The following is a 144,179-nucleotide window of genomic DNA, read 5'->3' on the forward strand; positions in this document are numbered from 1 at the left end:
ATTCAAGGGAGGCCTCAGTACACGAGATCAAGGAGCCAGTGTTAGGCTGAGCATCTGGCCTTAAATGTTACAGCCGGTCACCCCAAATGAAAGCATTATGGAATTGTGTCAGAACCAATTCAAAAACGTTACAGCAAAAGGATGAACTTGTAGTTAAGGCACAGGATTGGGAATCAGTAGACCTAGGTTCATTACCTAGCTCTGCCATGGAATTTCCTGCATGACTTTGGGCAAGTCACTTCATCTCTCTGGGCCTCTGTTTTTTAAACTTTTTTCCTACTTGAGAAGTTTGTCCAAACACACCCTTCTCCACAAAACGTTTGTTTCAACCAATCAGCAACTTTCAATGAAAAAACGTTGTCAAAAAATTCCCGCCCAGCTCTCTATTTGACAGACCTCTGAAATCCACACTTAAGCTACTGTTGTTCATGCAAACATATTCACGGCATTCAAATCTATTGAATGTTCTAAAATAAAGGCACAATGTTCTGAGAGAGGCAGACTGGTGTAGTGGGTAGGATACTGGATGGAGAGGCTGGAAACCTGGGCTTGCCATTGACCTGGTGTGTGACTTTTGCCAAGGCACCTTGCCTCTCTGCATCTCAGTTTTCCATCCTTTGTCTGTTTAGATTATAAAAGGAAAGACTCTCTCTTACTACGTGTTTATACAGGGCCTAGCACAACGGGGCCTGATCTGAGTTGCAACTTCTAGATGCTATGGTAATAGTAATTAAAACCCAAAACTTTCCAGTTACAAGCAGCAGCGTCTCCTCCCTACAGGAGGCAGAATATTTATTCAGTCCTCATCTTCTCCAAGCTGCCTATCGATCAGCTGTGTTTGTCCTAGGGTTTTCCGCGCCAAGTGCTTGAATTTTAACAGGAAGCAGCAGATGAGCATAGGGTGCCATCTCCATAGCTACCGATGAAGACTTGACAGCAAGAGGTGATGAAGAGGCTCTTACCCAGATGCAGCAGTCATTAGCATTCACCATAACGGCCTAGCTTGAAAGGACAGGCCTACAAAAGAAGCAAAAAGAGATAAATCTCTTGCCATGGAGAACCAAATCCTTCTGGGTGATATTGGATCAGATTTTTAATCTATTGATTAATAATTGTCTATACAGCACTTTTCAAAATTAAAAAGGAGAGCTAGGATTCTGCAGTCCACCTATGATCTATATATATAGGCTTCAGTGCCTGAGGCAATATGGTTTAGTACGTAGGGCACTGAATTGGAAATCAGGATGTCATATTTCTATTCCTGACTCTATTTGCTGTGTGACTTTGGGCAAGTCACGTTTTCTCTCTGCCTCTGTTTTCCCCTCCCTTTGTCTTCTCTACTTAGATTGTAAGGAAGAAATGCCGTGATTTCGGAAAAAAACAAAAAACTTCTCACTGAAACTGAATGAAAATCAAAATTTCCTGAAATCAAAATTCCAAAATGTTTAGGGTTGATGGGAACATTTTATTGATAGAAATCAAAACATTACTTACCAATTTTGACCTTTTAACAACATTTACAGAGTTTTAATCTGCAGAACAATGAGTTCCATGTAGACAAGTCATTTGCAAATGAAAAAGCAAAAGATTCCGTTCTGAAAAAATGTCAACGTTCAGCCCAAGCTGGCCCAGATGGTGGTGGAGAATATGGGTGCCACTTTCACTTGGGCTGGAAACCCTACAACTTTGCAACAAGGATGCAGGCTAAACCACCCAAGTGCCTTCCCACAAATCCCTCCATGTGTCCAGAAGAGTAGACAAGTTCGCTCATAATTCACTGGGAAAGAATCATATAGTGGCTCAGCTCACTGCAGTACAAAGAACCATGGGATATGCCCCCAAAGTCATAGCAACACACATGAGGAAGCATAGCACCAGTTAGGACACAATAACTCAGGTAGGGCTTTGCGGTGTGGCTACTCACACCCAGCCCGTGCCCACGCACTGACAACCTCTGGACCTCCTTGCCAGAGGGTGTTGTGAAGGCCAATACTATAACGGGGTTCAAAAGGGAGCTTCATAGATTCATGGAAGATAGGTCCATCAATGGCTATTAGTCAGGATGGGAGGAATGGTGTCCCTAGCCTCTGTTTGCCAGAAGCTGGGATTGGGTGACAGGGCATGGATCACTTGATGATAACCTGTCTGTTCATTCCCTTTGGGGCACCTGCCATTGGCCACTGTCAGAGGACAGGATACTGAGCTTGATGGACCTTTGGTCTGACCCAGTATGGCCGTTCTTATGCTACCCTGGCTGCTCAGACCCAGTGCCGATCACTCAAGTTAACTCTGCTGTGTAGACATACTTTCACTGCCCTATCTACCCTCTCTAGAGGCTATTATATTTTTTTAATATAAACCCCCCAGTTCAGGGGGTTCATGATTTTAAACCTTGTGGTCCTTGCCCTTTTCTCCTTTTCAATAATATTTATAGCAGTGCAAGCTATGAAAATGATATGGGGCAATCAACTCTCATGCTTCCAGGTCCATGCTGGTCTCCTGGAAGGGTCAGGAACATACTTCTCAACCTGCCAAAGCCCAAATGTATGGACAGTCCCCAAATGAGGAATGGTCCCTCCCAAAAATTATTCACAAATGAAATGTTTTGAGATTTCTTCCTGCCATGTAAATGACTCAGCCTGTTTTATTTGTAAATGCCTAAGGTACCTAATAATCAACAATAGAAGTGAAGGGACACCAACGGGCAGAGTCTCAAAAGAGACAGCACATTAGGTGTTGACCTGTTTGGAACAGCTGGATGTAACGTCACTGAATCCCATTCCTCACTAAGGATCCATCTATGTAGCACCAGGGAGGTGTGATTCCCAGTGCATGTTAACCTACATGCACTAGCTTGAGCAAAGTACCGTCCAACCCGACCCCTTGAGTACATACTCGAGCAGCTAGCCCAAGCCATTCTCTGTGCTGCTGCAGTCACACTGCTATTTTAAGGCACTAGGTCATGCAAAGCTAGCACCAGTATGTCTACCCGCGCTGGGAACTGCACCTTCCAGCTGCTGTGTAGACATATTCTGAGTCATATTTGCTCAGTAATGGTCAGGAAGGAATGCTACGGGATTTAGAGGGTGCAAATCACCCCCCGTGGAGAGAGCCAGCAAAAAGCCTTTTGCACTACTTAGATTTCTCTTCCTGTCTACAAGCTTCTGTACAGACATGCAAAGCTAGAGATAGGATGGGGAAAAGAAAGCAACCCAGCCCTTTGAGTAATTTATGAGGCATGTTTATAGCTGTGTTATTTATTTATAGAGATCCAAGGGGAATTCATATTGTTCTTTAGCACCTGCCATTATATGGCATGTTAGTAGTGCCTGCCAAAAATAAAAATAAAAATACAGCATCTTTGATTAGTGCTTTCGAAAGCTAAGAGTGTCAGCAAGTCCTCCAAAAGTCTATCCCTACTCTCCGACAATAATTTATGTCTTAAAGGCACATGGCCCTGATTAAAAGCTCTCATCACTGTAAATCTAATAGTGCCTCTAGGAAGAAAGAGGCAATTTTTCCCCCCTTTCCAAATAGCTTGTGCTTTTCTGGCATTCAGTTCTGCACCCACAACAATAAGGAATCAGTGAAGATTATTGCAGTGCCTTGGATGGAGTGGGGGTGCTTGGTCTGGCTTTGCAGCAAGATGGAGAGTTTCCTTTCAGGCCTGTGTGTTCAATTTTTATTTTACAAAATTAATTAATTCAGGTGCAGTCAAAATGGTCTACTGCAAACAAACACCATCCCTCTTAGCACACTGGAAGGATAAAGAAAGTCATGTGTATAAGCACAAGCTAAATACTATGCACTAACTCAGACCGTTCTGTGCTCATTGTAGCTATTTGGGGTAGTGTTGGTCTAGAACATCATAAGAACAGCCATACTGTTTGCAGTTGTTGAACCTGCTGGAGAATATTCAGTGGGTTCTACCGACTCAGTGAGGCAAGCGACTCATCTAGGATCTGTCTGCAGGATCAGGGCTGAAGGGAATGCTATGGGTGGATGATAGAGTGTCTATCCTACAGGAAGCCTGAACAAATCATAAAAAAGGGCTCATTAACCTTATAAGCAGCATCTGGAGGAGACCCCAGCCTGATATAGTCTCATGGCTGATAAAGCCCAGCTGTGGGAGGAGTGGGGCTAAATGTATAAAAAAAAGAGGGAAGTTGGTGAAGATAAGGCCGTAAGGAGAAGCTATCTAGTTGCTATCTAGAGAAGAGGAAGTTGGCCCTGGGAATTTGCTTTGTAATACAGACTCTGATAAGAAGCTAAAGGGGAAGAAGTAGCTTTGGGGAGTAGAGGATGCTCCAGAGGTGGGTTGGATGAGAGGTGGGGAAAACCCAGGGAAACAGCAGCAGAGTTTGAGGAGACTGTGGTTGCTGGGCATAGGGTCCCTGGGATAGAGCCTAGAGTAGTGAGCAAACCCAGATTCCTCTACTGGCCACTGGGAAAGTGGCACAGACTTGGAAGTAGATCAGAAGACAGCCTGAGACTGCAGATAGACCATTTGTCCAGTGGGAATTTCCTACCCTAGCAGAGGAGGACTATAGTGAGCTGGCCAGAGAACTAGTCATAAAGAGTGAGCACCTTGAATGAGAGAGACACTAGGGGGTGAGCAACTGGAGGAGGTGGCATCATACAGGAGGAGAGCTATTCCCCAGATGTAGCCCCAAGAAGGCACCTAACTGTGAGTGTACCCCCATCACAGGGAGAAATCAATGCTCGTGCTTCTAGGCTTGCACTTCTTGTCTGAAGGGGTTAGGAAGGGATGTTTTCACTATGTACAGCTTTGCATCATGTAGGTATCATGGAATGTTTTCTATTTTTCTCCCTGAACCTGCAGGTAATCTATGGGCTCACCTGGTTTTCAGCTATCCCCCTAGAAGACTTTCACAGGCAAAAAGCTTATGAGATACTGCTGGGGGGTATTTATTGTAATGTAATCCTTAAAAAGCAAAGCCATGCAACTGTTCAGGCCAATTGCTAGGCACCTCTATTGCTCAGTGTTGCCTGTTCTGCTGATTGTGTTTCAATTATAGTGATCACTTAGGAAAAAGCCAATTAGCGCTGTGTAGTCTGGTAAGGTTCTGCCTCATGACCAGACCCAGAAGTTAGTTCTTATGCAGACCCCAGGATGCATATGAGAGAGTCACACATAGGAAAGGCGTTCTATCCTTGTAATATCTACTAGCACAGTTAGTCAAATGACAAACCCTCCAACCCAGCAAAGTAGGAAGAGCTAATATAGAATGATCAAGAGGTCTGGCATCAGCCGTTCTATACTTGCACCATCCTTGGTTGAATGGCCCAAAGCATTAGACCTCACCCTCACCTTTATCACCACCATGGTTGTCATCCTGGTTTCTCCCAAGGCACACAGGCTAGGATGCAGCTTTTATAGTGTTGTGCTGACTCCCACTATGCTTAGTGCATATTCAGTAGGCGTTTCAGCCCTTTTTGCTTCTCTGTATTTCCTCACCCTACTAATGGCAGAGTGCTCTTTTCTCATAGGTTACTAGGCCTTTTCTCTCATGCTTATTAGCATATATGTTCATTGGTTACCATAGTATTCTTGTGGTTAAACATCTGCTGATGTTCCTAATTTAAAATAGCTAAAGCTGGTATAGACTGGTATCTTGTGGTTACCTGTAATCTGTTTAGCAACACTTGCTTATGACATCACTTTCTTGTGATCTAGAGTCGCTTATGGGTTAGTTACATCACATTTTTATGCCTTGGACTTAGTTTGGCTACGCCGTTGTCTTTAGAGGCTTGAGCCCTATAGGCTTTTGCCTTGCTGCCTTAGTCCATACCCATATCTTACCTACCTATAGGCTATTATCAGGCTTCTGCTTTGCTATGGCATCGAAAATAAAATGCAGCATTGGCCTTCATATAGCTGAGTCTATTCTGTATAGGTTCTTGTACTGCACTCCTCACCATCGCTGCTCTACGCTTGTTCGAGAAGGCCAGGAAAAGCCATGCACCTGGCACTTGAAGTGGGAGTTGGGGGAGGCTTGTGATGGTCCTTCATGAGAGTTAGAGCCACAGTCTGGGAACAGCCCCCAAGTGGATTCTGTGTACAGTGTAGTTGGGAGATCAAAGCTAGCTCAAGTAACTATCACAGTGAAACCATACCAGCAGCACACTGAGTGGTTGTGTAGTGCCAGGGATCCTGAGCAGGTAGGGATAGCTCAGTGGTTTGAGCATTGGCCTGCTAAACCCAGGGTTGTGAGTTCAATTCTTGAGGGGGCCATTTAGGAATCTAGGGCAAAAATCTGTCTGGGGATTGATCCTGCTTGAGCAGGGGGTTGGACTAGACGACTCCTGAGGTCCCTTCCAGTCCTGATATTCTACAATATGGTAGAAATAAGTGCCACTGGGCTAGAGGAGCAAAGCTGCCATCCCAGAGCTTTAGCTGATTTTTTTTTTTTTTTTTTTTTTTAAACTCTGGGCCCACGCTGCTGAATGCCTTGTTGCCAAACTCTTGTAAGAATAGGTGCTCCCACTACAGAAAAGTTCGCTGTGAATTAATAGGGATGAAATGGACAGGGTTCTCTAAGAATCACTCTGAACAATAGACTCTAATAGAACTATAGCCCTGCTGCAGAATTCTGTAAATCAGTTTGAGGTCAACTGTCTATTAAATTCAACAGGATTTTTCAATAAGAATCACATGATATTTCAGCTGCATTTAAACCAGAACCAAAAATAAGGATCTGATCCAGGAATAAAGTAGAGGCAGAGGGATTCAGTGCTGAAAAGCCCTCTCTTCAACCACCTGCTTTGGGAAGAGGTTCAGATGTCCATCTCTATGTGCATATATACATGCCAAATCCCACTTACTTGCTCTTGTAAGTCATTTCACTGAAGTCAGTGGGAGTATGGGGAGGAAGATTGGGAGGCATCCAGGTTAAACAATGTATTTATGGTGCCCTCTTGTGAGGAAACTTCATACTTCAGTCTTGCTTGGCAAAGGCAGGTTTTAAGGTACCATAAGTCCCTGCCCCAATGAGCTATTTGATTTTTTTGTAAAGTGCCTAGCAGAGTCCTGGCAATAGGCACTGCCACAATAAAAACAGTAATATAAAATATTAGCATGTAGTGTATTATGGGAGGGTCAGGTTGCCTAAGAACATACAGTAGAATCTAAGTATGGTCAAATAAAGCTTCTGTTTGTTTTTGCTGAAGATAGAACAAAAGTGGAATTTATGCCAATCTTCATAGCTGTACTTTGGGTGGCTTCATCTCCTGGCAGGAAGAAAAGCAATTGACATAGTCCCTTTGGAAAGCAGTACATACCCTTGTGACTTTGTGCAGTCTATATGGTTTTATAAAAACATAAGTGAATATAATGTAACTGGAATATGCTTCATGCAAAAGGTCTCTTGTAAGGGATCATTACAAAGCTTATAATCTACTGAGTGTGATCATCCTATTTGTATAAATGTACCACTCTTCTATCTAAAACGAGAAATATAAAATATAACTCTGAGGGCCTATTGTAACTATGCGAAGTGTGGGCCATTAATGGTCATTTGGAATCTTGAGGACTCCCATTAACCAGGACCACTGTCTGCAGATGGCTGTGTTTTACCTGAGTGTCTTCCTGTATATGTGTGTGCTGGCAAGTGGGTAATGAAGTCTTGCAGTGATATGTGATCATGTCACCTGAACTGGAATCCATCTTTAACCTGGTGCTTTTCCAGTGAGTGGGGGGTGGAAACCCAGAGGGACAAAGGATTCCCACCTTAAGCAAAAGCTATATAAAGGGGTGGAACAGAACAAAGGAGAGGGAGAGGAGCCATCATGAAGAATCCCCTAGCTACCACCTGAGCTGGAACAAGAGCTGTACTAGGGGAAAGAATTGTGCCCAGGCCTGGAAGGTGTCCAGTCTGAGGAAAAAACTTACTGAAGCATCTCTAAGGGTGAGATTATCTGTATTTAGTTTGATTAGACCTAGATATGCACATTTTATTTTTTTGCTTGATTACTTACTTTGTTCTGTTACTACTTGGAATCACTTAAATCCTACTTTCTGTATTCAATAAAATCACTTTTTACTTCTTAATTAACTCAGTATGTATTGATACCTGGGGTCGCAAACAACTGTGCATCTCTCTCTATCAGTGTTATAGAGGGCGAACAATTTGAATTTACTCTGTATAAGCTTTATGCAGGGTAAAACTGATTTATTTGTGTTAGACCCCAATGGGAGATGGGCATCTGAGTGCCCAAGACAAGCACGCTTCTGTGAGCTGTTTTCAGGTAAACCTGCAGCTGTGGGGCAAGTAATTCAGACCCTGGGTCTGTGTTGGAGCAGATGGGAGAGTCTGGCTCAGCAAGACAGGGTACTGGAGTCCTGAGCTGGCAGGGAAAACAGGAATAGACGTTAAGTCTTGGTACATTAGGTGGGAGCTCTCAAGGGGGTTTCTGTGATTCAACCCGTCACAGCCCTTATCTGGCAATGGTGTCTAACCATACAAATTCAATTTGATTGAATCTATCCTTGCACTTCTATCATTTGACATATTAACTGTGCTATGCAAACAAACAATTACATGTAAATTCCCATTGACTTCAGTGGCTGTCAAACTCAACATGATGCCCATCACAATGGTTTTGTTTAAACTGTACCTTAAACAATCTTCCCATCTTATAAGGATCAGGAAATGTGAGCAATTTAAAGTTCTCATTTAACATTTCAATGAATGTATATTGCAGTAGCAACCAAGGGCCTCAATCAGGATTAAGGTTCCTCTGCACAAATATGTATGAAATGTGCTACATAATCCAACAATGTACAAAAATAAACTCCTTTCTACGCACATACATGCACCACACCCTAATTACAGATTAATTACTGCAGGCCAATCAAGGTGTGACCCTGATCCATAGAAGTTCATGGCAAAATTCACAGTGAGTTCATTGATTCAGGATCAGACCTTACTAAAGGACTTGCTTAGCAGTGATTTGTTGAAGAGAATAGCAGCATTTTGAATTTTGGGATTCACTTGAACCAGATTCCCAGCAGGGCTGGTGTGAATGCATCTGGATCAAAACTAGAGTAAATATTCCCATGACCCTCTGGGCCTCAAAACCACTGAGAATCTCTCAGTCCTCATAGCAACACTGAAATCTGAGTACTGAGATCTGCCAGGCCTGCCAAGCGGCTGCTTCTGTCTGGGTGCAAGGAGAGACCACTGATAGCATCCAACACCTCCCTCTTTCCTCCTGGGCAGTGGAGACTAGGCAGAGAGAAATCCTTTCCTTTCTGAGCTTTGATTTTTAATCTACCCCACCCAATGATCCAGGAACTTGCTGGCAGCTCCCTTTGATATATCAGCTTAAGACATCGATCCCCTAGGACACTTGCTGTGTCCTTCCCACCAATCTCCTAATCTACCCAGGGCTGCCAAAAAGACCCTCATATATTAAACCAGTCTCTCATTACTCCAGGCTAGCATCACTATAATTCAAAGAAATGAACAGTATGGGGTTTGCAAGCAGGAGTTCCAACCTTCATCAAAGTGCATCATGTGATGAAGCTCATAAATATTCAATGCAATTTTGGTTGCAGATCTATTTCTGTCATCACACAGTGTGGCGTTCATCTCTCTCCACAGCAGGTACAGAGTGGAATAAACCCAGAATTCTCCTCTCCTAGCTCAGAAGTTGAACCTACTTGATTCAAACAATGCTAAACTTAACTCCAAATAAAATATCAGACTCCTTAATCCAGCCAAGAAAGGCATAACACAAACCAATGGCTAGACACTAAAGCCAGGCAAATTCAAATGAGAACTTAATTTTTAAGTGAAGGTGACTTCCTTTGGTTTCTTGTTCTAGTGGTTTGTGGTGGACTCTCAATGTCTCCAGATCAAGACTGTAGGAGTAGTTCAGTGGCTTCCAAACTTTTTCACCTACCGTATGTGACTAGGTTCACTTACCACTATGGTGCTGCCTATCTCGGGGATTAGTCTGCTAACCACTATGCCCTTCTGTTGGTGTCTCACCACCATCACTTCTGCTCTAGGGCCCACCTCACTCCCAGGACCAGCGTCCTTTTCATGACACAGCCCTCTGGCCATGTCACACTCTGTTCTCCCCCCTTCTGGGGGAACTCCAGTCCGCTGTCCAGCCACTTGGCTGTGGTGACTGCAGCCAATTGTCTGGCCACTTATTCAGTGGTGAGGTGGGGGGAGTGGGCAGGCACCCACCTGCTACTCCAGGTCCTGGTAGATGGCCACCATCTCCTGCATCCCCTCCAACTCCTTAGATTATTTCCCTGGGCCACTTCCCCATGGCTCCCAGAACCCTCTTTGCCCTTACCTATGGGCCTCAGCCTACGAATCCCTGTAGCCAACCAGGGGGCATCTTTAGCTCCTCCCCGGTTGCTGCTAGCAGCACTGCTCTGTCCAGGGTGCTAGTTCCCTTCTGCTTGGCCAGGAGCTTGATCTTCCCTCATTGAGTTTGTCAGCTACTGAACTTACTCTCCCCTGCAGCTCTTTTTATATGGGCCTACCCAGCCTGATTGGCTGCTCCTCGCAGCCCCTTTCCTATTGGCTGCTTTTTGCACAGCCCTAACAGGCCAATGCGGGGCAGATGCCCCATCACACCATCTTAAATAATTAAGGGAATGGATGAAACATCAAGCTCACATCCAACTGGTGGTACACTTACTACAGCTTGGAAGCGCTTATCTAGTTCAACCACAAGTTACGGAGCTCAATACAGGAATACATAGATGAACTTCTCTGGCCTGTGTTCTACTACAGGTCAAGTTAGATGATCTAATGGTCTTTTTTTGACTTAAAATGAATCTATATCAGCTTTAACTATTCATGGGCATCATCTTGATCTTCTAGATGAAATTGTGGCTCCTTGTGGTTACTGCAGATCTCACAGCACTTTTCAGTATTAGCCCAGGGTGGGAAGAGACACAGGACCGGGGTTCTAGAACATTTTTTTTTTTTTTTTTTTTTTTTTTTTTTTAGTGCGTGTGCTGAACCATTGAACCAAATTGTAAGCCCTGTATATAACGGAAACCACTTCAAGCCAGGGGGTGCAGTAGCACCCCTAGTTCCAGCACCTATGCACAGGACACTAGTTTAATGAAAGCTGGCTGAAAATGGTATGTATTTCTGGCTTTAAAAATAACACTTTAGCTTTCTCAAATTTTCAGAAAAAAATTGTTAAAGTAAAATTCTGAATTTTTCAAGGTTTGACTTTTCAGTTTTTGGCAAGGAAAACCTGAACCCCAAGTTGCTGTTTATTGTTTTAATATCCCCCTCCCTCCAGTTTTAGAGTCTTTTGTTGAAGAAAAATTAAACAATTTTGTTTCTAGGAAAAAAGGCCATTTATTGTCAAACGTTTAGAATGAAAAAATTCAACAGGCTCTAAACTTAACTTTGTCAAAGATTGTGAACCCAGCATTACTTCACCCTGTTTTAACTAAACTGAAGACAATGAGGCCGTCTTTTGGATTTTCACTCATGTTTTAGTACATATAACACTTAACTAAAACAATTGTGATACTACACAAGGTTTGTTCCTAGCTGTGTTTAACTGGCTGCTCCTAGGGTTAAACATGACCAAAATCAAACTCCTGTATCCTGCTCACACTAAAATTAAACCTAGTCTACATTAAGTTTTGCCAGAAGCAACAGAGGGTCCTGTGGCACCTTTAAGACTAACAGAAGTACTGGGAGCATAAGCTTTCGTGAGTAAGAACCTCACTTCTTCAGATGCAAGCTTCTTAAGTTTTGCCAGAACACTTATAGCAGCCCACTCTTCTAGCACAGATGCACTTATACTGGCAAGCATATCTTTGGCTGGTATATCTTATACCAGTTCCCTATGTGAAATAAGCCATCAGACTTTCACAGCATAGAAATGCTGCCAAAAAGAAAATTGCATCCCAAACAGACATTGTCATTCCAGCAAAAATCTCTAGTGTAGACCTGCCCTTACAGTCCTGCTTAACTCATGTTAAAGCATGACTCAGAAGTGAACATATCCTGATTTGCACTGGGAATGGTTTTTCATTTGTTTTAGGAATTATTCGCAAAATTCCTCTCTGGTCAGATGCATCATATTAAGAAAACCATGAAACATTCCAGAGAATTAAATAGCCTAGGAAAATGCGGTCTCTCCAGATCCATTTCACTTTTTTAGTCTAGGATTTCATCAGCCTCTCCATGATGTAAATGAAACCTTTGTAAACACACATCTCTTCTGTAACTAGTTTGATAGATAATGCTTATAGCACAGTCTTTATTTTATTATAGGAGCACGCTGTTGGGGCTTAAATTCTAATAAAACACAAGGATATTAATCTTTCAACGCTGATCTACAATGATAGAATACTGTGCATTTATTAATGTATTCATATGTAATCTATGTCACCGTAAGAAGCCATGTGCATGTTTCTGCATTTATTATGTACTAAATCAAAGGGATTCTAGTGTTACATATGCCCCACTAACCTAGGTAATTTCTATTTTACATGTCTTGCTGCCATCTACTGGTATTAGTTGTGCCTACAAAATTCCTGAGCTGAGGAATACATCAGAATAGAAATCAGCTTAAAATATTAAATTGGTGTAGCTACATTAAACAATAAAGTGAGAGCCTGGAAATTAAAGTTGGAAAAATCAGGAAATTCATAGTTAAGGGCCACTAACTAGCACCAGGCTGTTGTCATGGCACTAACAAGTAATCCTATGGTGTACGTACACATACCAATTGCAACGTTGGTGAGAGAGATCTGACTTGTAATGTTGCTCAGCTAGGCACTGATTCGGCAGAACGCCGAAAGTGCATTGCTGAAGTGTCATGAAAGTTGATAGAATTCAGGCATGTACTTAAATGCTCTGCTGAACCAGGGCCATAGTTCATTGAGGTACCTGGCTGGATTGGAAAAGCGAGGTTAGATAGAAAGAATGAATGTAAGTAATAAGTGTCAATCCTGCACTGTATGGGCAGGAGATGAGGCCAGAGCCCAGATCCTCAAAGGTATTTAGGTGCCTAACTAGAGGAGGATCTGGGCCCAGCTGTCTATTGCTGGGTGGGTGTCGGGGGGGAGGGGGAGGAGGTGTCGGTGAGCCATGAGTGACAAGAAGGCTGATATATCTGCATCTATTCTATTTACGGTATCTGAGGATTTACAGTCCCGTTAGAAATGTGAGTAGTCTGGCAGGACTGGTTAAGGAGCCTGTGGTGGGTGCTTTACCTGGGCATGATGGGTAAATGTCAGAGTAGGCTTCCCTCATCCATAGTAAATGACATTCACCAAACAAGCTCAGATTTCTCTTCCCTGGGAGGCAAGCCAAGCAACCAAAACAACGCTCAGCCTTCCCAGGCTGCAAACAAAGCTCTCAACAGCCTGCAACCTTGACCATCCAACCTTCCAAGTTATTGAGATTAGCATGGCTCTTGCCAGACGTATCTTTCCTCTTCCTTCTATAGGTTAGCAGTGCTGTAGCTGAAATGAGCCCCGTCTGGATGTGTTTTGGCCCTACATGTCTGACCCTGACCCAACCAATGGGAAATCTTCGGAGAACCAGATGGGTAATGTACACACATAGATAGTAAGCTATGGGCTAGAACAGGGGTGGGCAAACTTTTTGACTGGAGGGCTGCATCTGGGTATGGAAATTATATGGCGGACCATGAATGCTCACGGCTCCCGGCTAATGGGACCTGTGGGGGCAGTGCTTGGGGTGGGGCAGCATGCGGAGCCCTCCTTTTTCCCCCCCCCCAGCTGCCCCTACCGTAGGAGCTGGAGGGGGAACATGCTGCTGCTTCTAGGAGCCTCGTGGAGCCATGGCACATGTGGAGCAGGGCAAGCCCCGGACCCCGCTCTCCGCCGGAAGTTCAAGGGCCAGATTAAAATGTCTGACGGGCTGGATGCAGCCCCCAGGCCGTAATTTGTCCACCCCTGGGCTAGAACTTCAGCAGCTAGACATCACCGTGGCTCCATTGACTCCAGTAAAAGTATTATCGATTTATACACTCCGGAACTGACCCAATGGATCAGTCTAATCGATCCATTGGTTTCCTCTACTATACTCAAACATTTCCCTGCCTTAGATTCACAGACAGTTGACTTGATTCATTCACATGATCGGAGAGCTATAGCACACAGCAGTGCTTATAGCATCACTATTGTTCTAGTGGGTTTTTAAGCACTGTATTGATCTCTCCTGGACTTTCTCTTCTTTCAGAATTTTGAGCCCCTTTTTTGATCAAATAGTAACTTTCTCGAGCTAGCAATTGAATTTTTCAGTCAATGCTGGTGAGATGAACCAAAATAAAGGCTGGCAGTCATGTTGTTTCAGTACAAATGATCTAGCTCATGTTTTCATCAAATCAACTATCCCACATGACTACAGAGTTTCTTTAAATCAACACACTGAGACATTAAGTCTCTCACTGTTAAGCTAAACAGACGGAGAACTCAAAAAAAAAAAAAAAAAAAAAAGTCTATCAAAAAGAAGATTGAGCAGTGACTTGATTAGTGCACAAGTAACTTCACAGGGAGAAAATACCAGGTTAAAGAGAGCTCTTTAACCTAGCAGAGAAAGGCATAACAAGAACCAGTGGCTGGAAGTTGAAGCCAGACATTCATATTAGAAATAAGGCACAATATTTTTAAGTGAGGATGATTATTAATCTACAGGAAGTGGCAGATTCTTCTTCTTTCTGACGTCAAGCCCAGTCCAGATATCTCTAGAAGATGTGCTTTAGGCACCACAGGTGCTGGGGATGCTGCCGCACCCCTTGGCTTGAAGTGGTTTCCATCATATACAGGGTTAACAGTTAGGTTCAATGGCTCTCAGCTCCCCCACTATACAAATTGTTCCAGCATCCGTTAATCACACATGTCGTTGTGCTCAGTACAGGGGTAATGATGACATTTAATGGCCTGTATTATACAGATCAGGCTAGATCTAAATGGTCCCTTCTTCCCTTAAAGCTTCTATCCCTCAGCTATTAATAGAATTTATTGAGCATGTCAGATCTTAGTAAACTCTCTAAATCCTATCCCAGCCTACGCTGGGCTCATTGAAAATCCTGCGATGGATTTCCTGGGGCTAGCTTCTTCTGTGGTTTAGGAGACTGGACATGAGAATCCCAAAATGACCACTCATTAGGTGGAAGCCCCATCTGTGTTTTAACTAAATATTAATGCTAGGGGCTGGCTTCATATTTCAGCTCCATGTTAGGCTCAACTTTTGAAGTGTATCTACACTATCTAAACCCAGCTTTATATAAATCAATCCCAGAAAAAAATGGAAGGGTGTTTCGATAGGTTCTACTGTTTAGTCTAAGGAGGTAATGACCAAATTGCTGTGTTTTCGCTGAGACAGGAGAACGTAAGCAAAGTAGTCGAGGTGAAGGTCTTTGCTAGAGGGCTTTTCCTGCCCCCCTGCCTTTTTCAATTCCCAACAGAATATTGTCAAGCCTTGCTTTGCTTGTAGCTGTCCCTCTGTGCTTGAGAACCATGAGACTGAGACTCGTGGCAAGATTGGGGCGATGTCTGACCCTGCTGACAATCCGTGGAAGTTTTGCCATTGACAACAATGAGGACAGCATTTCATGCTTGTGCTCAATTCCTACACTACCACTGTATTATCCCGATGCAACAAAAATGATTAGGTGGCTGGAGCACATGACTTACAAGGAGAGGCTGAGGGAACTGGGATTGTTTAGTCTGCAAAAGAGAAGAATGAGAGGGGATTTGATAGCTGCTTTCAACTACCTGAAAGGGGGTTCCAAAGAGGATGGATCTAGCCTGTTCGCAGTGGTGCCAGATGACAGAACAAGAAGTAATGGTCTCAAGTTGCAGTGGAGGAGGTTTAGGTTGGGTATTAGGAAAAACTATTTCACTAGGAGGGTGGTGAAGCACTGGAATGGGTTACCTAGCGAGGTGGTGGAATCTCCTTCCTTAGACTTTTTTAAGGTCAGGCTTGACAAAGCCCTGGCTGGGATGATTTAGTTGGGAACTGGTCCTGCTTTGAGCAGGGGATGGGACTAGATGACCTCCTGAGATCCCTTCCAACCCTGATATTCTATGATTCTATATTACTGCTGTAATACAGGGTAGCTGCACTGTTAGGGATGCTACCTTTTAGCTGAGACATTAAACCAGGGTCCCTTCTTGCCCATGTGGAAGTTAGAGCCCATGACGTATTCTGAAAGAGATGGAGAGAACGTAGACAACCTAAAGATGAACAGACACATCATGCTTCCCAGAGCTGTGTGGAGAAAGGTAATTGTTTCATGGAGGATTTTGAAATGGGATTTCATTCCCATTTGGAACAAAAACTAGAAACTTTGAAAATTCTCTGCAAAAAGGAAAGCGCTGGGGGCTGTGACTCAGGGCATTCTGGCTGCCCTGGAGCTCCAAACCTTGGAAGCTTCCCAGGCTTATAGTTCCCCATCCACTGCCAGGGAGCTGGAAGCCTGAAATCCCAGGCTGCTGAGGAACTAGGCTGCTGAGCTGACACAGAACCAGAGAGATTTCACAACTTGCCTGGCATGCAAGGTTCCGTTGGAAACCTGCCTGAGTTCTACTGCAACTCTGAAATTGCAGCATCTCTGCAAAACAGTTCAACTTTGACAAATCAGCAAATTCCATTCAAAATGGCTCATCAGCATTTTCCTGACCAATTCTAACTCAGTTCTTTGTGTGGGTGCTTCTCTCTGTCCGTATCCCGCATACGGTCCAAGTGGGCGCACACTGGAGGCTTGAGAGCTGTGCCAACAGCTTTCATCTCTTTGGTTCCCTTTTGATTGCTTTAGATCATTGGTCACTGCCTAACTATGTAAACCGAGGGGGGTGTTTTCAAACTATAATGGGAATTCACACTTCTCTGCTGTGCTAGATGCTGTGTTCATCAGACACCTGGTATGAAAAGTCTCAAATATGGTGTGAATTTGCTTGTGAAAGAGGCTGGCTCAAGCACTGTGGAGACAAGGTCACTAGTTATACAGAGGCATTATAGTAGAACGGCGCAGGGAGCAGTGGTGCAAACTGTCCTTTACTCACATGCCTCTTAGGAGAGAGTGGTAGATTCAGTCTCCATGGACCACTCAATCCTTGGCTTCACTACTGAGATGACAGAAATGAGTGCCAGCAGGATAGGCTTGTTTTGGCAATTCTTGTTGGCTAGGACTCCATCCCTCAGGCTCCCTTCAGCTGTGATAAGCATGTCCTTAGGCATGTGTAGCATGGGGCAGAGCCTCAGCTGCTGTAAATCAGTCTTGATGTCAAATAGAGCTATGCCACTCTATACTAGCTGAGGGCCGCCCCTCCCCCCCAACCCCATGTACACTCTCTCAACACTGATCACCTCAAGACACAGATACACCTAGTGGAACCACAACATTTTGTCTTTATTAGGCGTTCCCATGGTAATATAACACAGTTTGTAAGGAATAAAACACAAGACTTTGGGGTGGGGTTTGCCGTTGAGACAATGGTCAAATATCAGTACTTTTGTCTACACACATGATCATCTTTAGCACTTACAGCGCCTCCTCTCATAGTTCACAATCACAAATCCAAGGGTTAAAATCCAGCTAGTATTAAATCCTACAGTGTTTGTTATTTTTAGAGCTTCAAGTCACTGCGGTTAATTGTCAGTCTCATTTTTTCTTTAAGCATTTACATATGACATTCATTAAACAGACAAAAAGCAAATGAGCTCCCACAGAAAAACATGCTTACATAGCCTGCAAAAATCTTTATATTTTTTTCTTTTGTAATGAATGAACAAAACTATCTGAAAAGTCAGTCTGTGAAGGAAAAAAAACAAGGAAGACTCAAGTGAATACTGAAGAGCTGCAAATGTTTCGTAGAATTGAAACGACTGTTTCTTTTTTCTCCCCAACTTGTTCCAATTTATTTCAAAGCACAGGTGGAAAAAATACCTGTAATATATATTAGGTTTTTCTGATTACTTTAACAAAGTGCAATCTCTTTTACAAAAAACAAAAGACCCAAAAGTTAAACCAAAATCAAACATGGCTGGACAACTAAACATACTGTTTTTTGTTTTTTTTTTAAGGCTGATATTTTTGAAGGAGACTGTAAGTTAGGTGTTGAGATCCAATGGGACTTAGGTACCTAAACTGCTTTAAGATCACTGGAAAATCCCAGCTTTGATACTTTACAAAAACGGATTTGGTTTTTAGTTTTTAAAAGCCTGCATATATCTATTTTCCTTAAGAACCTGTAAACACCATTTTAAAAGAGTTAAAACATGGAAAAATAAAGCGAATGCACATGCGAAAATACAAACCGAAGAAGCAGGTGACACCACTGAATACCAGGGGACAAAAAGACAAGGTAGGTGAAGTAATATCTTTTAATGGACCAAGATATTACTTCATCCACCTTGTCTCCCACATATCCTGGGACCACCCTGGCTCTACCAGAGCTGCAGGGGACAAAAAGGCAGTGAAGATAAATGTTGTGACAATGAGTGAAAGATTACCCTCTGTGCAAAGAACCAGCCCAAGGCCCCATGCTCTCAAAATACAGCTTGAGTAGGACTTAAATGATGCATGTGAACCAACTGCCATCTGGATCTGAAACCAGAATCATCCATGGCTTGAGCTAAAGGATCAGCACCCAATTCCTCAAAGGCATCTAACACTCACTGATTTCCATGGGAGTTAGGCACCTAAATACCTTTGAGGATCTGGGCCTTAGCTCACAGGCACTAAGCAATCTCTATATGGGATTTAGCTAGTATATAAGGAGAAAGAACTACCACTGACCCTAAGTTAGGGTGGGTTAAATATAGGCCTTCTCCTGGGTGTTTCCAGTAGGATGAAATTTGCCCTTGTGCAATGATCTATTGTATAACGATGTCCCAAATCACTGGCAAAATCCTCAGCTGGTGTAAATCAGCATAGCTACCACAAAGTTGCCATTTACACTAGCTGTAGCTCTGGCCCAATAATTGGAATTGCCATTGGTAAGCCCTTTCTTGTATGCTTTCACGAGGGGTCTTTACACGATACTAACAAAGTTTATTTCTATCTTAAATGACTGCTCTTGTGAGTTCTACTCTTTTTCTGATCATCAAAGGAGGGGTGGCTATTGAATTTAACATACTGCCAAATGAACCTAGTTTATTGACTAAAATCTCCGCTTATGGAGTTTCATCTCCCCAAATGAAAAGTCTGTTGAGGAAAGGTTTTCATGGGACTTTGTTCCAGATCCGCAGCTGGTGTCAATTAAGTGTGAACTTCAATGGTGCTAGGCTGATTGACACCTGATGAGGACCTGAGACATTTTGAGGGAGATCATGGCTTCACTTTGAGGCCTAGAAGTGTCCATGAACTAACACAAGTTTCAAGTGCTTGCTGAAATGATGCTATGAACTTCTACAACCAAAGGATTGTGGTGATGGTCAGAAGCTAGGACACGAATGACGCTAGGGAAGGGGAGGGAGAATGGGGGAGGGATGTCCACTCTGAGATGAGACTCTGCAAACACAATGGTACAAAACATTTTAAAAAGTACTTAATTTTTTAAATTTCCTCAAGGATCTAATTTGCAGAAAAATCCAGAAGGAAAAACACCACAAAACCTCAACCCAACTGGGTAAGATGCATCTTGTCAATTTCTAGCACAGGGTTCCTATTTGTAATAAGATACCCAGGGAGATCACAAAATGGTTGATGGGGAGAATGTTGATACAAGTTTAGACTTGTGTTCCTCTGCTCTCCATTTAGTTGTCCTGTTGCAGGTCAGGACCCTAAGGAATATCCAGTTTAAAAACGCCTTGAATTACTGCTGGGTTGGATGTCTCTAAAAGCAATTTTAAATTTTATTTTTTTTAAAAGGCAGCTCCCGGGAAATTCACTTTATCCTTCCTTTGTCAAAAGAGAGATGTTTAATGGGAACAGAGGCCACATCTCAAACACCCTCTTTAAACTGAATTTTTGCCTGTCCAGCATATCAAACCAGGTTTGTTTCTTTAAATGTGGTGGGATCGGGGGGAGGGGGAATTGAGTGGGATCAGTGACGATGAGGAGGATGGATTGGGGGGACTGAAAATGGCATCATAGCACACTGGTTGCCCGCAGTAACTGTCACAGGCTCTAAAAGAATCAAAAGGGTCTCCAGGTACCCTGCCCCCTCCCCTGGTCCGCTAGGCGGCCTCAGAGAGGTTAGTTCTTTAACCCAAGCTGGTGATGTTGGCACGTCCACCGGGCGGCGCCACTATGCGCTGAGTAGTGCGGCGGGGGATATTGTCGTCGATCTGTGCACCTGGAAGGAGAGGGAGAAGAGGCCATGTCAGTGCAGTGCTGGAGTTGAGTATCTTTCAACACAGTAACTCAGATCTGTGACATTGCCTGCTGTCTATGGGCTGCATTCAGCCCATGGGTCTAAAAGAATGCAGCTCCACTGGAATTGATAATGGCCTCTTAGGCCAGGTTGAATTAGGCCCTATGGCCCAGTTCCTCAAAGGCATTTAGGCACCTAATTCCCATGGAAATCAACTGATTTCCTGCCTTGGGGAATCACAAAACAGGCAGATGTACTGCAAGGTGGGGAATCATTATGCCCTGCTGAATTGCTCTAATCCAAACCCACATGGACCAGCACTGGAACTGGAAAGTGTAGCACATTCTCTAGTGGAGTGAGTCCTAGTTTTCTCTGCTGAGGCTGCCCTATTAATTAGGATGGTGGGTCCTTCGATGCGGATTAGATTGAGACCTCTAAGTAGGTTGATGGCCACCAGCTATCCATGCTAATGGCTTTGTGGGGGAGTGAGCAGAACTGCCAACCCTAGAAGAGAGGTTCTCTATCCCCGTGCCACAAGGAGGGAGCACTATCTGGCCCACAGTGAACAAGAGCTTTAACCTCCGCTCATTTGTTCTCGCTGCATCAAGTGCTCAATGGAAGGGCTCTAAATTGGCTGCTTGGGACATAAAGCGGGGGAGACTGCTTAGCAGGAAGTTACGGCTCGTGCCCGTAGAATGGGGCTGGACATAGGACTGACCCCTGGGTTGCAGAACAGCAGCACTAAAAACAGACAAGACTATGCTACTGTTTCAGTGGAAGCTCTGAGCAGCAGCAGCGGCCCTGGAGCTGCCTGCAGATTCAGGGAAGGGGCACTGCATTGGTTCATACTGTTATGATGGTTCTTTGTGATCACAAAGGGCTAGGTTAGACGGTGCAGAAGCAGAGGGCACTGAGAAAGCTTTCAAGTGGTAGGCTGGTGAGTGGAGAAATTTGTTAGTCTCCCCCCCAATGCTAACTTGGTTTAATTGCCGATTAGAAGAATCATCTTGGGAGGAAAATCCCTCTCCTGGCTTCCCCTGTTTTAGCTTCTGCTGAGGCATGCTGCTGGCTTACTAGCCCTTTATCAAATACTTGGGCCACCCACTCCTCCCAGCTAAGTTAACTTAGTGGAAGACCTTGTCATATTTGTTGTGGAAGGAGGAATCTCATTAAATCGTCATTCTGATCCTCAACCTATTGCTTCAGCACAAAATGAGACAGATGTGTAACACCTTCCTATGCTGAGAACCTCAAGCCACAAGTGAATTTCACTAGGACCATGTGAAAGTACTGAAATAATTTTTTAAATGCTTGCTTTCAAGTCCGCTAAAAGCACTACAAGTCTCTCTGAGACGCATATCTCTAAAGAAAATGAATGCATTCCTCAATTGCAGGTAGCCCAAATTGCTTTTGGTCAGGTGATTGCTTTGCTTCAGGGAGTAGAACCAAAGTAGTTGCACATTGTTCCACCAGCCAACATGAATTTCCTAGCTGTCTCATCAGAACTGCCCTCTGGTTTCCATAACCACAGCTCCAAGTTCAAACCCATCCTAGTCTCTCATCGAGTTGCTCCAGTGTCCACCCTACAATTCTGACCTTCCAGGTAGGTACTCTTATTTGACTCTCTCTGGACTAGTCACTGACCTGGACCAAAAAAAATTAGAACTTTATTTCCCCTCATTTTTGTCAACATTTTGGATTTTCATTGGAAAAAAAATATATTTTTGTTGACCAATCCAAAAAAGTTGAATAAGTTTTGGCTTTAATCAAAAATCTTCCATGCAGAAAAAGTGAACTTCCTGAGCAGCTCTCAATTTAGCAGTAAGGTAGCCTTACCCCCCTTCTCTGGATCTGTCTCCCAGACACTGAGTCACTGTCTCTTCATACTTCACCATTAAACCCTCTCTTCCCAATTCAGGACAGACAGTCTCTCTGCAGTATCCTGTGATGCTACACAAAACTGCCTATGCCCTACAGAACTGCCTCGCTCTGCACTATATGGGCCAGATCCCACATATCTGATGTACACCAGTATGGCTCCATAGAATCTGACCCTGAATGTCAATCGCAGGCTCTCTGTCTTTGGGCCACTCAATCCTGATCCATAAAGGAAGCTTGTGTGATTGTCTCCCATTCTGGCCAAGCTATTCATGGCTGAAAAACCTCAGCCATAGACAATGCAAGATAAAAAGTGAAATACACAAAGTGCCAGATCCATAACTGGCAAAACTCTACAATCGCGCTACTTAATTTGTATCTGGGGCCCTGCCCTTTGAAGTGGATGGAGATATCGATTCCTTTGCTTTGGCACGGAAATAAATCAGAATTCTAGGAGGGCTTCTATCCAGATTTTTTTCTTCTGCTGTGAAATGAATCTCATTGCTGTAAACCCTCCCAGTCCCTGCCTTCTCTTGTTATTGCAACCAAACCCACAGCCCCACAAGAAAACAACCAAGATTTCAACGTAATAATTTAGCCATACATAAGTATGTACCAGACAAGCTAAATCCAGACTGGTGCAGGTTCCTGACAGGTGGGGCCTGCTGTTTGGCTGGAGACGTCTTAGCCGAGGATGCTGGTGTGACAGTCTTCGGTGTCACTGATACTTCGCAGACGGGCCCATCGTACAGGCCCCGGGGGACGCCCCGCAGCTCGGCCAGCTGGAGGAAACACAAGCAATGAGCCTCCAAACAGCAAAGCTAAAGGCAGCGTTAGGAAGAGACCTGAACCGGGACCAGATGTCACCAAGTCAAAGATGTTTGATTCCAGGTTCAGTTTTTGCACTAGAATGTAAAAGCCACACCTCTGCATGGTGCTGATGCTGATTGAGAACTATGGCTGTTCAACTGCACAAGTGAAAGGGAGACCAGCCTTTGCCCCTGCGGCTGCAATAACTTCTTTTGCATTGAGTGTAATTTCACTAATTGAGAGAAGGTCAACCAGACCTGGAAGGGAAATCAATATTTCTGGTGACCAAGGTATCCCAAAATCATGGGCCTCCAGTAGTATAAATCCATTGGCTTCAAAGCACTGCAAATTATTTCCCATCAACATTTCAAAACACATTCACTCTATTCATAAGGAGTATCGCTTGCAATGAATACTTTAACGAAGTATAATCCCAAGCAAACAACTGATTCTATCCAGGAGAGGGCAGTGTTGCAGATACGTCAGTACAGCGTGTAATATTTCCCTTCTTAAAGATTTTGACAAAATTAACCTATACATACAATTACGCTACAGGTCCATTTTGAAACACTCTAGGGACCAGATCCTCAGCTGTTGTAAGTCTATATAGCTATGCTGATTTCAATATAGCTATGCTGACTTCTACTGGCTGAGGATCTCTCTAATTACTTGTGTTTTGGCTTTATACCTTTTTAAAACAAATGTTCAAATTTTAGCCTCAGACTAAGTTCAGTATTTTTCAAAAGTAGAAATGTTCTCACTGTATTTGTTTCAATTCATAATAGAATGTTGGGCTGGAAGGGACCTTGAGAGGTCATCATGTCCAGCCCCTTGCACTGAGGCAGGACCAAGTAAACCTAGACCATCCCTGACAGGTGTTTTGTCCAGCCTGTTCTTAAAAACCTCTAATGACAGGGATTCCACAGCCTCCTTTGTAAGCTTAACTATCGTTGAGAGAGATTTTCCTAATATCTAACCTAAATCTCCTTTACTGCAGATGAAGCCCACTACTACTTGTCCTATCTTCAGTGGACATGGAGAACAACTATTGACTGCCTTTTTATCGTTTTTGTTGCTCTCAAATTTGTCCATCTTTCCTAAAATGTAGCACCCAGAACTGGGCATGATACTCCAACTGAGCTCTCATTACTTCTGAGTAGAGTGGGACAATTACCAACTATGTCTTACATACAACACTTCTGTTAATACACCCCAAAATTTTAGCCTTCCCCCCCCCAAACCATCACATTGACTCATCCATTTCTCTTCAGCAGTACTACTGCCTAGCAGTTATTCTTCATTTTGTAGTTGTGTATTTGATTTTTCCTTCCTAAGTGTAAACTTACTAAATTAAAAACTTTCAAAACTTTTGAATTTAAACCAATAATGCTGCAAACCCAATCACAAGAAAATCAAACTATCTGCCTGAAACAAGTGTGATTTTCATTGTTTTAAAGATTGATTAAATGGAAAGGGAACAAAGTAAACAGCATAATTAGTTTTATTTTAAAAGTGTAAATTTATCTGGATGATCAACTTAAAACACTATCTTTTTCTTCCTATTGTGACAGGATGCAGAGTCATTTTGTTGACTCCCCCTGACCACCAGGCCTAATGGTTCTTACTATGGTTACTAATGGTTCAGAAGAAATGGGCTGTAGCCCACGAAAGCTTATGCTCAAATAAATTTGTTAGTCTCAAAGGTGCCACAAGTACTCCTGTTCTTTTTACTAGTTCTTATTACTCCTGTCCATCCCTGTAAGACAGAGGGAATTTAGGAGCAGAGACAAAGATTCTGCAGGGATAGCCTAGCTCAGGCTGAGGTTACTTAGGTTACATAGATACTTTAGAAAATAAAAGCCAACCCAGAGAAGAAAGTAAATGTGGACAATACCCACTGTTTTCTCTACGAAAGAAGTGGGGTGGGGATGTCACCTGTCCACCAGCCCCCTAACATAGACCCTTCAAGAGCTAACTAGCATTCATTGATATACTCACCCTGCTCCTTGCTTTGATGCGCTTGTAAACAAAGTCAGGGAATGGCTTCCTGGGGATGTATCGTCCAGAGCCCTCAGTTGCATGGAGGTTCCCATCCTCCAACACAATCTTTCCCTGGCTGATAACCACCAATGGAGACCCACGGCATTCCATGCCTTCAAAGATATTGTACTCCAGAGTCTAGGACAAAAAGAAGACATCAGCATCAAGTGTTCATCCCAATGCAAGAAGCCACATCTTAGGCTATCGTCTAGTAAGAATCCCCCCACCACTTTTTTTTTTTTTTTTTTTTTTTTTTTAAGTAACAACCCATGCTGATTCCCAAATTTTAGAGTTCAGGTGAGAGATAGGTGATAATGTCGATGCACTCACCCCATTATATGTGGTGACATAAAAGCAATAGTAATTAATGTTATGAAGCTAAATCCTAAGGTCTTAGTGCGAGTTTTGCCTGAGTAAAAACTGAATAGAGGCACAAATTGTCCTGATGAACAAATGCCAACAAGTTCAAACTTGGATGCAGTATAGTTTAACCTCTAGGCCCCTTGAGGATCCAAGCCTAAGTCCATGGCTGACAAAGGGATTTAAGAGCTTGATCCAAAGTCCTTGGAAATCATTCACTATTAGGCCTGATTTTCAGAGGTGCTGAGTACCAGCCCTTCCTACTGACTCCACATTGTGGAACAGAAGGATGGGCACATGGTTACAGCCCTTGACAGGGACTCTGAAGGACTGGGGTCCATTCTCCGCTCTGCCACAGACTCCTGTCACCTGGACAAGTCACTTCAATCCCTCTTTTTGCTTCCATTCCCCATCTGTAAAATAGGAATGGTAAGTAGTGTTGCTTGTAAAAATTCAATTTAAAAATGTTCTTGTTTTATTTTGACCCACTCTTAAGTTTTTTTTTTTTTTCTCCCCTCCCACCCTTTCGTTGTCATGTTGGTTTAGACTGTAAGCTCTTTGGGGCAGACACTTTCTCTTACTATGTGTTTTGAGCAGTGCCTAGCACAATGCAGCCCTGGTCTTATCTGGGTCCCTGAGGTACCACCCAGATATAGATTAAGTCCTACATTTTAAAATCTTCAGACACTTTTTTTTTTTAAACCAGATCCTGCCTGATTTAGCCCAGGATCGATGTTCCTACACTATCTATAGAAATTCCTGGTATCTTCCCAGGTTTTTTAAACTTAATTGGATATCATTAAATAGTATATAAGGCCCTGAGGGATTATCCTAATAAACAATATTTAGTAAATCAGTCCCTCTGAAATACTCCTCATATATCAAACCCAAACAAGCTTTTATTCTAAGTACATGTGAAAAAAAGACAGACTATGTGAGAGAAGCAAATAAGAGCCTGCTTTATGCTCAAAGTATTGTATGCATTATTATTAATCATATTTGTATTCTACTATTGCCAATCGGTCCTGTAACAGGGTATACCAAACCTCTGAGGCCCCCTGCTGCACCCCACCTCAAAAAAGGACAGTGGAGATGGTCCTCCAAGCTGCCTAGAGTGGCTGTGTCCCACACAGCCAATCAGGGCCTAGCAGCCTAGTATAAGAAGAGCTGCAGGGCCAGAGGGAGTTCAGTTCTTTACTGGAGCTGTAGGAGTGTGGATGGTGTGTTGCTGGCTGATAGAGCTACAGAACCCTGGACAGGGCAGCACTGCCAGAAGCTAGGGAGAGCAAGAAGAAGCCCAGAGCTGGTTGCTGGAACTCCATTAGGACAAGGCCCTGAAGTAAGGGTGAAAATGTGGCCCAGGGAATTAGAGAAGCTGTGAGACATAGTTAAAGGGACACAGCAAACAGCTGTGATCTACAGAGTCCCTGGGCTGGGACCTGGAGTAGTGAGTGGGCCTGGGTCGGTTAGCCACTGGGAGGAAGTGGCCTGGACACTGAGGCACCCCAAAGGGGAAATGGAATTGTAGTGGCCCAGCTGGAGAGCTGTAGCCAGGAAGCTCCAAGAGGGTGAAGACATTCCCTCCAGGGAGGGAGCCATGGGGCAGAGCAGGGACAATCAGTATGTGCAGGTGTGCGCACTTGGCTAAGGGGGCACTCAAGAGGGGAGTGCATCCCATTACTGGTCTCAACTGAGAGAAAAGCCCTACTGATTTAGCTGAAATGCATATCTTTGAAGCACATCTTCTGTATAAGGTGAACAGGCTGTGAGAATTTGCTCCCCAGAAGGAGGACATTGATGTTGCTCTTTCCTAGTGTACGGTTTTGTCTTAGACAATAAAATGGCTAAGTTCAGTTATTTGGTGTTTTGAACGCTTAAGAATGAACCATGTGCAGTCAAACAATTGGAAACACCTTTGAGTCACTAATACATAGAGTAGAAGCAAACATACACTGCTCAGTGATGGTTTAAAAAAAATCTAATCCTAATTAGATTAAAGCTAAATTGGGGTTTACAAAATGGTGTTTGTGTCAACATTTTGGTTGAGTCAGGGACTAGGCCAATCTTATTTTACTCTAATAGGATTGCACATTCTCAATTAATGGGATTTGAAATATTTGATCGGGGAGGAGACGACAAACAGGGCATTCCAGAAAAACCACTGGTATATGCTCCACTCCTTACCTGTACTGGCATGAAAGGCTCTACTAATATGTTATTTGGGAACAGGTATTCTTGTGATCATCGGAGGGGAGAGATAGCAACTTGCTCCAAGTCACTTTTGCAGAGTTAATGATGGAGTCTGCTCCTTAAGTGTGTTTGAGTGCAGTGCTACAATTAGAATGCAGGTTTAACCAAAAAGCAAATGAGATCCAGTCTGAAAAACGTTGTGATTGCCCAGAAGAGAGCTAGGATAAAAGCTCAGGACTTAGGTTAGTTCCAAGCACAACAGTTTCCCTCTCTAGCTTTAATGTTTCCTTGCCAGAGAGTGGCACAGCTGTGAAATCCTGGAAAATGCGTGTTGCTCTAACATTTAAAAACAACAGAACAAACTGGTGCCCCATAATCCCTAGCTCTGGTTCTGCAGCCGTAATAGCTTCTCTTGAGTTTCAAACCAGCTTTGGTTTTATCTTTTAATAAAATGTTGTTCCTTTAAAATAAAGGATGCTAATAATTCTGCACTTGTATCACTTTTGCCTCCATCGCCAAGTACATAAAAGGTGCTACGGATGCAAAATAACTAACAGATGCTACGTAGGGCAAGTCCCTGACCTGGAAAGCTTAATCTTATGTTAAGATGCAACTGGGAGGGGCAAGATAAACAGAAGAGCATTACAATCATGTATGATACACAGCAGTCACCGTTCACCAGGGTCTAAAGTTTATACAGCAAGTAGTACAATGGGAATGGGCTGGGGCTTCCAGTTGCTACTGTAACCCAAATAAGGGATGACAACCATCTAAAGAGTCTCCCTACAACCTCATCCTCTTTCCCCCACCCATCCATCTTTTTATAACCAAGTGTGGAAGCCTTTAAGGCAAGGGTCACCTCTTTACTTCATGTTTATACAGCACCTACCATGATGGGGGATTTGATCCTCCAACTGCAGCCTCTAAGTGGTATTGGAATATAGAAAATATTAATGCCTCCAGGGAGACTTTTGGGGCTATAAACATGCTATTTAGAAATGAATGTCTATTTTAGGTACTGCTTGTACCTATCTGGACAGTGACAGGATCTCTGTCTGGATGGGTAGATACCTGCATGAAAATTAGATATTTGTTGCCTACAAGTTAGTGGTTTGTGCTGTTTGTCTTCAGTTGAAGTCTCTCCTTTCTTGGGGTTTTAAAAGGTAGCTTTTGAGAGGTATTGGACTAGCAGCTTGAGACAATGCAGTCCGGATTATCAAAAGGGATGTAGGCACCTAACTCCCATGGATTTCAATGGGAGTTAGACACCTAATTACCTCTAAGGAGGTGGGCCTGAGGTCCTCCAGCTGCAGGGCTGATAGGACAGTCCCACAAACATGCTTTAAGCGGATATTGAGAGGCCATCTTTGGGAAGAGGGTCACTCACTGAATGCTTGACAGCCAACAAAGCCAGAAATTCACTAACGCACCCTAGTAAATAAGGTGCATTGGTCCTGTTGAAAAATCAAGGGGACTTGTGTTCCTAAATCAGTTGAGTTTTCTGAAACTCTCTCCAGTGTGGGCCTAATTCTCCTCTGCTCTATACTGGCTGTATACTACCCTAACTCTGATGGCGCTGGCTAATTGGATTGAGTTAATCCTGATTATACTGGTGTAAACACTAGTAAATCAGGTCCTGTGTGTTTTGTGATATGGACCCATGACTTTTGGGAACCCACCATACTGGTATCACATAGACAAAAAAAGCCATCAGATGGCAAGAATTTTCACATGCTACCAACCGAAGCAGGACTTGATCCAGCCCCTTATAACCATCTCTTGATCCACTCAGACCTTGTAAGCTTTGTTTTATATATTGGATCTTTCATCCACCATAATGAAGTTAATAGTCCACTTACCAAGTTAGATAGTGTTAAGGAACACAAAAGCCAGCCAAACTTATTTTTAAAAAGCCTTTGTTAATGGATCCAATCTGTGTAGGAAAATTTTGCTGCTTCAGCAGTGGAGTGAATAAAGCCATTCATGGGAAAAAGCACAAGGAGGTTTTTCCAAGGAAACATTCCCGAAGTTTTTAGCCAGCAGCTACACCAGTTGTAAACAGACCCACACAGTGGTTGTTCTCTCTCTCCTGCCCTACTGCAGGGTCAGGGGGAACTTCAGCGGGCCCTGCCTGCTGATAGTGGTCCGCACTGTCTCATTTCGAATATGAGACCTACTTAGTCAACTGCTGGAGCGCATGCTTAAGGATGCATAGGACTCTCGGCTGCTGTAAATTAATATAGTGTCAGTAGAGCTCTGCTGATTTATTCCAGCTGACAATCTGGCCCATAGACTTTCAGGCCAGAAGGAACTACTCTCATTCATCTAGTCTAACCATTTGAACCACACAAGCCACAGAAATCCTGCAGCCAGCAGAAAAGCTCCTGGTTAAACTAGGCTGCATTTTTAAACTGAGAGGAGTTCAGTCTGCAAAATCTGAAACTGTCATTCAAACTCTCCAAAGTTCAAGAGTCCGCTTGGATCCAGACGTCTGATTCTGCCCACTATAATGACTAGGGGTCATTGGCAAAACTTAAGTCTCAAAAATCAGCTCATAACTGTGCTCATCTTAGGTTTAAATTGAACACTTCCTCCCTCCCCACCCAAAAAAAAGACATTGCATCATTTATTAGCTGAAAAATGATCCCCAGAATGCAGATCGTCCTAAGTGTGAAAGCAGTGTTCCTAGTCCTATGTTCGTGGGCCAGTAAAAACTTATTTGCTCCTTCACACTCAGGGTGCTGCTGTGGCAGTGTGCACCGGGGGTGCGTGGTCTCAGTAGGACTCTACAGGAGAGTAAATTGTAACGTTGGATGTAAGTGTGAAGGATGGGGCTTTATGGCAGATTTTTCATCTTCCCCTGGAGTGCCAAGGAGGGATCATGCATCAGAATCAGGTGTGCATCAAACACACTCAATTACCTTTCATCAGAGGGAACTGTAAGGCACATTATGGAGAACGCCAGACTAGAATTCGCACTATGCATAGTTTTCAGAGTAGCAGCCGTGTTAGTCTGTATCCGCAAAAAGAACAGGAGTACTTGTGGCACCTTAGAGACTAAAATTTATTATATTTAATAAATTTGTTAGTCTCTAAGGTGCCACAAGTACTCCTGTTCTTTTCACTATGCGTAGTGCTCGGCTACAGAGGCCTGGACTACACTTAAAAAAAATTAGTTCAACCTGGCTACGTTGCCTAGGGAGATGAGAATTTTCACACCTGGAACACTGTAGTTAGGTCAACCTAACTCCTTGTGTAGATGCGACTACGTCAGTGGAAGAATTCTTCCATCGACCTAACCGTGGGAAGCCTCTGTACTACAGCAGGCCGGCTGTAGCTCGGTGCAGAAGGGAAGGTAGGCAGGGCTCAGCTGCAAAAGGTACTCACTATGTTATGAGTCTTGGCAGAGATTGTTTTGATACTGTCAGGATCCCAGATGACAAGGTCAGCGTCCGAGCCCACAGCGATGCGGCCCTTCCGTGGATACAGGTTGAAGATCTTAGCAGCATTGGTGCTGGTCACAGCTACGAACTGGTTCTCATCCATTTTACCAGTCACCTGGTGAAGGAGCAAAGAAATCGCTGAATTAGCAAAGCACAAACCTGTACTAACAGCAACTAGCTAATAGCACCTCCTGCTGAAAGGAGATTCCTCAGGGCCTTGTGCTAGACAGAGATTTGTTACCATTGGACGGAGGAGGTGGCTGGCTTTGTACAGACAACATTACTTATTAATTGTAACAACCAAGCTCTGTTACTATCTTTCCTTCAAAGATGTAAAAATGCCTCATTCTTATTAGCAGTAGATCTCAAAACACTTGAAGGAAAAAAAAAAAAAGGAAGTCACTGCTATTATCCCCATTTTACAGATGGGGAAACTAAGGCACGCAGAGGGCAAGTGGCCTGCCCAAGGTTACCCAATGAATCAGTTGCAGAGCACCTGTGTTTCCCCAAGTCTGAATCCAGTGCACTATTCACTAGGCCACACTGCATCCCTATAGCAGTGCAAATCTTAATCAAGCAGCACACAATATGCCTGTGGGATCAGTTTATTTGACAGTTTACAGATGAGGAATCGGAGGCAATACAGAGAGAATACAGGTGGAAAGAATTACATTTCCTCTATGAGGGCTGGAGAATTTTGAGCCAGATTTTAGTCTCTGATTCAGCCCCCTGAGAAGGGATACCTAGGACCCTACATTCAACTCCTGTGCAGCCCCGGTACAGTGGCATTGTTGGGGCAGGGCCAGAGGAGACATGCAAGGGACCAGAGGAAGAGTCACCAGCGTGCTCGACACTGGCACTTCTAGGCTACAAAGCAGCCTATAAGCAGCTATTAAGGGTGCTCAGAGCAAGAGCTGCTATAACTCACTCCACGCCCCAATAGCAGCCCAGAAGTGGGAAGGTGCAAAGATGGGCGATCCACCTCTAGACAGAGGCAGACAACGTTCACTAGATTCTGTTTTAAAAATCACTTTCACTTTTTTTTTGTTAGTGCCCTTTTTAGATGCTAAACAGGGCCATCAAAAAAAAAGGGGTGAGGGGTGGGAGGGGCCCAACAAAAAACATAACCCAACCATGTAACTGACCACCTCAACTAGAGAACGGATGGGAATCAGACCCCTGAGTGACATACCACAGCCTTATCCCAGATGATGGACATTCTTTCTTCAGTCCCATTGGTTCCTTCAGGGATCAAGGTAAAGTTGTCCTTTCCAACAGCTTTCTGGGCAGTGTTGAAGGTGCAGTGGGCACTGCCAGTTACCTGCAGATCTCCGCTGAAACCCAAACGGGGGGACAATTACTTTATCTTCACAGCAAATTAACAGCTCATGTCCTCAGAGAGCCCAGGACCTTCTGCATCACCGCACAGCACTCTCCCCCTTGAGCTAAAGCTGGAACTCTGTTAGCAGGCAGCACCTGGAAGTTATCTTTGGTGACCACCCACTAGCAGAGAATGCGTAATGTGCTTAGGCAGCATGTTCTATGAACACGCAGCCTCATCTACTCACCAAGCCAGCAGGGAGTTGAGAAAATCAGGAGTGGTTGGGTCAGGGCTCAGTGGTGGGGAGGTGACAAAGGCTGCAGCCTTGACCCAGTTCTTACTCCAGTAATGAGATCCATCGGTCCCCAGGCTTGCTGTGATGGGCTCACCATAGACCACGGTGCCTATGGGGCAGAAAGACACCAACAGGACATCTGTAAGCATCACAATGCCAACAGAGCAACATGCATCTCCAACCTCTCTGTGGGGGCCCTGCCATCCTTCTAATTAAGGGAGAACAGGGAGATAACTTGCTCCTAGGGACATTATGCCATAACTACAGCAGGATTTCTTCCTCTGACGCAGCTGATAGTGGCCCCTGACAGAGGCAGGATACTGGACTAGCATCGCAACTGTCCCATTCTATCCTGCTGTTAGAACCCAACCCAATCTATTTGTTACAACAAATCAGATGAGGCCAGGTGCTATAAATGCCCCAAAATTAAGGCTGGTGAAATCTGAACCAACACAAACTGTATGGTTTGGCCAAAAATTTTATCTGAAACAAAATTCTGCCTCTGTTACCCCACACTACCCCCACCCCTTGTTTGCAGTATCTCCAGTATCCTGGAGTGTATTCAAATGTTAACATTTCATTGGTATGGACAAATGGCCGCCCCCTGCTAGTGGAAAAAAACGGTGTAAAAAACGAGGTCAGTGCTGCGTATGAAATGAAGATTTGCTGACGAGACGAAAACCATGCAATTCCCATTTCCACGGCATCTCATGCTTGAGGGACCAGCTTAGATCAGCGTCATTAGACAAGATTGCCTGGTTAAGAGCTCCCTCAGAAGTACTCATGCTACCACTGCCTGCCATTATCTTACCTATGACCTAAGTTTTCACAAGCCACTGGTGATTTTGCGTGCCCAGCTTGAGAAACCTTAATAATGATACCACCACCTACCTCTTATATAGAGCTTTTCATCAGGAGCTCTCAAGGGTCAGTATCATTATCCATTTTACAGATGGGGAAACTGAGGCACAGAGCAGTGAAGTGACTTGCCCAAGGTCACCCAGCAGCCCAGTGACAGCAGAGATGGAAACAGAGCCCATGTCTCTTGAGTCTCAGTCCCCTGCTCTATCACTAGGCCTTAGGGTGACCAGACAGAAAGTGTGAAAAATCAGGGCAGGAGATAATAGGAGCCTATACAAGAGAAAGACCCCAAAATCAGGACTGTCCCTATAAAATTGGGACATCTGGTCACCTAGGCCTTATGGCCTCACAGAGGTCTGATTTTTAGAGTGTGGGTACTCAGCATTTTCTGAAACTCAGGGCCATTTATGGCAACTCGAGTCAGGCACCCAAAACCGCTAGTTACTTTTGAAAACATATGCCTTTCAGTATTTGTGAGTTAACAGTGAAGGTCTTGTTCTTGATCAGCATTTAGAGCAGCAAATGTTGCCAGTTTATTAGATGCCTCATAATGGGACCATAGAGATAAGAGCTGGGAGAAAAAACAGAGTGTCTGAAGGCCCCTTACAGGATAAATCAGAAGGGATCTGATAAAAAAAGTAGCAGAATGAAGATTTTGTTATATTTACAGTAACGCTGTCATAAACTGAGACTGGGGCCCATAGTGCTAGGTGCTGTACATACACACAGAGAATCTCTCTCCGGAAGAGCTTAGAGTCTAAATAGAAAGGACAAAGGATAGGAGAAAGTAAGTATTATCCTCATTTTACAGAGGGGGAACTGAGGCACAAAGAAGAAAGATGTTTTCCCCAATGTCTGTGGCACAGCAAGGAAATGCAACCAGACCTCTTGAGTCACAGTCCAGTGCTTTAACCACAAGCCCTCTTTAGAGAAGTATTTTTAACCACAGGCGGGAACAGCCCATGTTTCAGGGCATGATTTTTTATGGGTGGAATCCACTATCATTGTCTGCATACAGAGCACATACTGGAGGCTGCAACTTCAGAATCTCTGACAGCTGCTAGTGGCACTGAACTACTAACCAAATGAACCCCTCTGAGCTCTATCTAAATGCCCCCCTCACTGTGGCATCCAAGCACAGATCCTTATTGTGCTACTACTCACGTGCAAAGAAGGCATCTGGGGCTCTGTCGGTTTTCAGACACCAAAAATAGGCAAAAAGCGTGGCAAAGACCATCAAATCTGGCCACTTTCCTGTGACAGAATGCTGAAGGTGCATCCTAGAGAACAGGCCTTAAGTGTGGATCATAATGGCTTGGCCTCCTACTCTGTCACTGGGACTGTTTAAGAGACAGTTCTCCAGCAGAAGAGGAGCCTGCCAGGGAGTACTCGCAGCAAATAGGTTCAGGGGTCATGAAACCGGAACAAAGCAAAGGGCACGCTGGATATGAAAGGGAAGCCTGTTTATACCCAATACATTGGAGAAATTGTTCTCGCAAGCTATCTTTCATCTTGCAGGGCTGCCAAGGACAGTATCTGCAGGGAATATTCACCATGCAATTGCCACCATGTGCATCTGGCTTTACATAAAGTTCTTCCCCCCCCCCCATTAAGAAATCAATTACCTTTTGTTCATTCATCTGGACATTCTTCAGTGACTCACTCTCTAACCTCTCAGGGTTGTGGGTGCCAGCTGTGTGGCCCTCTCTCTGTTGTGTAACTCTGCTTTGCATGCCATGTTTTTAAGCTTGTGTAACTTGTACAAAAAGTCACCTACTAGGGGCAAATGCCATTTTGCCCTGGAATTGTACATAAGCTACCACCAAAGAGAGAGGATGGCCTAGTAGTCGGTGCTCTCTCCTACAAGATGAGACAGACCACTTCAATTCCCTGCACTACCACAAACTTTCTGTGTGACCTTGGCCAAGTCACTTAGCCTCTCTGTGGCTCAGTTCCCCATCTGTAAAATGGGGATAATAATTTTTCCCTACCTCCTAGGGGTACTATTAAAAGATTATGAAGCACTCTGAGATCTACTGAGAGATAACGAACAGGAGCAGCAACCAGGGGAGTTTTCTGAGGAGCGACGACGAGATCCTTGGTGTGAGTTTGAATGTTAGCTTATTTGTTGCGTGCTTGCTTGCCGTGTGCCTGCTTGACTGAAGATTGTAGTGTTGTCTGTTGGTGGGGCTGGGTGCTAGGCAAGACTCAGAGCTTCCTAACAAGACAATAGCCATCCATCCATTAATCTCTAATGCCTTTAGGATCCCTTGACAAGAGGCCACGGCTAACACAGGGAAAACAGGGGCTTAAAAAGCCAGCTCTTAAACAACCAGAGGAGCTAGTGAACAGATGAGTTTTATGGAGGAGTTTAAAGGAGTGGGAGACCCAGATACACCTAAAAAACACACTCTAAACTTAGGCCAATAAACAACATAACCCCAAAAAAATAAACAAAAAACCCTGCAAGAGTCAAAATAATGCAGGCAGAAGTCTAGCAGCAGAGTGGGGACTATCCGGTTTATTGCAATGAATGCAGCACATACGATTAGTTTCACACATACAGAATGGGAAGAGACTGTCTAGGAAGGAGTATGGCAGAAAGGGATCTAGGGGTTATAGTGGACCACAAGCTAAATATGAGTCAACAGTGTGATGCTGTTGCAAAAAAAGCAAACATGATTCTGGGATGTATTAACAGGTGTGTTGTGAACAAGACACGAGAAGTCATTCTTCCGCTCTACTCTGCTCTGGTTAGGCCTCAGCTGGAGTATTGTGTCCATTTCTGGGCACCGCGTTTTAAAAAAGATGTGGAGAAATTGGAAAGGGTCCAGAGAAGAGCAACAAGAACGATTAAAGGTCTTGAGAACATGACCTATGAAGGAAGGCTGAAAGAATTGGGTTTGTTTAGTTTGGAAAAGAGAAGACTGAGAGGGGACATGATAGCAGTTTTCAGGTATTTAAAAGCGTGTCATAAGGAGGAGGGAGAAAACTTGTTCACCTTAGCCTCTAAGGAAAGAACAAGAAGCAATGGGTTTAAACTGCAGCAAGGGAGGTCTAGGTTGGACATTAGGAAAAAGTTCCTAACTGTCAGGGTGGTTAAACACTGGAATAATTTGCCTAGGGAGGTTGTGGAATCTCTGGAGATATTTAAGAGTAGGTTAGATAAATGTCCATCAGGGATGGTCTAGACAGTATTTGGTCCTGCCATGCGGGCAGGGGACTGGACTCGATGACCTCTCGAGGTCCCTTCCAGTCCTAGAATCTATGAATCTATGATTACCTGCCTTGTGGACAGGTGGCATATGTCTGCATTCAGTGGCCCTCAAAGACCACGTACGGGCTCTTGAGAGTGGCTGAACTGGAGGAACTAATGGAGAGAGAGAAGTACATAGATGACATCTCCATGGACACATCAAAGAGGTTCCATCCCCAGTCTGACAGCCTCTGTGCTGTTGAGAAGGATGAAACTCTCGAAGGAGAACATAAAGATGGAGCAGAGGGAAATGATCCCATAGTTGGGACCCTCCTTCCAAATGATGTCATGGTATCGTCTCTCACTGAGGATACCCCTCCAGGGGAAGGGACCTCAGTTATTAGGAAGAGCAAGGTAATAGTAATGGGGGATTCGATTATTAGAAAGAAAGATAGTTGGATTTGTTACAACCGGGAGAAATGCAAGAACTGCCTGTCAGATGCAAAGGTTGTGGATCTCATGAAACATCTAGACAGACTTATGTGCAGTTCTGGGAAGGAGCACTGTAGCTACACAGAGACATGGGGAAAGATAGAGAGATCCTGGAGGCCAATTTAGGCTCCCAGATAAGAGATTAAAATCCAGGACCTCCACAGTAGCATTCTCTGAAATGTTTCCAGTTCCATATGCAGGGCCAGTTGGACAGGCAGAACTGCAGGGTATCAATGCGTGGATGAGATGATGGTGTTTGGAGGAGGGATTTAGGTTTATGAGGAACTGGGGAACCTTTTGTGAAAGGAGGAGCCTATACAGGAAGGATGGGCTCCAACTAAACCAAAATGGAACCAGATTGTTAGCATGTAAAATTAAAAAGGTCACAGAAGTTTTTAAACTAAGGGCTGGAGGAAAGTCGACAGGTACAGAGGAGCACACGGTTCGGACAGACATCACTTAGGCAAGGATTTATTAAAGGGGATGCTCTATATCCTAGTAAACAGGAGAGGATAGAAGCTGATAAAGTACAGGTAGGAACTGTGGAGAAACAGTCAAATGAAAGAGTCCTATTCAATATTGACAAATTTTAAGTGTTTGTATTCCAGTGCTTGAAGTCTAAATATTAAGATGGGTGAACTTGAGTGCCTGGTATTAAATGAGGATACTGATATAACAAGCATCACAGAAACTTGGTGGAATGATGATAATCAATAGGGCCCAGTAATAAACAGGGTAAAACATATACAGAAATGACAAAGTAGGTCGTGCTGGTGGGGGAGTGGCACTACATGTGAAAGAAAGCATAGAGTCAAATACAGTAAAAATCTTAAATGAATCAAACTGTATCACAGGATCTCCATGACTAGAAATTGCATGCTTGAATAAGCGACAAAGGGTCCTGTGGCACCTTATAGACTAACAGAAGTATTGGAGCATAAGCTTTTGTGGGTGAATACCCACTTCGTCAGAAGCATGTGGTGGAAATTTCCAGAGGGAGGTATAAATATGCAGGCAAGAATCAGTCTAGAGATAACGAGGTTAGTTCAATCAGAGAGGATGAGGCCCTCTTCTAGCAGTTGAGGTGTGAACACCAAGGGACGAGAAACGGCTTTTGTAGTTGGCTAGTTCTGTTAGTCTATAAGGTGCCACCGGACCCTTAGTCGCTTTTTACAGATCCAGACTAACATAGCTACCCCTCTGATGCTTGAATAATACTTGATTGGCACAGTATAGCAGTAGGAATATATTACTGAGCTCCTGACCAAGGATGGTGACAGTGACTATGAAATGCTCAAGGAGATTAGAGAGTCTACAGAAACAGAAAACCCAATATTAATGGGGAATTTCAACTCTGCCCAGATTGACTGGGTGCATTGCCAGAAGTTGCGACTGGATGACAGAGGGAGGAACACTTGATAAATTGCCGTTCTGGTCATTCGCTCTGAAGCATCCTGCACTGGCCACTGTCAGAAGACAGGATACTGGTCTAGATGGACCACTGTTCTGGACAGTATGGGAGACTAGTAACAGCCTCCAGCGCCTTTAATTTGTAGATTGTTGGTTCAATTCCAGGCCAGTTCCACAGCAACTGAAAGCCTGTTTAACAGCCTGAGTGCAATGAATAGGCAGTTTCTATAGTCTATCAATCAGATTTAAAAACAAGTCTTAATCAGTTAGGCTAACCCATCAGCTAGAAAAATGTCATTGCTATCACGTTAGGCACATATCGGGTGGTCCTCACCAGAGTGGATGCAGATGCTAGAAATGGTGCAGTTTGTCTCTGTCACATAATGTTTAAATGTTGTCAGGAATTCTATCTGAAAGAATTGTAAAAATCACAAAAAAGGACCATAACTCAAAGAAACAGTCTAATTTTGACCGAAATTGGTAGAAAGCTTCTAAATACAACTGATAATGCAAAATATTTGTCATTATTTGTAGAGTGGACGGATTTGAGAAAAAGTCCAAAGACTCCTGCACCAGCAACTGCTGTTAACATGGTGTACGCCACAATGAAATATTTTTAAGATACGTGTCACTCTCTGGGCCAAGACTGGATCTGTGACGCATATGATGAAGGAATCTACTGCAAAGCACAGTTGATTAAATGGAGGAATCACACTGAATTTGACAATGATCACCTTGAGATGGAAGGCATGCATCATGCAAAGAATTTCATAGGTCATACAGGCAGTGTGATGCAGGAAAGTGAGTTTCAAGACACCCATGTGGAAGTCAGCATCCATGATGCTTCAGTCATCAGCCATGCTTTAAGAGGAGAAGCATATACCCATGGTGTTAGAATCCACAAACTTATGAGTGAGGCAATGAGTTGCTTGAAATGGATGGAACTTAGTAATTCCATGAACAACGATGTTCTCCCAAAAAATGCAAAGACATGCATCTTAGAGAAAGCTTGAACATGAACTAAAGCATTTGAAGATGTGGAGAAGGCACGTATAGGAACCAGAGTGGAAGCACAGAATGATCTTTCAGACCTCATGAACCATCATTCCACCAACTCATGGACGCTTATGTTACCCAAGGGAAAAACTGTTTAGATATATTTCTGTTCTGGAAAAACTATATAGCAGATTTCTCCCTTTCACTGATAGATTTCATAGCAGCAAAAATAAAAAATAAGTCCATGGAGCTTGAGACATTTGCAGAGATGATTCCACTTAATATCCAGTGAGGTCATATGAACTGGGCTAGATGGGATTGTGTAAAATGTAGCAGAAGCCAGACTTCTGGCAGAGGAGATGTATCATGCCCTGGTTAATAGTCAAGAAGCAGTATACTGGACTGCCAGAGCTTTCAGAGGTGTATGGTATGATATGGCCATAAAGCAGTCTCTCAACAAGGACTGTGGAAAGCATCAGCATCTTTGCACAAAGGATAAGGCTCTGACCAGGGAATACCTGACTGCACATTTTAAGGCAGCTGTAACAACTATGGCCAAACAAATGGGTGGAATACAACCTTCAGCAACAGAGCTCCACAAAGAAGCTGCCCCAAAGTGCCTGGCTGCAAATGAAACTGTTGGCCAAGATATTATAAAAGCCGTGACTGAAAGAATGACAAATCCGTGTTGCACTGAACCTGGAAGAAGCCCAGACAATAGAAAGCCGCTTGTGAACATTGCAACATTTTCTGTGACCCACACCTGAAACTGCACGAAGTTTGTTGTGATAAGAGAGAATGGCACACAAGGAATGAAGCAGCTTGTAACCAATAGGCTGCAAAGGGGTGAAGCAGGCCTCTTTGATCCCATGAAAAGGCATCATCTCAAATCGTTTGGTAAACTCAACAAAAACAGATGAACACAAGAAGATGCAGACAGCACAATCAGTAACTATTGATAGTCAGCAAGCTGACAGGTATTGCCCAGTTCAGAGATGTTGATATCCAGGGTTTGATGAAGTATGTCCTGGCACCTGTCCCACTTTCCCTCTTCAACTTGGACGATCTCTAAGAAAGACCCAAAAGAGCAACACATTGTCTTGGCTGGAGAAAAATCTGTCAATGGTTGAGCTAGCCAACGTTAGCTATTATTGACCTCCTGATCCTTCTGCAGATGGTGTGCACTGATACTGCCAAGTGCAAAACTTTTGGCGAGCTGCTTGATCAGCTGCTAAACATTATCCCTAGACTAACATGTCAATTCACTGCTGCTGTTGGTGACAACTATGCAGATGAAAACTCAATCAAATCTGGTGAGCAAGCCTATGGGAGGAATGTCCAAATGCAAGAAGTTTGAAACCCCACTGTGTTAACACCATTACCAAAGCAACGCTTGAAGAGCTCATCATATTCAAAGAACAAATCTAACATTGCAAACTTCCTCCTCAGTGACTGGATCGTGAAGTGTGAACAGAGTTTGCTGCCTGATGCTGAACCATACCTTGCTGGTGGGTTTCACGACCTCTCACGAGCAGTGAAAGTAGTGCCAGGCCACCATTCTGCAATACCAGAACTTGAGGCAGATCACGAGGAAGCAGATTCCCGCATGGTTTTTGCACGTTGCTGATGCAAAGCAAACACTTGGAGTAAACAGGGTGCTAACGCAGAGCTTGGACTCGGAGGTTGCATCTACGTGCCCAAGACATTGCTCTGTTCTTGGGGTAGATGAATTCTATTTCAAAACTGAAGTTGGCCCAAAGAAGAGATTCGTTCCCATGCACAGTGTAGCTAGGGAATGGGGAACAGACGTGTGTCTTGTGTCACCATTCATGCTGTCAATGGATTTGACTGTACTTCAGCTTTCAGTGACATGGGAAAAAGAGATGGCTGAAGCTAGCAGCTGAGCCCCTGGAGAAGCGGGTGGCGAAGGAATTTAGAGCTCCTCTCTCCCCCCCCCCAACCCCAACCCCAACCCACCCTGAACAGCAGGAATGTGTGGGAAGGAACGCTCCAGAATTTTTTTTAATAATAATGGAGATATCCTATCTCCTAGAACTGGAAGGGACCTTGAAAGATTATGGAGTCCAGCCCCCTGCCTTCACTAGCAGGACCAACTACTGATTTTGCCCCAGATCCCTAAGTGGCCCCCTCAAGGATTGAACTCACAACCCTGGGTTTAGCAGGCCAATGCTCAAACCACTGAGCTATCCCTCCCCCCCCCTCACACCCCCATTTGGACATCCCAACCCTCAGTCTCGGGGCTCTGTGTCTATGGCAGGCATTGAGACTGCTTGTTCCCAGTCCTCCACTTGGTCTTGGGTGCGAGGCTGCGGCCTGCGCTGATGGGGTCTATTCTGCATCCCCCCACCCTGTGCTTGTGGCATTCCCCTTCTCAGCTCTCTTACTGTTAGTGATGTGTCTGTGGTATGAACCAAGCACATCCACCCTCAACAATCCCTCTCCTCTGGCCTCAGGGCTAATATGTTAGTGGCATGCCCATTCTCAGCTCCCTTTCGGCCACAGTGCTCTTTGCAACGTCTCTCCCACTGGATCTCCCGCTGCATTGCGGACTGTTACGCTCTCTCTGGCATTCCCCCACCACGACACCGGGGGTCATGGCCCACTCCACGAGGGCTCACGCCACCACGGCAGCTTTCCTTGCTGACATGCCAGATCATTGGGCAGGACATTGGCCGGGTGGCCACTTGGTCCTCTGTCCATACTTTTACAACCCATTGTGCCCTCGCCCCTGCGGCAGATGCGGCTGTTGGCTATGCCGTCCTTCAGACTGTGACTTCTGGAGAGCCCTCGTGCCCACCTCCACACTGTGTACTGCTCGTCACTCTCCCACGTCTGGAATCCACATAGGGACCAGCACTCAAAGAAGAGGAGAAGGTTACTTACTGTAACTGGAGGTTTCTTTGAGATGTGTGGTCCCTATCTGAATCCCAATCCTCCATCCCCTCTGTTCCGGGCTCTGCTCCTGCCTGGTAAGAGGGAACTGGAGTGGCATCGACCCTCATGTCCTCTTAAAGCCTCGGACACACCACGCGGTGGGCACATGACGTACGTGTGGGTCAACGAACACCACTATGAATAGTTGCGGCTCTGAGGCACGGCGAGAATGCTCAAATACATTTGTTAATCTCCAAGGTGCAACTCCTGTTCTTTTTGCGGATACTGACTAACACGGCTGCTACTCTGAAACCCCACATTTGGAATCCACATAGGGATCATCACTTGAAGAAGAACCTCAGACCATTACTTTGAATTCATGGCATGGACCGAGCTGACCTAACCAGAGAGTTAATGAAGAACCAACGAGCAGCTGAATCAAATAGTCCTTACTCAGTAGCACTAGCAAGGGCAGTAACTGAAGACCAACCCAACTGCAGCTTTTTCAAAAAGTCAACAGTAGTATCTTTTCTATATTGTGGTAAGAAGCTAGTATCTAGATAACACGCACTACGAGTTGTTTGCCAAGAAGAACAAAACAAGTGAGAAACCCTTCAGGCTGCACAATTATGTGCAAATCATCAGCTATACATATGGACTCGTGCAACAGTTCAGTATCTTCAAGTGTCCCCTGTCAAAACCAGATGGGTGACAGACAGCACGGGACATCTTGTTCCTCAAATCATGGTCCTCCACCTGCGCCAAAAGTCATCCTCGCCTTTGGGCAGCATTGCTGAGGAGATGGAAATGCCGCAGGGAAGATTTGATGTGATCCTATGCAGGCAACTGTGACAGTGATGAATATAGGAATACATCAGACACAGGTTGTGAGGGGCAATAGAAAGATTTCAACTATCAGAGTATTTTTTTTAAGTAAATTATAGCTCAAAGTGGTGTGGGATTAAACATTTAGTAACTCATAGTTAGTTATATGTAGGGATTACATCAGAGTACATTATTCACACATTATATTAATGCAAAACATTCTACAGATCTTCTGCTAAGAATCATTACTGTAATATAAATAGAACAGGAGTACTTGTGGCACCTTAGAGACTAACACATTTATTAGAGCATAAGCTTTCGTGGGCTACAGCCCATATACATCCGAAGAAGTGGGCTGTAGCCCACGAAAGCTTATGCTCTAATAAATTTGTTAGTCTCTAAGGTGCCACAAGTACTTCTGTTCTTTTTGTGGATACAGACTAACACGGCTGCTACTCTGAAACCTGTAATATAAATAGTTTACATTTATTGTCATTGTATTCAGTGATACTAAGAAGATAATTACAGTTATACCATGTGTGCATTAGACATAGTTTTGATGTTGTCTGCTCGGCCTGAGGCATGTTTTATAATTAGGAGGTAGGGGTCTTATTACCTGCATCATTTGATAAAAGCAGCAGACAGATATCAGTCAATTCTACAAATAATGACAAATATTTTGTGACAGAGAAAACCTGACCCACTTCCAGCACCTACATCCGCCCTGGTAATCACCACCAGATATGTACCGAACATGGTAGCAATGAAAATTTTCTACCTGATGGGTTACTCCTTAATGCCCAAAATGGGTCTGGGCTGGTAGACTGCTAGCCCACATCCCAAAAACTACCACCTCTATTGGCTGTCTTTACAATTCTGACCAAGGGTCGAGGGATGCTTTTTGTGGTTAGTGCACATGACTAGGACTCGAAAGAGCCAACTTTAGTTCCCGACTCTGCCACAACCTCCTTGGCCAAGTCTTCTAATCTCTCTATCATTCAGTTCCTGGCCTATAAAGTGGGAATAACACTTCCCTATCTCCCAGGGGCATTCAGAGGATAAATTCAGTCATTGGTTGAGTGCTCAGACATACAGTCTCATCACTGTGTGAATTTATTCTCTCATTTCTAGGTGATCTCTCTCGGTCCCAAATGAGGCCTGATGCTGCTTGTGCTGTCCCAGTTCTGTGGCTAAAAGAGAACCCCCTCAATCCTTCTGACCAGCTCTGAATTAATTTAACGGGAATTATGGGGTCTAAGCACTCCTGAATTCTCTCCCCCTGCATTGGAGTTTGCTGCAGTAGGAAAGAACGGTTACTTACCTTCTGTAACTGTTGTTCTTCGAGTGATTGTTCACGTCCATTACACATTAGGTGATTCCCAAGCTTACCACTGGAGGTGGGTAGGAGTCAAGGTACAACTGACTGTAGCACAGCCCGTCCGACCATCGCATCCTCTCTGGTCTGATGGTGGATCGCGTAGTGGGCTGTGAACGTATGTACGGACGACCAGGTGGCCGCTTTACAGATTTCCTGGATAGGGACCTGCGCCAAGAAGGCCGTCGAGATCGCTTGGGCCCTAGTCGAGTGGGCCCGGATCTCTGGGGCCGGAACATTGGCGAGCTCATAACATATGCGTATACAATGCACAATCCACGCCGATAAGCGCTGTGTCGAGATAGGCAGGCCTCTCATACGTTCCGCAACGGCAATAAACAGCTGAGGTGTTCTGCGGAACGACCTGGTCCGCTCCAGGTAAAACGCCAATGCCCTTCAAACATCGAGGGTATGTAGGCTGCGGTGATGAGGGTCCATATGGGGTTTAGGGAAGAACACCGGTAGACAAATGTCCTGTCCCATGTGAAACTGCGATACCACTTTCGGGAGGAATTTGGGGTGCGGCCTCAGTTGCACCTTATCCTTATGAAAAACTGTATAAGGGGTTCTGAAGTGAGGGCCCTCAATTCAGATACCCTCCTGGCCGATGTGATGGCCACGAGAAATGCCACCTTCCACGAGAGGTGCATGAGGGAGCAAGTGGCTAGGAGTTCAAATGGGGGCCCCATGAGCTTAGTTAGGACTAGGTTCAGACTCCACGCAGGGACCGGTGGGCGCGAGTAGGGAAACACCCTCTCCAGCCCCTTGAGGAATCGGGTTACTGTGGGGTTGGAGAACACTGACACTCCCAACTCTCCCGGATGGAATGCCGAAATGGCAGCTAAATGCACTTTAATCGAGGCGGGCACAAGCCCCTGATGCTTGAGGTGTAGTAAGTAGTCCAGGATCGACGGAACTGAGGCCTGTAGAGGCTGTATGTGCTGAGGCTCGCACCAGTGGGAGAACCTTTTCCATTTGGCCAGGTAGGTCGCTCTTGTGGAGGGCTTCCTACTACTAAGGAGAATTTGTTGAACCTGGTGAGAGCACCTGTGTTCCGCATCGTTCAGCCAGAGAGATACCACGCCGTGAGATGTAGCGATGACAGGTTCGGGTGGAGCAGGCGACCCCTATCTTGTGTGACTAGGTCGCGATGGAGGGGGAGGGTGATCGGGTCGGCTATGGACAATTCCAGCAGGGTCGTGAACCAATGCTGGCGTGGCCAGGCCAGGGCGATGAGTATAATTGTCGCCCTGTCCCTGCGGGTCTTGAGGAGGACCTTGTGGATGAGCGGGAATGGAGGGAAGGCATACCTCAGGCTCCCTTCCCACGGAATCGTGAAGCATCTGCCAATGATCCCGGGCTGAGGTTCTGAAACGAGCAAAACTGAGGGCATTGACTGTTGTCCTTGGTGGCGAAAAGATCCACCCAGGGAAAGCCCCACCTCCGGAAGATTGAATGCAGGACGTCCCGCCTCAACGCCCATTCGTGCATTTGGTAGGATCAGCTGAGGCGGTCCGCTAACCCGTTTTGGATCCCCGGGAGATACGTTGCAATAAGATGGATCGCATGGGCTATACAGAAGTCCCATAATTGGAGTGCCTCGCGACAGAGGGGAGAGGACCGGGACCCACCCTGCTTGTTTATATAGAACATAGCGGTAGTGTTGTCAGTCAGGACTGCCACGCTGTGACCTTCTATGGTGGCGTGGAAGGTCTGACAGGCGAGGCAAACCGCTCTCAGCTCCTTTAGATTGATGTGAAGCAACCTGTCTTCCCTGGACCACAAGCCTTGGGTCCGCAGTTCCCCCAGGTGTGCCCCCCAACCCAGGTCCGATGCATCCGTTACTAACGTCAGAGTGGGCTGTGGGGCAGCGAAGGGGATCCCTTCACAGACCTGCTGTTGATCGAGCCACCAGCGGAGCGAGCCCAACACCCGATCTGGGATCGTCACCACCAGATCCAAGGGGTCTCTGTTGGGGTGGTACGTTTGGGTAAACCACAACTGCAAGGGCCAGAGCCTTAGGCGGGCATGTCTGACTACATGCGTGCAGGCTGCCATGTGTCCCAGGAGCTGCATGCAACACCTTGCCGTTGTCGTGGGGAACTTCTGGACTGAGCTTACGGCCCTCTGAATTGTCAGGAACCGCGACTCTGGGAGGCTTGCCCGCGCGGTCACCGAGTCCAGGACTGCACCTATGAAGTCCAGTCTCTGTGTGGGAGCTAACGTGGACTTGGGTACGTTGACCAGGAGGCCGAGCCTGCCGAACATCTGTAGAGCCAGCATCACGTGAGAGCGGACCTCGGCCTCCGACCTGCCCGCAAGGAGCCAGTCGTCCAAGTACGGGAACACGCGCATCCTTCTTTTCCGAAGGAAGGCTGCTACCACGGACACGCATTTCGTGAATACTCGTGGTGCTGATGCCAGACCAAAAGGCAGGACTGTAAATTGGAAATGGCGCTGGTTGACGGTGAAGCGCAGGAACCGCCTGTGGGCCGGATTGATGGCGATGTGAAAATAGGCATCTTTCATATCGAGGGCAGCGTACCAATCCCCCGGATCCAGGGATGGGATAATAGTTCCAAGGGAGACCATACGGAAGCGCCTTCTGACCAGAAACTTGTTTAGGTCGCGCAGGTCCAAGATAGGACGGAGGCCCCCTTTTTGCCTTGGGAATCAGGAAGTACCTGGAGTAGAATTCTTTTCCCCTTAGGTCTGGTGGGACCTCTTCCACTGCTCCTACTGTGAGAAGGGTCTGTACCTCCTGCATGAGAAGTTGCTCGTGAGAGGGGTCCCTGAAGAGGGACGGGGAAGGGGGATGGCGGGGGGGGGGGGCGCGAGGAAAACTGGAGGGTATAGCCCGCCTTCACTGTGCGCAGGACCCAGCGGTCCGATGTTATGCGCGACCATGCCCGGTAGAAATGGGAAAGGCGGTCCTTGAAACTCAGAGGAGGATCCGATATGGGATGTGGTACGCTGTCCTCGAGCGTAACTTCAAAAGCCTGGTTTGTTCCCTGGCTGCGGCTTGCCCTGGCCATGACCTTGGCTCTGGTTAGGCGTATTGTTACGTCTCCGCCTGTTATCCCTGCCACGACGGCGGTACGGTTCGTGCCGAGGGTGAGGGTGGTACTGCCTCTGTGGTGGTTGAGGCTTAAAGGGCTTGCGCTGTGTCACCGGGGTATGCATTCCTAATGACTTTAGGGTTGCTCGCGAGTCCTTAAGGCTATGTAGCCTGGCGTCCGTTTGGTCGGAGAACAAGCCCGAACCTTCAAACGGGAGGTCCTGCAGGGTGGTCTGCACCTCTGGCGGAAGGCCTGAAGCTTGTAACCATGCCGAACGCCTCATCACTACCCCTGACGCGATTGTTCTAGCTGCTGCGTCGGCTAAATCGAGGGAGGCCTGCAATGAGGTCTTGGCCACCGCCATCCCCTCGTCCACCAGGGCCGTGAACTCAGGATGTGCGTCCTGAGGTAGGGAGTCTTTGAACTTGGAGACTGATGCCCAAGAATTAAAATTGTGCCTATTTAGAATAGTCTGCTGATTAGCGATCCTCAGCTGGAGGCCCCCAGACTAATAGACTTTCCTTCCGAATAAGTCCAATCGTTTTGCCTCCTTGCCCTTGGGCGCAGGGGCTTGCTGGCCATGACGCTCTCGCTCGTTGACCACCGAGACCACCAGCGAACAGGGAGACGGGTGTAAAAAGAGGAAGTCAAACCCTCTTGACGGGGCGAAGTATTTTCTCTCCACGCCTTTTGCAGTTGGTGCATTGGAGGCCGGCGTTTGCCACACCGTCTTATAGTTGGACTGGACTGTCCGTATAATCGGGAGAGCAACTCTGGAGGGCCCCTCCGGGCTCAGGATGTCGACCATGGGGTCCTCCTGTTCTACAGTCTCCTCCGCTTGCAAGCCCAGATGGAGGGCTACCCGGCGAAGCAGGTCTTGGTGTGCCCGATGATCAATCGTGGGAGGGCCGGACACTGTCGTGCCCGCTACTGCCTCGTCCGGCGAGGAGGAAGAGGTCGGGGCCTTTTGTCCATCCTCACCTTCCTGCAACCCTTCATCGCCTGGTTGTTCCTCTGGGGCCTGTCCCACGGTGTGGGACTGGGATGGTACCGTGCTCGGTGCCGAGTCCACTCCCTCCCGCTCCTGCGGTCTAGAGATCGTTGCCTCCTTGTGAGAGGGCGGGCGGTACCGCGGAGAGCGGGATCGGTACCCCGATGGCCCGGATCTCGAGGTCCTGGATGGGGGCCCTTGCTGGTGGTAGGCCCAGGGTGTCCAGAACGGCCATTGGCTTGGCTGGCCCCATTGGGGATGGCCAGAGGCTTCGTAGTCCCTACTAGCCTTGCCCTATGGGCATACCCGCCGTACCGGCCCGAGTCAGTCTCCGACACCACGGACGGTGATCTGGAAGGCCACGGCAGAGCCGTAGAACGGTGCTGGTCCGGGTATGGGGAGTAGCGCCTCCGCGACCAGGACCTGGAGCAGCGTCTCGCCGACCTGGATCGGTACCGGTGACCACGGGACCGGGAACGACTACGGGAGGTCAGTCTCGGGGAACGTACTGTCGACGCATCCCGGTGCCGACTCGAGTATGGCTGCTGAGTCGGTGCCGACCTCTTACTGAGGCCTGACTGCTGCGGCGCTTTCTGCGCGGAGGGCAACCGGGACCTGTGCCTTGAACGGTGCCGAGATGGCGACCGTGATGGGCGCACTATCGCCGGCTTGCCTCTGTGTGGCAGTCTCGGCGGAGCGTCCTCAGTTTGTGGAGGGCCCTCAACGGACAATGCAATGAGGTCCTTTGCTGCCTCAAATGTGTCCGGAGTGGAGGGCTGTTCCAAGAGCTCCTCCAGCCCTTCTTCCTCCCTCGACGCGCCTATCCCGGGGCTCGACGGGCCTTTTGGCGCCGGAGCCACTACCGGGGCCTGTGCCGGAGCCGTGCTGGCCTTGGGCGCACTCGAGGTCTTCGCCGGCGCTACCCTCTTATGCGGGGAGCGTCTTCGGGCCTTGGGTTGGCCCTTTGATTTTGTCAGCGAAGGCGACCGGTGCCGTACGTGCCCCCGTTGGGTCGGTGCCGTGGGCTTCAAGTGACCCGCCGGCGCCGGTTCCCGCACCGATGCCGGGGCGCTCCGCACTGAGGCAGACGGTGCCGCCGAAGTGGAGGGCTGTAACGCCGTCTCCATGAGCAGCTGCTTGAGGCGAAAGTCTCTTTCTTTCTTAGTTCTGGGCTTAAAGGCCTTGCAGATCTTGCAGCGCTCTTTCTGGTGAGCTTCCCCCAGGCAGCGGAGACACGAGTCATGGGGGTCGCTCAATGGCATAGGCTTGCGGCACGTGGCACAAGCCTTGAAGCCTTGGGCGTGCGGCATGCCCCGCCGCCCAGGGCCGGTGCCGGGGTTGACCAAGCAACCACGGCAGGAACTTTAAGTACCTAATGAGCTGTTAACTACTAAGCTCAACACTAACTACTAAATAACTGATAACTGTTGTAGATAATGACTATGCTAAGGGACACTCTCAGACGAGAGACAGAGTTGTTCCAACGCCGCCACAGACGGTAAGAAGGAACTGGAGGGGTCGGGTCGGCAGGGATATATATACCCTAGAGCGGGGCGCCGCTCTGGCGGGAAGGAGGGGGCCCTGCCAGCCCGACGGGAGCCGCTAAGGGAAAAAGTTTCCAACGTCCGTGCACGCGGCGCGCGTACACCTAATGTGTAATGGACGTGAACAATCACTCGAAGAAGAACTAATTCTTCCAGCACCTTGCCCCCACATGGAAACTGATGTCATTTGTGTATTCGTTTGGTTTTTATTTAGATTGCATCAAATTAAATCCAATCCTTGAGTGCAAAGGGGAAAAAAATCCTCCCACTTCAACGCCCACCCTGGATGATTTAAATGGAAATTAACAAGGCTTTAGTAACAAATAAAGGGATGAAACCGGAGATCTCTCCGCTGTTTAACTGTAATTCCACTGAGGGTGGAAAGCAGTGATGTCATTTGCTTGTCCTGCTTAAGCTAATACCCTTCTTAAGAGCAGCACCACTCACTTTTTCCTCCCCCATTTGTCCCAGAAGCAGAAGATATGAGCCAATGCCAGCGTTGAATTTGGACCAACGCAGCAATGTGGAGTATAGACATCAGGAAGGTGAGAATACTTCTCTCTGTTGTAGCTGCCCCTGGAATATTGTTTATTTCTGGGTGTAGAAGGGAGCCGTACAAAAGAAAGACGGGGGAGTTGGAAGGAGTGAGTTACAAGGAAAGAGCTTTGTGTAATATGACTAAATGATTAAAGGCAGGGCACCTAATAACTGTCTAATGGAGGAAATTACTGAGGGTAATGGGATAAATATTCAGAGAGAGAACATTTGGGCTGAAGATCAGGAAAAACTTCCAGACAGCCTATCAGGCGTCCCATGGGAAGTGATACAGAGCCAGTTGTTTGGGACATTTAAACCCCAACCTGGACAATACTAGAAAAATGTCCTTCAGCGAACAATCCCGGCTTGGCAGGGAGACAGGCTGGATGATCTCATAGGACTTTTCCATCTATGAATAACTTACCCTTTTTCCTGGCCTGAGCAATAACATCTGCGGCACTTTTGCTCATCACCTTGGTGATGTACAGAGGGCAGTTGGTCTGGTTGGCGATGGTTATTGCCCGGTTCACTGCTTCGGCCTCCACCTAAAAAATAAAGCCAGCTGTACGTAAGAACAAGCTCGGCTTAGCGTGGCCAGCTCTTCCGACTCACCCAGTTACAACTTTGTTTTCTTAAGAGCAGAGGGTGCGGGGAACTCAAAGGAGTGGGTTTGGTGGCTTTAAGCCATTTAGATTCCAGGTGCTGTCAGGACTGGATTGGATTGCCATAAACTGGGGCAGCCTCGAGAGCTGCTCCAATTTAGAGCCTCCAGGCACACAGGCTGCTCTGCAGCATCTAAAATCCCCATCGCTGGTCCAGTCCCGCTCCCAGCTTCTTCCTACCCTGCCCCCGGCACTGGGGGGTTTTCTCAGTTCCTCCCCAGGTTGGATCCAGGGTTTACAGCTTTCACAGTGCTCTGATCCCTTTACTTGATTTACAGAAGCTGGAACCGCAATGACAATTTCACCCACAGGATTTTTCTGTACAAGGACAGATCACATGCCGAATATTATCGTTATTGGTTCAGTGTGCTCAGCACTGCACCGAGATGGTCCCTGCCTTGAGCACTTTACGATCTAACATCACGTCCTTCTATCCTTCCTCTGGAAATACCTGAGGCGTTGGAGAAAAGCATGTTTCCCCATAAATGATCCACCAGTCATTAAGTGCTGTACATGGGAGAAAATTCCTTCCTGACCCTTGCAGGCAATACACCCTGACGCATGAGAATTGATTGCTCTTATTATGCATTACTACACATTTTAGTCAGTTTCTTTATTCAATCATAGGCATACCAGTGAAATTCACCCTTGTGCAGAGGGCCAACACAATGCCAATGCATCACTTAAGCCCTAAAATTTCATCCAATAGGAAAAAGGACACCCAACAAAATAAACAGCAACCCATCCCCTTAATGCCCACACCGGAGAAAGGGACTGGCCTTGAACACTGCAGGCTCTGGTAAGCTGGTGGGAGAAGTCAATTCTAGAGCTGACAGCCCTGCCACCAGATAGTTACATCTTGCAGGAATTAGGCCTGTTGGATGTTGAGCCCCTTCAATTCAATGGAAACTTCAGCTCCACTGCCCCTTTCAGGATCAGGCCCTTCACTAAAGCTCTGTTGTTATTGGGCTTGCAAGGGAGCAGCACATGGCCAAGGCACCATTAACTGCATTAAAGCAGCTGACCTCAAGTGAAAAGGTGGCTCTCTATGACTTGGGCTGATTCTCATTTTAGGCAGCAGCATCACATGCAATGTATCCTAATTACGCTGAAGGAAGAACGAGCGTCTGTGCATCTAATTCAAACTGCAGGAGGGAGATGTAACAAACAAGCCAAATAAGGGAACGGCCCCATCCATTACATCAGAGTCTGATTCCTGCTCAGGATGCACTTCGAAAGACTGAGCTAATCCTCCATGATGCTGGGCATCCTCTTTTCTGTTTGAAGTCAACGGGACTGGAGGGTGCTCAGCAGTTTGAGCCCAAGTGTCATGCAGTTTTCCTCCAATGCCACCATCTGTTATTGTTTTCCTTATGCAATCAGGAAAATATGTCAAGGAATACCAGGGTGGATGGGAAATTTGGATGCAGATGTTTGCGCACAGCATCCAGGAAACAGTCCCCATCCCCAGAGCCAACAATAGGGGAAAAAAGGAGAGGATTTGTGTTCCACTCCGCCGGGCATTGTTCCTCTCAACCCGCAACAGCATTTGAAACTGAAAGATTTATGGCTGGCACGAAAATGCCTTTGGATGCTGCTTGACTGAACAAAGTTGACGGGAAGTAAATAAAAAAGGGGGGAGCTGTGAAAATGATCTCACCCACTGGGCTTTCAGCAGCACCACATCTGGCACCCTTAGCAAAGCCCTGAGACTTTGGAGGAACAATCAGAATCTCCTTGTACAGAAAGGACGGCCCTCACAGAGCCAAGATTCCATGGTGCAATGTCCAGCCCAGAGGAGTACAATACAGTGGGAACAGAATTTAGGACCAAATCCTGTGTTGTTACTTACGCAACAATTTTCAAAAGGACCCTAAGGGATTTAGCTATCCACCTCCCACCGAATGTCAGTGTGACGTGGGCATCTAATCCCAGCGCAATCAATGGGAGAGGAAGGATGGTCCAATGATTAGGACACTAGCCTAAGTCCCAACTCCACCACAAACTTCCTGTCTGACCTTGGTCAAGTCACTTGGTCTCTCTCTATGCCTAAGTTTCCCATGTGTAAACAGGAGCCTTAGCACTTCCCTATCTCACAAGAATATAAATACCTCAGATAGATAGAACTTTGTCCCTGTGTACAAATTCCCACTGACTTCTAAAGAAGTTTTGCCCAAACAAGGACCAAGTAAACAATTAACAACAACTTGAAGGTTTGGAGCACAGAGAACTCAGCTAAAGTGAAAATCCAATGCAGAGTCAGATCCAGAAACCTTTATTCAGACAAAGCTCCTGAGTTAATGGGAATTTGCTGAGGTTTAAAATATGCAAGAAACCCAGGATTTGGCCTAAGTAAAATCAGAATAAGGGGTTCAAAATCAGGGCCAGAAGGAAAGATCTGAATAGTTTCACTTTGCAAGCTGCAGATAGCAATTCCAGTTATAGCTCAGCTTTTAATGAAAATGAGCATGTTCCAGGAGGGAAGAGGTTCCAGTATACAGAGGATTCCTTGGGGACTACCGTGACATTTTGAGGAAGCACAATCCAGTGGCTGAACCAGAGAGAGTCATGAGTCACGTAATCTGAGTCCTTCATCATCTACAGCCCCCGCTGTGTGACCTTGGGCAAGGATCTCAGGCCAATGAGTGTCCCCTAATCTGGGCCTCCCAGTTTGAGGCACCACAGGCCTGATTTTCAGAGTTGCTGAGCATCCACGACTCCCATTGACTTGAGAAGTCGTCATGGGCTTGCAGTGCTTCTGCTAACGAGGCCAGGGCATTTCAAGTTGGCTACCTAACGTTACGCTCCAAATTTCAAAAATGCTCACTTTCTGCTTCCCAGTTACCAAGGGTAAGTCTACACTACCCACCGGATAGGCGGGTAGTGATCGATCTATCGGGGATTGATTGATCGCATCTAGTGTAGACGCGATAAAATCAATCCTTGATCGCTCTGCCGTCGACTCCGGAACTCCACCGCGGCGAGAGGTGGAAGTGGAGTCGACGGGGGAGAGGCAGCGGTCGACTCGCTGCCGTCCTCACGGCCAGGTAAATCGACCTAAGATACGCTGACTTCGGCTACGCTATTCATGTAGCTGAAGTTGCGTATCTTAGGTCGACCCTCCTCCCCCCCAGTGTAGAATAGCCCAAGGCTGTAAGATGGGGCTAATGATACTTATAAGGGTCTTCAGCTTGAGGTCTCTGGACATCTGACACGACAGAAATATCTTTGTCATAAGCGCTACAGTAATTCAAATAAAATATAATGGTCATCATCATTATCTAGTATTTATTGCACGGACAGAACAAGCAAACACGAATTTCCAGCCACAATATCCTCTCTTCCCTTCCTCCCATCTGTCTGTGAAGCCAATATTTCCTAGGGCACATGATGTGAACCATATTCATGGCCACATTAATCGAGGCATGAGGCAGTATATGACATGACCCAGAATAGAGGGAATTAAGTGAAAATGTGTAACGTCCTCACCTCTTCAGGTCTACTCAGTACATGCCCTTCAGGGCCTGTGATTCCCAGGTCCAGGATCCTTTGCTGCTCCTAAGGCAGGAAAAAACAAGAAGATGGCTCAAAACAATGTCATTTCTAATTCCAGGAGCTGGAGAGATTTGGAAGAGATGTAAAACTGAGATCCCTGTCATCTGTGCTCTCTAGATATCCCACGGTACATTCACAAAGGCAGGAGTAGTAGAACCAGTGTTCAGACTAACTCCCAGTGTCTGGGTAATTACCAGAGCTCTGCAAACCCTGGCCATTTCATTCGCAGTGTTGTCATGCCAACCTTTCCTCTGATTTCACTTCACAGCCCTGCAAGTTGCAGATTTGAAAGAACAAAAGAAACTTCCCCCAAAACTATCAGTCTACGCACTGAAAACCTATGCAACTCCAAGTTGCGTGATCTAGGCATGACGTGTAAAATAAGTGTGACCTCAGCCTCAGGACCCAATTATTTATTTATTTATTATATTTCTATTGCAATAGTCCCTAGAGGCCAACCAAGTCCGGTTGTGCTAGGTGCTGTACAAAACATATAGTAAATGTTTCTTCACTTCCAGTCCTAAAGTGCTGTGTAATATTAATATACACAGTGGCCGCCTTCCATCCCAGAGATGGCTGTATTTCAGTGATGGGTGAAGAGATTTATGTATAGCTTGCAACTGTTATGGAATAAAACCCTCTATTTCTATATATCTATATAGATATATAGAGTGAGGGATAGCTCAGTGGTTTGAGCATTGGCCTGCTAAACCCAGGGTTGAGAGTTCAGTCCTTGAAGGTGCAAAATCAGTACTTGGTCCTGCTAGTGAAGGCAGGGGGCTGGACTCAATGACCTTTCAAGGTCCCTTCCAGTTCTAGGAGATAGGATATCTCCATTAAAAAAAATATACACACACACACACACACACACACACACACACACACACACATATATATATATATATATAAACCTGAGGCATTGTTGTTCTCTTACTGTGAGCTAGAGGGGCTGTAATCTTGAAGTACAGCTCTGCTTTCTATATGGAAATGTCTATGCTACTTGATACAGTGCCTTGACTTGTCTTAGTGATTTCCTGCTGAAGGTTTTAAGAGAGGGATTTGGCGTTTGAACACCTGACAGCATAATGCCGCTAAAATTCCACAGAGCAAACAGATAAGATACCTCAGCAATGATGTCACCGTTCTCAGCATGAACTTGAGCTATGGCACCTATATCACGGATTACGCTCAGGACCTCATATATCTAGGAGAAAGACAGGACACCATTTGATATATACCTTTTGGTCTTACAAATACTCCAGTAGCTTAAATGTCCTTTAGCTTAAACTGTTATGTAAAACCGAAACAAAAGGAAAGCGACCGAGACAGACAAGCTCTCTTTAGCTTGCCATAAAAGATAAGGCAGTAGACTGGGACTCAGAGTTGGTTCAGTTCCTGCCTCGGCCATTGATTTGCTGAGGAGCCCTGGGCAACTCACTTCACCTCTCTGTGCCTCAGTTTCCCCATCTGTAAAATGGGGATAACAATAACGGCCTCCTTTCTAAAGCACTTTGAGACTCACAGATGAGCAGCACGATATAAGAGGTAGTATTATTAATTATTATTATTATTATTATAATGGAGCATAAAACAGGAATTGGTAGGTTCTCCAGGGCATCATCAGTAGAAGTTCTAAGGGCCCAAATTTTCAAAAGTGGCATCTTTAGTGCCTCACGTCATGGGTGCCCAACTTGCAAAGCACTGGCCCTGATTCTCAAAGCTGATCAGCGCCCACAACTCCCACTGCATTGATGGGAGTTGCTGGAGCTCTGCCCCTCTGACAATGAGGTGCATTGCGGCTCACGCTGAGCATCCAAAGATGGGGCTCACAAAATCCGTGACCACTTTTGAAAATTTTGACCATGTTCTTAGATAAAAGAGACCAATTTTTCTGTCACCTCTTATTCAATTCAAAGCAAACTTCCGACACTGAGGAAAATCTCCATCACATCACATTTGGAAGTAAAACCTTCTGCAGTTTGTACATCCCAACAATGAAACATAGCCAATGACTGACGAGTGCAGATAGAATTGCCACAGGGAATTTTCTCTTAAGGTCCTGGTGATTCCAATAGTAAAACCAAGAAGTGCTTTCCCAGTTAAAATCAGGCACTAGGTCCCAGAATAGTGTGTGTAATGCATGCTAACCAGTGTGTCTCCCTCTAATGGCTAGACCACATAGAGAGGTTTATGAGTCTGGTCCTGCCTCCAAATTAAAGGGCCTGGGATAAAATCGTGGCCTCGCTGAAATCAATGCGCATTTTGCCATTGACTTCAATGGAGAGAGACTTTCAGCGCTGCTCTTTTACCTCCATCAGGAGAAGCTCTTGCTTTTAGATCCAGAGGCCTCCGGTTCAATCCCAGCTGACGGCACAACCTGAGTCATTGATACAGGCATAGAACATAGATTCATAGAGTTTAAGGCCAGAAAGGACTATTAGACCATCCAGTCTGACCTCCTGTGTAGCACAGACCATTAAATGTCATCCAGTTATTCCTCTATTGAGCCCAAAAACTTGTGTGTGGCTAAAGCATCACTTGTAAATGTAAAGCCCTCCTACCTGAGAATCTGTTAGCTGGAAGTGATCTTTGAAGGCCATGTAAACCAGGAAGGAATTCACACCTAGCAGAGACAAAACAAAGAAAAATGCCCAGGATGTACAAGTAATAGGCATAGATAACATCCACCTTGAAGTTACAAGTGAGCCAGCCACAAGTTACATAAACAAAGTGATCCATACAGAAGTTAAATTAATAGATGGGCTGTCTGGCCATAACAGCTCAAGAGCCTGATTCTCCTGCCACTCATGTTCCTCCTGATTTACTCCAACTTCAGTGAAGCTAATGGGAATACACAGGTGTGAGTGAGAAGAGACTCAAGTACAAGGTTCTTAGAGCTAAAACTGACTATACGGTTTGGAAACCACAGAATAAGACAGTCCTGGCCCTGTAAAATTCCACCTGTCTTGAGTAAGGAGGACTCTCCCCTTCCTGCCGGAGTGGACCAGATGCACCATTGAAACAAGGATAGACATTGACCGGCTTTAAGAAACTTTTAACCTCTTCCCATCAAAATGAACTGATTTTGCATCTGTTCAATGGAACGGTCTGCTACGGACGGCCAAATCCTTCTTGGCTCTGAGGGCCAGATCCTCGGCTGGAGTAAATCAAGGTATTGCCAATCAAATCAATGGAGCTATGCTAATTTACACCACCTGAGGATCTGACCTTTTGTGCCTCCTGGGAAGTGCGCAGCATCCTCAGCTCCCGTGAAAATGCAACATCAGGTTAAGGTGCACAGCCCCTGGCCGTACCAGCCCCTTAGACTGTGCGCTATGCATGACAATGGACCTACCCCCACTGGAGTCAATGTGAGTTTCTCACTGACTGCACTGGGAACAGAATCAATCCCACAGTTTAGAATGTACTGAAATACACCAGAGTATGACCGGACAACTGATGAGCCTGAAGATGCTCCTGGAAATAAGATGTGGATCTCTCTGGGCTCCCCCAGAGAGCAGAAATAATAAAGAAATAAATTCAATCTGCTGTGAAACAACACAATGCTTAATAAATCACAATTAAAGTCCACCATCTTCTTAGCCATGTGGCATTTAATAACTCCACTAGTAAGAATGATGGAACCCACCCTGTGGCAGAGAGGAGAGCTAAGCCTTTAAGGCTCCACTCAACACCAAAAAGGAATAAATCTTTTGGATTCAGCTTTGTGGGAGGCTGAGCAAAAAAATAAGCAGAATACCTGAAAAATGGGTACTGGCTGCCTGGTTTCCCAAGCCCTCCTGCTAGACGGCTGGGGAATTACTAACAGAGCATTTCTCCAATTCATGCAAATCGGCCTCCCCTCCCCTGCACACTATAGCACATGACATGATAAAAATTCTTAACCAGGACGTGTAGGAAAACCACCATTAGGATGTAAAAGTTTGTTGGTGGTGTTTTTTTTAAACCATAAACAGGATGGAAAATCCTTCCAGCCCAGGGATGAAAGGTCAAGGAAATCGGAGATAGGAAAGACCTATTCGATCATCTTATCCATCTCCCCTACCTTCGCTGGCCATTGAAGGATTGTTCTTCCTGAGCCAGATTCTTTTCTCGCTTATAGTAGTTTAACTCCAGGAGTTACTCCGGACTTGCACCATTGCAAGTGAAAGGAAAGTCAGGCCGCCTCTATCTCCCCTGGATGACTTACAGCTCTCTTGCTGACACTGGCCAACGGGGAGAGAGACATCCTACAAAAAAGTGTCGCTATCACTCCTTTACGGGGATGCCCATCTCCAGAGAAGGTCCAGATCCTCTGTTGCTGCAGCTCACCAAATCTCCATTGAAGACAATGCAGCTGTGCTAGTTTAGACCATCTGAGGATCTGGTATGCCTTGCTCTGAATGACATGGGCAGCGCTCCACGGCAGCCATGGGCAATACCACCCCAGCTGTCACATCTTACCCCCTACACACCGTCAGTGCAGTCTCCCTGCCCAAACGCCACTCCAGAGGGAAGGATTCAGAACAGCAACACTGGATTCCATTCCCACCCTATACACTAACCTTACTTCTCCAGCCCCCCTACAACACCGCCTCCTGATGTACCAAGCCCCAACAACAACAAAAACAGACCCCATTCTGAACTCTGATCTGGCCGTTAATTTGACCAAAACAAATAAAAAAAGAATACATTTGAATCAGTGAAAACATATCAATTTAAATGATCCCGAAACTTACCGTGGTCTTTCACCAGGGCTTCCATCTCCTCCTGAACCCCTTTATGCCACTCCGTGATATCCACATGCAGAGAGTAATCGCAGCAAGACTTGCTATCCGCCCATTCTCGCCACTGGTCAAATGCCGTGATCAAGCTGGTTCCTGGTTCCGGAACTACGTGATCAACTGGAAAAGACATAAAACATTTGCACCCGTGAACGTGTGTCCAAAGGCCTTTAGCAGCCATCCAAGACAGATAGCACTTTCCACTGACTCTCTGAAACAGGATGTTTTCCCCCCCTCTAAAGAAAAATTGGAGTTTGAAAAGATCTGTGTGTTTCCAAAAGCCCAGGGTTCGAGAACCCACTCTGCCATTTGATTGCAAGCAAAAACTAAAGGAGGAAATCATTCAGTTACTAGAGTGTTTCACTGCAAGTATATGTGAATGGAGCAGATGAAACTCCTAGTTCAAAGCCAGTGCAAATTCAAACCATTGCAGTTATATGTACAGTTACTCCCGTTTCCTATTAGGGTTACAAACAATGACAGACAATACCGCCCCGCCCCCATGAGCATCAGTGAGTAGCTTTCCAGTCAAACTGAGGGACATCTTTGTCTACTATGTGCCCTATGAGACGCTGGATAAGGTACCCCAAAAGGTTTGGGATGTATTTTTGTATTATTATAACACCTCAGAGGCTCCAGTTACAGACCAGGACCCCACTGTGTTCAGCACTGTACAAACACAGACAAAAAGGACTCTCCCTACCCTAAAGAGTTTCCAGTCTAAATACAAAGATGAGATATTAAAAGATCCACTTTCTGCACCTATTCTCTAATTTGCTGCTACCATAATCCCACAGTTAACACCAAAAGAGGGAGCAGCAAAGCTTCCAGCGAGCAGTTCAGCTCTTCTTTAAATCCACCAAAATAACTAAGGCTACAATTGTCTTTAAAACCTGCTGATAGACCCCCAATTTGCATACTGCAGTCAGTGCAGAGACCACAGCAATCTGTATATATTCACACATCCCTTCAATGAACTTCTTTTAAGGTGCCATTTGTAGATCCAGGGTGATAGCTACCCGTGTGCAGAGGGGCCCAGCCAAGATCTATGCACCACTTATGTCCACCTTCAGCCCAAGGTTCAAGTGGGGCTTAAGTGGTGCACAGTAGACATTGTAATTTTCTTGGCACAATGGTTAGCTTCACCTCAAATATGTATGCACAAGGGAGGCCTGAGTGTAATCTGAAAAGGAGCCCCTAGTCTACTGTATTGATTTTTTAGCACCAGCTGTATAACCTAGCTGTTAAAAACAACAGTCAATGCAAAAATTTCAGATTAAAGCCCTGTCTGAGCTGCCGATATTCTGATATTAGCCCACCAATAATGACTCCAACACAACCCCCCTACATCCCAGTTCATCATCTCCTCAACGCCCGAGGTGGGTTCTGCAGCATGGCCAGGGAAGTTGGCAAATCTGGGTTCCAGTGGATGAAGAAGGGGCGAGTTCTAAACACCTTCAAGGAGAAGGTGCTGCCAACCACCTCTTCTGAGAGTACTCCATTTCTAGGGCCTCCACTGATTGCAACTGGAGCAGCATCACGTGAAGGAGGGAAGCAGGTCTGGAGCCATTAGGAATTTGACAGATTAGAACTAACACCAATGTCGTAGGTACAGGCAGCATGGTCCAGTGAACTAGGAGATCTGCATTCTATTCCTGGCTCGGCCACCCGGCAAATCACTTCCCCTCCCTGTGCCTCAGTTTCTCTGTCTGTAAAATTGGGATAATGATATTACCCTCCTTTGTAAAGAGCTCGGAGATCAACAGGTGAAAAACCCTAAAACCCTGAAGCATGACGTTTAATATCCCCTCCAAAAATTGTTTAAAATGTAAGTACTAAGAGGAACTCTCTCTCGAGTCAGCAAGCCCTGAGGACCGTGCAGTCAGAGGGCTCCACATCCTGGAGAAAAAACACAAGCATGGAACAAGGCCACAAAACCAGAGTCTGAAAGACTGGGCAGCTGCTCAAGGGGGAAGAAAAAGACGTATAATCTCATGGCTTCAGAGGTCACAAATTGAACTTGTGTTGGGGCTAGGGAAAGGAGGAGAGCTTGGCTGATTGTACATTGGCCAACGGGGTGGGAGGGGAGGGGGCGGGAAATACATGAAACCTGCTTAGTTATCAGCAGAGAAACCAGAGCAGTTTATTTTTAACTATATTGTTAAATATCTGGGTTGCAATCAGCCCAGCATTTGGCTCTAAATCGTGACGGAACCGCTGAAATGAGAGACTGAGTCCTCAGGCCCTGTTAGCCTTTGCCGTATCACAAACCATCCCTTTGCTCTTACTCAGAGCCAAGCAAACCATCCAAAATTTACATGAGCAGCTTGGCAGAAACAGCGTCGCTTCCCTGAACGCCTCATTAGCCGCAGCCAGCCGTCTGAATAAGTAACAATGTCCCCAAACTGCCTGAGACGAGCGAGTGTTCCAGGAAGTAAAGGAGATTACGTAAAGCAACCGTCTTTGTTGCATGAATTAAAAGCTTTGGCCATCGCTTCCATTTTTGTGACGGTGGCTACGTGACTGTCAGCAATTAACGGTTACAATATTTGTGCCCTTCAGATGAAGTTGTGCCTGCAGCTAGATGTAGCAAGTCATTCTGCAAGGCGGGAGGGTGTGACGCAGAACGGTTTGCCTCCGCATCGCAAGTTCAACTCCAGCTTAGAACCGTAGCCACGACAACGTCAACGGCAGCCTTTTGTGAAATTAGTCGGTGGGTCTCAACCTGTCGTGAAAACCAGCTGCTTCCACTCTGAATAGCTTACGCCATATCTGAAAACCTCGTGAACATTTAAGAATGTAACCTCCAATGCCCTGGTGAGATTGCGTCCCCATATTGCACAGTGGGAAATGAGACACAAAGAAGTTAATTGACCCAGGTCACAGAGGAAGTCCGTGAAAGGGACAGAAATTGCACCATAATCTCCTGAGTCCCAGTCCAGTGCCCTTCCCACAAAACTGCCCTTCCTTGGGCCACTTATTTATGTGTCTGAATATGGATTTGGGCATTTTACTTTTAGGCACCCAAGTCTTAAAATGTTGGTCGGAGTCTTCCTGAACCTCAGTGTGCACAATAATAAAAAGGGCACAGTTACCACCTAACACGCCATGATGCTGAGAAGCTTAAATTGTTGAATGCTTGGATGAAAAGGGCTACAGAAGTGCAAATTAGAGCACAAAGGGATCATTAGGAAATCTTGCCTCCTGGCCTGAAAGGGTTAAACACCACACAGCTGTAAGATCCCGGCGCAAAGGATCGACTCTGGTGTCCCAATCAGAACTTTGTCGCTCTCTTATTTCATGTGCTGTCCAAGTATGAGTAATGGGGGAGGGAGATGGAGAATCTCCATCTGATCTCTGACAAAGTCAAAGAACAGCTGGTTATAATAAGGCTATAAAAATGGAGATGGTGGCACATCTGTGAGAGAAAGTCAGCACTAGGGATTAGGAACATCTAGCGTGGAAGCAGCGTTGCTGACGCATCTTGTACAGCTTCCTTTGATGGTTTAAGACCATGCAAACCAAATCTTGCTCCGTTTATGCACTCAGATCGAAAAGCTGCTGTCAGTTGATCATCATCATCGAGAGAATATAAACCCTTTTGCAAGAGTATCTCAGGCTTCTTTGCAAACCACATATTGCTAATTACCACAATGCCTAAGGACCAACTGAGAATGCAGTCCCTCTTCTCTAGGCCCTGCACAAACACAGAGTGGTAGATGGACTCGGCCCCAAAGAGCTTACAATCTAAACAGACAAGACAGACACAGGGTGGGGGGAAGAGGTATAACACAGAGTAAACAGTGTGATAGTAACATGGGTATGATAGCAGTCAGAGACTATGGTAATGGGTACATTATAAACACTGGATAGATTTAGATTAGACAGCAACGCCAGACAAGACATATTGCAACCAAGCACAGCGTTACAACTGGTCATTACGGCCAGGCATCAGCAACAAAAGGGCACAGATGAGACAGATCCGTTGGCTGTTTATTAGGATGGTGCCCTTTCCTCTATTTAAGGTCTCAATTAAAAACTATGCCCTCTGTCACAGTGGAGAATTGCTAGCACCGAACAGCAATTTACTGCAGGCTACCGCATGATGGTCTGATTGTTGTAGAGATGCAGCAGGAAATAAAAAGGCTCCAAACTCGGAGTGGAAAACAAATCTAGAACCCACTCTGAATGAATTTCCAGTAGGGGACGGGAGCGGAGACTCAAATCTACCCTTACAGTTTTGGTTCAAAATCAGACCTACCCATAGCCTACACACAGGTTTGTACTGATGTAACTATTTTGGTTAGCAGTGTGACTTTTCTATCAAAATACACCTCTACCTCAATATTACACTAACCGCGTTATATTGAACTTGCTTTGATCCACCGGAGTGTGCAGCCCCGCCCCCCCAGAGCATTGCTTTACCAAGTTATATCCGAATTCATGTTATATTGGGTCGTGTTATATCGAGGTAGCGGTGTAGTTGAAATCAATACAGCCATACTGGCCACACCGTTATACTGGTATAAAGGTGCCTTATATTGGCATCCCTGCAGGTATAACTATAATAGTACAAGGCAGCTTGAATGTGTCCACACTGGTGGGGAAGGAGAGAGACCCAGCATGTTTTGTGCTTTTGAGAAGATGTCCAATTGAAAACCAGACCAGTGAGGTCATGGCCCAGTCCCCCAGCCTCTAGGGGCTCCCTCAACTGTTCTTTAAAATGAAAATGTAAGAGCCAAAGCTCCAGCTGGTATCAATGAGCCTATGTCCATCTAAGTCTTTTAGATATCAGGGTCAGACACCAGAATCAAACAGGAAAGAACTAGGCACTGTCCCTGGTTTAGTGAGTTGCAATTGTCTCTTGCCAGATGACCCCTCACTCTCATTAGCACTAGTGGGAGTTGTGCACATGCATCCAAACAGGAAGATTTACTTCCAGGCCTCTCGCAGAACTTGCTAGCACGGAGGGAAACAAAAGGTTTTTCTTTAAGGTTGCCATACTTCACATATCTACAGAGAAGTTTATGAAAATCCATCTGCCTCTTCCTCCCTTTTTCCCACACTCCTAGCTTCCCGCATTGACCTTTGGGTATTATCTGCTAGCAAACCAGGATGCAAGGGCTCCTGACCCACTAGAACATGTAGAAAACCCAGTCTCGCAGATCACCCTGGAAGCTTCACATGTGAAATGCAGCGTCCCGTTCTGACCCTACTGAACAATTTGTCTCGTGGGAACCCCGCTGCTTGTACTGTTGTTAGTTTCTTTCCTTTGTTTTGGAAGCATGAGATGTTCAATTCCTAAAGCAGTGTGTGGCTTAGCTACTTCAGGATGGATTCAAAAGAAACTCTCTCAGCAGATGCTGTTATCACCCCCTTACTTTGCATTTGTTTATTGCTTTGATTTTCTCCCTTCCCTGACCCAGATGTTTTCATCCTGGTCTCCATTATTACTACACAAACAATGCCAAATTCTAATCTTTAAAGGGGAAGCTGTCGACTGTGTTTAAGCTCAAAGTTGAAAAAAGTGGCTGATGACACAGCCCTAAAGCACTAAAGTTGAAATTCTCCCCTGTGAAACACAAACTGCCTGCAAAACAGGACCTGAGTGATGCATAGACTTTGTGCTGGCTCTCTGAACCGGAGTCAATTTCATCCCTAATCCTGAAGGTTGAGATCCTCAAAGGTATTGACGGCGCTTAACTCCTACTGAAATCAATGGGAGTTGGGTGCCTCAAAAATTTCAGGATCTGGGATGAAGTTCCTACTTGTTTGTAAGTCAGGTCTTATTCAGGCCCATTTTCAGTGAGGTAAATGGAAACCCAAGGTAAGGACCTCAAAAAGTGGTCCACTATGAACAGAAATCATTACATGCATTTAAATTTTAACCTTCTCCAAAGCAGAATTGGGAACCCCAAATGCAATAGTGTTGGGTTACTGTGTGGGAAGCAAATGGTGAAACTGACCAAAATCAAAAATGAAACTGACCAGTCTCTTCTTACCATTGATGAAAAGAGCAACACCACCACAATTCTACGCTTAAGTGCTTAAATATATACATATGTGCCCGGATATCTGTTTAAAACTCCTAGGGCTGAATGCTCAAAAGAAGCTAGGAGGCTAAATAGAAGCTAGGAGCCTAACTCCTTTTGAGCATTCAACCCCTCAGGCTGATTTAGCACCCTAATTTAGGAGTCTGAGAAAATTGCTCCCTTGAGATGGAGAGAGTGACTTTTGTGAGGCACAGCTGGGGAAACTGCAGCAGAAAGGTGAAGAGTGAAGAGAGTCCATTGACTTCTAAGGGGCCAGGATTTCACCCAAAGTGTCTTGCCAAGGTCACAAAGAAGGAAATTTGCCCTAGTGCAGAGGGCTAGCACGGGCCTATGTGCACCACTTCAGACCTCAAAACAAGGCTTAAATAGGACTTAAGTGATGCGTCGGCCTTGTAACGACTCCATCCACAGGGGTGAAATTTCACCCACAATAAGTGGCAAATTTGGGACCAGAACACTGATCCCCAGACTCTAGGCTGGTGTATTACCAGCCATCAATTTGTCCTTTTTATCTACAGCATTGAGAATAAGCATCTAGTTAAAAAGATTGAATTGCTTAAAAAAAAAAAATGCTTTTCCTTCTCTTCTTATGGCAAAACGAAGACATCAAACAAAGCACCAGCTGCTGTAACCCAGTGTAGCTCTGCTGACGTCAAAGGGCAATGCTTTTTTACATCAGCTGAGGAGCTGGCTCAGAGATGATGGTGTTTTTGTTTATAGCATCAGAGAAGTAGCCATGTTAGTCTGTATCCACAAAAACAACGAGGAGTCCGGTGGCACCATAAAGACTAACAGATTTATATGGGCATAAGCTTTCGTGGGTAAAAAAACCACTTAGTCTTTACGGTGCCACCAGACTCCGCATTGTTTTTGTTTATAGCAAATCTTTGTATTTTCCCCCTATGATCTTGGGGTGTTCAAAAGCCTCTGAATCTGAAGCATATTTTTCCCCTGGGCAAACAAGCTAGAAACCCAATTCCCATGGAAAATCAATGGGATTTAGGCACCTAGCTGCTCTGAAAATCCCAACCATAACCCTTAAGACATTCTCTTTAATTGCCCAGGTCTTCTCGGTCATTCTATGCAGCTTACAAGGTGCATCTGTTCTTACTCCCAACACATTCTGACCGCCATCCCCTTCACCCGCGTATCCACTGTCGCCTTTCTGTCTCTGTCACGCTCCCTTCTCTCCCTCCTGGTACAAATTAATCAGCTCAAGATTAAAACCAGACAATAAGCCAAAGTGAGACAACAACACTAACCACTGTTAGCTTATCTGTGTGGCTTTAATGTGCCAGAGCTGGCATCTAGCCATGATGAAATGTTGCGCGTTCTCCAAGCACCAATGGTGGAACGCTGTGGGGGGAGAGATGACAGACATTAATGTATCTGACAGAGCAGAGCCATAACAGAGCTCTGTGTTACATAAAGTGGGAAAGCAGAAAATACGAGAAGCTGATCTGAAGGGACATTTCAAACACAACCATTTACAGTGGGGGGAAAAAAAGAAAACATAACCACGCATGAAAATCCAAGTAGGACAACTGAGTTATGATGGCAAACGTGCCCCTTTGTTAAATATTGCCATGTACTTAATAAGGCATCGATCAGTTAAAGTTCCTTTTAACAAAACTTGCAATTGACCAAGTTGCATTGTTTTCCCCCAGCCCTATCAAAATTTTCAAAGACAAAGTGATCAAAGGGTTAAATAACATGCTAAGATATTAAGGATACGTCAGTCTGTTTTTAAAGCATTCAGCTCATAATGCGTTATATTCTGGTTCCACGTCCTGGCTCTAACACAGAGTCCCTAGATCTTGGGCAAGTTATTTAGGGATAGATTTTCTCAAGTGCTCAGGCTCATAGATCTCTCATATAGGCACCAAAGTAAACGGCCTGATTTAAATCGTATGTGCCAGCCAACTCATAGAAATTCTGGTCTTTAGGAGACACTTCTGAAGATCCGAGCCCCATTGTCTGCTAGGTGTCCATCCATGGCTCTCAAAGTGATTAATGAATCATCCTGCACTGCACCCTGGCATTCTCTCCAGTTCACAGCTAGGCATGGGGGGGAGAAAGAGGCAGAAGTGATCACCAAGGCTTTGCCTATACTAGCACTTTTGTCGGCAAAACTTTTGTCAATTAGAGGTGTGAAAAAACACCCCTCTGCCCAACATAAGGTTCACCGACAAAAGCACTGCTGTGGAGAGTGCTCTGTTAGTGGGAGAGCATCTCCCACCAACATAGCTACTGCCGCTCGCTGGGGGTGGATTAATTATGATGGCAGGAGAGCTCTCTCCCACAGGCATAGAGTGGCTTCACGGGAGTCCTTCTAGTGGCACAGCTGTGCCGCTGTAAGGTCTGTAGTGTGGACATGACCTAGGGTAAAATTTTCAGGAGCACTAAGCAACCTAGAAGCCCAAACCCCCCTGACTTTCAATGGGACATGGGGCTCTTCTGAAAATATTACCCCAAATCTCAAGAGGAGACACCGAAAATTAGGTTTTAATTTTTAGAAGAGTTGAGAAAGCCCAACCCCCACTGCTTAAATCAACAGGATCTGCAGGTGCTCTGCAACCCTGGGGGGGAGGGGGGGGGAAATCAGGCCCTTAAGCATCTCAAGTTGGACACCTCCCTGCCCCCACTGAAAAGAAAATGGGAGGCATCCAAAATTAGCGGCCACTTCTGAAAACGGCCTTACACACTTTGCACCTTAGTTTCCCCAGCTGAAAAATGAGGCCAACAACGCTTCGCCCTCTCACAGGGCCTTTGGGAGGGTTAGTCAATATTTATAAAGTCCTTTGAAGAGGGAGGGGCAAATTCATTCCTAAAAACAGCCTGAATCTATTTGGACTGGAAAGTGCCAGCTAATGCAATCTTCTTTTGCACAGCAGTGGGAAGTGTTGGCTTTCTTTAAAAAAAAGAAGTTTTATTCAAGTAACTGGTGCACTCTGAATGGAAAGGCTAGTTCTGCACAAAGACATGGATGTTAATCTGATCACATCTCTGGCTGTGTTTTCAAGATGCCACAGGCATGACTGTACACCATTCCACCCTGTATGAAATGGAACAATTCATCTGTGCCATCACAGAAGGACTGCCAAGAATCATCCAGCCCTCTGACTACTACCCCATGCTGTTCTCCCATGTGGGCACTACATTAGTGATACTGTAGAGTATGACCCCAAGCAGATCAGAAGTGACTACAGGGCTCTGGGTGTGATGGTGAAGGAGCTGGAGGTGCATCTGGTGTTCTCATTGATCCTTCTGATCAAGGGTAAGGACCCAGGCAGAGACAGCCACATCCTGAAGGTGGATGCATGGCTGTGGTCACCAGGAGGGCCTCAACCACAGGATGCTATTCCAAGAAGAAGGATTGCTGAGCGGAGATGGGATCCACCTATCAAGGAAGGAGAAAGTATCTTTGGATAGAGACTGGCTAACCTAGTGAGGTGGGCTTTAAACTAGGTTCTACAGGGACAGGAGACAAAAGCCCACAGGTAAGTCCAAACCATGGAGACCTGTGAGAAGGGTCAGAATTGGTGGGGGAGAACATGGGCAATCGTAACAGGGACAAAGGAGAGACGAGAGGAAATACAGAGGGGAAAGCTAATGAACATCTTAGATGTTTGTATACTAATGCAAGAAGTGTGGGGAATAAAACAGGAAGAGCTAGAAATACTAGTGAATAATCCCACTTTTGACATAATTGGCATCACAGAGACTTGGGATAATTCACATGACTGGAATATTGGTGTAGAAAGGTACAGCTTGTTCAGGAAGGACTGACATGGAAAAAAGGGAAGAGTTGCTTTGTATATCAACGATGTATTCATCTGAGGCTGAGCTAGAGGTGGAAGGTAGACTTGTTAAAAGTCTCTGGGCAAAAGGTAAAAAACAAAGGTGATGTCATGGTAGAGGTCTAGTGTCGAGTCAGATTACCTAACCTGAAAGAATAGGTGGATGAAGCACAGGAGTTGGTGGTGATGGGGGACTTCAACTATCCAAATACCTATTAGGAAACCACACAACAGGGCATAGATTATCCAACACGTTCTTGGAATGTGCTGAAGACAACTTTTTATTGCAGAAGGTGAAGAAAAAGATTAGGGGAGAGGTTGTTCAGATTCTCACAGATACGGAGGAACTGGTTGAAAATTTGAAGGTGGAAGGCAGCGTGGGTGAAAGCGATCATGAAATGATGAATTCCTGATTCTAAGGAATGGTAGAAGGGAAAACGGTAGAATAAAGACAACGGATTTCAAGAAGACAGACTTCAGCACACTCAGGAGAATTGGTAGGTAAGGTCCCAGGGAAAGCAAGTCTAAAGGGAAAAAGAGTTTAGGAGAGATGGCAGTTTTTAAAAGAGACTTTAGTGAGGGCACAAGGGCAAACCATCCCAATGTATAGGAAAGGCAGTTTGGTAAGAGACCACCTAGCTTAACCTGGAGATCTTCAATGACCTGACACTCAAAAAAGAGGCATCCAAAAAGTGGAAACCAGGTCAAATTACAAAGGATGACTATTAAAAAAACCAAAACAACACAAGCATGTAGGGACAAAATTAGAAGGGCCAAGGCCCAAAATGAGATTAAACTAGCTATGGACATAAAGGGTAACAAGAAAACTTTTTACAAATACATTAGAAGCAAGAGGAAGACCAAGGACAGGGTAGGCCCGTTACTCAATGAGGAGGGAAAGACAATGACAAAAAAATGCAGCAATGGCCAAAGTGTTACATGCCTTTTTTGTTTTGGTTTTCACCAAAAAGGTTAGCAGTGATCAGAGGACTAAGTCTATGTCTACACTACCGCCTATGTCGGCAAGACACATATTGCTCAAGGATGTGAATATTCTACCCCCCTGAGAGACATACGTGACACCAGTGTAAGAGATAACGTGCACAGCGTTATGTTGGCGGGAGAGCATCTTCCACCACATGCGCTGTAAGAGTAGCCATACCCTAAGACAGTGAATACCAGTTTAGGTGGGGTAGGATGTGAGGCTAAAATAGAGAAATATCAAGCTATGAATTATGTAGACAAGTTACATGGCAGGCCCTGATGAAATACATCCTAGAACACTTAAGGAACAGGTTGCTATAAAAAGAAAGGTGGTAAATTGTTCTCCCTAGCCACTGAGGACAGGTTAAGAAGTAATGGGCTTACATTGCAGCAAGGGGGATTTTGGTCAGACATTAGGAAAAACTTCCTAACTATAAAGGTTGTTAAGCACATTATCAAGAGAGGTTGTGGAATCTCTGTCACTGGAGGTTTTTAAGAACAAGTTAGACAAACACTTGTCAGGGATGGTCTAGATAATACTTAGTCCTGCCTCAGTGCAGGGGACTGAACTAGATGCCTATCGAGGTCCCATCCAGGTCCCATCCCATAGCAGTCCTACATTGCTATGATTCTTCTACACAACAGCATGGATTCATATAATGGTGCTAGGCTATTTTCAGACACCACCTACATCCAATTCATAAACTTAGCTCCAGGGATTTGTCTCTCTAAGGCCTTGTCTACACTTACCAGGGATCGACACGCAGCGATCAATGCATCGGCGGTCGATTTAGTAGTTGACCGCAGATTGCTCTCCCGTCGACTCCTGTACTCCACCTGAACTAGAAGCGCAAGGGAAGTCGACGGGAGAGCGTTTCCAGTCGACATCGCATAGCGTGGACCCCGCGGTAAGTAGATCTAAATACATCGACTTCAGCTACGTTATTCACGTAGCTGAAGTTGCGTAACTTAGATCGATCTCCCCCCATAGTGTAGACAAGGCCTTTGGTACTTATGTGGCCACCTTTACCATAGTATCAGAGTACCTCACAATCTTTAATATATTTATCTTCACACCACCTCCGGGAGGCAGGTCAATGCTATTATCCCCATTGTACAGATTGGGAATTGAAGCACAGAGAGGCTAAGGGGCAGATTTTTAAAAAAATATTTAGTCATCTAACTCCCATAGTCATCTAAATAGCCTTAAAAATCTAGCCCTAAGTGACTTACCTAAGGTCCGTGGTGGAGCAGACGTATCTGGGTCTCCCATGTCCTATGCTAGCTCCCCTAACCACTGGGCTATCTTTCCTTTCAAGACCTACTCTTGGCTGATCACAGAAGCCACACTGCACAAGTGTAAACGATAACACAATGAGCAAAGCAGTGAGGAATCTAGGCCCCAGGGGGCGACACGTTTTAGGATCCAAGCTATGTTCGATGTCTGTAAAGCACTTTGAAGTTCCCAGAGGAAAAGTAGCATAACATCCAGAGTGTTTTTAATTGTGCTGCCATCAGTTAGCTCATGAGAAGCCCGATGGCCTCTCCAAGTCTTGGAGTGACAGATATTTGGCTTCTTTCAACCACAACCCTTTAATCAGCAGCACATTTTTTTGTGATGGGTGGGGAATAATGGTTTTATCGTTTCCTGCTATTGTGGCGCACGCGTTTTTATTTTTTAGCATCCTGCTTCGTTTTCCAGAGACCTTGCTTTGCCTAACCACCTTTTCCTGACATTTCTATTCATAGCGTTCAGTTCGAATTTCCACCCACAAGTGCTTTTCAACAGGACTAAGCATCTGTCTCATCTAGAACACATGTGAAATTTCCCCCAGTGTTGAGCTAATGAACAATACTGACAGAAGGGGGAGGAGGGACAGAAACTGCTCAATACTAAGATATAAAATCCAGTTAGGATCTTCAGTTAGGGACCACGTCAAAAGTTCTGCACATAATAAAAACACGACTCTGAGTTTCTAACTCCCATGATAAAGACCTTCCTCCTAACAAGCCAGATCAAAGCTCTAACTAATATGTGCATATTGCTTAAGAGGAGTTTATAATGTGCAAATCCTTAACAGGAATGAACTAAACTGTTACCAGGCATCCCGCCCCAAACCAGATTTTAAACAGTGGCTTGGTCATTATAACATCCACATTTAAGACTGAATAATGCTGCTTAATCTTCCCAGCAGCAGTTCCCGCTGCATCTGATGAAATTTGGTTATTTTACTGGGTTGTACATCTTGCTGCAAGCCACTTCATTGAAAAGCGTAATTAAAAGCTCTATTGCGCCTACAGGCACGATTCTCATGAAACAGAGCAGTGCAAGAGCAAGGTGCAACTCCCAAAAAGTTAACAGAATCACCCCAGCGTAAGTTAGAGCAAAACTGGGCCCCCACCACCCAGTTTCTAAAGCGACTGGTGGTTTAAGGGATCTCAAATTTTTGGATGCTCAGCTTGACTCACCTTACAGGAGCCAGATTTTTGGAAAGTGCTGGGCATCCACACCCCTTTAAGGTATCTGACATTGAGCACTCAAAACCATGAAGTCCCCAAAATAAGTAGTCCCTTTTGAAAACTTAAGCCAAGATCTTTTTTCATAACATGAAAATACTTTGCACTTTTAAGACCAAATTCTAACTCAAGATTCTTTCATGGGCACCGAGTACCTTTCACCCGGACACTTCAAACTTTGTACTAACACATCTTCACAGCACCTTTATGAGGTAAGCGAGTACCACTATCACCATTCCCCAGATCAAGAAATTGAGGCATGAATAGGTTCTTGGCCTTGTCCAAAAAAATCATACAAATTAGCACAACAGCCTGGAAAACCCTCATATTAGCCACTGGAACACGATTCCCTCACAGCACCATTTAGCTCCACAAATACTGTGAACAGGGAGAGATTCAGTGACGTTTGGCATGAAGAAGTGACAGAATAGAATTTAGCACAAAGTCTCCTCCCCGAAGGATGGACAACTCGGCACGGGGAGGTGTGCTAGGGATGAAGCAATAGGACGTCCTCCATATAAACCCACAAAACAACCACAGTGGCACAAACATGATGTTTGCTGCCATCACGTTGTACACTCTGTGGTATACCCCTTTCCCTCCTGCTATGTCTGCCATGTCTATTTAGACTGTAAGCTGTTTGGGGCAGAGACTGCTACTCTGTATTTGTGCAGTGCCTGGCACAATGGGGGCCCATTCTTAGTGAATTCTTAGGCATGACTGTAATAAGCATGATTAATAATACACTTCAGAGACTTATAGACCACAGGCCTGACCCTCAGCTGATATAAATCAGCTTAGTTCCAGTGACTTTAGTGGAACGACATCGATTTACACCAGCTAGAGATCTGGCCAGTATTTCTTACGATGCTTCCCAAAAGTTTTCAATGCTCTGTTACAGTTGCAGCCTAGAACGGAGATGGCTTTTTAAGTTTATCTAGATCTTATATATTTTACTCATTTACACTGCATTCCACAGTGGAGAAACAGACCCACACCAAACTGTCTCAACATACTGTATCTCAAACCGCTTCCCACTAATTGACATACCCCCACGGAGGTCCTGCCAAAGGTCTAACATAAAACAGGGATTTTTTTTTCTTGCACCTTTCTATTTCCAAATCCTTTTTTAAAAACATTAACTGCTTTATCCTAGAGTCTCATGAGAGTTTATTAAAAGCCCTACACACAGTGACATTCGCTGTGCTAACACAATTGTGATACAATTGTTTGTTTGTACGTCTCTGATAGCTAGTCCCAAGGAAAGAAAAATAAATGATGTCACTTTGTTTCGTGTCTGCCTAGAGCCAAAATTAGACTTTTTTTTTTAAATCAGACCAGATTCAGAAGAATAAAACGTGTCTGAAGGCTGAGAATGTACTATAATGTTCTGTTATCCCCTAGCCAACAACATAGAGGGCAGTGGATATTTCATTTGTCTTTTCAGTTGTCTGATTAGATCCAAAATACAAGAATAATAATGTAATGCCTTTTGGACCCAAATTGAAAGAGTAATAGGAGGCCATATGTCCAAACAATTAATTACCCTTTTCAGCTGTGGAAATTATTAAACGTTCAGATCACAGGCCAAATAAATCCCTGGTTTCTTTAGAGTAGGAATGTACAGTGCCTCCGAGTAGGTTTTATATCTCAGGGGGTGATCATGCTAAAAAGAGCAGGGGAGGCAAGTTCAGATGGGACCTGCAAGGACTTCAACTATTTCTTATTTTTAGGCATATTCCACAGTTGAAGCTCATGAAAAAGCACGTAACACTTCAAAGGATAATTCAATATATAAAATGGTCTGCAAACCTAGAGGGGACAAGTGGGAGAAAAAGCAAGAGATTTACTGTTTGTAACCTTGGATTTAAAGTCAAGGTAAAATACATTTAACAATATCCAGAGGGCAAAAGTTTGTTTAGAAAGAATCAGCTGGTATAAAAGTCAGTGTAGCTCCACTGAAGTCCACAGAGCTTTGCCAGCTTTTTCCCCAGCTGAGAATCTGACCCTAATTTTGCTTTCCATCAGTGCAGTTGTTCTGGATTTAAGGCAGTGTTACCAAAAACAATCTCTTTGGATTCTGATCTCTATGTCATTCTCTGGTGTTGCCTCCTGGAGCATTTGAGCCAAAGCAGGACAGACAAGCAAGACAAGATTTTTTACAACGAGAGTTTTAAATGGTTCTGACAAGGTTTTAGTTCTGCAGGAATAAGAAGATCAAAATTATTTCTAAAAAAACCCAAAGTCTCAGGGAGATCTGAGGCACATATGGCATCGCATTTTATTGGCAATGTAGGAGGTGCTACAAAGAGATTTTCTTATCGGAACATTCCTTTGTCTCTGTACAATCTCTACAGAAATCTTCCCTCACCGCACAAAGACCAGAAAATTCCTCTTTCTGTGATTGTGGTTAAGCGATATCACACTTTAAGAAGGGGGTCTGGAAATGTGTCAATATCAATCTCTGCTTCTGTTAACAGATTCAGGGCCCTGGTTCAGCTCTCAATTAAAACTAGACTTCAGTGCAGTTAACACCCCATTTACACCAGGGAAAGCCAGAAAATGGACCCAAATTTTCACATGTGCACGAACGTTGGAATTTTGGTAGGATTCCAGCTGTGGGTGCAATAAGTATACGCGGTATAAACAAAGCACAATGTTCAACCAGGGGGCCGTAGGACAATGTTGAACCCAACACTTTAGCATAGCAAATACCCATTTTCTGCACCAGTCAGCGTTTCCATCGCCTTCTGATTTATAAAGCCCTAAATGGCCTGGGAGCTGGTTGCTGAGGACATCCCCTCTCACTCCATGCAACACTGCCACCATAGTGATCTTTGGAGGCACTGTAATTGGGGGCGCCCTCAGTTTAAACAGAAAGGGATTGCTGGTAAGACACTTTCTGTGACATGCCGTTGACTTGGGAACTCACATCTCCCTTTTCTGAAATAGCCTGAATCTCTTGGCCTTTTGAGCACACTCGTGTGTTTTCTCAGACTCCTGGGGAATTTGAGGAGAGAAACTTCCATGATTTTTGGATGGGAAGAGGATTTGGTCCTGCAATTAATTTGATCTGATTGATTTAGGGATAGAGTTAAATATGGATGTGGCTCTTTTAATTGATGTACAAGCCCCTAGACCTGCTGGGTAAAGTGTAAGCTCTTTGAGGCAGGGAATATGCCTTCTTCACTCATCTTCTCCCACTTTACTTTTTGCTTGGGTATCTCAGACTATAAGGCGATGTCTCAGTTGCGGCTCAGTAGCCCTGACTGATTAATAGCAGTTCTGAGCACTCTACAAAAAGCTTTATTTTATGCAACTTTGATTCTGGATGAGTTGCACTAGTTCTGTGTAGCCTCCCCCAGCATCTCTTTAGTGTTGCAGACCTTCATGCTGATGCCCATCTACTACGATCCTGGACATCTCTCACACATCAAAGATGATCAGGCCGAGTCAGTACCTGGATGGAGCTACTGGATCCCCATTTCTGCAGAGAACGGTGCTAGCCAGTGTCATGTGGTTGATGGTACCAACTTTTTATATGTGGCATAAACCAGAGATTCCAAGTACGTTTAGGAACTAAGGATGCCATGAAACTTTTCACAGCAGTAGCAGGCATTAGTTCTGGATCCTGGCCAAATTCCAGGTTGGGTAAGTACAGATAGCCCCTCTAAAGTTTCCCCCCACCCTAAGCTGCACTGTTGTGATGTGGTGTACTGATAAAAACATTGCTGTGTTTCATGTTAATGCTGGATGAAGTGATCCTTTTGCATTCCAGAATGTGCAGAACCTAGGGCCCCATTTAGAGAAAAGATACTAGATAATGGGCTTAAATTCTCCTCACTTACACTGGTATAAATCATGAGTAATTTACCTGAAGTAAATGGAGCCATGGGGGGGGAGGGAAGGGGAGGAGAATCAGATCCTTTGTGCTACATACAGCTAAGGAATTAGGTTTTTAGAATAAAATTACATGACTTGATTCCTCACTGTGAAATGCTATTGAAACTCTCCCCACTTCCTTTACACAAAGTGGTGGTGTGTAACAACAGAGGATCAACCACAAGGAACTCTTGACTGACTTACCCTCACGTCGCCACTATAGCGTGCCAGAGAATTTCATTCATTTGTAAAAAAAATTGCGGTGTGCCCAGGATTCCAAATATATACACCGCACATACACGATTGTTTGCAGGAGCAAAGCCATCTGGCTAACGCTTGGACTATATGCCATTAGGAAATGGAACTTACCTAGGATGTTGTCACTTTTCAGTAGGCTTAGTATTCAGACAGAGGTTTGCCATTAGAATTCACATGTTAACCTCACATTTAAAAGGATCCTTAAGATTACTTAAAATCATCTTACAGAGCAGCTTTCAACTACAGGGACCCAGAAGCATTTTAAATCCCCGGGGTTTGAATCGCCTCCCACTTACACCAGCATTTACACCCAATTCTTGTTTCACTTTACCTCACCACTATGGCCCCAATTCTGCAGTGCAAGCTGCATGGACAGATGGGTGATCTGCATAGAGCACAATGCAGGATAGAGGCCTTCCACTGTAAGTTTTTAGTGGAAGGGATCTTATCTGATATATATGCGTACAGTGCCGAGCATACTGTGGCCTGATAAGTATTTCCGCCGTGCAAACAGTCAGACCCCACCCATGCAGCTTGCTGACTTCAATGTTTCCTTGTTCTTCCTCTTCTGTCTGTACCCAAGTGCTGTCTCTCTTCATTTGTACAGCACCTAGCAGAAGGTCCCAATCCATGACTCAGGTTCCTCGGTGCTACCACAATACAAACAACTGATGTATAGTAGCTGCGGATCTGGCCCAAAGTCGGCAGAATGGAAAAAGTACCCTGGAATAGTGCTGCTCTAGCTTTCTACCTATGCTCCATATTGTTCATAAGGAGAGGGCAGCAGCAAAAGTACTTGAGAGCAGCTCTCTTTGAATAACACAGCATGATCCACCCCCCTTCCCCCCACACACACACACACACCACGCAGTGAGAAAGCAGCTTTAGTGAACACTAGGGATTAAGTGCTATTGCATAAACACACAACATCGGTTACTTCTCTAGCGCAGTTGCCAAATCCCTCTTTTCGGATGCATGGAAAAATCTAGGTTAGCTATCCACTTGCATCTGCAGGGAGGCCGCTGCACTGTCAGTAATGTTGCCATTTCAATTGTTCCTAGCTAAAAGCAAAGGTCCAACTACAGCACACATGACACACATTTCGGTCATTCCTTCCTATTCTTCCCTAAACAATCAGACAGAGCCGCACCGAGTCCTGAACAGAACTGGGCCAGTCAGAAACTGAATCGAGGTCACATTCACCTGCTCTTTAAAATTTGGTTACAAACCTAAAATTGGCCAAAGGAGTCACAACACCTTCAGAAGATTGAGGGGGGGCCAAGATTCCAGGCTAACTGAAGGCAGTGGGAAGGAGGAGAGGAAATTCCGGGAAGGTAGCTGCTGATTTATAAGCAAATCACACTAAACTCGGTGGTTTCACAGGATTTTGATCCGAAACCAGACGCTGTGTTGTTTCCACAGGAGTTCAGCTGAGCATTCCAGAAAGGAAGGATGCTCCAATGGTTAGGGTGCTAATATAGGACTCAGGAAACCTGGGTTCAATTCCCTGCTCTGCTGCAGACTACCTTTGTAACAGAAGACAAGTTACTTAGCCTCTCTGGGCCTCAGCTTCTCATCTATCAAATGGGGGAAACTAGTACTGCCCTGCCTCACAGGACAGGTGAGGATAAATAGATTAAAGATTAAGAGAAGCTTAGATACTACATTAATGGGGGGCCAGATAAGTATCTACATAATTGTGGGGTTCAGCTCCAACCCAAAATTCAAGGCAAAACATGGCGTATAAAGCCAGGCAAAGTGAAAGCATAAGAAAACGTTGCACTAACCCCGAAAGGCACCTGTCGTCAAGTTCTATTTATCTAGAACTGCCTTCAATGCCAGTAACCACTAAGACAGACTCTCTGATCTCCTCCTCTCCCTAAGAGCAATGTTTGAAATGGACAGAGTCCTCGCATGGCAATATCTGACGTGCTGCCACCGTCCCTTTCATATGAGCAGCCTCCGAACTCCCCCTTGCAGTGGGCTGAAGGATGGAACCACAACAAAGACTGCACATGGCCCGATGCAAGAGAAATACACACAACGTATGTTGAGAAATAAACAGCTGTTCCCTTCTGTGCTAACTGGCAAAAGCCTCTAAGGGCTCGGTGGATTAGTACTTTCATTTCCAGCGGGGCCCCTCATGGAATCCCACCATTAGAATGATACATACAATTCCACAGGCTGGAAAGTAAGTAGCCTGAGAAATATTTGGATGCACAAACGGCCTCAGCAAGTGCTCTGCTGTCTTTGCACGAGTTGTGTTGCTTAAAAGCAGCCAGAGACTCCTAATAGACGTGGCAGGGTTTAAAAGCTTGAGACAAAGAGCTTACAATGGGGAGTGCCCAGGTCTGGATACAGACAGGCTTTGGTAGTGAAGAGCTGAAGGCTGCCATGATTGAAAGTAACACACACGTCAATGGAACCCAGAAGTTAAAAGTCACAGCAACAGGCAAGGTTGAGTGTGAATCCATGTGGAGCCCAAATGGAAAGAAAATGAAGTCACCCTGCTCCAGTCAATCTGGGATCTTCATTGTTCTACACTTCAAGGGACACTGTCCAGATAAGTCTCAAAATTTAGCTTCTGTACAGATTTTTTTTACCCTCAGAATAAATATTTTTAGGCAATTTATAGATGAAGATTTAAAAAAGTTTCCTTTCAGCACTGGAACCTCAAACACGACAACGCAGTGCCAGTGCACAGCTGCCAGAAAGTGAACTGACTGGAAAGTGCAGGCCAGTGTGTATTAGCTACTGGTTCCCCCTGGACACTCAGCCAGTTCCTCTCTGGTTTCTGAGCGTCTACCAGGCAGCAGCAATGCAGAGAAAACAAAGAATGTTGGTGAAACACTGCTATCCAGTGGACAGTGCACTGGACTGGGACTCAGGAGAGCCGGGTTCTATTCCCAGCTCTGCCCCTGACCAAATCACTTCATCTCACTCTGCCTGTTTCTCCACCCACCCTTTGTCTCTCTTACCTATTTAGATTGTTAGTTCTTCAGGGCAGGGAAGGACTCTTACCATGCGCATGCGCAACACCTAGCATGGTGGGGCCCAATCTTGGTCGGCCTCTCTAGACTCTATCATATTATTAACACCACCCTTGCATAGTCTAAGGTGTTGTTAGAAGCACAGGCCAAAAAAAAATATTATATATATATGGCTTATTAATACACTGCTTTGCATACTGTGGAATCATGCAAATTTGTGCAAAAACACTGCCGTCATTTAACAGGGAGCAGCATTTACTATATATTTGAACAGTGCCTAGCACAATGGGGACAACTTCTGTGTGCTACTGCAATAGCAGTAGTATTTAATATTAAATAAGGACAGTTGAGTGATCGCATTTTGCACCCTGGTGGAAGGAAGTACACGCAGTGCAAAGTAGGGAAGAACGACACCCATCACTTTTAACCTGACAGTGCTCCTCTGAAGCTCTGATGCCACTGTGCATCAGCTCTTGTAAAAGCAGATGCTTCTGCCCCCACTTCAAACTTTTCATCCTCATTGACCATTCTACCCCTGAAAGGAAATAGCTCAGAAGTGATTTAAGATAGTGCAATAGTCACAAAACGTGATCATTTTAATATCAAGATTAAACCGGAGAGCTGATCCTGCAACCCTCACACGTAACCTTCTTTTGAGCAGTCCTTCCCAACTTTGTTTGCTTAGCTGCTGGCTCTCCCTCTCCCTATTCCCCATTGCTTCTCAGATGTTCACCCTGTTAGGCTATTAGAGCCTGATTCTGAACTCATCTGGTGTAACTATATTCACAACAACTGAATTACTCCTGGTTGACACCAGTAAAAGCTAAGGGAGCATTCAGATTTAAAAATTACATAAGAACGGCCCTACTGGGTCAGACCAAAGGTCCATCAAGCCCAGTATCCTGTCTACCGACAGTGGCCAATGCCAGGTGCCCCAGAGGGAGTGGACCAACAGGCAATGATCAAGTGATCTCTCTCCTGCCATCCATCTCCACCCTCTGACAAACAGAGGCTAGGGACACCATTCCTTACCCATCCTGGCTAATAGCCATTTACGGACTTACCCTCCATGAATTTATCCAGTTCTCTTTTAAAAATTCCCTTGCCACTGGTTAGATATTTAGGGATTTTCAATAACAGCCTAAAGGATTTATTGCAATTCAATGGGAGTGGAGTACCTGACTCTTGAAAGTCACTTCTTCGAGGTACACCGGCCCTTTAATTGGAAAGCAGGCTACAAGCCATTTGAAGTGTCCATTCATTTTATAAACCTCCTAAAATACAAGAGCTCATATCCCTAGTGTATTTTCTCCATATTATTAGAATAACTGGTAGTCAAGTTCAAAAGGCAGCTGGCTTCCAAGTCGCCAAGCCAGAAAGAGCTATAATTCCTACTCACTGTAATTCTTCCCTGTGATTATAACAGTGGTTGACTGAGTCAATGCATGGAATGTCAGCAAATGATTTCACTCAAGGACAGCAAAGATACAGCAAGAAGTAGAGTCCTCTTAAAAAAAAAACGGCCTCAGCTGAAATATGTGCGGGGGCTGCACTGGATAGCTTCAGTTCTCGTCAGGATATGAAACAGGCCAGGTTTATCAGACAAGCAATAAATAGATGTAATTAATCAAAATACATCAGAAAAAAATAAGTGTGCCGATAAATAGGGTGAAATCGTACCCCTATTTGAAATCAATGTCAAATCCCTCATTGATTTCAATGGAGCCAGGATTTCACCAATAAAAATCAATAGGAGTTTGGCAAGGAATCCTTTGAGCCGATATAGAATCTTCTCAAGACAACCCTTGTTCTCAGTGAGTAGTGCCTTTTTCCATAAGTAATCCCATGACTGTTGTCGTAAGGTCCCACTCAATCTCCGAGGGTACAATCTGGCCCAAAGTACTTTGCAAACAATGGGCTGAATTCTGATTTTAGTACATTCAGAGTAACTTCAATCAAGTCAATGGAGTTACTTCCAGGTACCCACCCTTGGAGCTAAGATCAGAGCCTGACCTGTTAATTGCATGCGCTTCCATTTTACAGATGGATGAACCGAGGCCCACAGAATCCTCAGGTGGTATAATTTGTCACAGGGAAGTAATCAGGGCTATGACACGTTCCAGCAGCTGATGATCTGGCCCATACACAATAAGTGACTTGCCCAAGATCCACAATGAATCAGTAGCTGAAATGGGAATACAACCCTGGAGTCCTGACTCCTTCCTGTAAATACTAGACCAGTGGTTCACAACCAGGGGTCCGGGGCCCACTGGGGGGGCCGCAAGCAGGTTTCAGGGGGGCCACCAAGCAGGGCCAGCAGGGTAGGAAGTCAAACCCCCCATGCATAGGGCTGAAGCCAAAGCCTGAGCAATGTAGCTTCATGGGAACTCCTCTGGCAAGGGGTCCTGGGCAAATGCCCTGCTTGCTACCCCTAACGCTGGCCCTGGCTTTTATATGCAGAAAACCAGTTATTGTGGCACAGGTGGGCTGTGGAGTTTTTATAGGATGTTGTGGGGCAGGGGAGAGGTCTCAGAAAGAAATAAAAAGGCTGAGAACCCCTGTACTAGACTATCCTGGAACCATTCATCCAAACTCACGAACAGATTAAGAACATCTGAATGCTATTTGGTAGCATTTGAAAAGAACAGTAGTCCAAACCGTGACATGGGTAAACACACCCTATAATATATGTCTGATAGTCCAGTGTAGGAAACAAAGGCAATAACATATTCCACAAAACAACACGGGTGCAGCCAGAAAAAAAAAAGACTGTGTAGAGAGCATCTTTTCACGCCACCGACCTGCTCCAGGAGTGCGTGCAAATCATACCACATATGCTTTTCCATCTATTCACCCTGGAGAGTGAACACAGCTAAGGGAGAGCAAGCAGTATTCTATTCTGCCTTACAACACCAGCGGCGGACTCGTCGCGAATCTTTGCTGCTGAAGATGTCAGAGGCAAAAGGATCATAGCCGGACTGTCAGAGCCCACATGATATATCTGCAGGACCAAAAGCTAGAAAAAGACATCTTTGACTTTCACACTGAGCAAACTGGATCAGAGCTCGGGGAGAAGGAAGCATTATGGAACCCTACAGTGGTCTTTGTACAGTCTGCCTTCAGCACATGGTATGGTAGAAAGGAAAGGGCCAATTCAGAGATCATTGCTATTAACCATTCTTCTTCCTTTCTACTGACTTGTGGAGGAGCTGAGATGTAGAGAACTGGAGCCAGATCCCCAGCTGGTGTAAATCAATGGAGCTAAACCAATTTATTCCACTGGAGGATCTGGTCCTTAGTGCTGAGAAACTATAGTAAAGAGTGCATTTAGAAAGGAGAACAGAAATCTATGAGAAGACAGTACAACCTGGAAACAATGCATTACATTTTTGAATTTGTCTATGCTTCCCTTGTACATGCTTCATGTGAAAGCAAAAGGGACATCATCAAAATAAATTTGAGAGGAGAGGAAACTTCAGTTCAGTGAAACCAAACCAAACACACAGGGTGAAATCCTGGCCCGCTGACATCAAAAGGCAGAACTATCATTGACATCACTGGAGCCAGGATTTCATCCGCAGATTTTACAAAACGCAAAACCAGTAGAAATTTTTCCAAGCTTTTTTTTTGTTGTTGTTAGTTTTAATTCCACTGGAACATACACACACACACTCCTGCAGTGTTTGAAACAGATACACTTCAGCCTTGGAGCACCCTAAGTGCATGAGAACTTGAAAGTGAACTTGACATGTGAAACTGAGCAATCTGTTTTTTTCGGCCAAAGCTGTTGGATATGTATAAAAGGAAACAAACAGTGTAAGTGGCCAACAGTGAATTAGACTTCCGCAATTATTTCATTTTTAATCGTCTTGGATGTTGTCTATAGCATAAGTAAGGATATTTAGGTGATCTTTAATCTAGTTTGGGTCCCTTGAGGAAGGAATTTCCAAAGGAAGGAAAAGCAGTTAGACACCCAACTCACTGAAATTTAGCGGGTGGCTAATTTTCTTAGGTTTCTTAAAAAAATTCCCAGGCACAATGCTTAAAATAAACAGATAAAATTCTTGCATGGTATTTCAGACTGAAATGTGTTTGCAATATTATATATATCTGGTTTATTAAACACATTCCAATTTAAAAGGAAATCTTGAAACGAACAACGGCTCCCACCTGCTTTGGAAAAAAAATCAAAGGCCACCCACAGGGAAGATGTTCATGAGGGCAGCAATTCCATGCTTCCTTGTGGAGAAAACTTTATGCGAATGTATAATTTTGCAGAGACGAGAACAGCTGAAGCAAACCAGCATCTACAAAGCTTTGAAGTGTGGTAAGATTATTCATCCTTTTTTCCAGTGTTCAGCTCCAGTTGCTTAAGTCTGCCAATTAGAAATGTCTCCCTAGCCTTAAGCTGTATGAAAATATTAGTGCAGGGACAGGGACAGAAATGATGCAACATCAGCCATTCTTTCAAATGTGGCCATTGATTTTGGGTGCGCAACTCAAGACACTTTGGGAGGAAGGATGGCATAGTGGAAAGGACACTGGCTTGGGCTCAATACATAGCTCAGCTACAGACTTCCCAACCATGGGCATGTCACTTAATCTACACTGTGCATTAGCTTCCCACCTGTAAAATGGAGATAATACTTCCCTACCTCACAGGGTGTTATCAGCATAATATAATGAGCATATGAGCATCAGTGATTGTGAGGCACTCAGATATTACACTGATAAGGGCTATATAAATACGTGGCTGTAATATAATATGGGCTTATGTTTCAAAAATATCACTCCCCTTCACTTCTACACAACTGTAGGTTTGGGGCTTTTCTGAAATATCAGATCCTAGGTATCTCAAGTTGGGCCCACAAAATCAGTAGCCATTTTGGAGGGGGAAATATTTTTAAATAACTACGCAAGCTAGAAGTGCTATTTAACATTTGTGTTATTACATGAACAGTCCATTTAACAATCTAAATGCAAAATGTTATTTTTTACCTACCTTAGTTTAGCAAGAAAGAATGATATAAAACAAGCAATAATGTGGACAAGGTAAATCAAGTGCTCTCATAATACAAGTGAATTTAAAGTCAACAAATATGAATCTTAAAAGGAAACACCATTTCATACAATATATAACTACCCTGTGGAACTCATTGCCATACGATATTATTGAGGCCAACAGCTTAACAGGATTCAGAAAAGAATTAGGCATTTATATGTACGAAAACATCCACAGCTGCTTTAGATAGGATAAAAATGTATACAAGATATAAGCCTTTATACTTCACAGCTTAAGTCACCACACTTCGGTATAGGAAGAAGTTTTCCCATGGGCAAGTTATTGCAAAACTCCCAGTGACAGCATTTCTTGCACCTTCTTTGAAGCATCTGGTTCTGACTATGGTAAGAGACCAAATACTAGACATGATAAAGCAGGGGTCTCATCTGGTTTGGCAATTCCTGTGTTCTATGTATGGCATTTCCAAAATATTAGCTCCCTGGTATCTAAATTCTTTGGGGATCAGGAATTTGGTTTTTTGCTTGTCGTGTTTTTACCCCTGGTGCGTGCAACCATGCAAAATAAAAGCAACGTCAGGATTCTGTTCTCTGTCTCCTTGCCAGTCTGCAGGAAGGCAGTGCCATGAATCAGCGAGCACTATGGTCACCCCTACCCCACTGGTGACTTTATATTGGTTCTTTCTTGGCTGTTTTCCTTCAGCAGAAAGGAAAGTCACTCCTACTCAGACTCATAGACTCTAAGGTCAGAAGGGACCATGATGATCATCTAGTCTGACCTCCCGCATGATGCGGGCCACAAAAGCTGAGCCACCCACTCCTGGAATAATTCTCTCCCTTGACTCAGCTGTTGAAGTCCCCAGATCATGATTTAAAGACTTCAAATCGCTGAGAATCCTCCAGCAAGCGACCCCTGCCCCATGATGCGGAGGAAGGCGAAAAACCTCCAGGGCCTCTGCCAATCTACCCTGGAGGAAAATTCCTTCCCGACCCCAAATATGGCGATCAGCTGAACCCCTGAAAGCCCATGTTTTGCTTTGGTGCATGGGGAATAGACAGGACAATGAGGAAGATTTTCAAAGGCATAAATGGCAGCAAGGTGCCCAATTCTCATTTGTGCCTTTGAAAATCCCCCTTGATCCCTTGATATAAGTTGTTATAATATCTTATCATTACTGCCAGTAATCATCTTCACATCCTGGCTGCTCTGCCCAGGTCAGTCCCCTCAATCCCATCCTTTCAGTGCCCCCACAGCAACACAGCTTTGTAGAGCATCGCCCCATCCCAGCCCTCACTCTCCTGCTTTCCCTCTTGCGCCTCCCAAGATTCCCTCCTACTTTTCTCCCTTGGTCTCCATCTCCTACTCTTGTTTCTGTGTCTGCTTCCATGCCTTCCATTAAGCCTAAAATACCCTTCTCCTTTCCTCACACCAAATGACCCACCTCCATTCTGAATGTGCACTAAGTTAAACCCAGCCTGTACCATTCACTACTCATATTACAACATGTTCCTTACACGCTGAAATGGCAGGGAAGACTTGCTTCTGGAGACAGGGAAGTGTGATTGCAGCTTTTGCTCGGTGTAACTAACTAGTTGGTTAGGATCTAATGGAGCACCTATCCCTGGATCTATATTCAAGGAAAGGTGAACAACCACCCATCCCTCTTCAGTAGGGGGCATTCCTGGCCTAGAGATGGATCAGCAGGTAACCGCAATAGAGCCAGTCTCACATTTTATTAGAAGACCCATGAGAAGGATTTAGAAACAACTGGCATTCACCTACCCCAATCACTTACCCTCTGCCCATCCTCTCCACCAGAGAACCCCGGAGTCCTGCTTCCCAGAGACTGCAGCTAGCCACAGTGGAGTCAATGAGTGTGTTGTCTCAGTAACAATCAGGCATGTTTCTTTGATCTTTACAGCTATTTCTAGTATCAAAGTCAATTTAAAGCGTATTAAACAAAAGGAGAGAGGGGTCAGAAAAGGAGGCAATGAGGCAAACCACAGAGGCTGAAGATGGGACAGGCCTACCAGGTCACACCAAGTACACCCAGCCTTTCACACTGAACCACTCCCCGCCCCTTGAGCTGCATAACAGGAGAAGCCACCACAATGGATATGCATGTACAAGGGTATGTGAAAGAAAGAAGCTGAAAGATCAGGCTCATGTCTGAACCCCACTTTGTGCCAGACAAGTTTGAGGATCTATTTATATACAATTGCATATTTTGTCGAAGATGCTGGCTTCTTGCCCCATTCAAGGCTTGAATGGGGAAGGTTATGAATGAAGCCGTAGGCTGCATTTCTCCAAACTCATATTCCACAATGCTCTCATTGTCAAAGAGGAAAATTTGGGTGAAAAGCTTTGTCTGATGACAACAACATTACTTTGCCATGCTGACACGTTCCCTTCATTTTTCCTCCAAATGAGGACCATTACCTATACTATATATGTTACTATTGGGGTTAGTGCAGAGCTCTGGGAATCAGGACACCTGGGTTCTATTCTTAGCTCTGGCCCCAACTCACTGTATGACTTCAAAACAAGTCACTGGGGGGGAGGATGGGATTTTCACTGCACTAGGGCAGCCAACTCCCACTGAAAGTCAGCAGGAGATGGCACTAACTCCAATTCATGCCTTTGAAAATCTCCTCATCTTCTCTGTGTCAGTTTTTCCATCTGCAAAATGGATCTAATACCAAATAACTCTTAGCTACCCCCAAATGCACATTCTTTCTGGTACTTACTACAGTAATGGGGTCCATGTATCTGAGCACCTCAGAACCTTTAATATATTTACCCTCACACCACCTCTGTGAGATGGTGGAAAAGGCTATTATCCTTACTTTACAGATGGGGAACTGATCCACATAGAGACTAGGGCCAGATACTCAAAGGTATCAATGGAAGTTAGGAACCTAAATACCTTTAAGGGTCAGGGCCTAAAGTGGAGTGCCCAAAGTCATATAGAAGTCTGTAGCCTCCCAAGTCCTAGGCTAGTGCCCAATTATTATTCATCCCAATTAATCATCTGGGGAGAGGATTAATTAATAACATGAAAAATAGCAGGTTAAAAAAGTCACCCTTTAAAAGGCAAATTTCCTTACCTGTGTCTCCAAGAACTCGTCAGGTAAACAAAATCAAAGAGAGTTCTGTAAATGTAATGTTCTCCATGTAGCTCAGTTTGGGCAAGGAAAATAAGACTAATAATATTAGTACTTAGCCCTGATCCAGTGTGTTTCAACTCATGGATCTCAAAGCACTTTATGAAAGGGTGATATTTTCCCAACAGGAGAAATGGAGGCACAGAGGGGTGAAGTGGCTGGCCAATGTTAGGGGAAGAGCTAGGAACAGAACCCAAAGCCTCATGATTCCCAGGCCAATGCTATACCCACTGGGACCACCACTGCCTGCTATACAACCCACCTAGTGTTTCTAGCGAATGATTACACAGCTGTTAAGCCATGACCACTGCTTCTCCTGCTGACCGGTATCATCTCATTGTTAACTTATGCTCCCCTTTCTGTCTATGATCAGTATCCATCTGTTGTTTCTTGCCTTATACTTGGACTGTAAGTTACTCAGGGCAGGGGCTCTCTTTGAGTTCTGTGTTTGTACAGCGCCTAGCACCATTGGGCGCTGTTCAACAACTGGGGCACACAGGTATTATCACAATGCAAATTAATTATAATAATGGTCAGTTTCACTTTCTGGTTCTCAAATTAACTCAGCGCTGCTCTGTTTGGGTTGCAAACATGGCAGGGGCAGGTTTAAATGCAGACAAGAAAGCTGTTTTCTCTGAGACTGGGTGAAGATGAGGGATGGAGGGGAAGGATGGTTTTGTGGCTAAAATGCACGGTCAGGACCACTGGGTTGTATTCCCAGTTCTGCTACTAACTTGCTGCATGCCCTCGGGCAGCAGCAGGGATGCTCTGAACTAACACCTCCCACTGGCTGGATTTCCCAATGGGAATTTTTTAAAGAACACTCATGATAGGGGGAAAGGAGTGGGTTTACAGGTTCTATATGAAAATAAGTGCTTGGGCAGCTTTTGTAGGACTCAAGAGACCCTGATTCAATTCCTGGCTCTGTCACAGACCTCCTATGTGGCCTTGGGCAAGACACTTAGTCTTGCAGTTCCTCAGACCACCATTAGAACAATGGGGATAATACCACTTCCCTACCATAATATCAGAGCATTTCAGAATCTTTAATGTAATGGGGGCCCACACAGGTACCTAAGATAATCATTTTTCAGCCAGTAGTGGAGCCTCTCCTCTACCTGCATGCACTAACGGTCACAGGAAGTGTTGATCTCATTCATAAGTTTTGCTGCAGAATTCTCTTTCCCTTTCTAAAAAAAATTTTGTTCCGAGAAGCCAGAATTCTGGCAACGTAAAATATGTATGCTAGCACACAGATTCTCAACCTTTTTCTTGCTGAGGCCCGTCCCAAAATGCTATAAAAACTCCACAGCCCACCTGTACCACAACAACTGGTTTTCTGCATATAAAAGCCAAGGCTGGCTTTAGGGGGTGGCAAGCAGGGTAATTGCCTGGGACGCTGACGAAGCTACGTTGCTCAGGCTTAGGCTTCAGCCCCAGATGGCGGGGCTCTGGGCCCCGGGATTAAGCCCCATGCAATGGGACTTAGACTCTCTGGGGCCCAAGGCAGAAAGCCAAACACTGGCCCTGCTTAGCGGACCCCCTGAAACCTGCTTGCAGCCCCGGACCGCTGCTCTAGCATATGCCACAGCATTAACCAGCAGAGGCAGCATAGAAGAGCTTGCAAAGCCAACAATGCTCACGTAGGACAACAGACTGCAGGATGTCCGATGGCAATTCACAAACTAATCAGTTGAACTGAACTATATTTTACTTTTTTCTCAACTAGAACAACATAAATATGAATGATTCGTGTATAGGGGCAGATCCTCGGCTGATACAAATGGCCACAGGTACCAAGAACTACAGCCATTTAGACCAGCTGAGGATCTGGCCTAGAGATTTTAGTCAGTTTCACTTCCTGATTCCCACACACTAATATGATGGTGTAATTCCAAGAACTAGAAAGAATGTTTAATTATTTGGAGGGAGAGGGGGTGTATTTCAATTGAATTTTTAAAATCAGGAACAAAACCTAGGGCCAAAAATTTTGAAACTTGGATGCTTAAAGCTAGGCACCTACCTCCACATTTAGGCACCTAAAAAAGAGGTCTGAGTTTGAGAGCTGCACAGTACATGTAATTTGCATTGACTCATTGTGCCTCATCAGTATGATCAGCCTCTACCTCCCACGAGGACTAAAATATTTATCCCAAGAGGTCCATGTGAAGTGCCCCCATAGTATACTTATACAGCACAGCACCTCTGGGGCCCAAGAATGACAAAACACTTTACAAACAATACACCAATTGAGCCTCATAACACCCTTGTGAAGATGTTGTCGTTATAGCAACTACACAGACAGGGAGACTGAGGCCCAGAAAGGATAAAGGTCTGACCCTGCAGCCAGTGACATCAATGGCAAAATCCCCACTGAAAATTCCTCAAGGTCCCACAGCCAGCCTGGGTGTGATCCTATCCTCATGGAAGTCAATGACCCATTGACTTGAAGGCTACATGATCCAAATAGGAACAGAACCCTGGAGTCCTGTATTCCACTTCCCAGCCCTGAGAGGGAGTTTACCCAAGGGGCAGAGGAGGGAATAGAACCCAGGAGTCCCAACTCCCTGTCCCCTACTCTAGCCAATAAATGACACATACATTGGGAGGTGAATACACTGATATTTTCCATAAATTATGTTCCCTGCTTATAGATATGGTTTGTTCGAAAGAGCAAAGGGAACCCCCTCCCCCCCCCAACTTCCCAGGGAATACATATCTCTCTATCTTACTGAGCATCGTGGTGCCTCCAGCCAGGGCAGCCTTGGTTCCATGGAAGAAGTCATCCACAGAGATCATTCCCTGGCCTGGCATCTGGAAGCGGGTATGGACATCAATTCCCCCAGGGATCACCATCCGGCCATGGGCTTCAATGGTTTTCACTCCCCCTGGCACAATCAGATTCTCTCCAATTTGCCTAGGTAAACAGATGTCAATCAGTGAGTGAGTTACAAATGTTAGACCACATGAATATAACGAGAAACGTGTCTCAAGTGAGCGACATGGTCTGCATACAATACCCTTTAACAGGTATCACTGATACAACACAACACAACAGAGCAATAGCAATACGCAGGTACGCTGCTGCGAAGCTGGCATTCAGTGTATCACATTTTCTTTATTTTCTGCCTAGTCAAAATCCCACTGGAGTCAGTGGAAGTCTTGAAATTGACTTCAAAGGGAGTTGAAGTGGGCCATTAACTACCAGTGCAATAATTCACTCTGGGATGGAACAGTAATTTTTAGATTTTCATGTTTTGGAAGGGTCTGCAAGAATTTCTGCATGTATCCTATCTACTTTATTTCACACTAAAACATATGTACAGCAACCACAAAAATAAACCTGCACATATGTTAGTTACCAAGTTCCTGATGAGACCCCAAAGCCCCTCAGTCTGGCTTTTGCAAGGATTTATTTTTACACACCGAACTGTGGATGGCACATCACAATTAATTAGGTGTCTTTCACTTGCTCCTCCAACTTCTAGCCCTGATTAAGAAAGCAGATGTGCTGATTATATAGCCAGAACAAGCAAAATTCCTGGTTTGTAACCTTTGGCCAGTCCATTTTTCCCTAGGAGTTTTATTCCAAGGAAATGTGTAATACATTTAATGTGCCAGAATTACATGCGTAAGAACTATAAACATAAAAGGTGAGCCTGAAAGGGGCCTGATCCAATGCCCCTTGAAGTCAATGAAAGTCTTTAACAGGAAGATTTGAGATTTGGTTTGGGCTTCAAGTCAGTTTGCTAGGCTCTGGATTGAGAATTTCCTAGGCCTCAATGCAGCAAGGTACTTAAACACATGACCAGCATAAATTAAGCATGCGAGTAGTCCCACTGAACTCAAATCATTCAAGTACTTAAGTACCTCGTTAGACCAGAGCTTTAATGACTATGTTAATTAGAATGTATAGTACTTTTTTATTATTATTTAAACACCTTGGTTTTAGAATCCCTCCAATCAAGCACCCCATTATGCATTACATATTCATTTATTTCTGCTTTCTAATATAGCTCTCAAGACTGAGTTATTCTTGCAGTTCTGCAGTGCATTTACATTACATTTGCTAGTTTCAATCACATCATTGTATCAGGCTGCACTCACTTTATCAACCCATCTTCCATGTAAATGTCTGCATAGAAAGACTGGTCATCATTAACTATTTTACCACCCTTGATCAAAAGACGATCGCTCTGAAACAAAAAAAACATGGAACAATACATAATTAGTCTGTAAGTAAACTGACAGTTTGCAGCATCAGTTCAGAGATAAAAGAGGAGAGGGAAACAAGCTTTGCATTATTCAAAGGGCATGTCAAAAAACAAGTCAATTACAGTACTTTCAACTGAAAAGATAAAATATCATTTCATTTGCAAGTGCTTTCATCACTCTAATGATCCAAGAGCAAACTATATTCTCTATGTAAAAGAAGTTTGGTTTTGAGGCTTGTTTGTTTTAACTACACCAGCAACCAATTAAAACAAAATCATTGACCCCCTCTCCCCCACAAAAGCACTAAACACTATTTCCCAAAAAGCAGAGAGTGGTTTTTAACCACATCTCTTATTTTTAACCTTGTTGTAGGCGTAACTTCCTAAATCCACCCATCCTAAAGTCACCACTTGGCTAATTGAGTCACACTTGCAGTTGGAGAAATTGACCAAAAGTCTGTTGCCATGGGATACACAACACAAACAAACCCATTTAGTCCTAGTCTAGCAAGGTTTTAGTTCAGTGGATCTTTTACTGTGTTTCTACACAGCTACTGCATAATCTAATGAAAACAAACACACATTAGCAAATTAACTTAAAGATAAGGATTTAAGAAGCCATATTATTAAACCTCCCTCAAATTAAATTGCTGTTTGGTAGAAACAGAAAGGTAATTCCAATGAGCAGCTTTCAAGCCATTCCTTCTAGATATTCGCTTAGGTTACACATCTCCTTTGCAGCTATGGTAAGTGAAAAACATATGCATCATTTTGTAGTACTTGTGCACAATATCAAAACACATACTCTAAAGATCTTTAGGTGAGAAGGAAAGTGGGACATTAACATTATATTCATCCTCTTTCCTCAAAACACTAAGTGCCTATATATTTAATGCTTAATTCAAAGTGCACATGTATCATGCAGCACTAAATTTAAACCTTACAAGTTCTCCTTTACCTCTCAGAAATGTATTTGCATATATTCTGAAAAGAAACTGCTTATACTTTCCCCATTTCCTTTATACAGAATCAATGACATTTCATAACCCCAGGCCTAACATACTATTGTCCATAGAGGAAATCCAAGGCTGATTTAAAAGAGGGGAAAGTGCATGACTTTAACATGTGGATGCACAGCCCATAAAATTAGAATACATGCTTTTAGCTGCATTATTTATTACTCTTATAGTGGCAGTCAGGGGCCATAGTCAGAATTGGGGCTGCACTGTGCTAGGAACAATGCAGGCATATAGAAAATGGCAGTACCTGCCCCATAGAAACTACAATCTAATTTAAGATAGGGGACCACATTCTCAGGTGTTATAAATTGGCATTGCTCTTTGGAAGTCAATGGAGCTACAATGATTGCACCAGTTGAGAATCTGGTCCAAGGCATTTAAGATTCACATTTACAGCTAGTTTTATATCACTGTACAAAAATCATAAAAGTTTTTTTTCCATTTCCAGTCCTTTTTTCTTATTTAAGGTAAAAGTTAATGGAGAGCTTTGGCTCCCTAAGGATGCCAAAATAAGTTGTGCCAATAACGCTTAACGAAGCAACATGGGGCTTGAAAAACTTGCTTGTTTTAAATGCCAGGTTCTTGTATACGACAGCAAGTTGTCCCACACCTTCATCATTCCTAGAATCACCTCACTAATTCCCTCCAATTCAGCCTTCTTATGCCATTCAAGGCCTGATCCTATTGAAATCAATAGGAGTTTTGCCATAGATGACAATGAGAGCAGAAGAAAGTCCTAAATCCACTGTCACTTGGGAAACATACAAATAATGACAAAACTGAGCCTTGGACATTGTAATGCTGTTCTATAACCTAGTGCTAGTAAACACCTTTCTCTGAAGCTGATCCAAAGCCCACTGAAATCAACGGGAGACTTTCCATTAACTTCAATGGGCTTTGGATGAAACCACAGATGCAGTTTGTATTTGTCGGAAGGACTGGTACCACACTTGTTCATATTTACCTTGCTGATTCAGGTGAAAGTCCCCTACCCATTGAGCCAGATTCTGATCTCTTTACACAGACTGATCTCAGTGGAGTCACACTGTGTTTATATCGGAGTAAATCAAATCAGAATCTGGCTCATCTCCTATTCTTTGTCTTAAGCAACAGAGGGTCCTGTGGCACCTTTAAGACTAACAGAAGTATTGGAGCATAAGCTTTCGTGGGTGAATACCCACTTCTACATCTGTTAGTCTTAAAGGTGCCACAGGACTCTTGGTTGCTTTTTACAGATCCAGACTAACACGGCTACCCCTCTGATACTATTCTTTGTCTTGTTATTCATCCCAACCCAAATAACTGCAATGTTCATTCATGAAAAAAACAATACACCAGTTCACTTAAAACCCACAGCACCATCCATCAGTAATGTTCAACTTTCTCTAAATCTAGACTAGCCTTTTTAAAACCTTAACACACTGGACTCTCAGTGAGAGGCGACTAATTTTTTCTACCAGTTAAAGATTCAGTCTTATCACATTCCAATCAGTGAAATACACTGGCCTGCATAAATGCTGTTTAACATAGCTATCCAATTCAACAGCTCACATCCAAATGTCATACCTAATATCATCCATCCACTACTGCTGATCTTTCACTTTTCCACCTCTAAGGCTCGGGAACAAGATTTACGATGGGTGTGTCCTTAGGTCTAAGAAAGGAAAGCTTTTACACTGATACAAATAGTGCAAACTTATATGTCAAAAAATAAACATGTAGCATTTTTAACTGCCTCACTTATGCTGCAGAAAGTTAGTATCCCTGAATCTGTGATACCTGCACTGTGATCAGTTCCCATAATAATGGGAAAACGTAGGTTTTTATATAACTGCTCCTTTTCTTTTCCCTTCAGATTTCATTGAGCCGTGGACTGAATTGTGTGTTGCGAGAATATTCCCGGTGAAGAGAAATAAATCCTATTTCATTTCTAAACCTAATCTTAAAGAGGGTGGGGAGTTTTTCATATACTAGTACAAAAAACACAACCACCACCACCTCTTTCTAAGCATTGTTTTCGCTGCACTGGGAAGGAGGATGGAAGATGAAAAGAACAAGCCCCATCTGCTCATCTCATCGGAGCAGCGCCATTACCTCCTGGAGGAGCAGCACAAACACTGTCCCCAGCTCCTCACAATCACAGCCCTCTTTGTATAAGCAGAGTGGGAGAAAGCTGCTTCAATCATACCAGAGGGGGGGGGGGGGGGAAAAAACCTCAGAGTCCAGCCAAATCTCCCCTCTCCTCCCACAAAACCAGCAAGTAGTGGAGAAGCTCTGCCCTGCAGATATTTCTATTCCTGAGCCATATTTTAAACCCAGATTGTAAAATCTGGTTTATGTTTAATTTAAAATCTCCTCCATACCCTCTTCCCTACCAATCCTACCTTCTTCCACCCCACCCCGCTGTCATTTTGCATCTACCATTAACTTCCTCACCCACCCCCATCCGCCCTTTTTATTACAAGCAGAATGGATTGCCATAAAATATCAGATACATTTTCAACTCCGCTATTTTTCCCCAGTCAGTGCTTATGAAGACAGCCCCATCTAGATCATACACCCACGAGCCAGCTTTTCTTAGTCAATTCTTCCCACCCATGCATATATAAATCTGCCATCCATTTGCTAGGATCCATGCTAGGATAGCAGCATCCCTGGGCTGATAAAACACAAGACCAGATCCGGTTCGACTTTTATTAACTCATGCAACTTCCAGGCAACCATTGTTCGCCCCACATCCTCTTCTTTTTTTGATATAAGGCTTCGATCGATGCTGCGGCAAAGGAAGCTTTTTGCACGAGAGCGTGATCTTATTATCTTTCTGCAAAACCCCTGCAATCACCTCCCAAACACACAAAGGGCTTAATCCCCACCACCCCTCCCCCTCCTTCCCCATGTAGCTAAACTCACCGTGATCCGTGGAATATTTTTCTTCCCCTGATAAGACATGTCTCCTGGCAAACAACCCCCAAAATAAAAATTGGGCTGGGTTTGTTTTTTCTTATTGCAAACGTTTTATTGAAATAAAAAATAATAATATCAATTGCAATCAAAAGGAAGTGGATGGGGAGGGTTGGGTCTGCAGGGGAGGAAAAGTGCAATCGGTGGAGCTTGCCCGGCTCTTTGCAAATCGCAGGAACGGGGACAAATCGGAGCCCCTGCGTGTCTCCCTTTCTTTGCTCCGCTCCAAGCCCAGCCCCAGATTTAGACCAAAGGAAAGAGCGGAAAAAAGAAAAAAAAAAAAAAAAAAAAAACCCGTTGCAATAAAAGCCTGAGCACAAGGAGGCAGCGGGAGCGCATGCGCCCTCAGCCACTCCCTTTTACTCTGTCTAGCTGGGGGGAGCCACCCGGCTCTGGCCTGGATTGGCTGGCAGCGTCCTGGATATGCAAACGAGCCCCGGCCGCTGTGCAATGGGAGGGGAGAAGAGAGGTAACATGCAAAGTGGCGCAATGAAGGAGCCGCCCTTCCCGGGGCGGGCGCGAGCTAGGAGCTCGCGCCGCGGCGGTGCACAGCGCCCTGCAAGCGGGGAGACAGGCAGGGATGCTGCCTAGGCTCCAGAGGCGGCAAAGCCAATGGGGAGCGGGAGCGGGGCTTCGTTGCATCCCCCCTCCCTGGATGCTGCTGAGCCCTCCTGGTCCTAACAGGGCTTTGCGCCTGGGCTCCCCAAGATCCAGCCCCCTTTGCCTGTGCAATGCCCCAGATAGCAGCTGTCAGAAATCGGGCAAAGCAAAGCCCCTTCCAGGGGGCCAGAGCTCCGCAGCCGCCCACGCCCCTTTCCACCAGCCACAGTGGAGTGGGATGATGGTGGTGGTGGGTTTCACCCCTCCCTCTCCCCCCCGTTCTGCTGGCGTGGCTGAAGATGCTGCTGCGAAAGCTTGCACGCTGGGCGGTTGCTGGATGAAATCAGGCAGCAGGTTTGCAAGGGAATTGGGGGAGGGAGTTGCATTTTTTTAAAAAAGGGAAAGGAGAGATAATGCATCACCCTGGGCTAAAGAAAGCCTTGCCCGTCAGAATAGGGAGCTGGCTTCTAACTGAGGGCTGGCCTTATGTTCAGGGATGCTGAGCACCTGCAGGTCCCAGTGGGAGCCACCGGATGCTCGGTGACTTTGAAATTCAGATCATTATTTTGAAAGGAATATGCATGTGGATGCTACTATTTTGTTCCACACACATACACACACACACAACCCTCCCCAGTGCTGAGCCAGTAAATCAAATAGGAAAATTCTTCCTGGAGAGTGGGTGCAGCAAAAAATACAGCACACTCTGTCTTTGTCCATCTCGCCCATTCCACCTTCCTTTGCGCTAAGGAGAAGGTGCTGCTTGAGACTTAATAATAGCAACAGGGCTGGGGAGAGGGGGCTAAGGGAGGGACAACTGTACCTGGGGCCTGAGCTCTGGGCTCCCCCAGAAAAATCTGTAACTGGGGTGAAATGGGAGGGGGTGGGGCTCCAGCAAACTTTAAGTACCGTGGCTCCAAAATTCTTGACAGGCCTGAATAGCAACCCAAGGAAATACAGGGTTCAGACTTGACCAGGCCTTCCCATTTTCCACCGGGAACACCTACATCGTCTGATGCTCTGTTCCACTCTTCCCAAAAAATACCCAAGTAGCTAAGGGGCATCCACATTCTGCATCTCTGACTCCCTGGAAATCTTCAAGAAGCAGGGGTTACGCTAAGGGCCATTGGTCCATCCAGATCACATTCATTATTACAGCATTGCCAACCCCAAGTGTTCAAATACTGTGAATCAAGCCTCAAAATTCATGAGATTGGCTTAACAATCATGAGCTTTTATAAAACAATAATTCCACTTAGGTTCTATTTCTTTGCTTCCGGTTTCTGAGCCTTAAGACCATTCTCGGGTCTTGTTTTCAATGTTTTCTCTTTGCCTGGGAGCTAGAAACTTACTTTAACAAAAAATTAAAGCTGAGATTCTCGCATAACCATCAGACTCCGAGAGTTGGCATGCGAAGGAAAACAATAACTAGAGCAAGTGCTGGTGACACTGTTGTTATGCACAGCATGCTCAGCACTGTACAACACACAAAGGAAACATACGATCCCTGTCCACAGCATCTTACTATCTCAAGCCATTGGAATCACCATTCCAAATCATATCAGTGGTCTATCTAACCATCCTAGCCATCATGGATGTGGAGGCTCTCTACACAAACATCCCACACACAGATGGAATACAAGCTGTCAGGAACAGTATCCCTGATGATGCCACAGCACAACTGGTTGCTGAGCTTTGTGACTTTATCCTCACACACAATTATTTAAAATTTGGTGACAATATATACCTCCAGACCAGTGGCACCTCTATGGGCACCCGCATGGCGCACGATATGCCAACATTTTTATGGCTGACCTGGAACAACACTTCCTCAGCCCTCGTCCACTCACGCCCAGTCTCTACCTATGCTACATTGACGACATCTTCATCATTTGGACCCATGGGAAGGAGACTCTGGAAGAATTCCACCATGATTTCAACAGCTTCCACCCCACCATCAACCTCAGCCTGGACCAATCTACACAGGAGGTCCACTTCCTAGACACCACAGTACAAATAAGTGATGGTCACGTTAACACCACCCTATACCGAAAACCCACCGACCGCTATGCCTACCTTCATGCCTCCAGTTTCCATCCCGGACACACCACACAATCCATCGTCTACAACCAAGCGCTGAGGTATAACCGCATTTGCTCCAACCCCTCAGAGACCAACACCTACAAGATCTTCACCAAGCATTCTCAAAACTATGATACCCGCACGAGGAAATAAGGAAACAAATCAACAGAGCCAGATGTGTACCCAGAAGCCTCCTGCTGCAAGACAAGACCAAGAAGGAAACCAACAGAACTCCCCTGGCCATCACCTACAGTCCTTAGCTAAAACCTCTCCAACGCATCATCAGTGATCTACAACCCATCCTGGACAACAATCCCTTGCTTTCACAGACCTTGGGAGGCAGGCCAGTCCTCGCCCACAGACAACCCACCAACCTTAAGCATATTCTCACCAGCAACCACACACTGCACCATAGTAACTCTAACTCAGGAACCAATCCATGCAACAAACCTCGATGCCAACTCTGCCCACATATTTACACCAGCAATACCATCACAGGACCTAACCAGATCCGCTACAACATCACCGGCTCATTCACCTGCATGTCCACCAATGTTATATATGCTATCATGTGCCAGCAATGCCCCTCTGCTATGTACATTGGCCAAACTGGACAGTCACTACGCAAGAGGATAAATGGACACAAGTCAGATATTAGGAATGGCAATATACAAAAACCTGTAGGAGAACACTTCAACCTCCCTGAACACACAATAGCAGATTTAAAGGCAGCCATCCTGCAGCAAAAAAACTTCAGGACCAGACTCCAAAGAGAAACTGTTGAACTTCAGTTCATTTGAAAATTTGACACCATCAGTTCAGGATTAAACAAAGACTGTGAATGGCTAGCCAACTACAAAAGCAGTTTCTCCTCCCTTGGTGTTCACACCTCAACTGCTAGAAGAGGGCCTCATCCTGATTGAACTAACCTTGTTATCTCTAGACTGATTCTTGCCTGCATATTTATACCTGCCCCTGGAAATTTCCACCACGTGCGTCTGACGAAGTGGGTATTCACCCACGAAAGCTCATGCTCCAATACGTCTGTTAGTCTATAAGGTGCCACAGGACTTTTTGTCGCTATCTAACCCAGTATCCCATCAGTGCCAGGGACAGCTGCTTGAGAGGACAAGGCAAGAAACTTTTTTCATGGACAGAAGACACAAATCCATCTCTGTTTACAGGTCTGTATGGGCCAGGTAATGGCTAACAAAGGATATTAACAAGTGAATTGTACCTGTTAAATTCAGTACAAACTATAAAAGCCCTATAGGTCTGAACCTGCAAGTCTTGTTACTCACAGGAGTAACCCGTTTGGGGCAGGGGCGTCATTGCAGAAAAATTCCAGGGGGAGAGAACAAAGTTATGCTAGCGTACAAAACATTGTATATGATTATATTATATCCTGCAAAGTCTGGGGAGAGGGCACAAAAAGTAGAAGACATAATGGAGCATATAGATCTATGAAAAGTCCAGGGCGAAAACTCAAGGTTGGGTGCGGGGGAGCAACTGCCCCATAGAAAATGACACCTCTGATTTGGGGGCTAAGTCCATGAGTAGGGGGGTTGCAAGAATCAGGCCCTTTGGATCACAAGATCCTTCCAGATCAAACATACAAAGCACAAACACAAGAGATTAAAAACTGCTTTAGTGTATCACTGCAGTGCATCTTTTTAAAGGGAACACCAGCTCAAAGAAATGAACACCAGGACCTCTCTTGTACATTAGGCTCTAAGGTTGCAGGGGAAAGTAGAGTGGAGAGAGAAAGAGACACCTTTTCCTGAATATACCAGGGACATAGAAAGCCTTAAACTGGTTAATGCTCCAATCCGCTAATACCTGATCAGTAACAAATGATAAAGCAGCTCGTTGTCACAGTAACAACATGATTAACTTGTTACTGTGCTGTGTAATATTTTGTTAACAATTTGAATAGAAAACACTAAATGCATTAACTTGCCCCTCCCTGGTCTGCTGCACTGGGGGAAGTTTTGACATCTCAGCACATTTTTACTGGAGACCTGGAAGTAAAATGCTGGCATCAGCAAACCATGAAGCCAGGAAGCTGTAAAGAAGCAGAAGCATGTTATTAGCTGCAAAGTCACATACACAGTATACCTGATCAGTACATATTAGTAGCCTTGTTTTATTATTTATTAAATGCCAAAGCACTCAGCCAGGTACAGGACACAATGTGTATAAACCTCAGATCGGACCACTCCCATCATTCAAGAGGTTTTGGATTTGAGGTTATGGTTTCAAGTCCTACATAAATTATTATTAGTATAGCAATGCCTGGAGGCTCCATCTGAGGTGAGGACCCTATTGTGCTAGCACTGTGCAAAGTAAGACAGTCTCTATCCCCAAAGAGTTTATAAAGGCAAAAGAGACAAAAGGAGGGAGAGGAAACAGACGCACAGAGGTGAGGTGACATGCCAGCATCATACAGTAGGTCAGTGGCACAGCCAAAATACAAACTCAGTTTAGTGCCCTACCTACTAGACCACACTCTCTCTCTCTCGAATAAAGATACCCATAATGCTAGTTTTCATTGGCACCTCTATTGCCGATATCATGGAGATGCTCAGAGATTCTTTCCCATCACCATATTATAAGAACCTTCCTAGCACAGAACAACACAGATGAAGAAATTAGATAGCTGGATAATAGGCTGATCCCGAACACAAGATCTGAACAGTGCAAAAGACATCCAGATTCTCATCCTCTCCCAGATCACAACCCCATCTCTAACCCTTCTGTGCAAAGTTGAGAGGGCAGACCCTCAGCTGGTGTAATGGGGCTACATGGGGCTACACCAGCTGAGGGTCTGGCCCAAGATTTTTCCTTTTGGAAGTTAAAAGACCTCAGAAGATACATGATTTTAAAAAACAATTATTAAACTTTCTTGAAATAGTAACTTAGAAAAGAAAATGTAGCTTATGAGCTGACAGCCCATGCCTTTCTTCACATTGACCATCTTAAAAACGATGTGTCCTTGTTCTTAATGGATCATGGTAATTAGAAACCAGTATTCTCTGAAAGATGTTTTGTATTGGAGTCTATTTTGTTTGTTTACAGGCCTTAGTTTTGCCTAAATCCACACACTTTAAATTAAGACCAATAAATCCCAATGAAAAGTTAACTGTGGTCGTGAATTACTAGGTTAAAATGAATGGACTGGATTAATTTGTGACGTCCTAGTGGCTTGTGGCATAGCCCTGTTGTGATACAGCAATGCTATTACCAAAAAATAAATCCTGCCCACACACTGTGGAAAGGGAAGGAATGCATCCAGCTCTGGAAGACTTAGACAGCTGAGGAATTCAGTCTATTGATTCCTTTTGTACTCCAGAGGTGGGGCTCTGCCTGCAGCAGGCTGGGAAACTTAAAATTAGAAGACACCGTAATGAACAAGCTCTTTGCCAGATCCTTCTTGCCAAATGCTAAGCAGAGGGGAATTGCCAGTCAGCCCAAACCCTAAATGCCACCTTCCCGACAGCAGACAAAGGAGTGGGATGCTTAAGGTCATTGATATCACCCAAAGTCCTGGAAATTGCTGAGTGAGGGATAATGGAAGAATGTTAGTATCCCAGACCTATCTTTGCCAGTGTGGCCCTATGCATCCCTCATCGAGGGTGGAATTACCCAATGCACAGAGCCTAGGCACCAATTAAATCCCAAATTAAAGAGTAAATGTTCTGCCTCCACACCCAGGCTCGTGATAGGAGGAAGGATTCTTCCCCAAGATTGGAGAGTAGTTGCACTGCTGTTCCATGGGGGCTATTCCTGTGCAATAGCTGAAATAGCCTCTGCAGAGCCTTATGCAAGCCCTCTTCTCCCCCTCGAGCCCTCCCCGACCCTCCCAGTGTGGTGGGGGATGGGAGAATAAACACAGAAGCAGATAGTTGTGCCTCGCCTGTTCCCAGGTCTGCCCCCACCCACCCCATGCCACTCAAGGAGTCACGCCCTGCAGGGGGTGCATGGCCCTTGACAGCCCATACTAATCCTGCCCACCCTTTGCTCAGCACGGTCACAGTGGTTTGTTGGCCACTGGACCTGCCATGGCTGCAGTCAGGTTTTGCCTCTATGAGGCTTAAAATGGTGCATACGGGCTTGTGCGGGTCCTTTGCACTAGAGTGCATTTCATGTTAAAGGAACACTGTCCAGTAGATAGGCCAAACCCTACACGGAATTGGAGGTGCCCACTATTCTTCACGACTCCTTCCGGTCCATGGCATGGGTTCGTAGGTCTTCAAGTTCCAGGCCTTTTCTCTTCAAACTTCCCTTGACAGAGTTTCCATCCTACCCTCAGTCTTCCATGTCCTATCTTGCTGTCCTCTTCCTCCCCTGCTTTCTTTGCTGGTCGTTCTTCTCCATTGCTATCACATGTCTCACCCACCTCCAACACGTGCTCTCCAGGCTATCAATGAGAGTGACAAGTTCATCTTCTTCCTACTTTCTTCCATGTGTACTTTGTCTACCCTCTGCTTGCCTGCCATTGCCCTCCTCAGTTTATTATTTCTACTACCTATGTCTTCTTTTCTTCCATCTCTGTAAGACTCCCTCTTTCCAAACAATAGAGCAGGCAGAGCCTACGCTTCTTCCTTTCAGTTATTTACTTAATTGCTCCTGCCAATACTTAAAGTACTCCTGCCACCTTTTTCACTGCCACCCATGCACACTGGGTTCTTCCTTTCCATGCCCCAAATCTCTCTCGGAGGCACTACGTGTTCTTCCCAAGTGCACAAAATCTTCTGATTCTGCTTCTCTCCTCAAATCTCACTCACCAGCTCTTCTTCCGTATCCCCTACTTGCATAACATCAGTCTTCTTTGTGTTTACCTTCAGACCACAGTCTTCAAACGCACATGCCCACTCCGATACCATCTCAGGTCCTATCGATAGAATTTAATAGAGAATGAGAATCTCTTTCACCTCCAGATCCTCCACTGGTGTAAATCAGCATAGTTCAATTGACTTCAATGGAGCTACACCTATTTATACCAGCTGAGGATATGGCTCAATAGGTTTTTTTGGACTATCCAATCAAATGTAGTAGAGAATTACATTCCCACTATAAATTACAGGATGGTTCAAGTGAAAAGGATCTCTTTATTTCAATCTCTAGGATTTTTGAATAATTGCAATAGGACCCTGCTGAGTTTCTACAACAGGGGTCGGCAACTTCTGGCATGCGGCTCGCCACAGTAAGCACCCTGGTGAGCCACGTGCCAGAGGTTGCCGACCCGTTCTACAACATCCTGTTGGTTTTATCCCTATTACAGTTTTTCCCATAAAGACATCTTGTGATGGCATGAGAACAGCAACATATATTTTGAAGTGGAATGAAAGGAGGTATCGGGGTGGATTTAAACCTTCCCTGGTAGTTCTGGAAACTCCACAACAGTACAGTCTTAGTATGTGAGAAGCAAGTTAGAAACAGATTGGTTTCACTCAACAAGCTTTATATTTTTTTCCTAGGAAAACAGACATGTGAGATGACCGATAAATGCTAATAAGCCGCCCCCATTAGCGGCTCCTACTGTCACCTAAGTCAATGGGAGTCTTTTTATTGTCTTCAGGAGAAGCAAGGTTGGGCCAATAGACTTTTCACTCATTCATAACTAGGGCCCTGATCAGCATATGTAGATTGCTGCACCAGCGCAGCATTGACTGGCATGCCATGTGAGTACAGCATTCCACCCACATGCTATCAAGTGCTAGAAGCATTAGAGGTAAGTTGGTAAATATCTGTAGCGATACATTTGTCCCTCCCAAAAGGTGATGAAAGAAATATCTGCCGTTAATAGCTATCAATTACATAGGGGACCTTCTGTCACTAGTGCGGGAGGGGTTATTTTCTTTTGACTGCTAATAAATGTTACGGCATAACTTAAATGCACACGGGGGTCAAAGAAGCTATGATGATGAGGTACAATCTTATGACTGTTTTCAGCTTCTACAGTCAGACATTCTGAATAAATAGTATCTGAGGTTTTGAGTGGAGGGTTTATTTTCCATTTGTGCAAACAAGTGGATAAAAGCAAATCAAAGTGTTTGTCTCTGGATTAATTTTTTGTTGTTGCCCTTAATATCATGAGAAACATAGACGGTTCTGACAGACCCTTATGTAAGGGCTGTTGTTGCCAAGGTTTGAACTTACCACCTCCAGAGTTAAAGCCTGAACCTCCCGAGGCTGAGCTGAAGCACTAAGGCTGGGAGTCAAATTTTCTATGGCTTTCAATGGGAACCGGGAATCTAGCTCCCTTAAACCCCTTGGAAAGTCCCAGCCTCTGGCTGGAAGATTTCACAGACATATATGCTCTTTGGATCAGGTATAGAGGGGCATACATAACACACCCAGAATGATTTCTATGCCCATATTCCTAGGACAGATGAAATTTATCCCAAGCATTTCAGGCCCATCGCTGTTCTAATCACATAAGACAAGCTCCCCTACTTTTGTAACTGTTGTTATTATTACTACTACTTACTAATACTTTGTATGAACTAGTAGGCGAGGGGTAGAAAATAAGACAGAAAATATCATAATGCTACTAACTAAATCCATGGTGCACCCACCCCTTGAATGTTGTGTCCAGTTACGATAGTCTCATCTCACAAAAAATATACAGTGGAACTGGAAAAAGGTTCAGAGAAGGGCAACAAAGATGTTCAAGGGTATGGAATAGCTTCCATATGAGGAGAGATTGAAAAGATTAGGGCTGTTCAGCTTAGAAAACAGATGATTTAGGGGGGATAGGATAGAGGTCTATAAACTCATGAAGGGTGTAGAAAAAGTGAATAGAGAAGTATTATTTACCCTTTCGCACAATACAGAAACCATGGGTCACTCAAAGAAATTAATAGGCAGAAGGATTAATACAAATGAGGAAATACTTTTTTCACACAATGCACAATTACCCCGAGGAACTCATTTTCATGGATTGTTGTGATGGCCAAAAGTATAACTAGGTTACAAAAAAGAACTGGGTAAGTTCATGGAGGATAGGTCCATCAATGGCTACTAGCCAAGATGGCCAGGGATGGAACCCCATGCTTGGGGCAACCTTAAACCTCTGACTGCCAGAAGCTGGGAGGAGAAGTTTGCCAAAATTGCCCTGTTCTGTACACTCTTCCTGGAGCTCTGGTACTGGCCACTGTTGGAGGCATGATACTGGGCTAGAGGGACCCTTGGTCTGATCCAGCATGGCAGTTTTTATGTTCTTACGTATTGCAGAAGCACCTCAGCGTCCCAGTCAGAGATCACGGCCCCGTTGTGCTAGGCACTGTACAAACATCATAAAAAGATTCTCTGCCCCGAAGAGCTCACAATCTAAGTACTGTAAGGTTGTCATTTTGGTCATCACTACAACTGAACATAGGCCTTCCAGAGCTAAAGCATGTGCTCCTACAGCTTGACCTAAAGAACTAGCTGGGAGTTGTAACAGACTCATGTCAACTGTGAATATGAACAGTGGATTCAACTACTCTGCTATATTGGGGGAAATTCTGACTGCGTGACTGAGAAGAAAAAATCTGGGTGGATCTCTCCACCAAAAAATCATTTGGTATCAATGCCATGAAGTTTATCTTTTCTCTCAGATCTTCTGAAGAATGGGAATCTCCTTTGTGTTTGAATCTTAGAACAAAGATGGTTGATTCTTGCTATATTAGGTCCAGATCCTCAAAGATATTTAGGAGTTGGGCCTTGGATCCTTTCGCAGTTTTGCTCCCAAATGAAGCTTCCCTTTAGGAGTTCAAATGAGGGAACCATTTATGTAGAACAGGGATATTAACGTTATTCTAGCTGGGATGCAGAGTTTGCTGCCAAAATAACGTCTCACCTCTCCAACAACCCTACTGCATACGGAATCAAATTGAACATGCCACAGATATGACAAAGGATATGAGGAATTAGACAGAGCCTTGTCTGTAACAGATTTGGGCCAGACCTGGAAGACTGCCTTGTAGCTGATCAAACAAGTTAATCGTTTAAAACTATGTTCATATTATTTGTATTGCAGTAGCACAAAAAGCACTCGATCACTTCCCCATTTGTGCCCCATCATCACTGTAAATACACAGGAAGAGTAAGGCCTAGTCTTCACTTACCGGCTGGTCCGGCGGCACGCCATCGATGTTCTGGGATCGATCCCGGAAGTGCTCACAGTCGGCGCCGGTACTCCAGCTCGCCGAGAGGAGTACGCGGCGTCGACGGGGGGAGACTTCCGGCCGCGTCTGGACCGTGGTAAGTTCGGACTAAGGTACTTCGAATTCAGCTACGTTATTAACGTAGCTGAATTTGCGTACCTTAGTCCGAAGTCCGGACTAAGTGGGGACCAGGCCAAAGCCTGTTCCCCTAAGTGTTTCTTCAGCAGGTGTAAAGCTCCACAATAGATCAATGCCAATTTACACCTACTGGCCCAAACAGTGGAGCCTCTTTAGTCCAAATGGTATTTGTTGGCACCATATCAAAGACCTGGTTCTTTTCTGCATCAGAAGGAATGATGAGTGAATTGGTAAATTTGTGATAAGTAATTAATAGAAGACTTTATGCTCTCAGAATGTGTGGCATCCCCCTATCATATGGATTGGTGTCTTAAAGAGGGATCCGGGAAGCTTTCAGATTTTGTTTGGTTTTTCAGTAGCCAGACAAATGATTATGATCCATTGGGAGAATATGCAAGTCATTTCTCTGTGTAATTATTTTGCAAGTAGTGATTATCGAAAAAAGGCTAGAGAAATTACAGGAATTGTAACAAATTAAACTTGGAACAGCATTTCCAGCTGTTTGAAACAACCTCTATTGTGCTTTGCACAATGGCTCCATTAGCATTCCAAAGTCTAGGATTGTTTGTGCTCTGTACAATGTCCTGTTAGTCATTATTTGTTGCCGGGATGGGCAAGCATGATCATGAGGGCTTGAGGATTTTGCAACAACCCCAGTTATTTGGCAGGTTTGCAGAACTATTTCTGGAACCTATTTTTCCTTGCATGTTAAATCCACTTTAGTCCCTCCGTGTTGATACAGTTTTAAAATAGAATTGCTTTCCTAGTCTGTGTTTATTAACTATTGTTATTCATTTGTATTACAATGGCGCCTCAGGGCCCCATTCTGCTCCGTGCTGTACAAACACATAGTATGAGCCAGGCCATGCCCCAAAGAGCTTACAGTCTAAACAGATAAGAGAGAAAAAGGGAGTATTATTTATTCCCATTTTACAGATGGGGAACTCAAGCACAGAAAGATTAAGACAGTTGCTTCAGGTCACCCAGGAAGTCTGAAGCAAAGCCACAAAGGGAGGAATAAACAACCCGCAACTTTATTTGGATTAGATTGAACAGAGAGATCATCTGTCCCAATCTAGTGCATTTACCATCCTTCCTACCTATGCTATCTACTGGATTGACAGGTGCTGTGTGTAAGTTATTTAGATTAATGCCCTGATTTTCAGAAGAGCCAAGTACCACAAAATCCCACTGTAGTCAATGGGACCTGCAGGTGCAAAGCAATTCTGAAAGCCAGGCCATTTATTTCCCACCCCATTTCTGCTCCTTTACCCTGATCATCACCCCTTGATCCTTTCTCTCCCAGTCACTCCTAATCAAAATGCAAGCCCGATCATATTTGAGTGACACTAACTAGCTGTGTGACCTTGAGCAAGTCACTTCTGGACTCTGTGGCTCAATTTTCCCACCTGTATAATGGGGACAACAAACTGTTAAGCACTTTGAGATCAAAAGATAAAAAGGTCTATGTATCAACTCTCCCCAAATCAGGGGCAAAGCAGGGCAAAATGTTTAGGTGGAAAGTGCAGATTCAGCAACACCAAAACATTTTGTGAATTTGGGTCAGTTTTGATAAATTGTGTAAAAAAACCCAAACCCCAATTTTAATTTGTTTGGTTTGAAACAACTTTTTGTTTTGAAATTTCCTTCAATTTTATATTTTTAAAACGTCAAAAACCTTTAACATGGTCGAAATTGAAATAAAACATTTTGTTTTGGGTCAAACAAAACATTTAGTCTGACAAGAAAGGTTGTTTGTTTTTTTTAATTTTCAATTTACTGAAAATTCTGAACAATTTTGTTTTTGGCTCAACGTGAAACTATTCTCTCCCCCCCCCCCCTTTCATTATTTTGGAATTGCTATGTGAGCCGAAAAACATGTTATTTGCACACTCTAATCAGGAGCCCACCAAAGCTGTTGAATTCACAGCTCCCAAAAGCTGGCTGTGCCAAAACAAAGTGATGGTCTAATAATCCTTGCAGCTAGGACAGAAGTTTTGGATAACTAGACATCTGGAGCATCCAACTTTCCTTCAGTCAGCACTCAACAAGCCCGCTGACTTCAATGGGAATAAGAGGACTGCAAAGGTAGATCCCGAGTCTCTGCCTGATGGCAGCTTCTTTCATACAGCGCAAAGGGAAAAAGCCACAAAGGGAGAAATAAATAACCTTCATCTTTATTTGGATTAGAAGCTGACCTCCATTAGTAGCAGCACTTTCACCATAATAGTGCTTTGCTTCATAAAGTCCTGTTACAAAGGGCAAACACTGATCGCCTAAAACCTAACAACCTCCCCGCACTTCTGAGATAGGGAAGTATTATTATTCCCCTTTATAAAGGAGGAAACTGAGGCACAAAGCGGTCATATGGCCAAGCCAAGGTGGGGCAGCATGGTCCAGTGAAAGGGGCTCTGGAGTGAGAGTCAGGAGACCTCCATTTTTTTCCACCAGTGACTCTGGGCAAGTCACCTCACCTCTCTATTTCCCCTTGCACTCTTTGTCTGTAAGACTGTAAGCTCTTTGGGGCAGGGAGTGTCTCTTACAACATGTTTAGACAGTGCCTACCACAATGGGGGCCCAGTCTTGGCTGGGAACTCTGGGCACTACCATAATAATTATTATTACATGAGGAGTTTAGAATTTGCCTTACAGGAAGACCAGAGTTGCAATGAAACCAGATTCAAACAGTTTTTAATTTTAATTAACCTTTCCAATGTGTTAGCATAACCAAGAGTTTTGGTAACAATAAATGGAGCTGCCTGGTATTTTCAGATCTCTCTCTAAGCAGAAAAATCAAGTGAGCAGCACACACAAGACCGTATATATTTTTAATTGCAATTACATTGTATTGTAATTGTCTGCTGCAGCATATGCCAGTTATTCCATACAGACTAATGAATGACTGATAGAAAAAGAACATTCTATCTGAGAGTGGCAGTGTGAGGTATTGTGGGAGGCAGTGTGTTATAGTGGCTAGAGCACCATACTAGCAGTCAAAGTACCTGACGTCAAAATCGGGACATCTGGTCACCCTACCTAGAACAATGGGACCTGATAGGACCTCTTGATGCTACTATAATACAAATAATAACTATATAACCACTTTTCTTTATGGAATCATCACACATTATCATGATATTAGCAGCCTCAAAACTTCAAATTGACCTTTTTGGGGGACAGATCTTTTATTCAAATGCCTGTTCTTTAAAGGACTGGAGCCAGTGGTGGAGAAATCCAACTGTGAAGTTAAATCAGAAGCCCTGATTTTTGATGGACTCAAACAACTATACATAGGATTGGGTTTTAAATGATCATCAATAGTAACAATACTTTGCACTTTATAGCACCTTCCATCTGAGGACCTCAAAGCACTTGACATAGCAAGTTTAATAATTAAACACCTTAGATTTTAAAATATTCTCAACATTTATTTTTTTTTAAATCTCATTTATTTTTCATGGTTTTTGTTTGCTTCTACTCCTTGCACTTCACTCCACTTAGGCGACAAGATTAAATTCATGATTTCACTCTTTGGGCTTCACCTGGCCGTCTTTACTCCAGCAAATCACTGGGACTTTTTACCTGAATTGGGGTGTTGTTATTACAACAATACTTTGTAGAGGCCCCTACTAAGATCAGGGCCTCATTGTGCTAGGTGCTGTATTAGCACATGCTCAGACATATTGGGTACGTCTATACCGCGGCAGGGGTGTGAATGGCAGCTTGTATAGACCTACCTGCGCGAGCTGTACTCCCACTAAAAATTAAAATGAGGACACCATGACCCGGGCTTCACAAGCCTGCCTGATCCTCCTGGGTACATACTTGTTCGTACAGCTGGTGTTGGAGTCTTGTGCCACAGCATCCTCCCTGCTATTTTTAGCGAGCTAGCGCAAACACAACAACATGAACTATAAATCCCACTGCTGGTTGCAATGTAGCCGTACCCATAGCGTGAGTCATTCTCTGCCCAAAAGTTAACAAACTAAGTAGACAAAGAATGGAAGGGGAAACAGAAAAGTGAAGTAACTTCCCCAAGGCCATACAGCAAGTTAGTGGCAGAGCTTGGCACAGAACCCAGATCTCCCACGGTCTGCCCTGTTGATTAGGCTATGCTGCCCCTAAAGACCTAACTGTGAAATGTTTTGTAAAGTAGAATGGAAACTCTTCCTGATGTCCCTAGTGGTCATTTTAAGCCCGGAAGCATGGAGCACCCTGTCAATAAGATACTACTTTGATAGATGCCTGTGGAATACCATAGGCAGCCAGAGAGACAGAGAGGGATTTGATTACTCTTAGTCTGCAGAACTACACATGCCATTTAATGCAGAACAATTAAATTCCCTTTTTATCCCTGGATAGTTAAGAGTACAGAAAATACCAAATGCGCTGGTCCTAGTTGCCTCGCTAATAATGTAGGCTGAGCATAAGGCAGGATCATTCTACACACCAGAAGAAAAGATGACTGTGCTTTAATGTATTTTGGATCAGATCCTTGGCTAATGTCACTGGGCAGAGCGCCACTAATTCCAATAGAGCCATCGCCCATTTATACCACCTGATGATACGGCCCTTTGATTTCTGGACCAGAGCACACACCATCAAAAATATATGGGTTCTTAAGAATATTGGTTGTGGCCATAATAATTCTCAAGTCTCCAAGCTAAAGATAGCTGAGTGTTAGGACATCTTGGCTTTTGTTAGATAATCTACATTTTTCATAACTTCAGGGATTGTGAATGAATTTATTATTGTTTGATATGTTGCACATTATCATTATCTATACAGAAATGTAGATAGGCTGTTTTTGGCTAGGTTATACACGATTATAAGTGTGTTAATAAAACTATGTTGTCCAACTGAGGTGTGAAAGTAAATGGCCAAATTCAGACCCCAGATAATCAAACGCAAATCCACTGAAGCCAGTGGGCTTTTAGCCTTTTAACACAGGTCTGAATTTAGTCTAGTATCTTGAAGTACTTTCTTTCCCCTTTCTTATATAAATATATTGAGCCTGATCCTCAGCTAATGTAATTAGATGCACCTCCATTTACTTCAATGGAGCTACGCCAGTTTATATCAGTTGAGGGCCTAACACTTCGATTCAATACAATACACAGATGCAGTCACCTGGGAAACCATAAAAGCTACAGCATTCCTGCTAATGAGTACCAATCTCTCTTAAGTCATTTACCGCAGAAGACTTCACACCACCATTAGGAAAAAGAATACCATATTGGTGCCAGCATTATGCACAGCTAATGGGACACAATTCAAAAATTCTGGTGGATCATGTAATTATTTTGTGCCTTCTTAATTAAAGGTATAATGAAAATGTGACTATCAAACTGATAAAATGCAACAAAACTTTTTTTAAAATACAGTTAATATTCTGCTACAATTCCTGATTATTCCTCCAAATAATCCCATATTTACTGTTTTCAATTAATATTTGAAATAGATACTTTTTTCCCCGCCAGACAAAAATTGCACCTTTTTATTATTATTTACAACACATTCCCAGTCTTCTATTATTAGTATTGCAAAGCATCATGAGTTACGGTTTATGGGTGCTGAAGGTCAAGCCCATATGGACACTCTCACCCAAGTTTTTTGCCTTGAATGTACCATCCACGCCATTGGTGAATCAGCATCTGGGTACCCGCTATTCAAATTAATTCTTAAGAGACTGGAATTGTTTCGTAAGCACCTTTGGGGTGTGGACATGGGGGAATACTTGGAAGAACTCTTTCCTACTTTGCTATTAGAAGTTTGTCAAATTCCGGGTCCACTCTTCATTCACCTTGACGCTTCAAAGCTAGTGTTTGTCAAAAGAAAGCACAGAGAGTGACAATATTTCTTGATTTACATCTAAATAAAGCTTGTTTGAGTTGATTTCCTTTAATTTACCTGAGAAAGAAATTATACATGATCAGCCAGAGCTATGGCTTTCAATATTTTATTGTTAAGGGACAAAGAGGTGCTTAATTATACATGGTTTGACACATTAGCAGGGACCTGGGACTAAGGGCCAGGACCAGGATTTTCAAAGAAGTCTAAAGGAGATAAAATAATTTAAATGGGATTTGAATTGTTGTTTGACAATCCAAGCCCAGATTCCTACAGTCCTATACAAGATTTACTCAGGCAAAATGCCCATTTCAGTCAACTGGCCAATTGCTAAAATTCTTCCTCAGCCAAAATTCCCACTAAGAGCATTGTCTGAGTAAAAAAGCTGGGTCAGGCCTTCAGAATTGAGCCCCAGCCGAGTTTCACCTTCCATAAAGTGGCAGAGATTGGCCATCAGGGTTGCTGCCCGATGCTCTTTTGCTTAGAATTGCATTTTATCTTGTTGTGAGCTGCATTAATCAGATGGGTGGGGCACTGTGCTAGAGTAGTGCTTGGAAATGCCTAAGAAACAAAAAGTCAGCTTCCATCAGCAGATGGAAAGGAAAGGGGGAGGGGGGGAGCAGTCCTCTCTCTAATTCTACCTATCTTCCCCCCGCTCCTGCAGAAGAATACAGGGACATAGTCTGGCGGTAAGAGGCTAGTACCAACTCCTGCCTCAGTGAGCACATGCAGCAAGTTGAATGTAATGAGGAGGCATGATGCGAAATGGAAGCCTGATCGGAGATCACCTTTTCCTCCTCTCTCCCCCCACCCCAGTTTAACTCGTGTGTAAGTTGCAGATCTCCCTCTCAGACACACCCAGAGCCATCTGCACCCACCTTGTCATTGAGGTTCTGCAGCGCCTCTTTGCCAGCAGCCGCCCTGATCTCCACCTTTCTCCCGAATTCAACAGATGGCTCCCCTCCCTTCCTGCCCTGCCTGGAAGAGAGGGACTGGGAATCCGAGCCCAAGTGGGCCACATCCCTCTGCTGGGCTACGATCCTGCTGGCTCCCCGTCCAACCGAGAGCGAATCGAAATCGATGGTCTTGTTCTCCAAGGAGCCTTCCACCGGGCAGAACATGCCACAGAATTTCTGCCGGGGCTTGGGGCTGCCTGAGCCCAGGTTCTTGAAGAAGGCTGGGACCTCCTCTTCTTCATTCTGCCTCCTCTCGGCCATGGCTCCGGGGGTCTCCCTGCTAAAGAAAAACAACAACAAATAGGATCAAAATCCCCCCCAGAGAGAGAGAGAGAGAGAGACGAACAGGGGTGTGCCTTGCAAGGTTTGTATGTCCTGCCCTCATAGAGGAGAGACTGGCTGGCTAGCTGGGTCCATGGAGAGGGAAATGCAATGCAAAGTTGAAGGCAGGCAGCAGCTCCTGCTGCAATCAGGAGAGGAGATTTCAAGTTCCCAGCCTCTCCAGATGATGAGGGAGGGGGTGAAAAAAAATCCCTCACTCTGCAGCAGAGATTGGGGCCTAATCCGGAAGTGATGTGGGGCTGGCGAATTGGCAAATGGAGCCGAGCCGGGCTGGAGCAACAAGCCTCCCTCCCTTTGCCCCCCCCACCCCAACCCGAACGTGCTGCTGCTACAAGTTGCTCCGAGCAGCGCCCCTCCCCTGCTTGGGGGGGGGGGGGGCGTGTTAGCTGCAAGGGATCTGCCCCCCCTCCTCCTCAGCCCCCTTCCCCTACCCCCTTGCAAATGAAGCGTGGCGTTAGCCTATTGTTCCTCACTTTCTCCAAAGGCAGCAGCTGGAGGGTGAGCACCGCAGGGGAAGGGGAGGGCGAAATGCTGAATCATATATGGGGGGGGGGTGTCAGCGGTGACCCGGCTCGTGCAGTGTCCCCTGGAGAGGGGGGAGTGAAGGGAGAAAGGCGGAGAGGAGGCCAGGTGGCATTGGAGACAGCCAGAGATGGGGGAGAGAAAGAGAGAAGGAAATTTGCCCATTAATCAGGACTTACCTCCGGAATTAGTGACCTTGCAAGACAGGGAAACACCCAGCAGTGCCACCCTCCCACCCCCGATCTCACTTCTAAGGGGGCTCGGGGGGAGGCACTAAATGGCTGTTGAGATTTAATTATGGTTAAAGGCTAGAGAGAGAGAGCGATAAACCCTCCCCTCCCAGCTCCTGCCCATGCGAGCAGAGCCCTGGGGTGGGAGCGTGGAGTGGGGTGGGAGACACCCAAGCCCAGCTGATCAATTGCTCGCTCCGATAAAAGGGAGGCGCCCAGCCCCGCTCATCTTGGGGGTTTGCCCAGCTCGGCTTCCCAGGCGCTGTCCCTTCAGCACCAGCCTGCCCTCTGCATGACTCAGAAGAGATGCGGCTGCTATTGTTATGGGGGGGGGGGATCAGCCACATGTAGGTACTATGAGAGCTTGCAAGATGATCATGTCCGTATTGCAACGCTCCCATCCCTCCACCCTTTTATTATTTAAGGTTGTTACATTCGCTGCTGGGTTACAGTCCACACCCCCCTTGTAACATACTGAAGTCCTTGGCTCCCATGCCTAGCTCCCAAGACAAGGTGAACAGATTTTTTTTTTTAACAAAATTCTTATTCTATCATTTTCATATCTAAATGAACGGTTCAACGGTCTGGAGAAATAAAAAATGTTGCCCTGATAATTCCTCAATGATTGATTGCAGCCAAATACACTCTGAGTGTGTGTGTATGTGGGGGGGAAGAGGGAAAGATAGAAATATCTATCACAAAAGTAAGTGGTGGAACACACATAGGTTTAATGTAGCTGTAACCATTTGGTACATGTTATTAATAATGCTGATCTGTATTATTAAGGCTAAATCCATATTCAATATTGTTCTGAACCAAACTCAGTTGCTAAGCTATTAATTGCAATGCATTATTTATTAATATGCATCTATGTATATGCACCCATGAAATGTTAATTTAGAGGCAACCATGCCCCAAAGGGTAGCAAGCATCTTAGCAAGAAACACATATTTTTTAAAAAATCAATATATTGTCACTAATAAGGCAAAGTGCCCAAGTAAAGCCAAGGTCAGACGCAAGAGAAGGCATAAAATAAATGCACAACTCAGTTATAAAAGACTCAACTAAAAAGGAAAGATGTAAACCTGGAGTGTTGCCCTCAAGGATGATGGAGATGTGCTCTGGTGATTAATGAAGGGGAGAACATTCCAGAGACATGGATCCTCAAGGGAATAAACCCCACTCCTCCTTTTCCTCCCAAGATTGTATCTGGGGATGGTCCTGGGCTGTAGCCAGGCCAATCTCAGGTGCCTTTATGGGACTCAGGCCAACATATGGTCTATCAGGTCAACTAAATCCTGTATTATTTAAGGTTTATAAATATTAATAGCCAAACCACTGCTGAACAGGCAGTCGATACAAGCCGCAGAGAGCACTGACAGAGTCAGCATATGAAAGCTGCGTAGCAGTTGTACTGACACATTCTGCAGTTGCTGCCATTTATGTGGTGGTTTTCAGGGATACCCCTAAATAAAGCTCATTCATCACTTAACGCATCCCTGCAAGTTAGTTACCACAGTAATGACCACCAAAGAAAAATCTAAATAGAATGAAATTCCATAACCCAGCCTAGGGGGTCATGAAGGCATGGAGGGCTGTGAAGAGACCTGGGTCTTGAAGAAAAGTTCACAACTTCCCAGTGTTTCAGAGCTGATCAAGGCTACTCCTACAACCTAGGCTTCCACACTGTTCTTATGCTCAGAAATGGCCCCATTCTGCCTCACCATGGCAAACACCAACAATACATAGAGCAATCACAGATCAAGCAATGTCCCACAGCCATTTCCCCTTTTCCACAAGTAATGCCATTGTCTTTCTGCATCGGTATGGCACTTCTGGGCACATTCAGTGTGGACTTCAATTGCTGTGCTGTGTTTAGGTATCTTAGTGATTTATGAGAATTATGAGAGAGAGATGCTTACCAAAATTTGGGTAGGATGTACTGCCCTATTCCATATCTAACTAATTTCTGGTTTCACATGCATACTGAACCACTGAGGCAATAACATTTACTCCTGCAGGATTCCATGCACTCCAAAGAAATTACAGAACCCCTCTGAAGCAACCCAATTCTGGCTCCATCAATCTATCTGTCAGGCTTTATCTCATCTCATGATCAAAAGGTTCCATAGGTAACTAACAATAACAATGTGGAGACTTGCCTCAGATTCATCATGCACTCTTCCGTCATGGTCTGAAATCAGACTTGAAGATTACAAAAATCTAGCTACTCTTGAATGGCCCAGCCATCACCTCTGTAACCTCTTTCCCCCACCATCCCATAAACAAAGTTTGATCTGACCTCAACCTTTCCTGAGCAGCAGTCTCCATACGTCAGCTAGTCGGGCATAATCAATGCCTCCTTTATCAAGCAAGGGGTATCAGAGCCAATCCAACAGAATAACTCCCCATGATTGGCTTTGGGGAGCTATGGGTGTGATCTTCAAAGAATCCTATGGGTGCAGGCACGTCACTTCCTTGGAAAATCCAAGTCTATATGGTTATGTTCTTCAGTTTGGTTATTTCTGGGACCTTTGGTTTACAATTTTGTCACTTTATGATCTTTTTAGTTATATTGGAAAACGGTGTGTAAATTTTTTTAGGTTTTGTTATGGCCTGTGAAATCAACCAAGAGTCAGGCCTTTAAAAATGATAAATTACAGTCACTTTGTTGTCTTATTCTTTTTTGTACATTTGTATTGTAATTCTTTGGTAAACCTGTGTAACTCCACAGCTTTATTGCTACTCAGTTAATTTCTTCCTTTATAAAAAGTGCACTCATAAACCTACGTCTCTTTCACATTCATTCACTACAGATCAGAAAGCTATAAACATAAACGTCAGCAGATCAAATGCAGCTTGCCAGTTTGTTTTAATGTTTACAAAACAGAAAACATGGAAAGTAGTGAGGGAGCAAAGGCAGGGAATCTGAGGATGTCTTGGGGAAGATGAAGACCAGTCATGGACCTCAGAGGTTTTGTCTGCATTTCACAGTTAAATTGATTGTGCTTAATCCAAGTTATATAGCTCAATGTAAGCTCAACAGGTCTGAGCGCGTTCAAGCTTGGTATTCACACACAGGCTTAGCACGTTTACTGTTTGCAGTGTTGTTGTAGCCATGTTGTCCCAGGATATTATGGAGACAAGTTGGGTGAGGTAGTATCTTTTATTGGACCGATTTCTGTTGGTGGAAGATACAAGCTTTTGAGCTACACAACGCCCTTCTTCAGGTCTGAGGAAGAAAGCAGAGTGTCTGAGCTAAACACAAGTTGGGACAGATTGTTAAGCAGAAGGGGTGGGAAGCAGTCACTTGAAATGAAGTGGGCAAATGCGGGTTGTATAGTTAAGCATAAAGGGTTTGAAGTGAGCCATTAAGGGTGGTAGGCAATGTGGTGTGTAACAAATTGCTGTAATGAGCCATAAGACCAGCCTTGCTGTTAAGCCCATGGCTTTCACTGTCTAGAAATTTAAGTTCCCACGGTCACCTTATGATGGTATTGTGCACATCTCCTTTGAAGACAAGCATTGAAAGATCAGCTATGAAGCGATCGCTTAGTGAAAAGTGTTCGCCCAGAGGTGATATGATGTATTTGTCTTATCATTTTTCTGTGTGAGTTCATTTGAGAGCATAGTGATTGTCTGGTTTCACCCACCTAGTTGTTATTGGGGCATTTTGATTCACTGGATGAGGTACTGGTACCCCATGTTGTGATAAGCATGTGTAGGACCCATGAATCTTGAAAGGTGTGTTGTGGGAGGTACTGATCATCATAACAGTGAAGATATGTCTGGAGGTTTTGCATCTGTTGTTCTAACAGGGTCTGGTCACACTTTAAGTTTGTATGTCTAGGTCTGTGGGGAGTTTGCTCCTGATGGAAGTGGGGGTTATTTGAAGGTTAGAAGAGGGGGGGTTCAGGAAAGATCTCTTTTAAGATGTGATCCCCATCAAATATGGGTGGTAATAGTTTAATGAGACCCTGTATGTGTTCCAGTGTGAAATGGTAGGTGATAACGAAGCATCTGTGGTCAGGGTTGGTTTTTTTTTCCTGTATTGAAGCAGGTTCTTCCAAGGTACTTGGGGAGACTGTTCCATGACACAATCTGCTTCTCTCTGATGGAGTGTGCTTGTTTAGTGAAGGTGGTTTTAAGTGTGTTTAAGTATATATCCCAGACTTTCTCTTGGGAAAAAATTCTGTGGTAGCTGAGGGTGTGGCTGTAGATAACAGATTTTTGTGTGTGTGTGTGGGTGAATATTGGATCTGTGAAGATAAATATGGTGATCGGTGGGTTTCTTGTATATCGTTGTTTGTAGAGTTCCATAGTTTAAGCTAATCATGGTGTTGAGGAAGTTGCTGCTGGTGTGGGAGCATTCTAGAGAGAGTTTGGTGGACAACTAGTAGTTGCTGAAGTTGTGGTAGAAATCTATGAGGGATCTTAGGTCTTCCCTCCAGAGGATGAAAATATCATCAATGTATCTCAGGTATATAGTTGGGTTTGTGGCACATTTTTCCAGAAATTTTCCCTCAAGGTGGCCCATGAAGAGGTTGGCATATTGGGGAGCCATTCTAGAACCCATGGCTGTTTCCATGGTTTGGACAAAGTGATGGTATGGGATATCATCAAACAATTACAACCCATATTTGCTGGGAACCAAATCATGAAAGAAATTTTTCTCACACTCCCTCTTCTGGCCTTTAAACAACCCTCCCAGCCTGAGCACACATTTACTGTCTCTAGAACATTTACTGTCATGTGTCACATTCATACTTGTGGAGCACCCAATTATGTTAGACACAATTGTACCCTAGTGGTCAGTGGATGACGTACATGTCCTCAGCATCCAAACCAGTGAGGCTATGGGTCTTGTCCAGCTCTTGGTATGAGAGCCTGGTTCTTTACCTCAAGCTGTAGAGACTCATGCTCTGGTTGTCCTCAGTTCAGTGCCCAAAGTTGGTCAAGATATCAGCTGTCACGCAGGAGGGGACCTGTCTTGGATCTCAGAACTCCCAGACTTGGAATGATTTCAGAGCCTCCCAGGAGACCTCATCTGTCCACAGGAGGATTGTGGGAGGAAAGGTCAAACTCTCAGGTGTGCAAGAAGAATACACTTTTGACTGTTGGATCACCGAGCAGCTGTGGTATCTTCAGCAATACCTCCCTAGACTCTCAAGCCCAGAACAGTGAGGGATGCCCACTACTTGTGTACAAAGGGATTTATTGCACCAAACATCAGCTTAACTTTCTATGACCAGTGTACCTATGGAGTGCTGCTATCCCCTCATCATGTATATTCTGTATATCCATTTATATCTTTTGCCTACATAACCTTTGGCATACTCTCTGTGCCACCATGTCACTCTCCCTTTGCTCACAAACAGACAGTTGTTTATAAAAAGAAGTAGAAAAGGAAATGGCAAACAAACAAACTAACTCCTTGAAAAATTGCAAAACTGTCATACATATACTGTACCATGTGATGTACACCTCGACCGAAACCAGTGCACCAATATGCAGATTCCCTATATGTTACACATAAACCAGCATGTATGATGGGCCCGAGTCTCCTCTCATACCACTGCAAAGAGAGTGTGTCAGTGGCACTGCTTTATAAAACTGGTGTGAGATCAGAATCAGGCTAAGACTAATTCATATAGTGTCAAATTCTGATACACTTACTCATATTATCTTTCTCCTCAGAGGATCCTATTGATTTCAACAGGACTATTCTAGGATTAAGGTAGTACTCGGTGTAAGTAAGAAGTTCACAATCTGGCCCCTAGAGATTATGGGCCCAGATCTTCAACTGAAGTAAATCAACCTGGCTCCATTGATTTACCCCAGGTGATGATCTGACCCAATCATGCACAGTGAGGGACAATAAATCTTACCATTTACTGTCCCACAGCATTATCCTTTTACCCATATTTGTGGTATTTCCTGCACTTAACACAGGAGCTCCATAATTACCACCATAAATTAAGCTGTTGCAAGTGGAAGTGTCAAGATTTTTATTACTCCCATTGTAGCATATGTAAAACAAAGTTTCATTATGCATATTTTAAATACAACGTGATACAGATCAAAAACATGTGACTTGTCACTGAGTGGCATTTGCATCAAGGATATGAGGCCGTGCTTACAAATCGATGTACAATATCACATACACACATCGATCTGTTACCATATCCCATTGACCATGGAGACAAAATTGATATTTCATCAAACAACTACAGTAATTAATAGATACAAACTCTTCTGTTGTCCATTCAAATCATTAAAGTGGACCAAATTTCCCCCACTTGCATTATGTGAAAACAGGGCAGTGCTTACAAGTAAGACTGTGCAAAATGGTCAAACTAACCCCCAAACTGCAAAATACTCATCTGGTTTTAGATTTTCTTGCCACCTAAGTTCAGCCTAGGTTCGTCAGCAGGTTCTTGGATTCTGAGGGGAGGTCTCAGAGCAAGCCTGGTGCCAGTCTATGATTTTGAATCAAAGTAATGTAAAATTCATGGTTTTACATACGAACAGCCATACTGGGTCAGACCAAAGGTCCAGCTAGCCCAGTATCCTGTCTTCAGACAGTGGCCAATGCCAGGTGCCCAGAGGGAATGATCAGAACAGGTAATCATCAAGTGATCCATCCCCTGTCACCCATTCCCAGCTTCTGGCAAACATCCTGGCTAATAGCCATTGATGGACCTATCCTTCACATGATTCTGATGTGAAAGCAGGTGAGATTTCATCAGTTTTTTATGGGGGAATTTTTGCTCCTGCCTGAAACTCAGACTCATGCAAATCCATCCAAACCAAAAGTTAGCCCCAGTGAAACACAGTGATACTTAGAACCAGAGATCAGTCCCAAATATGGAGTTCAGAGATTAATCGGAACTGCTCCAGAGTGCTATGTTGCTCATATTCCTTGTTCACGTTCTAGCCCCCCACAGAACAGCCAAACAGCTGAGTCTGGATCTGGAATCCAACTTCTCCAGAGTTCACTTGTGTTTGAAAGTCATTTTCCAATTCAGGTCCATCTAACAGCATAGCATATTTAAACCTGAGCCTGTGTGGTTCCCTACACCATTTATCTTTGATACAATTTTACTTGGATTTATTATTATTTATGCATATTTAATAGGGAAAAATAGATTCAGACTATCAACCAATACTCTAGAATATTTAGAGCAACTAATCAGTTTACCGAGTTCATGAAGAAGTGCAGATACCATGATCAAGAAAGGCATGTCTATTAGGAAAGCAGTTAAGTAGGTGCTCAATTTTAAGCACATGTTTAAGTCCCATTGACTTCAACACAATTCAGTCCCTGAATAGGAAATTTAAGCACATGCTTAAAATTAAGGGTAAATTTTTCAGATGTCCTTAATTAGTAATGAAAATGGGGCTTAGGCTCCTAAGTTATTTTAAGGGTTTGTCTACATTAGTTAGTTCACAGCAAGATGGGGTGCGAATCTACCCCACACTAGCCTGCCGCAGATCAACTGTCGTTCCTCAACAGTTTGTCAATGTACTTTGATCTAGTCTTCTTTGAAACGGGACTTGATCAAACACATTAACAAACTATTAATGCGCGTCACCAGGATCCACACAGATGGTTACAGCGCGGCAGGCTAGTGTAGGGTAGATTCACATCTCAGCTTGCTGTGAATTAATTGTTCATGTAGACAAGCCCTTAGGATCAGTGTTTAAAAGCTTAGTTCACATTGAAATCAACAGAAGTTGGGTGCCCAAATACCTTTGAAAATCTGGTGTTTAGGAGCCTAAGGGCTGGTCTACACTGGGAACTTACATTGGCATAGTTATGTCGCTCAGGGGTGTGAAAAATCCACACCCTGAACGATGTAGTTAAACTGATCTAACCACTAGCGAAGACAGTGCTAGGTCAGCAGAAGAATTCTTTTGTCAACCTAGCTACCACCTCTCGAGGAGGTGGATTATTGATGCTGACAGGAGAACCCCTCCTATCAGCATAGGTAGCATCTGCACTGAAGCACTACAGCTGTGCTGATGTAGTGTTGCAAGTGTGGACAACCATCAGACTTATTGAAAGTTGTTAGGTGCCCAAAGCCTTTGGAAAATTCCACTAGGTGCCTATCTGCATCTTGGGGCACCTAAATACCTTTGAAAATCTGTCCCGGACTTGGATTTCACATACAGCAATGTAAATTGGGAGTAATTCTATAGCAGTCAATGGATCAAATTTCAACAAACCTTGGTGTCAACAGATGAAACTCCTTTAAAGTAAATGGAGTTACGCAAATGTAAAACCTGCTTTGAGTAAAGAACAGGTCCCATTTGCTTTGTGAGATTAGAATCAGGCTGTAACAGTCTTTAGCATTTATGCAGCACTTCCCATGTTCAAAGTGTTTTATGAGCATTAATTAACCCTTGCAATATTGCTGTGAACACGGTTAGCAGAGTTAAAAAAAATGTGAACAGTTATTTGCCAATAATTTATTTGCCAATTGACACAGAAACTTAACTGAATACATTAGTCCACTGACATTAGTCAATGAACTAATAGAATTGCTCTAATAATGGAAGGGAAAATATTTACTGAATAATTTAAGGAACGAAAACTGCATTGAAAGTATTTTTAGTCAATATTTTTCAACTCTCTTTAAAGATAAATAGTGTTATCTCCATATCATAGATGGGGAAGTTGAGGGAGAAAGGTGAGGAAGGTGAGGTCATATAACTTGCTCTAGGCTACAGAGTGAATCGGTGGCAGAGCTAGGTTTATACTATTAATATTATGGTAGCGGCTAAAGGCCCTAACTAAGATGAGGGCCCCACTGCGCTAAGCTTTGTACAAACAGAGAGCAAGATACAGTCTCTGCCCTGAGTTTACCATCTAAATAGACAAGACACAAGGGATTTTGCTATTACTTCTACAAGGAGGTACTTGGATACTATTGTGATTGGTATTAGTATATAACCCTAAGATATATAGATGGGGAAACAGGAAAATTGACTTGCTCCTAGACACACAGTAGGTTGTTGCAGATTGGGGTATAGAACTTGGGGCCTCCCGACAGGCCAGTGCCCTGTGCATTAGACCCAACTGTCTCAAGAAAACTCAGGACATACAACTGTGTACTCATTCTTCTAGATCATGTTGCATCTAGCTAATACCATGATCCTACATATTTCAGATCCTCCATTTCACTAGATTGCAACAACCCACCTGACTTCTCAAGCACAAAACAATAAAAGTGTAATTCCTGCTTTATTAAATTCCCTTTCCATAAGTATCTACATGTGTAATGTGCAGCTGAATGATCAAACTTTATTTGAATTACTTTAACTCCCCTGCAACCTTTAGGTGAGACCCTTGCCCCAAATACGTCATTTGGTTCATTGTTTAAAGATTCAGAACTCAGACAGAAATTACAGCAGAACATTCTGCCTATGTCGCCATTATTAAAAGCAAATGACAGAGACTGTCTCAAAAGCTGGAGCTTTCATTATTAAAAAAATTAATTATTAATATCTTCAATGTACGCTAAATTTATCATGCAACATAGGACTTTGGCGCCCCTCAAATATGTATGTTTGTGAAGGCAAAATTCCATGAAACATACATTTCTTCCTAAATATTTGCAAAAGACAGAAGGGTTAATATGATGGAGCAGGGGTGAAATCCTTAGCTGGGGTAAATTGAAGTTTCATTGACTTCAGTGAAGCGATGCCGATTTGCACCAGCTGAGGATATGACCCCAGATATTTAATGATTTTAGGGGTACAATTCATGCTTAATTTACATTTGCAACCAAACATGAAAATTAGGCACTTGTGCATGTAAATGCTTAATTTGTGCATGCAATCATGGTAATTGCAAGCACAAAAAGCCATACAAATTCATGCACAGTTGCATGCCAGATTTCTTTCAACATCTGAGGTGAAACACTGGCCCTACTGAAGCCAATGGCAAAACTTCCATTGACTTCAATGGAAGATTTCATCCTGGTGTCTTTATTAGCCACAGGAATACAGATTTATCCTAGATTATTAGACCATTAAGTCAATGTTAGGTTTTTGGCAGTGCCCGTCAGGGAAAAGAATCTAGAGTACACTAAGATATGTATTCTTGCTGAATTTGAGGGGGTATTTCTTTCTGACCCCTGTGAAGATGAAGATTGAGATTTGATTGCTCCATTTTAAATGCTGTTTCGAGACGAGCTGAGCCACCAGGCTTGGCTCTAAATCCACATCCAAATCCAAACTCCCCAAAGTTTGGGGGTGAGCAGATTCAAGGTTTTGATTCGAGCCCATCTCCACAAACATTATTGATCACAACATTTTGCAGCCGTAGAAATTATCCACCCTTTTTATGCAGTTCTGTAACAGCCTATGAATATTACTACCTGAGCACCTGCTATGGAAGAACTATTTCCTTTTATTGGTTATTAGTTTAGTTACCGCTGATTTAATCAAGCGACCTCCTAATTCTCATTTTATGGGGCAATGGGGAAGTATCAAGAGGAGGAAGCGAATAGCTTTCACCACACTTCAAAATCAGACACTAACATCAAGAACCAACCCCTAAAACACTTGATTAAATGGGAACTGTTCTGGCATAGCATGAAAACTGAAAGACCAAGCTGCAGCCAGAGAAATCATTAGCTAGCTTCCCTTTGGGATATGATAATTGCTCAACTGTTTGACAGCCTCTCCTGACACTGAGCACTCCAAAAGAGAATGACGGTAATTTGAAAACATTAAAGACCAAAAGAAAGTCTTTGGACAAATGAGTTAAGTCTGTTCAAATGCTCGAAGCTCATTTATTTTCATGCTCCTTTTTTTCTTACTTACCCTTGTTTTCCTTTATGGTTTTTGTCCTTGGCAACCTCGACTAATGTAAACCAGTCTTGGTGAATTTCTGCCAGTCAGAGTTTATTGCCAATGAGTTTTAGTCCATGAAAACAGATTGCCTGAAAGCTACATTGTGCCATCTCGCCCACAGCCAGTAGGACAAATATTTAGTCATTTAGGAGTAGATTTTTCAAAGGCACAAATGGAAATTAGGCACCTGATTCCCACTGATTTTGGATGGGAGTTGGAAATCAAACCGCCCTTTCAAAATCTCACCCTTCAAAATGATTCTTTAAAATATAAATTAAATGTTTGTGAAAAGTGCCACACTACCATCTCTGGAGTCTAAAGTCTTTCATCTACCCCCACAATGGTAAAGCGTGGACAGCAACAGTGCAAGCTCTTTCACCCCAGCTCCTGAAAGTACCTTGTAGAGAGATTCTGCCTTTGAGATGAGACTTCAAACAAAGATACTGACTGCATTTCGGTCATTAAATAGGCCTTTGACATTTTCACAGGGGCCGGGGTGTTAACCCCTACCATGCCAGTCAAATTTCAATTCAAGTAAATATATTATGTCAACCTCAGATCTTCCCTGTATATGGTATTCTTTTCCACTTGTCTGAAAGATCGCTGAATGTTTGGTGTGCAATGTCAAACAGCAGCCCTGTTCCACACCAGAAGGGGCTGCATTTCAGTTGTCATGGAGGTGAACTTCAGGTATAGTCCGCAAATCAGAATGTAAAGCACTTTGAGAGGGAAGTCGCTATAAAAGGCTTTAATTCAGCAAAGCACTGAAGCACGGGCTTAAATTAATGGGACTACACACATGCTTAAAGTGAAGCAAACACTTAAGTGACTTGCTGTATCAGAGCCTAAAGGTGAGATCCTCATCTAAATCTCTACTCCTATTCCTCCCATCTTCTCTCTCCCTACACTTTTCCCCATCCTTCTGCCTTAATATTCCCTTCATCTGCTCCCATTCAAAGCTTAAACCTGATGCTTCAACCCCAGCACCACTCCTAAATGGCCTACAAATTGGGAACATTTTATAATCTTGCTATGGAAGAGTTTTAGATTTCTGCTGTCCCTACTAGTCCTGAAACCGCATGAATTCCTAAGACTGTGACTGACTGCCCCTTTAAGAAAGACAAATGCAAAGTAATGCTTCAAGGGAATTACAGTGCATCTCGTTAGCAGAAAGTAGGCGTAAAAAGGCAGATCCCACTAAATCACTTCATCTAGAGAATGCGGCTAACTCTAATCATAAGAGAGCTTCCCTGGGAATACACTGCTATGCATTGCATTTTTACTAAACCAATGGATTTTCTGTGGATGGTAAGTTCTTATCCTACAACTGAAAAAAGAGATTCAAAAATACATTTGTGATATCAGAGATATTTGTTTTAATTAGAGCTGTGTGAATAACTGGTTTTTTGGTTTACTGACAGTTCTGAAAAAAAATTCATTTCAGGTCAAACCAAACATTTCATTTTGATTTTGAGCTTCTTTTAAAATGTTTTTTTTAAAGACACTGAAAGAAATTTCAAAAGAAAAAGTCATTTTGAAGCAAAAAATCAAAACATCTTGTTTTGAAAACGCCAGAACAAAACCTTTTAATTTTTTTCAGATTTTTGACCAGCATGGAGAATACCAACTTACATGTAAAGGTCAGGAAGGATTTTTTTCCCTCTCAAGTACAGCATTGCACAAATGCCCTGATGCATTGTGGGGGTTTTCAACTTCCTCCAAAGCATCAAGCACGGACCAACAATCTGATGCACCATGACAAATCCTATATTCCTAAACATGGTCTACCATGTCAGAACATGAACCAGATGGTCAACTGTAAAAAGGGAGACAGATCAGGATTATTGATTCTAAAAATTTAGTCATTTTGGTTAATAAATGGACATAGACAAATTTCATTAGACATGCACCAGATTTGGTCACCCAGTCAGTATTACCCATATTAATAACAACTACTCTAAATGTATTGGTGCTCCAGTCCATCCCATAGCTCCTGAACTGCTGAATAATGATGCACCAAAACCAGATTTTACAATAAACATTAAATCCCCGAAGAAAACCAAAGCTCAAAAACTGAACAAACACCACAAAGCCACCAGGATACACAGCCACCAGGATCAGATCTCAAGGTGGAAAAAAAGAAGCCTGTAAACTTGAAGGATGTTATGACTGAATGTATCAAGCAAGAAAGAAATCCACCAACTCTTGGTGCAAGACCCTTCTCCTTTGCACCTCTGGCCAATTAGCGCTGCCTCCCTGAATCTCTCAGTCTTGTCAACTCTTTTACCTGTATCAAAAAAAAACAGGTGTTTTTTTTTCTCCGCAATCGAAATATTTAACACGGCAAAGCATTTTTGGATACAACTCATCACAAAAAGCTGCATTGTACTCAGCAACTCACCTACAATGGAACATGTTTATGCTCTTTATCTGGTTTGTTCATTGTTTACAAGAGGACCTTATCTTTAAGCAGCTTCACCTGAGTGGCTCTATAGTCTATGATGACTTTGAAGGCTATTTTAAGCTTGGCTAACTAACAGAGCCATGGCATTGGAATGATGGGCATTTAGCAAAACACCTCTGGGTCCATTTTTTTCCTAATTGTTCATCTGAGCAGAGTGGTTTATTTGGGGAATTCCTGGAGAGAGAGAGAGACAGAGAAAGGGGAAGGTCTTGAATCCGCTGGCAAAGGTAAATAGATTGTCGTCCTTTATTTACGGAATGGAAAGGAAAACCAGAGACAACTCTACAGAAAAGAATGCATCCCTTGGCTAGAATGTTATTGAAGACACAGAGCTAGATTGTCCAATCTTCCCTCACCTGAGATGAGCATTTACAGAAATAGTCAATGAGGCCCAGAGTGTAAGGACTCAGTAACCCGGCTTTTCCTGGCTCCCGCCTTCTTCACAAAGGGCCCGATCCTGATCCCACATCCACCAGCAAGAGTCAGGTTAACTCCATGGAAGTCAGCTGAGTTACACTGGTGTAAAACTTGCACAAATGAGAAGAGTCAGGCTGAAAGCTTCCCAATATGTTCAGTTTTATTATAATTCATCAGTTATTAACTAAGATTGGGGCCTCACTAGGGGCTGTGCAAATACATCATAAGAGACAATCTCTGCCCCAAAGCGCTTATGCCAAGATTTTCAGAAGCGTCAAGAGATTTTGGGTGCCCAACTTGAGACAGCTTTCAAGGGGCCTGGTTTCCCAAAGCTATACTCAGGCCATTCTGAAAAATCAGGCCCTTAAAGGTACCTCAAGCTGGGCACCCAAAATCATTTGTTATTTTTTAAAATCTTGGCCTCACAGCCTGAGTAGGCAATGCAGACAAAGGAAGTATTATTAGCCTCTTTTATGGATGAGGAATTTAGGCAGAGAGACATTAAATGGTCTGCCCAAAGTCATAGCTGGAATCTATAGCACAGTCAGAAATAAAACTCCACTCTCCTGAGTCCTACTGCAGTGATTTAGCTACTAGACCACACCCCCTGGGAATATATGTGCCTAGGAAAGACTATGATCGAATAGAGGAGGAAGACAAGGTTGTCACGGTTCTGAAATGCCAAGCTTGACCTGGCAGACTGAGAAGTATTAAACTAAAAGACCACCTCCTAACCCTACAATTCAGAAGGAAAAAAAGAAATGGAAAAAAATCAGACCAGTCTGCGTTGCTTCATAAAACCCATTAGCTCTGGGTGTTTTTTAGCTAAGGTTAAACTTGAACCAATGCCTTCATGCTCTGCTTATTGAATAAATCTAATCTCATTAAACCACATTATGACCTTTTGTTTTATAAAATCTATGTGCTTCCCAGAGCTTCCGGAGAATTAACTCATGAACTCACCACCAAATCTCTCCCTCTATCAGCTCTGCAGTGGAAACTCTTCCAGCACTTGGGTTAGAATACTAATACCTTACGATTACATAGCACCCGATGACCAGAAGGATCTGGAAGGGTTTTACAGCTATTGCCTGTATCCAGCTGGCTGCTGCCTGGCTGTCTGAGTCATTACAGGAAAGCTCATGCAGGGGAAGGACAAGACCCCAGTGTAATGCCTAAATTAGGGAGACATTGTAGCAGCAAGGGGGATCCAGAAGGAGATATGCAGGGCCGGCGCTTCCATTTAGGCGACCGCGCCAGGATTTGGGGGGGCGGCAATTCGGCGGCGAGGGGTCCTTCCGCGCTCCAGGTCTTCAGCGGCAATTCTGCAGCAGGTCCTTCGCTCGCTCCAGGACCCACCGCCGAAGTGCCCCAAAGACCGGGAGTGGGGAAGGACCCCCCCGCAGCAGAATTGCCGACGACGACTGGGAGCGCGGAAGGACCCCCATCTAGGGCGCTGCTCCTGGAGATATGGTTAGATGCCATGCTAGCTAGCAAGCATGCTTTATACATACAGGGCCACTTTACCCACCAGTGAAATGTGGCCACCTCTGGGGCAGAACGGAGCAGCTGTTTTAATGGCGCACAGCAACGCTGCACAAAAGTGAAGAAGTTGGTGGCTGTGATCCTGCCTTGGCTTACACCAATATAAATCAAGAGTAACTCAGGGTTACGTTTGTTTAAAGCCAACATGAGAGCAGGATCAGGCCCACTGTAGCTAACTGAAATTGCAGTTTATTAATATGGTAACACAAAGGGGCTCCAGCAATGGATCAGGGTCCCAGTGTGCAAGGCGCTGTCCAGACATATACATTTCAAGTGTAGAGAATACAAAGCTTGCTACAAGCCTAAATATATTTCTATAGTTAATAAGTAGCTACCCCTGAAATGTATGTGTTTGGCACCTGCTTGGAGCACTGGGTTAGACAGGGTCTACACAAGGGGTTTGCACTGATACAGCTATGGACTCCAACATAGACAAGGCCTTGCTCTGAGCAGGTTTAATTGATGTGGGGTTTAAACACACCAGAGGCCATGGAAGCTTTTTCTATACTGAGCATCTCAGAACAGCAAACACCACAGCAGTATCTAGCAGTGCTGGGTAATTGTGAGAAAAAAATTCCCTTTGCAGAGAGTGTGCATTGGTTGTCCAAATCTGACCACGAAACCCTAAGCAAGAAATCACTTTATTCTTCAGGAGCATCAATATTAAAATTGAAGTGGGAAAGGCAACTGATTGAATCGATTCCCCCTGCATGATCTCTGGCTCTAATTGCGAACAGCCAGCCTGGAATCTGCAAAGCATTTAAGCATGTGAATAGTGAAAACCATGGGACTACTTAGCTACTAAAAGTTAAGCACGTGCTTAAGCGCTTTGCTCAATCAGGGCTACCGTGCTCAGCATCTTGCTGGACAGAGCCCCAGAACACAATGGAGATCTTCCCCGGTCCATTCAATTCTGTAGCGTACTTAGCTTCCCATCTGGGTAGCTTTTATCCAAAGGCTTGCGGGGGGTGGAGGGGGGAAGCCACCTGCTAATTGCTCACCATTTTCTTTTCCTAACAGAAACAGACAAGTTAGTATTAAAGTGCGACATGTGCACCAGCTGCTCTGTAATTTTTCTATTTGCTTTGCTAATGTGTGTAAATGTAACACTCTGGCATAGGATCTGATACTGCAAGCTCCACACATATTAGTAGTCCCACTGAAGTCAATGGGAATATTTGTGTAAGGATTGTTTAGGTAATAATCTGTAGGGTTGGGCCCAGAGTCATTTTCTCACTTAAGCTCAGATCTCTTTCCCCTTCTACCCCACACCCCAAAATCTGATTATAAAGGGAAGGAGCATTGTCTTGGGGCAGCAGTAGGGAAGTGAGCATCAGGACTCCTGGGTTCTACTCCTGACTCTGCCACTGATACACTTTGGGACCTTTGGCAAGTCACTTCACCTGTTTGTGCCCATCTGTAAAATGAGGATGATACTACCCTATCTCTAAGGGGTTGATTGTAAGGATTAATTCATTCATGACTGTAAAATGCCTTGAGATACTGGGATTAAAGGTCCATGAAATATTCAATTATGAAATGAAGTGACCTGAAGGCTCATTGAATTATATATAATTAAGCAATTATCTTCTTGAAAACTGGCTCTGAGGACTGTTAATGTTACAGTAAACGGTTATATTCTCAAACTCGGTATACGAGGTGTATGTATCATCCTTAGACGGATGAAAGGCAGTCAGTTCTGAGGAGCAATGAATTTAAATCACATCCCTCATCAGAGGAGCTCTCGACTCGGAGGGGGATTGAGCTGGTGAGCCAACAGTGCATTGGAGCCTTAGAGCTCCACCTAGGCACAGCAAAATTGACACTACAAGAAGAGCACCTACCCCCATGGCAAATCCAGAATGATGTCTTACCAGCACCTCGGGCTGTGTAGGGAAATCAAGCCTCTTGGTCTCACAGCATAGATGCTCACAGAGAGAACAAGTCACAGACTCCTGGGGTCTATTACATTGCAAGGGAAGTGTTACCATTCACATTGGAGAGAAAAGGTTACAGTAATAGACCGTCACTCCGGAGATCTAAGTTCAGTTCCTGACTCAGCGACAGGCTTCCTGTGTGCCCTAATACACGTGATTTAATTTCTCTGGGTCTCAGTTCTCCATCTGTAAAATGGGGAAAACAATACTCCCACTCCCACCCTTTGTCTGTCTTCTCTATTTAGATTGTAAGCTTTTCAGTGCAGGGACCGTGTGCGTACAGCACCTAGCACAATGATATCCTGATCTTGGCTGGGGCCTCTAGGCGCTACCATAATAATCAAAACCCAGTGCCAGGAACCCAAACCCCCATGTTCTTATCCCTGCTCTGACAATGGTTCCCTTTGACCGTGGGGGAATCACTTTCCGTCTGCGTGACTCGGTTTCTTCATTTATTAAATGGGGATAGTAATACTGAAATAGATAGATTAAATAGATTCACCCCTGGTTTATGGTGTCTTTCAGCAGCATAAGGCAAAGGTCCACGGTGGCAGAAAATCCAGCAGGGGTGTTTTTCTACTGCTACGGATAAGCCAAAGCCAGCTCTCCAGGCCTGATCCTGTGAGGTGCTGATCGCCCTCGATTCCCACTGATCTTGGGGGATTGATGCTGTGAACAGCAAGCTCCCAAAAATGCATGACCCCTTTTCCTCCCCAGCATTGGTTTGTATTGAAAACTGGCCCTGATTTGCCTCCTCTGCGCAACGTACATGTGCGGTGCTGCTGTAACAGAGAGACCAATGCAAGCACACGCACGGAGATGTCCCAGCTGGAACACACAGGTCTCTGGCGGGTTAAAAAGAAAGCAATCCTCAAGCATGTTTGAAGCAGCAGGGTGTCAGCTGGAGCCTGCACTGAGGCTGTTCCTATTGCCATTCATAACTAAATCAGGAGGTAGCAAGTTGCTATAGTAATGGCAACAGAATGTAGCATGGCTGCTCCTCAGAGGGCATGAAACACTGCCTTCTTAAAGAAACCCTGGGGCCGGGTTCTCCTCATTCCTAGGGGCTGTCTACCCGCACTTCTGCGCTGATTTAGTTAAACCACTGAAAATCCCTGTGTAGAAGTTCTTATTCTGGTTCAAGAGGGGCTTATTGCAGTTTAGCTTAACTAGGGTGACAAGATGTCCCGATTTTTGGGTCTTTTTCTTATCTAGGCTCCTATTACCCCCCACCTCCTGTCCCTTTCTTTCACATTAGCTGTCAGGTCACCCTAAGCTTAACTGACTTAAACTGACATGAGCCTGGTTTAAGCCCAGGTAAGTGCCCACAACAGGACAGGGCTTATGGGTGGGCGATGTGGGCGACTGCCCAGGGCGCTATGGTCAGGGGAGCGCTGTGGTCAGGAGTCAAGGAGCGGCGTGGGCCTGGGGTGTGAGGCCATGGAAGGGAGCTCAGGGCAATGGGGTGGAGGGGAGGCAGCAGTGGCCAGGGAGGAAGGGTGGGGAGCCCAGGGAGGCAGTGGGGGCCAGGGGCACCAATATACAAGTTTGTCCAGGGCACCATTTTCCCTAATGCCGGCCCTGAAGTATCTGGCACTGGTTTAAACTAAATCAGTTTACAAATCACATCTTAAGTTAAACCGGTGCAACTCTGCATATAGACAAGCCCTGATATTGGTGAAAATCAGGAATGACCCCAGTGACATCAGTGGAGTTAAACTGGTGTAAGGGGAGATCAAAACTAAACCTGGTCTCCTTTACTATTCCCAGAAGTTGTTTCTGGTTTCTATTAGTAAAAGGCTTGATGCTGAGCGGTACCGAGCACACTCATAGTCCTGTTGACAAGTGCCCTGTGAGGTGTTACTCAACACAAATGCTCCGTGTCAAAATCTGACCCTTCCAAAAGAAATGTTCTTTTACTGTGGAGAAATAGGCACTTGGGCTGCAATTCCAGAACTGACCCCTCTGCACTGGAGGAGCTATACCTAAAGATTTAAGTAGTGCATGGCCATGGTGCAGGATCACCCTCAACTAGCACTTAAGGGAGAAACCAGACAAATCCATTGAATCCAATGGAGCCCCAGGCTATTAATATCAATACAAATGAGAGCTAGGTTGGGCTGAGTGAGGGAGAAGAGACAATGCTGTTGCCTATGCAGCATTTGCTCTGAGCTATACCCTAAGCCTTCAGTCTCCAGCACCTTCCCCGAACACAAAGTTCATCCTGATTCCTGCAGTGGTGTCCTGGGAGGCCTTCTTACAGAAGAGTCCTGTAGAATTTCATAGGGATAAAACCAATTGGGTTCTCTGGAAATTTAATAGGATCCTACAGAAATGACTACACACTAGAGAACCCCTTTGTACTGAATTCTGTCAATATCCCACAGGGTTTAATAGATCATTGCATCCCTGTTGTAAGATTCAGGGGGCCGGTTTAAAAACACCATCAAAAAGACGGTTGGCATTAAATTCTATTGGTCCAATTCTCAATTGTGATTGGCCTCAATGCTCCTCTCCAGCAGTACAAAGGGGTCAAAAAGCCACTGGAGATGCACCTCAAGGATTACCCCAGTGCAATGGGCCTCACTGCCCACTATAAAGCCAGCACAAGACTTCTTCCCCACTCAGTATAAGGGTAATGTCGGGGATGGGCTGGGACGATCAGAGGAAGCGGCCATTTGAGGGGGACAAGGGGGAAGGTAGCCAGGGCACTGTGCTAAGAGTGCATGGGGAGCGGAGTGTAAATTGTAGCAGCCCTAAGGCTGGTCTAATTTACACCATGGGCACGGCAGAACCCCAACCTTCTCCAGAATACGGGGAGCACAAGGTGGTTTATAAAACCCCCTTCCCATTGTTCCTATGCCAAGCAGAGCAACCCAGAATCAGAGCCTTTAGGAGTTTTCCATACGGCAAAGGCCTGGGGCTAGATTCTGCTTGCCATTACAACAACGTAAATCTGGAGTAACTCCAGTGGATTCACACGAGAGCAGCACGTGGTCCCTTTTACTCGTACATGGGCACTCTGGGTTGCTAAATCTTTATTTTCATCACTCAAAAAGTCGAGGAGCTGCAGCAGCCTGCTTAGCCATTTGCTGGGCATCGTCAAACCACCATTTAACACTGGTCCCCCAGGGCAGTGCCTGCTTTAATTTACTCAGCTGGGTGGCAGTCAGTTCCTATAGGCCAGGCTGATGCCTTCGCTTGCCTCATAGATCTTACCTTGTCTTCTCCAATTTTTAATGCTGACCAGTTCACTGCACAAAATGGGGATCTGTAACAAGCAATTATTTCAAAGGAGGCCCTGTTGCCATGGTTACCAATCATCAAGCTCAGGCCTTTGCAGGCTCTGTCGAGATCAGCCTTCCTCTCGGTTATGTCCTGTTCTTTATATTACTGAAAGATTTTTGCTCTCAGGCAGCCGGCCAGATAGAAAGTTGGGCTAAGAATGAGTAAATGCCTCAGGATGTGGGTCATTCCTGGAGGTCCCGTATAAATCACAAGGCTGGCGAGAAATAAGGAAAACAACAGATGTGCCATTTTTAGCTTGTCCGTGAAGATTACGCAAGTATTTATGACAAGAAAATATTTCTCTCTGTTATTATTATGTGCATTACCGCAGCATCAGAAAGCCACAACTGAGACCAGGGCCTCATTCTGCTAGGTGTTGTACAAACACATTGCGTAAGGCAGCTCCTGCTCCATAGACCTCAGAATCTAAGGAGATAAGACTGATAAAGGGTGGACAGGAGGAACTGAGGTTCTGAGAAATTAAGGCCAGATTTTCCAAAGAGCCCAACATATTTAGTGCACATTGGGTGCTGACTGCTTCAGAAAACTTGGCCCTTATATAAAGTGTCTAAATAGGAGCAGAGCTCTTTTGCATCCCAGGCCTTAATTGTGGGCGCTGAGCACTTGAAAGCCTGACTCTGAGTTCTTTTAAAAACCTGGCCACGTGGGGCTTTTCCGAATTGCAGAGCCCGCAATTGAACCAGATCTCCTGAGTCCCAGTCCAGTGCCTTAACCATAAGACCATCTGCTCTCTCTTCCCTCCCTATCCCCTTTTGTCGATCTCCCTGTTTATAACCAGGTAATCTCCAGGAGGCCCTGCCTCAGAGCTGTATATTACTTTGTGCTTGATAGTTGCTGCAGTTTAATTTCACACGTGTCAGTGAGGAGGGGGGCAAGCCTAGATCTAGGTACCCTGAAGTCCCATTCAAGAAGGTTGTAACAGGATTGACACACCGCTGGTGCACCTCCTTGCATCTAGGTCTGGGAATGTAGCTCCCTTGCTGCTTGTTGCTCACTCTGCAATGGTCTTTCTTCTGGGAACTGGGTCCTTAGTCCACCTCGTCTGGGGTTACAAAGTCCAACAGAAGAACTCCAGGCAGTGTTCAGCCCCAGCCCCCCCCCCCCCCCCCACTCAGGACTCTGTCCCGTTACCAGTGGCTGGCAGGTGAACCCAGATCCATCACTATTCCAGGTTTCAGTCCAAGGACCCTATAACCACAGGCCAGGTCCTCAGTCCCCATCCCTTTGCCATTTCCCTGGGCTCCTTCCTACCAAACCTCTCTATTTTCTCTTCCTGGGTTCTAGATTTATTACAGGATACTCTACTTCCCACGGCTACGTCACCCCCTTTAGCTCCTCAAAATATACAAAGTAAATATCCTTAAACCAAACTCTAGTAAGCTGTCAAGCAGCACTTTTCTTCACCTATCTGTATATTTCGATTACTGATAGAAATATATTTTTGTCAGTTTGTGTGTACAGTGAAATCGACCTTTACCGATAAAAATCTGTTGCTTCCAAGACTATATGGGCTGAAACTGGGTAATTTCATTTCTGGAGCTATTGATCCAGATCTTCAACTGGTGTAAATCAGTGTAGCTCCATTGGCCCTGCATCCTTAGTGATGCTTATGGTGCTTTTATAAAGTTGGGGAAGGGATGGAATCAAACTCTCAGGAGTAGAGCGATTTAAGGTGAAACAAATGAGACATCATCTAACTTCCATTCCCCACCTACCTTGAAGAAAAAATACTTTTGTCTCTTTTCCATCCTTCTCCATTGATGTCCCACAGTTGTAGACTTTACCGGATCTTCCATGTAGAAATGACCTATTCTATGTTCAGGAGTGCCAGAAAAGAAGAAGAAAAAGAGAACAGGATTTTTAATTGTACCATAATCTATTGAACTGGGTTTCTTGCAAACCCTGCATTTCAGGGACCATGCAGACCAGAACCAGGAAAATCCAACCCAATATGGACACTTAAAAAACACATCAGAATAAAGATAATCTGCAAAGTCCATAAAGCATATAGATCACTAGGAAGCTGACCAATCTGTAGTTTAAAGTAAGGTAAATTCAACTATTCGTCATTCCCAGTTGGCTGAAAGGACGAAACAGCCAATTTTCAAATGCTCTCACGTGGGACCACTTTTGAAAAACTGGTCCTTAATTTCTCTGAGAGAAAGCATCCAAGACCTACAAAGAAAGGTGAGTTCTCACCAGAAGATAGCCTGAGTGCAAATCCGAGTGAAGACAAGCCAATTTGAGTTTTAACTAGAGTTAGCAGGCTGAGTTAGGATATGTCTTCTCTGCAAAGTTAAACTGGGCTCTTACTTAGGTGTTGCTCCAACCCAGCTCCTCTGATCTGAATATAGTGGAGCTTTCAGTCCAGTCTAGCTGGCCCACACTGGGACTATAGGCTAAAACCCAGTTGCTGCTTTCACTCAGGTTGATAACCCGCCCACTTTGCAGTGAGGACACAGGTTAAATCCCACAAGTGCTAATAGTCCTCCAATGCCTTCCCACAGTTCCCCCCATGTGACCAGAAGGACAGACAACTTCTTACACAATACACTGGGAAAGAATTTTAGAGCAGCTCAGCTCAGTTCTCTGCACCACAAAGAACTATGCAATATTCCCCCTAGAAGCCCTAGAGAGAGAGACCGGAGACTGCAGTGCCAGTGAGGCCACAGTTCCGTGCTAAGCTAACCCAGGTGCTCAGAACTGGATGTAGATCACACGACTTAGCTTTGCAGTGAAGACGTACCCTTAAAGACTACAGGGCACCCTGGTGTTTTAACTTGCTCTGCTAACTCATGTTAAAATTACTCCTGCTTCATCTTCACTAGAATTTGAACTCAAGTTAAGAACACATCTTTTTTGTAGTGAAAACAAGTGACTTTGGAGACTAAATCCCACTGACTAAATCCCTACCTTCTCTGGCTTTGTTCTTCAGCTGTCAAACGAGGATAAGATCTTCCTTGTACCCACCCTTTATTTGTCTTGTCCATTTAAAATGCAACCTCCTCAGGACAGGCACTCTCTCACTCTCTGTGTGCCCAGCACTCAGGCCAATGGGGCCCTGATCTCAGTTGGGGCAGCTAGGTACTATTGTAATACAAATAATAATAGCTAAGACAGTCTAGTAGGGAGCAACATTTCCTGCAGTGCTGCACGTTGAGACTTTCGAGCAGGGTGACTTGGGCCATTCGAGGTAGGGGGTTTTGTTTGCATCCCTTCTGATGCAATTCATTTTCGCTTGTCCCTGGCTGCCCTGGTTAATGAGTTTTTAGTGCACTGACCCCTACTTAATACACTGGTTAATAAAATGAGAATAATTAATCAATTATCAGAGAGGGGCTGGCTCGCTATCATTCTCACGTACTGATCATCGTCACCACCCCGAAGCATCCCTTTTTGGATGATCAGTCCGTTAGCACAATGAGGGACCTTCCTGCTCCACAGCCTTTGCAGCCTGGATGGTACAACATGGTCACAGGCCAGGCTTTGTCCCTTTTGTGCTAACAAGTGCTTGGCTCACTTCCAATGACTATGTTTCCTGTTGGAAAATACTCCCCCCTCCCCACCCCCATTCTGCATCCATGTTAAATGACCACTGCTGTTAACAGGCAATCCTTTGTGAAGCATGCGTTATGTTTTTGTTCCTCAATAAAGGCTAATTCTGTGTTACCAAAGGAGCTTATGAATCCCTGAAACTGTGCAGTTTATATACATCTTAATTCTCATGCTGCAGCTGGCTTGATATTAATATTTTAATTGCAAACTACTATATGAATTTCAGTAGCATCTAGATGCTGCCACTGGTCCCATTGTACTAGCTCTTGTACAACACAGAGTATGAGAATCCTTGCCCCAGAGAGCTCATAGTCTAAATAGAGAGGGGGGAAAATGACAGAGAGATGAAATGACATGCCCAGTGTCACACAGAAAGTCAGTGGCACAGTCAGGAATAGAATCCTAGTCTTCTAAGTCTTGGTCCAGTGCCCTATCCACTGGGAAACACTGCCTCTCTGGTAATTGCACCTTTGCCCAAGTCCCTATGGACTATTTAAAGATAATAATCCCATATTGCAAATCATGTCTAGTTGTCTTAATAAATAACATTATTACTCGAGAAGGTCAAGAAGCCCTTGCTCAATTTTCATTTGGCTCTTACTCTGACAAATTCCTCCTGAGTTCACTGGACCCTGAAGAGGCTGAGTCCCTGCCAGGATTTGGCCCACTGAAATCACAATAGGCATTGCCTGCCACCCTTATTGAACCTCGTTGTACCTTAATTTCCCCATGTATAAAATGGGGATAAAGATACTTAAGGACATCGGTAAAGCCCTTTGAGATTTGCAGGTGAATAGGGCTCTGTAACTGGCCAAGTGTTGTTATTTAACATAAGCTGTCTCTATTCCTAAAATCATCTACATGAATTTACTGAAGCTTGGGGGGAAGCTTGCAAATGTAAGAGCTGTGCTATGCAAAGGAAAAATACTCTTCCATCTTAATGACTTCACCACTTCGTAGCTGTAGAGTTAAAATCAGGAATCAGAAGCAGCCCTTTGAAAAGGTGAATATCCCTCACACCCATAATATTTTGCCATGATGGATTTAAAAAAAAAAAAAAAAAAAAAAAGGCAAGACCAACAAACATTAAAGGCTCATCTGAGGCTGGATACAAAATAGGGCTTCTGTGTAGTAGCCTCCCTTAAAAAATCAACAATAAAGCTTTTGGTGGAGATTCTCAGTGGAGGCCAAGGGAATTAGACACTCAAATTCACACTAGAATTCACAGAGTCATAGCTTTTAAAGCCAGGAGAGAGACCATTACTTTTATCTAATCTGACCTCATGTGGAACACACTCCACAAAATTCCACCCTGTTATCTCTGTATTTAGCCCAATAAAGCAGAACTCTAAATACATTCAGTGGGAGACGGGTACCTCACAACGCCCTTAAGCTCCTCTGCAATTCCCAGCCTTGCTTTAGACAAGGGAGTGCATGACAGAAAGCACCAGCTAGTGAGAACAGGCATCAGCTGCCCAGGTGGGCTGATCTATTCTGACGCTTACAAAATATTAGGGCTGACAAGCAGGTCGCACTGCTGGAGGGCAGCAACTTCCTGCTACGGTTTTCACTGCTGCTGCCATCCCTAAACTGCTGAAGCCAGCCGGCTAATCCTAGGAATAATAAACTGGGAGCAACCCAAAACAAAACCATGCTGTAGTAAACAATTCTACTACAGGCTCCAGTGTGAAGGTGAGGGCATGATATAAGACCCTCAGCAGATAGACACCCATGCCTATGTCACAGTCCTACAGTGCAAGATTTTCAAAAGTGACTCGTGAGGGTGGGGTCCCATCATGAGACACCATAAAAAGGGTCTGGGCTTTGGGCCTCAAGGTTCATGCTCTAGTGCACCTGTTGCAGTCCTTGGGCTCTTTAAGATTGGGAGCTGTAGATGAAAAGTCACATGCTTGCTTTCTTTCATGCATGCGCCCTACAGGAGACCGTATATAAAGCTTCCTGGTGCTTAGGCAGGGGAGCAAACAGGAGAGACCCTTGATCAGTGAAGGGGCTTTCTGCATCTGACAGGCAGCTGCCTGTGAAACTCAGTTCAATCCTTGAGGGGGCCATTTAGGGAACTGGGGTAAAAATCTGTCTGGGGATTGGTCCTGCTTTGAGCAGGGGGGTGGCCTAGATGACCTCCTGAGGTCCTTTCCAACCCTGATATTCTATGACAAGGGCTAGACAGGACCCTGAAGGGTGGTGAGATGGATCAGGCAGCTTTCTTGTGTTGTCTTGAGTCTCTGTTGATAAGGAAAACCCTGTGAAATTAGCTGGAGCTGGGCAGTTGCTTGGAGTGTGATTTCACATCCCCCCACTGGTGGATCAGTTCACAGGGCCCGAGCACCCGTCCTCTAACAATCATGCCCATTTAGTGTGTCCCAAAGTGGGCACTCAAAATCACTAGTCACCTCTGAAAACATCAGCCTTAATAAAGGGTTCAATAGAAACTACTCAGAATAAACAATGTAATGAAAATGGTAACCTTTCTATAGCAGGTTTCAAAGTAGCAGCCGTGTTAGTCTGTATCCGCAAAAAGAACAGGAGTACTTGTGGCACCTTAGAGACTAACAAATGGATCATTATCTATTAAATCCTATGGAATGGTGTTAAAAACAATCTGCAGAAAGATCCCTTTTGATTAAATTGCAGACGACTTTTCCATAAGGGTAGTGAAGATAGATCCGGTTCGGACTGGAGCACTTTAAAAGTAGCAAACATTTAAATCCAGGAAACTCCTCTCTGTGTCCCTTGCGGGGTGGGCACTAACAATGTGGAGGTTTACAAGGGGATTTCAGGGGGGATGGGAGCACTACAACTCATGGATTGCAGCACTGCTTTTTCTTTGTTAATACAAGCATGTCCTTTGCTTGTTAGGCAAACCAACGGAGAAAGAGATGTTACCGTGTTTAAAAGCTCGCTAAGAAACAGGCTGTGAGAAAAGAAGCCTGACCCACATCAATGAATAGAGAGGAAACCTGCCTGCAAATATAATGTCATGCCAGCCATTCCCGCTACCAAGAAACCAGCTGTCTGCTAGCAACTACCCCACCCACTGCAGACAGCTTTCTATGAGTCTGCTTGGAATGGTTTCATCTGATAGTCTAGACAGTTTCTAAGGAAAGTCAGCATTCATGGATATCTCCATACAGGCTGGCCATTAGAATGGTACAGAATCATTTATTTATCAGAATTTTGCCTGGGTTACAGCTGGATGTCGAGACAGCTGCTATGAGCTTTCCCCCCTGATCTGTGTCCTAGGCTCCAGGTATAAATTAATGAGACCCCATCCTGGTTTTGTTAGGGAGGGAAATTTGCATCTGGGGAAAAACAGCCAAATTAGTGTCACTACAATTTTCCTTCCTGCGCCAGGGTGCATCTGTACCTTAGGACCTAGAAACTATAGTGATGGATGCTTTAGAAAAGTATCTATGTGGGGCTAACTCCTGCTTTTCTTACTTTCATGGGTGGTTCCATTCAAATACATATGTAAGACAAACCTGTGTCTTTGTTCATATGATCAGTCCCATTTCAACCTGTGCATAGGTCAAATCTTGCTCTCCTTAACCACACGGGTAGGCCCATCAAAAACTGTGCAAAGGCTGAAATTTGCTCCCCTTATTCATAGAAGTAACCACATTGAAACCAGTGTATAGGCCAAACCCTGGCTTCCTTATTCATTAGTAGTCCTATAGATCAAAGGCAAGATAATCAATTAGGAGGGGTTAATATAACTCAGTTTAATATTTAGGTCGACCTTAATGAATTGTATTGCTACAGCTAGCATCTGTCTCCTCTCTCAAACCTTGAAACCCATGCATTCATGACATCAAAATAACTATTCCATCCAGAGATTATTTTTCCCTTCCCCCTGAGCTTTTCTGTTTTGGTTTGTATTTCTTTTGACTATCAGAACAGGCACGTGGCAGGAAAGAATGGACTTTGCAAGAACATTTTCCGCACTGCTTTACTCCTCAGACATTAGCATTCTAAAAAGTCACAGTCAACTCACAAACCCATCAGTTCAGTTCACTTCCCATAGGCCAACAACAACCTGGAGGTGAAAGACTCCATATCCTGTTTTTAAAAAATCCCCATCCCTTCTCTTCTTCCCCTTTTTTTGAACCTTCATCTAAATAGTTCCTTTCTGACTTTTTTGAAATTTCAAAATTCCAGCCAGCTCTACTCCAAAACCTGTGCCAGGAGTCCATGGAGTTCTACGCAGGACAAAGATGCTCTGATAGACAAAAGTTGCAAAGTGAGAAACCTGGGAACCTTAATTCAGTTTAAAAATGGAGACTGAACTTGGATTATTTTTCTGAAGTTATAGTTTTACAGGGGAGGAGACGTTGGAGAAATTTTTTTTGAATCCAATAAACCAATGATTTCCCAGTGTATGCACATGGGGTAAGACGGAACCTATGTAAGGTGCTAAAGTTGCCTAAGATAGAAAGCAACTGAGAGCTTTTCAGGGGCAGGAAATGTACCTTGCTCCTTTGCAAAGCATCATGCACGTTTACAGGA

General features: G+C 44.5%; 1 protein-coding gene across 5 annotated transcripts; it reads right to left on the bottom strand.

Annotated features, from left to right (window-relative positions):
• Positions 1-17,994: 17,994 nt before the first annotated feature.
• On the bottom strand, positions 17,995-114,972 carry DPYSL2 (dihydropyrimidinase like 2). 5 transcript variants are annotated; one of them, XM_034761811.1, is made up of 14 exons: positions 114,394-114,972; positions 92,606-92,694; positions 91,231-91,415; positions 59,786-59,950; positions 57,608-57,669; positions 56,170-56,250; positions 54,981-55,049; positions 51,254-51,374; positions 32,601-32,757; positions 32,225-32,366; positions 30,977-31,147; positions 24,998-25,177; positions 22,794-22,971; positions 17,995-20,293 (listed from the first exon to the last, which is right to left on the bottom strand). In XM_034761811.1, exons 1-14 carry the CDS (start codon positions 114,730-114,732, stop codon positions 20,202-20,204), a joined length of 2,031 nt encoding a protein of 676 aa, XP_034617702.1. In that variant the 5' UTR covers positions 114,733-114,972; the 3' UTR covers positions 17,995-20,201. The 5 variants fall into 5 exon arrangements, with proteins under 5 accessions (XP_034617702.1, XP_034617704.1, XP_034617706.1 ...); XM_034761813.1 differs by having other exon boundaries at positions 22,806-22,971; positions 114,394-114,971; XM_034761815.1 differs by lacking the exon at positions 114,394-114,972 and adding an exon at positions 96,642-96,963 and having other exon boundaries at positions 22,806-22,971.
• Positions 114,973-144,179: the final 29,207 nt, after the last annotated feature.

Source organism: Trachemys scripta, chromosome 2, assembly GCF_013100865.1.
Source record: "Trachemys scripta elegans isolate TJP31775 chromosome 2, CAS_Tse_1.0, whole genome shotgun sequence".
Lineage (NCBI taxonomy): Eukaryota > Metazoa > Chordata > Testudines > Emydidae > Trachemys > Trachemys scripta.

Bases quoted from the DNA above. Each gene is read 5' to 3' on its own strand.
- DPYSL2 (XM_034761811.1), bottom strand. From the start codon at position 114,732: ATGGCCGAGAGGAGGCAGAATGAAGAAGAGGAGGTCCCAGCCTTCTTC. The intron at 56,251-57,607 runs GTAGGAGGGCTT...TCTTTCTCCTAG, and splicing joins TCCAGCTAACAGATTCTCAG to ATATATGAGGTCCTGAGCGT. The intron at 20,294-22,793 runs GTATGGCTAAAT...CTCTCCTTCCAG, and splicing joins CTTGTCTGGTACATACTTAT to GTGCACAGATCGACGACAAT.